Source organism: Eumetopias jubatus, unplaced genomic scaffold (assembly GCF_037043125.1).
Source record: "Eumetopias jubatus isolate StellerSeaLion01/CBP00866 unplaced genomic scaffold, mEumJub1_p1.0 scaffold_16, whole genome shotgun sequence".
Lineage (NCBI taxonomy): Eukaryota > Metazoa > Chordata > Mammalia > Carnivora > Otariidae > Eumetopias > Eumetopias jubatus.
In genome coordinates, this window is record NW_028274822.1 from 83890281 (window position 1) to 84012176 (window position 121896).

Here is a 121896-nt window from a genome sequence, read left to right on the forward strand (position 1 = left end):
AACCAATATGTTGTTATAAATATGTTATAATCTGACTTTTAAACTGTGTACTTGCACTACTTTGACAGACTAATTTTTTAAATGAGATCATAAAAACTAAAAGTAACTACTTTACCAGACTTTTTTTAATATAAAGATGAAAGGGAGGGAAAGGAAGGGGTTTTCCAAATGGAAAGAGCATGGGGGGATGGGAGAAACGTCAGTGAGGAGGAATCCTGGAAAGTCAAAGGATCTGGATGCCCACGGCTACTTCGCAGAAAAGTAACTCCTGAGATACTTTGTCCTGAAAGTTATGGGGCCGGGAGCCCGTGTCTTGGGTACATCCAGCCCTGCAGCCACCGGCCACACCTGACTGGACAGCGAATCCGTGCCACGCTAAAGGCAACCAATCACAACATGAGAGGGAGACCATGAATGAAACTCTATCCAATAGAAGTGCTGCATATTTGATGATGGCAAATCCAGCCAATCAGATCCTCTCTCGGAAAGTATAACAGGGGCGCCGGGGTGGCTCAGCCAGTGAAGCCACTGCCTTCAGCTCAGGTCATGATCCCAGGGTCCTGGGATCTAGCCCCCCCACCCCGTGGGGCTCCCTGCTCAGCGGGGAGCCTGCTTCTCCCTCTCCCACTCCCCCTGCTTGTGCTCTCTCTCTGTGTCAAATAAATAAATTAAAATTTTTATCTTTTTTTTAAAGATTTTATTTCTTTATTTGACAGAGAGAGACACAGCGAGAGAGGGACCACAAGCAGGGGGAGTGGGAGAGGGAGAAGCAGGCTTCCCGCGGAGCAGGAAGCCTGATGCGGGGCTCTATCCCAGGGCCCTGGGATCACGACCCCAGGGGAAGGCAGACACTTAACAACTGAGCCACCCAGGCGCCCCTGAATAAAAATCTTTAAAAAAAAAAAAAAGTATAACCAGCAGAGCAGGTGTTGGTTCTGATGAACAGGCACACATTGGAATTGATGGAGGCCCTCTATGAAATTATATACAAAATAAATTCCCCAGGTTCTATAGCTTTGATCAGATTATCAAAGGAAGTTGTGATGAGCAAAGGTTAAGAACTAGTAGATAGACCAGGTAAGTTTTTTTTATATTTTTTTAAATATTGGAAGAGTACATGTAAAAATTTAGATTTCCAACTTCTGTTCCAAAACATACAGTTACACTGAGCCTATAATTTCTCATGGTAATGATTGCCCAGAGCTGAATTGTAGCTGCTCCCTGTAGATGGGGCATGTGTTCTCCAGCTCATCATATTCCCACCAGGCTCGTATATTCCTAGTTTTCATGTATGGTCAAAACTTTTCATTACGAAAAGTATTTTTAAGTTAATTGCCAAAATCCAAAGGTGATTTTACATAAATGTCTCACTTTCTGGCTTCCCAAGAATTTGGCCCATCCGGCCACACTGGGCGCACAATCCTGCCTAGCAACCATGAGTGTCCCTGGTGGGTCTCCAGTTGGCCCCACGGCCCATCCGCTCAGCATGGCACAGTGGCGAGGCAACCCCTGAGACCGCAGGTTAGACGCACACCTGACACCCTGTGGCTCCCCCAGCCAGGTGTTAACCCCCTGCCAGCCTGGGGAAGAGGGACACTGCTGTGGTCGGTGACAGGCCGCTGCGCCCCGAGGGACCAATAGCACCCGGCGACCACCTGTTTTCCGCGAGCAGACGCAGCCACTCCGCACACCCTTGCAGGGACCCGCCGCCCCAAAACCCAGGGGAGCCGCAGGTCGCGTGCCTTCTCCTGGCCGTCCAATTCCGTCGTCGCCCCACCCCCAGGTCTAGCGCATCCTCCAGCTCCAGCAGCCCTATTCCCGCGGACGGCGTCCTGCGTCCCCCTCCCCGGCCCAGAGGGCCCCCCACGACCCCCTCACCCAGGGCAGGTGGCGGCTCCGGGAGGCGAGAGCGGCGGCCCGCCCCCTTCCCCTCCCCGCACGCCCCCCCCCCCCCCCCCCGCTCCGGCGTGCCCACCTTACCCGCCCGCAGCGATGGTGGGCCGGCTGTCCCTCCTCCTCTGCCTCCAGTGGCAGCGCCTCTGCGGCCGCCCCCACCACCGCGACAAAGCCACCTGCGCGTGACCCTCGATCACCAAGTCCTCCCCACACACGCGCACACATACACACATGCGCGCGCGCGCTCTGCCCTTAGAGGTAGGAGCCGCCGCCCCGGGGGAAGTCATAAAGGGTTCCCGAGCCAAGCCTGAGGGTGAGGAAGACCACCGCCCTCTCTCCCTCCTCCGCCAGGAAAAGTTAGTTGTCTCTGCAGTTGGGTTTCTGGCAGGACCCATTCGCACGTTCCTCCCTCCCCATTCAGGCATTCACTCATGTTGCTGATCCCCAAATACACAGTGGTCCTGGGCCGTCCCAGGAGGATGCGCGCTTGCTGTCGCTCTACCGGGAACCCTTCTCCCTGTCCTAAGGGGCCTCAAAGGAAAATCACAGGGCAGGGGGCTGGTCCGCGGAATCAACCTTCGTCTCTAAGTCTCCAAAGGAAATGCCGGCTTCAACCTGCAGTTTTTAATCCATGGTGACTTAAATGGGGCTGAAAATGGACTTTCCCCTGGTTTATTTAACCCCTTTGTGACCCAAATGAAATAGCGTTGTTGTTGGGGATATCACATGAATTGTTTTAGGTGAAGTGCCTAGAACAGTGTCTGGCACACAGTAGGGACTGGGTAGTGTTAGCTGATATTAGAGTCTGCTTGCATTCGGCATGACGCGCTGCACCAAAGCTGAAACGGAACAAAACATCTCTCCAGCATGGAAACCATCTCATTCCCTTCCTCTTTAAGGCAAGTGATGTAAACCAGAGGATGGTGGCCAAGTGTGTCCTGCAGAATCCGTTCTGTTTGGTTTAGTTGCTGTTTTAGGAAAATGTGAATTGATTGTCAACGCTTAAAAACTGAGAGATCGCATAAACAAGGGGATTTTCAGTAACTCTTTGAAACAACAGAAAGTTGGGGCCGGAGCAAGCCCACTTGCCTGGAGGCAGGAGGTCCCAAACAGTGGGCTCTTTAAAGAGGTGTTTGCTCTGATTAGCCCCAGTTTCCACTAGACTCACTTGCTCCTTTACAAGATCTTCCTAGCCCCTGCAGACCATTTGAGTTTGGCCTACGACCTAATGCTGAGTTTTGTCCAGTTTCCCCAAGAAGTAGCTTTCATTATCCCCATTTTACAGAAAAGGAAACTGAGTCTCAGAAAGGTCTAGTAAGGGGGCACTTGGGTGGCTCAGTCGGTTAAGCATCTGCCTTCCGCTCAGGTCATGATCCCGGGGTCCTGGGATGGAGCCCCCCATCAGGCTCCCTGCTCAGGGGGAGGTCTGCTCCCTCCCTCTGCCCCCCCCCACCGCTTGCTCTCTATCTTAATTAAATAAATAAAATTTTAAAAAAAGAAAGATCTAGGGGCGCCTGGGTGGCTCAGTCGTTAAGCGTCTGCCTTCGGCTCAGGTCATGATCCCAGGGTCCTGGGATCGAGCCCCGCATAGGGCTCCCTGCTCCACGGGAAGCCTGCTTCCCCCTCCAACTCCCCTGCTTGTGTTCCCTCTCTCACTGTGCGTCTCTTTCTGTCAAATAAATAAATAAAATCTTTAAAAAAAAAAAAAGAAAGAAAGATCTAGTAAATTGTCCAAGGCCACACAGTTAATATACAGCAGAAACTAAGGTTGGAACCAAGGCTTTATGCCCTCAGGGTCTGACCACAGCAAGGGAAGCTTAAAGGGGAAAAAGTGGTTTATGTCAAGCCATCTTTTTGAAAGGAGCATATTTATTAATAGCACACTTTGAATGCCAATTTGTTGGGACTGTTTAACAAGAATTTAAATTTTTAGCTTCATCTACGTTGGCAGTGTCCTCTCCCACACTCCCCCCACCTCCTTATTTTTCCTCATTTAAGCACTCTGAAAAATTCTAAAGGTTTAACTGAAATCAAAAACCTTTCTTATTTCATCCGTCTCAAGTTACTGGCAACCGTAGGTGTTCTTTCCTTTCCATTTCTTCTTTTTAGCTTCTTTATTTATATTTTACTGTTTGTAGTTTGTAAATTCCCTCTTACCAGCTGCTTGCAAAATCAAAATGTCTTTACCGTTAAGTTTCCAGCTAGGGTTGTTTTTTGGCCCAATAAACATATATCTGAGGGAAAAAAAAATGTGTGCACACAAACACCTATATGTATAGTCCCTAAAAGGTTCTTGGCGTCTCTCCAGGTCTCAGTGTCCCAAAGTGTTTTCACAGATCTTAAACCCAAACGCCAGAGTCACTCATGGCATAACTGTACCCTTCACATTTAGAACAGTTTGGTTGCAACCATTAGCCAGAAATATGATCCTACATTACTGTCAATTTATAAATGTTGACAACTCATTCAAAAGAACTTAAACACAGGGAAGACAACACCTCCCCACCACCACCACCAGGTGTAACAAGTTCATGACTTCTGTTTCCAACTTTCAGGGTGACTGGTGTGTCTACCCCTTCTAAATCAGTGGGGAAAGCTCTCTGCCTTGATGCTTTTCCCTCTCTTCCTTGGCTCCTTGGGCCCCTGGAGCCCTTTGATCCTCTCCACGTTGACGGTGTGGGTTGTCAATCATTCTATGCCATATAACTACTCTGCAAGGTGGGAGGGGTGGGTGGGCAGAGGAAGGGGTAGCTATAGAAACTACAAATTGGAGGAGAAGAAGAAGTAAGAGCTCATCACTGGTCTAATTTCAGCCTCAGTCATCTCTCAGGTGCTACTCAAGTGTGGTCCCTAGGCCGGCAGCATCAGTGGCAACTGGGAACCTGTTAGAAATGCAGATTCTTAGGCCCCACCCCAGATCTACCCATCAGACCCTCTGGGCAGGGCTCCGAGGGAATCTACGGTTTAGTACTCTGGGGGACTCTCATCAGTACTGAAGTCTGGGGTTAACCTCCACCTGAGTGCTTTTATGCTAAAGTAATCTCTCGCCACCTTATTTTACCAAAGCTGCCCCCCCAACCCCTGTTATCCTGGCCAGACCCCCAGAGAGAAAGGGAGGCTAGGAACGCCTCCTATCACACTGAGAATTTTGAATAACTTCATTCCTTGCCTTTGGAATATCATCTTATAATTCAATAATAAGCAAATAACCCAATAAAATGTGGGCAAAAGATCTAAACAGACAGTTCACAAAAGAAGGTATATAAATGGCCAATAAGCACCTGAAAAGGTGTGCAACAGCATTAGTCATCAGGGGAATGCAAATTAAAACTTCAGTGAGATACCACTACACGCCACCTACCAGAATGGCTAAAACTAATAAGACTGACAATATCGAGTGTTTGTGAGGATGTGGAGCAACTGGAACTTTCATAGGGTGCTGGTAGGAATGCAAAATGGAACAACTTTGGAAAAGAGTCTGGCAATTTCTTATAAAGCTAGACATACACTCATCACACAACCCAGCAATTCCACTCCTAGGCATTTACCCAAGAGAAATGAAAACATATGCCCACAGAGAGACTTGCACACAGCAGCTTTATTCATCAAAGCCCCAAGCTGGAGGTGACCCAAATGTCCGTTGATGTGTGCATAGAGAAACAAATTGTGGCATATCCACAGAATGGAATACTATTTAGCAACAGAAAGGGAATGAACTACTGACACCCATAATAACATGGATGAATAGCAGAAACATCCTGCCCAGCAAAAGAAGCCAGATAGAAAATATTACACAGGGTGCCTGGGTGGTTCAGTTGGTTAAGCGACTGCCTTCGGCTCAGGTCATGATCCTGGAGTCCCGGGATCGAGTCCCACATCGGGCTCCCTGCTCAGCAGGGAGTCTGCTTCTCCCTCTGACCCTCTTCCCTCTCATGCTCTCTCTCATTCTCTCTCTCAAATAAATAAATAAAATCTTTAAAAAAAAAAAAGAAAATATTACACATTGTATCCACTAGGGATCTACAGTGATACAAAGCAGATCAGTCAGTGGCTGTCTGGGGTTGAGGGGATGGTGATTAATGGCAAAGGGATATGCAGAAAGTTTCTGGGGTGATGGGAATATTCTTTATCTTTACTGGAGTGGTGGTTATATAGGTATATAAATCTATCAAACCTCATCCAACTGTCCACTTAAAATGGGTGCATTGTTGCACATAAATCATATCACCATTGAGATGATTGTTCTTAGCACGACTGCCCATAAATGACACTTCAATAAACATGATGATTTTGAAGTGCCTGTCCTGGCCCAGCTGTGCCCAGGAGGGAATCGCTGACACCAAAAGGGACAGAGGCATCTCTGGCATTTAGTCTGTCTTGGGGCTGAGCCTGTCTCCCTGTTCCTGCTGCAGCTTGGAGGCAGGTGAGCAGTGCAGAGGTTTTGCCCACATCAAATAACTTCAAAAGTCCAGTAATTGGGAAGTGAGCATCTCCAGCTCAATGCAATTACCGAGCACTACACCTCACTCTGCACCTTGAACCAGCGGACAACCCTGGGACAGGGAATCGGTAGGGATGGCAGGGGCCGCTCTCACGGCTGTCTGGGCATCTCACCAGCCACCTGCAGCCACCTGTGTGCCAGCCTCCAACACAGCTTTCCTAATTGGAGTCTGGGTCACCAAGGCCACATTCCCCGGTTCCTGAGCCTCTTTGAAGAGAGAATAGAGCCGCTGGCATTTCCCAGCAAGCCGGGTCTGTGTCTGACGGCGAAAGCAGAGCTGCCGCGTCCTCCCCCACCGCTAGGAGGCGCCACTCGTGCCGAATGACTATGTGAATGGCGACCGGGCACCCGGGCAGCACAGCAGCCCCACCGGAGGCCCGGAACTATGCCTCCGCTGCGAAGGTAAAATTCACATGGCATAAAATTAACCATTTCAGGGACGTAAGCCCATTCACCATGTTGTGCAACCATCACCTCTGTCTCGTTCCAAAGCACCTTCATCACCCCAAAAAAGAGACCTTGTACCTGTCCAGCAGTCACTCCCCTTTCTAACCACACCCCCCCGCCCCCTCCAGCCCCTGGCAACCACCAATCTCCTCTCTAATTCTCCGGATTTGCCTGTTCTGGATGTTTCATATAAATGGGATTATACCTTATGTGGTCTTCTGGGACTGGCTTCTTTCACTGAGCATCCTCTTTTCACTGGTAGCACGGATCAGCATTCCATTGTATGGATGCATATCACCTTTTCTTGACCCACTCATTAGTTGATGGACAGTGGGTGTTTACAATTCCTAGGACAGCCCTTACTTATTTCAGTCCCCGGAAGGGAGCAGGCCTGTGAGTTCCTTGGAGGACAAGTTCACGCCTTCTGAATTTTCCACAGATCCCTGGGGCTCTAGCAGAACACTACAGACTAAGCAGCTTCAACAACCAGCATTACTGCTCACAGTCCTGGGGACTGGAGGTCTGACAGGGTGCAGGCATGGCAGAGTCCCTGATGAGGGTCCTCTTGCTGGTTATGTCCTCACATGGCTTTCCTTGGTGCGTGCACACCGAGAGAGGTCTCTGTCTCTTCCGCTTTTTCACGAGGATACGGAGGGCTCCACTCTCATAACCTAATCTAACCTAATCACCTTCCAAAGGCTCCAGCTCCAAATACCATCACATTAGGGTTAGGATTTCATCAGAGGCATTTTAGGAGGATACAACATCCGATCCACAGACAGTACCTGCCTCTGACCCAGTCTGCCACCCCGCCCGTGCCTCCTGCCAGTTCCTGGTGGAGATATAAAATGGTAAATAACCTTGGAAATCAGTTTGCAGACCCTTATAAAGGTAAAGATACAACTTACCATATGACTCAGCTGTCCCACTCCTAGACATGTACCGAAGAGGCAGTGCTGGCTTTAAATCCAGCCCCATTCACTTTGTAGACGTGTGATCTCGAGCAAATGATTCAGCCACCCTGAGTGTCAGCTTATTCATCTGCGAAATGAGGATAATAGTAACGCTTTATTCGTTCGTTTAATCAACAGTTGTTGAGCACCTCTGTGAACCGGGTTGTGAGCCGGCAGTGGTGGAGGAAACAGATACGCCTATCCTCAAAGAGGTTCACACTTTGGGAAGGAACGTAAACATTAAACAAATAAGGAGACAAATTGTGATACATGCTAGGAAGGAAAGGAACAGGGAACTGAGAGAGGGGACAACATGGGGTGCTGGATTTTTTTTTTTTTTAAGTAATCTTTATACTCAACGTGGGACCCAAACCACAACCCTGAGATCAAGAGCCACCGGCTCCACTGACTGAGGCGCCCCTAGGGTGCTGAATTTAAATTGAGGAGTGAGAGAAGGCTCTTCTGGGGGGAAATAGCCCCTAAATGAAACCAGAAACCAGAAGGTCAAAAGAGCCTGTGAAAAGGCCCTGAGGCCGCAGAACCTCCGAGTGTCTGCGGAAAAGCACAGGGCAGTGGAGTAAGGAAGGAGGCGGGAGTGCGGACCAGGTTATACCTGCACTGTAGACCAGATGGTGCATGTGGACATTATCTTGCAAGCAGTGCGGAGGGTCCGAATTCGGCTTTCCCCAAAAGCGGATGTCGGTTCCTAACCTGCCCCCGCGCCTGCGCACACGGAGCGCAGGGAGAGGCGCAAGAAAGGGGCAGCCCCTCCAGAGCCGGAGGCGGTGATCACAAGTCGGCGACTTACCAGGCTCGTCTTGGCAGCCAGGACAAGGGGGTTTCCGCACAGCAGCCAGAACCTTAAAAGTTTACACAGAGGTCTTAACGGGTTGTCACCTTGGTCTCAGGAACACCTTCCTCTCTCACGGCTATGTCCTTGAGAATGGCTCCCCCCGTGGGAACGGTGGGCGGAGCGCACATTTCAAGGGGAGGGGTGAGGAGCTGGTGACCTCCCGATCTCCCCCGGACAGCTGACGGGTCAAGCTGGGGTCACGTCCCCTCTGTGACCGCCACCAACACTGCACCCCTCGTGACCGTGACAGGCTCTGACGATCTCCACCCCCCCCCCTTGCCTGCCCTCCTCGGCAGTGTGTCTGGAGCAGTCAGCGAGAGATTTGGCTAGCATGGAGGTGGCTCGTTGGGAGGCTATCCGGCCACACGGGAGGCAGATCCCACAGCAACCGATATAAATACGTGGAAAACACAGATCATGATAATGATTTCCAAAATAAGTAACAATTTTTTTCCACCGAGAGCCCCATGATCTTAGCCACTGATTTATTAAGTCCCCTAGGCTGGGGGTCAGATCGCTGTGGGGCTTTATAAGTGTCCTCGTGTGATTTAATAAAGATGGTACGTTCACAGTCTCATTGGGTATAAATGCACAACACTCTGGGTAATGGCACCAGTGCGTCCCGGCAAGGCAGAGAGAATGTCCAAGGCTGTCCTGTTTCAGAAGATGGCTCTTCTCCTTGGAGACGTTTCGGTGTTCAGGAGGACAGGATTTGTTGGCTCTCATTTAAGTCTTGTAGGGTGATTTTAGTAAGGGCTTCTCGATGTGCTATCAGGTCCTCCAGGCCAATGGAGGGAACAAAGACAGGTTCAGTCACCTATAGGGTCCAGATGACCTCAAGACCACATTGCTCTCTCAGCGCTGTGTCCTTGAAAACGGCTCCCACTGTGGAAACAGAGGGCAGAAGGCACATTCCAAGGACAGGGGAGGTGGGGAGGAGCCTCCGGTTGCCCAGGTCCCGCTGGAGGATCCAGCAGCTGTCTCGTCCTCTCCACGACCTCCTCCAACCGCAGACCCTGAGACAAAGATGTGAGGGCAAATAATGTATTTGGGGGAAGTGGCCTCAGGAGGCAGTGGTAGAGGAGAGGGTGAGGCCAAGGAAGGAAGCAGAAAGAGAGCACAACACTAAGCAGATTACCACTGGGGCAACAGGGCCCACTCCCCACTCAACGTAATCCCCAGCCTAGGGGCGAGTGATCTGCGGTATTTATCCACCAGCTACCAGCCGCCATCAGGTGAGGCTCGTTGGAGGAGGAGAGAGGGGTGCTACCTCCTGGCACTGGTAGCCTGCCCTATAAATAGCCAGATAAACTCTCAGCTGAGGCTTAGGTGCTCCTGTTGCAAGCCACCAGCTCTGCATGTCCAGAAACAGGGTGTGCCAAGGGGATATAAGCAGGGTGCTCACAGCATCCGCTGCAGGGAGTCAGTGAAGGATTTTCAGCAGAGAGATTTGCAAAGCTCACTCTGGTGGAGAAGAGGCTGTGGGTAACGCGAGTGGCAGCCGAAGTCCAACTTGGAGCCTGTTGGCAGGGGTTCTGGAGGGTACCGTCATAGTTTGGACCGGGATGGAGGCAGTGGGGGTGGACAGCAGTGGGAAGGTTGGAGATATATTTGGAAGTAGGAACTGCAGGGCTTGGCAATGGAGTGGATGCAGGAATGAGGGCAAGAGGCCTGTCAAGGGTAGCACCGACGTTTCTGGCTCTATGAGCGAGGGAAACCAAGAGGCTGTTCCCCAAGAGGGGAAGACTGAAGAAGAGGATGCTGGTATTACTGAGGAATTCAAGGAAATGAAATGAGGTCTTGTAGGAAACAGACCTTCCCCACACTAGGCCCTCGGTGTGGTTTTGTGTTTTTCCTTCCATTCCCCCGGTCTCGGAAGTCAAGATTCGAGCCTCTGGGTCACGGGACAAATGATGAGCTTGCAACATTTCATCTCGGGGGAATAACACACAGTAGAAACAAGCCTCACAACCCACCTTGACAGGTTCCTGGAATTCCACGTGGCATCCCAACCCAGTTCTGGAGGCGGATTCCTGAAATTCCCTTTGGTCCAGCTACCGTAGGGGCAAATCTTCTCCTGGCTTGCAGTGGCTGTGGCATAAGCTGAGCATTAGAACAATGTGGTCCTTTTTAGCCAGTGACATGTTCTTAATTCCATGGGTTTCAATGGCTCAGAGTTTTCCTCTTAACATGTGGCTCAAAAATAAAAACAGGACAGCAAACGTTTGGGATTTGTCCCAGAAGATTTGAATTAGTCACTCATGTATTCAACAAGCATTAGCATCTAATGTTTTGAGGCAACTGATGGAAAGAGGGGAGCTTTTGTAAGGAGGTAAATCACACAGGCAGAGGTGAATGGCTCACTAAGAAAGAAACTGCCCTGAGGAAAGAAGGGGCTGAATATGTCCACATGTGGCTTTACAGGGAATACGGGACCGTGGAATGGCACAGTAGGCCTGGACACAGAGAGACAGGCAGAATCACCTGAACAGCTGCACAAGTTGGTACAACCACTTTAGAAAACTGTTTAGCAACGTCTTCTAGAACTACACATGCATAGACACCGTCATCTAGCAATTCCATTCTTATGGAAATGCATCCATCTGTTCAATAAAAGACATGTGCTGGAATGTTCCAGGTGGTACTATTCATAATAGCAAAAAAAAAAATCAAAAAGAAACTGAACGCAAATGCCCACCAACAGTAGAATGGATGATTGCATTGTACTGTATTCACACGTGGAGTTTTGTGCCCTGTACAGCAAGGTGGATAAATGGTTTGCCACATGCAATAACATGGATGATTCTTGCACAAAGTTGTAATTCTAATAATAATGCTTTGCATCTGGACATGCTGTTAAGGAATTCCTTCCTTCAGGAAATATTGAACAGCTGCTACTGGAACAGACACTGTTCTAGGTCCTGGAGATACAGACAGCAAACAAGGCTATCCAATACCCTTGTTGCCATGAGCTCACATTCTACTAGGGGAAAACAAACAGCAAACAAGTAGTACATCCCAAATCTCTGAACATGTTTTAGTTGGGGTTTGGGCTTTTTAATGGAAGTAACCAACTTAATGACCAAGACTGGAAATAATGAACATTATGCTTTAAATCCAGAGTGGATGGGCCCTTGTGGGGGAGGGGTGGCCCTCGAATGGACGTCAAGAGACCAACGAATCTCCTAGAATTACACGCAAAATGTTGTATGTCTAGGGATTTTTCTGGGGAGATGGTCCAAGACATTCTTGGATTTCTAAAAATGTCATTGACCCAAAAAGCGTTCAGAATCCCCCCATTCTCTTTAATCTCGCTTAAGGTACGTGCAAACATTTTCAGAGCCCATGCCCATAGTCACTGGGATCAACTGTATTTTGCTTGATTTGCTGCACGTTATTCTTCCAAAGTAGTAAATGCACAGTCATGTCCTATTTGTCATCCGGAAATGCTACAAAAGATTGTCTGTGTCACATTCTGTTCACTTCACCCAACCACTCTCAACCTCCGGCACACAGTCCTTTCTTGTTCCTCACCATTCCCTAAAGGTTGCTGTGAATACCTTTGCACAGATTTGTTGGTTGCTTCTAAAGGGTTTTCTTGGTGAGTATTGGAAAACTGCAAGAAGTAGGTCAAATGACACTCAGGTCTTAATACTTGTAGGTTGCTACTCACCACATTTCGAATGCAACAAGAAGGGCTATTAAAAATCACCTGCAGATGACAAAAGGGATCATTTTTGCTTTAATTCATCACTGATCTCCCTCTTTCCCCCTGTAATAACAGTCATCTATCCTGGGTAAAATCGGAGAGTGAAACAGAGTACTTATTACAATAATGGAAAAATACCTATTTTCTGGCAAGACATTTCATGCTTCTACGCCCTTGGAAGTTCCACTCAAATCTTTTCCTATCATTCACCATAACCAATGTGTCAGTTTCAGGGTAAACAGGCAAGATGGGGGTGGGGGGTGGGGGGGGTGAAGGGTGGAATGTTGCCATGGTAACAAAGGATTTCAGTGATGAGTATCCATGGTGATTGTTGCTAAATTCTGAGAGCTTTTAAATGCTTTATTTAAAATACATAACAACTATGCAGCTGCTGAGGATGTTCTGACGGGAAGAGAGGAATGAGTTGTTTGCACTTTTATGGATACGCTTGGCATGGTTTGGCAGGAAGGAGATAAGGCAGTTTAAGGACAGACATGCTCTATGTGTGATACTATTTAGTAGTTATCGAGGACCACTATCCCTCTCATACAGAATTCTCTCACACCCCTGGGTCCCATTTGTACCTCAATCACCTCCTCAACAGGGTAACACCTGAGATAAACTCAGGCAGAAACCAGCCCCCACCCTGCTCCTTCCCTGGGCACCCCGCTCCCACCACTGCCTTGGAATAGAAACACGCAGAGCTCTGAGCAGAACGGAGAGTTTCCAAGGGGCAAACCTCATTGGAAGCTTAAAATAGGTGCTGGGGAGCACAAAGCCAGGACTATTTCTTTTTTCACTCACATGGATGTGAGTATGAGTTGGAGAAATGGGACTAGAACTCAGATCTTCTAACTGCTAATCCAGAGTTCACTTATTCTCCTTTTGTATTAGAATGAACTAGGACTATGAACAGCAGAGACCCAGTGTAACAGGAACCATACAAGATAGAAGCTCATTTCTCTTTTACAAAAAAAAAAAAAAAAAAATCCAGAGGCTCAGGGAGCCAGGCTTCTTCTATCTTGTTGCTGCACTGTAGACAGACTCCATTCTTATGGTCACCTCATTATCCACTATGGCTGCCTGATTGCAGCCATCACATCCAAATTCCAACCAGCAGGAAAGAGGAAAAAATGAAGAAATAAAAGCAAAAGACCCAAACAGCTGCCTTCTAAAGAACATTCCTGAAAGCTACCATTTGATACTTCCCTTATGTATCTATCTACTACAGGGCCTCTCCTAGCTACAAAGGAGGGAGGGAAAGAAGAAAGAGAGAGAAGCTCTCATGGTCCAGATTCATCTAAAATGAGGACCTCTAGTGGTTCTTGAGAGATAATTTTAGATCCTACTAATCACCTTGGGAGAAACTGATCCTCTTTCCATTCCCTTCCAAACCTGATAATGACAACAGGGAGAAAGTCTCAGGCTGGTGTTTCAGGTACCGAACACCTGCTTTTGTCTCCTTTCAACAGAGATCCAGTCTCAGCCCAAAGTTCTAAGTATGCCTAAATATGCAGAGCAGATGCTAACTTTTGTTTTACATGAGTCGCTGTCTTAACCAATCACAGCGGCCTTACTAGAACTTAATATCATTGTTTGGTTTGCCTTGTATTAATGTTCATGCACTATCTCAGTGAGTAATGAGATGTTTACATCTGTGACTTTTTTTTTCCTTTTAAATAAACAGCTTCATGTTTTACAAGTGAATTGATTTAAAGGAGAAAACCTTCACATAAACAACAGTACAGGTAGCACACGTATATGTTAAAAGCATGACTGAAGAATGGGACACACGGGTTTGGTGGACAATCCCAGTCCTGCTGCAGACTTGCTGTATGACTTTTAGACAAGTCCTTCAACAATCTGGGCCTCCGCTTTCACACCTGTAAAATAAAGAAAACCAGACTTGATAGTTGCTAAGATCTCTGCTCTAAAGGAATTCTGGAGTTCACAAAGGACTCCAAATATAACTCCCCAGAACCCCAGCCATCACTTCTCCGGAGACACCAGCTTTGCCTCGGTGAGCATTTGAGTATACATAAACAGCAAACACTTGGCTTAGCAATGGAGATTAATCTGTATTCAGAGCATTGCAAATAAAGATTTTCAAACCAGTGGAGAGCTATCTCCCAAAAAAACAAAATTAGACTTAATTATTTTTAAAACAATACATCTCTTAATTTGCAAATGAGCAGAGCAGAATGCTAAGGAAGGTCTCATTTTGGATGTTAACTACAGTTGCTTTTTCAATTGAAGATTTTCATACTCTCTCTTCACACTTCCCCTCAACTGTTTATTAATAACTCTGCCTTTTCCTTGGTTTTAAATTATCCCTAAATATTAAACCCGGTGTGCAGAGCAGATGCTAACTTTGTTTTACGTGAGTTGCTTGTCTTATAATAACCCAAAACAAAAGACCCATTTCCCATTTTCTCAAGAAATGCCACGAGATGGTCTCCTTGAGAACTCCAGTCTCCCAACGAGAGGGAGAAACAGACCCACTGCCCCTCAGACATGTCAAAACCCGAGCGCCCAAGCATATCAAGAAGTATTTGAAAATCACAAAGAGATACTATTTTATGCCCGCATATTGGAGAAAATGGAAATGTCTGACTATAGCAAGTGTTGGCAAGGATGTGGAGTTCTTCCAGACAAGAAGCCAAGCCACTAAAGTAGTAGGTGTGGTGGACAGAACAAAAGCTTTGGAGTCATTCACTCAATATTTATTGAGCACATACTATGTGCCCAGCACTGTTCTTGATGCTGGGGATGCAGCAGAGCATGACAGACAAACACCTGGCTTTCATGGAGTGGACATTCTCATGGAGAAGTGTGGATAACAAACAAAGAAGTAAGTGATAGAATCTGTTAAATACTGAGAAGTCCGAGGGAGAAAAATAAAGAGGAGGGAACTGGAGTGGAAGGGAAAAATGCAATTTAAAAAAAAGTTATCAGAGATGGGTCAGTGAAGTGACTTCTGAGCAAAGACTTGAAACAGGTCTATGTGGCTTTCTAAGGAATAATATTCTAGGCAGAGGGAACAGCCAGTGCAAAGGCCCTGAGGTAGAAGCATTCCTGGTATGATTACAAAAAAGCAGGGAGGCCCATGTGACGGAAGTGAGGAGGGCAAAGGGACAAATGACAAGAGCTGAGGACAAAGAAGGAACATATGGGCTTGTGAGCCAGGGCAAGGCTACAGGGTGTAGTATGGGAGCCACCAAAGAGTTTGTTTTGTTTTGTTTTGTTTTGTTTTTTTGCCATATGCCACCAAAGAGTTTTAAGCAGAGGAGGGACTGAGCATCTCTGGGGCTGCTGGGTTGAGAACAGACCACAGGGTAGAGGGCGGTGGGGGGACGTAATCAGGGAGACCAGGGCAGAGGCTGCTGCGACCATCCAGGTGAGATGTGACAGTGGCTGGACACAGTGATGGCAGTGGGGGTGGGGAAAAGTGCGAAGGTTTGGATGTATTTTGGGAAGCAGAAATGTGTCATAGTGAGTCCAGGTGGAGCTGAGTTTAATTGTAGCTCATCGACTTTCTTAAGCATATCACTTACCCTCTCTGAGCCTCGGTTTTCTCATCTGTAAAATGGGGATCATCACTCCCATTAGGGCTGATGGGAAGCCAGTAAGCTGGTGCATAGCAAATCAAAGCTATTATTACTGTCATTTGCTTCCAGCCAGGGTCCATCTCCCTGTGGCTCTGACCAGCACATGACCTGTCCTCAGCCAGAGGCCAGAAGCCCTCTCTTCTTCCCTGTCTTCCCACCATTCTCGATGGAGAAGGTTCAGGCTGCCTCTAACAGCCTTTCTGCACACTGAAGATGTGGGAAAAACAAAATAATTATGCCCTGCCTTTCCTGCTATTTTTCAGCTGGGGACCCAAAGTGCTTTTCCAACATTAATGAGACCGTGGAGGCTTCCAGCCGCTGAGCATTGCAGGGAGGTCACAGACGGAGCCGGGGACAGGGCTGGCAGGGTCTCTCTGTCTGCTACCTTCAGAGCCCCCCAGAGGGAATATGAGCTAATCAGAAAAATGTCCCATCCTGTTCTAAAAGGATGGATGAATATGCCCTTTGGGTCACTTCTTTTAAAAATGGTAAAATTCGACACAGAAAAAAAGGAAGCCAGAAAATATTCAAATGTTTGTGGAAGAAGTCTTACGTAATGCATACTGATTACCAACAATCAGCTTATCCATTTCTGCCATAATCAAGCTGGAAATCAGTGTTAACATCATTAAGTCAATCAACAACCACTCTCTGTCATTTCGTATGTCACTCAGGCATGCTTTCCCTGAACCTTCTATTTAAAATAGCATCCCACTGCCCCACAACCACCACCTCCATCCTCCTTTGTTCCTCTATTAATATATATAATTGTGATTATTAATCGATTTTCATATTTACTATTTCCCCTGCCACCTGGAAGAAAACCTCATGTCTTCGGTATTTGTTGCTCGGCCCCGGCACCTAGCTCAGTGCCTGGCACATTGTAGGCCCTCAATAAATATTAAATGAGTGAATGAATGAATCAAGGAATCAGGGAATGAGGGAACAACCCTTTGAGGTAGGCAGAACTGGTTTATCTTTGCCATTTGAGTAAACCGAGGCTCTGCCCACATTGAAACAAATAGCTCAAAGAAGGGAGGGAAAGGGACTATTGGGAGTGTCTACTGCGTGCCAGGGACTGGACCTGGTACACTGCACGCCTGAGCCCTTTAACAACCATGAAGAAGGCATGATTCTCCCCCCATTTTGCAGATGGCCAGCAAAGCTCAGAAACCACCTCGAGGCAGGAAGAAAAATGCCCCCCCCCAAGATGTACTAGTCCTGATGCCTGGAACCTGGGAACGAGCTACCTTCCATGACAAGAGGGAATGCAAGTAGCAGATGGGATGAAGGGAGCTAAGCAGCCGACTTTCAAATGAAGAGATTGTCCTGGACCGTCAGGGGCGCCCAGTGTAATCACAGGGTCCTTTACATGGGGAAGAAGGAAGGAGATCAGCGTCACAGGTGCAATGTGAGAAAAGACTCAACAGGCCATTGCTGTTTTGGCAAATGCAGGAAGTTGCCCCAAGCCAAGGTATGCCGTTGTCCTCCAGGAAGCTGGAAGATACAAGGAAGTAGATTCTCCTCGAGAGCTCCAGAAAGAATGTGCCCTACTGACGCCTTCATTTTGGTCCATTTGGACATCTGACCCTCAGCACGGTGACATAATGAATAAGTGTGTGGCCATTTGTTACAGCCGAGGTGGGAAACCGAGAGGTGCCTCATGAGCAGCCCACACTCGGTGCTTGCGATAGATCCGTAGGTCACCACTGCCCTTGAGGGGACTTGCAGGGCTCCCGGACTGACCAGCCTGTCCCTAGCTGAGTGGGCCACGGGGCCGTGACCTCTGCCCAGCCATGGCTGATTGGAGCAGGGAGGGTCAACCAAGCTCAAATAGGTCAGAGACTCTCCCCCCGTGGAATTTGGAATGGACACAAAAGCCTCAAATTTGTTTCTGTTTAGAGCAGCCTCAGGACCAAATTTAGTTTATTTGTGAATGGGGCCCACTAGACCTGCACTGGGCTCTAAAATCTTTTTTTTTTTAATTAGCTGCCCGTGTGTTTAAATATTAAAATTTCTTATTTGCAAACTCTGGATGACCGGCTACTCTTCAAAACCAAGAGCCCCTGGCAACACCAGCCCACAGCCCTGCACGGCAGGGACTGGGCAGAGCAGGGTTCAGCTCCCGTCTCTAGAAAGAATCTTGCAGCTCTTTTTGCCCCATTGTCACACCACTCCCCCTTTGCCTCCCAACGCTAAAAGCAGGCACCTACTCAACATCTAGCATCCTGCCTGGCTGTGCACAGGACCCACACGTGTCAGCTGTCTTCAGGAACCCACTGTCCCGGGTCCCCATCCTGGCCAAAGCAGGGTAACCCAGTGGACAGGACCAGTGGGGTCCCAAGCCCTCTGGATGTCAGCTCGGTTAGGCCACTGGGGGGTGCCAGTGAGAGCTCAGAAGGCAAGAAGGGTGTGCTGTTGGAGTATTCATTTTACTGGCTCCCATACTATGGGGTCACGGAGGGCTGACCGCCACCCTCCACTAAAGGCCACGACTCCTGCCCATAACTCTGAAGTATCCAAGACTCTAAACTCAAACCTGGGTATCCAGGTCCTTCCTTCTGGTATTTGTGCCAAAGTAAGAGGACAGATCATGTTTGGGTTAAGTTTATTTGCAAGATTTGTCATTTTCAAATATGTAAACAAATGGCATATGGGCCTCCCTTTGCACTCATGCCTCAGGGGCTGCAAATGTTAGGTGTGAGTCTTCAAGGTGCTCCCATCACTGCAAGCCAAGAAGTGGGCATGGACCCAGACTGGGCTGATTTGATGCCCCCTCCCCACATGCTGAGCCTTCTGGGGATGCCTTTGACTTAACAGAGCCTGAGTTGGTTTCTGTTGCTTACAACCAAAGAATCCTGACAGATACACAGGTCCGCCCAGCCCCAAGTCCATCGTTCCTCCCATGAGACAAGGAGGTAAATACACACCAGGCCTGCATCCACAGAAGATACAGAGGATTTACAGAGGGAGGAAGGAGAGGGCAGCAGGACATCCTCAGGTACATCTCACAAGAAGAGTTGGACCCACTGCCTCCCGATGTCCTCCTCTCTCCCTCCCCTTAGACCTAACTCTTAGATCCCATCCCCCATGCCCTCTTCCCCCGACCCCAACTGACTCAGGGAAAATTGTGCATGAAAATCCGCTGAGTTGCATAAAAAGTTATGCCATCAGCTCCAACCTCCACCCTCAAATGTATCAAACAAAACAACAACAAAAACATTTTTTCTATTTTCACTAGAAAATCCTCAAAACCTCCACACTTGATTCTCTGTCTTTTGTAAATATTTCTATCTCATCCCCTAAAAGTGATCTCGCTGAATGGATGAATACTAATCAGGAGAGAGGACTGAGGAAATTTACATCATTTAAATGAGAGCCTCTATTATGCGAAATTATTATTCAAATTATGCAAACATCAGGCTGAACTTGCTGCGCTGGCGGCAGACCACCATGTGGGGAGGCAGGAGGTGGGCAGAGAGAGAATCTGGACACAAAGCAGAGTGACTAGAGGAGAATGGTCCTCAGTGGGATGGGTCCTGTGCATCCCTCTCTCGCTTAAAACATGCAAAAGTCTGAGTCATTCCCCTCGAAATCAGACGGGATCTTCCTTGTAACAGCAGCTCCAGATACTGGGAAGGATGGAATTCCCTCCCATCGGGGTATCTTGGAAAGATGAGACAACCCGGAAAAAAAAAATTAGCTTTCAGGGTAAATGGGGGAAAGAACAGAATGTTTGCTACAATGGAGACCAACATCCATTATTGTTACCGTGGATGCTGATGCCACTAAGAAGAACAACTCCATTCCTTTGCCATGTTTTGTTTTTGTTGTTTGTTTTTTTTTTTTTTTTTAGGAAGTCGGATTGCAATGTTCACCTCCTTAAAGCCTTTTCGTGGCTGTCCGTTCCACACATCACCCTGAGGCCGACGTCCCCATCATGACTGGAACCTCAGAGTTCCAATCTTCCCCAGAGTCTTCCTAGGCTTTTGGTCTTTTCCTTCACCCCCTACAGTCATGCGTTTAACTCCTACGATAGGCACAACTCCTTCCTGCCCCAGGACTTTTGTCGGTGCTCCTTCCTCTGGCAGAAATGCTCTTCTTCCTGCTTTCTGACTAGCTGCCTCTTTCTCTGGCTCCAGGTTTTATCCTAAGTGTCCCCCCTCAGACAGGCCCCCTTCCTGAGCTCCAACCCAATACCCCTTAAACATTCTCTAAATATTCACTGCTAGACACACACACCTCCTTTTCCTGGTGCCTAGCATTTTTCCTTTAACAAAATACAATTATATACTTATTTGTGTCTTTACTTATTTTTTGTTTACCCCCACCACCACCAAGTTATGGACTCTTACAAGGCAGGGACTGTGTCTTTCTTGTTCACAGCCAAATTTCCGGCACTTTGCACCATGCCTGGTACATATTAAACAGGCAGTAAATAATGAATTAACTAGTTTATTAATAATCCATGCATTGATGGGGTTTTCTATAGTTTCCAAATAATTTTTGCAGTTCTCCTGACCCTCGAAACAAAGCTGTGAAACAAGCCAGGCAGATATTAGTTATTCTCATTTGCAGATAGACATCTGAGGCCCAGGCTCGCCCGTGTGTATGTGAGCAGAGGGTAGAATGCAGGCCTTCTGACCGATTCAGAATCCAGGGCCCCTTCTGCAGGCCACACTGCCGGGTCCCTATCACTTTGTAATAGGGTGTAATGGGCTCGGTCATTAAGCGTCTGCCTTCGGCCCAGGTCATGATCCCGGGGTCCCGGGATCGAGCCCTGCTGTCGGGCTCCATGCTCAATGGGGAGCCTGCTTCTCCCTCTCCCTCTGCCCCTCCCTCCCTGGGCTCAGGCTCTCTCTCTCATTATCTCTCAAATAAATAAAATCTTAAGGAAAAAAAGGTAGACATTATCCCCATTTTACAGACAGAAGTGGAGAGACATAGCCAAGGTCCCAGGGTCAGTTAGTCGGGAGTTGCTGTGATGACCATCCACTGTCCTAAGTTGGAATCCCAAGAAAACCTACTCTGAGACACAGTTTAACATACCAGCTACTTAATAAGGAGGACCCTTGGGGGCGCCTGGGTGGCTCAGTTGGTTGGGCGGCTGCCTTCGGCTCAGGTCATGATCCTGGAGTCCCAGGATCGAGTCCCGCATCGGGCTCCCTGCTCAGCGGGGAGTCTGCTTCTCGCTCTGACCCTCCCCCGTCTCATCCTCTCTCTCTCTCTCTCTCATTCTCTCTCTCAAATAAATAAATAAAATCTTAAAAAAAAAAAAAAGGAGGACCCTTGGGATGGATCCCTGTGGAAGGTTGGGGAAGGAAGCATGAGTGGGCAGAGGGGAAGCCGAGCATGATACAGGCCCGACCACACCCTCAGCCTACCCCACCAGGAGTCATGGTGCCAATGCAGTGATGCTCCCTGTGGGTCCAGACGGCTGGACCTTCATACTCCACCTTGACGGGGCTTGAGCTATAGGCTGGCCTGGAAGGGGACACGAGCAAGGGGGCTCTGCAGCTGAGGAATCCCTGGAGGGATGAACCAGGAGGCTGTTGGCACCCCCAGCAGCTGGGGCAACGCACCCTCTGTGGAAGGGAGATCAGGGTGACACATGGAACTGAGCCTGAAGTCTGAGAAAATTCAGAGACTTATCAATCCAAAGTTTGACTTCCTTGGGGCCCAAATATATGATGTCATCCCTGACAAATGGGAAAATTGGGAAAGGGGGGAGGGTTCAGATCTGACCAAGCTGTTCATGGCCGAGGTTGCTGGAATGAAAATTTGCCTTCACGGGCAGATGACGAAACCATCATGCTTTGAACTCTCTGAGATGGCAAAGCGCCAGGAAGACAACCTGGCATTTGTTTGGAGCATTGCATGATGGGAAGCGCCATTAACACTTGGAAAAGATGAAATGCAGCCAAGGAGATTAAAAAACAACACCGCACTTTCTTCCAGGGGCTGTGAGGACTCGGGCTTGTCCCCGGAGAGGTGGAGTGATTGAAGACAGTTTCACAGATGACGACAAAATGGAACAAGCACACAGTGAGGAAGCAGGAGGCCTGAGTTCCAACCCCAGCTCTGTATTGACAAACATGTTGTGTGTCCTTGGGCAAACCACCTGCCCTCTCTGGGCCTCCATGAGAACAGGTTACAGCAAGTACAGTGAGTTCTCCTCACAGAAGCCAGACATAATGTACAGCAAAATCAGATGGGTTTGCCTCCTAACGATGTCTCAGATTGCATTCTTTTATCCTAGCCACAACTAAACCTCTAGGAAAACCATTATTTCCACAAAGAAAAATGTTCATTCTTTATCTGCTTCAAAGACCAAGCCCTCTCAACTTTTGTTCTCCCTCTTTTGAAGGGGCATTAAGTAAAATATACATTTCGCTTTTCCCTTTACTGTAACAGCAGCTATGTGCTAATGCATGGCAACTGGGGCCATTTGAGCTCCATGTTGCGGAGGCGGCAATACAGTGTGGTCTCGGAGGAGCCGGAAGGCAGGAGGGGAAGAAGCTGGGGTGTTTCCTTCTCTCCCCTCCCTGCTCTGACAACCACCACATACCTCCTGACCTATCAGGAGCTCCTATTGGTGACCCCTCCGCCGCAGCGCCACCCATCGCCGCTGGGTCCCCCCAACTTACTTCCCTCCCTTCGCCCCAGTGGTGGCAATGGCTCCTGGCTGTGCTAGCCCCTCAGTGCCCACCACTGCTCCTAAATCATTATCAACAGTCTCTGTACTCAACTCTCCCCAACTGCCTAGTGAGAGCGTGCCTTGTCTTTCCTGCGGGAACCCTAGGTGACATGGTAGAGGCTCAGTAAGTATGGGGGACAAAAATAAATGAATGAGTAAATGAATAAATGGGTGGCTGGAAATGGTAACATGTGAGGTGACAGGTGTGCTAATTACTGGTTAATATATCATCATTTTATAGTGTATACCTATGTCAAATCATCACAGTGTACACCTTAAATGTGGATCATTTTTAATTGTCTGGTATGCCTCAATAAAGGGGGGGGGCTGTGAGTGAATGCATGGGCGGATAAAGTAGAGGATCAGGTAAGGATTATGTTAAGGTTAGGTTATGAGTTAAGGGTAAGGTAAGCCAGAGGGTAGGGGTCATGATTAGGGTAGGAGTCCCGGTGGGGATCAGAGGCAGGGTTTGTTTGCAAAGCAGAGGGAGGTGGGCTGACGTGGAAGGTGAGGTGAGCTGCCCACAGCTGTCTGCACGGCTGCATCAAGACTCTTCCACCTCGTCTGCACCGCCCAAGGGGATGTGAGGTGACTGCGCTGTGCAAAATGCCCATTAATTACTTTGGCCGAAGGTCAGCCGGCCTGCTCCACACTCGTGCCACAGACAGTACATGAAAACCACCTTCAAGAGGAAGCAGCACCCGGACCTCAGCCTCAAGCAAGGTCAGATGGAAGGAGTACGGCATGCCTGGCACCCTTCAAGGGAGTCGCCCGTCTCTGTGGCCATTAGAGGAAGCCATTTCTCATCTCAGACAGGCGATTCTGGAAGCTACCAGAGCTGTGGCTTAGAATATACTCAGAAGCCCCCATTCGGAGTCTTCCCGTGTCTAATGCAGGCATTTTCCTCATGTGCAGAATTCCAGATTTCTACAGTATCCAGAGTTTCCCACGCTTCTGTGACTCAAAACCATCGTCACAATGTTGCCATATCCCCGTTGTTGTGCATGCTTTATTATTTATTTAATGCTTTCCTTTAGACTGACACTCACCCAGTACCTCCCTTTTTCTTGAATACGTTTTCAAAGGAAACATTATTATTTCCTGCCTCAGCAAAGTAGAACGGTTGAGGCACAGAGTCTGGAAGCATGCTTGCTGGATTCAAATCCTGCCTCCGGTACCCACTAGCTGTGTGACCTTGGGCCAAGTGCTTTCACCTCTCTGTGATTTGGTTTTCTAATCTATAGAGTGGAAATAATAACAGGATCTTATCTCTTAAGAGAATGAAAGGAGTTTTGAATGTAAAACCTTTAGAACAGTGCCCAGAATATGCACTATTGGTGGTGGTTGCTCTCGGAAATGGAAAACCAGTTCTCACCGGCTACATAGAGAGAAGGTGGAGGGAAAACGTAAATTCAAAATTAAAAAAAAAAAAAAATCTTATGCAATTTACTTTGTTAGAAAGAGAAATTAGCAAACACCAGGCATTAAAGCCATGTTGGCACCAAGCTGAATTTTTCTTCCTGGGGTAATTGGAGACTGAACAAGATTTGAACAAGGTAGAACGCTTTCACCAGGTGATTTAAAGCTCTGTCCTTGTATCAACCACAATCATCCTTTGTACTCTACACTGCCTTCCACTCTGGTTTGCCCCTCCAATGACAGGGGCAAACAGATCCAGGAGATGGAGGAGACCTGCCCAAGGGCACAGGCAAATTAATACTGGAGTGTAAGCTGCAACCACGCAAGTGCCTGACTTGAGTTTGCACTGCAGAGATGTCCACGACCAGAGGCATCCATTTCACAGAAGCATCCAGGGAAGCATTATCTTGAATAAACACGTTGCCAGCCACCCCGACTAAATAAAGAGCCAGGTTGCCGCCTTCCCCCACAGAGGCACTTCTGTTTTAGAGATGTTGGTGGATTTCCATAATTGCCCATTTGGGCCACTTTTTTTTTTTCCCTCTTCCCGCACTTCAAATTCCCACTCTCAGTTTTAAATTCAGCAATAGAGAGCCCAAGAAACTCTAGGACCCACTCTCAACCCCCAAAAAGCAGAACCTCTCTCTCTCTCTCTCTCTCTCTCTCCTCTCTCTCTCGTTCCCTGAACCTCCTCTCCCTTCACCCACCCTCCCCCTCACTTTGTGGCTAATAACGTTACTATGGAGAGGCTAAGACCAGCACCACACAAATACAGGTGTCATTGTCAGCCCAGCTGAAGATGCTTTGGACCTAGGGAGTCCTGGAATCTATCTTCAACGTGAATAACCGAGAACCTCAGTCCAGCTCTGTTAAATGGGTTCATATCTTTAGGCATCTGCCTTAAAAGGCCCTGACGTTCAAAGAAAGGCTTATATAAAAATTCCATTAAAAATGTGAGAAGCAGTCAATGGCCATTATACAAAATGATTTGCAGAAGCCTCGAATATTTTCATCTTCGCCAAACTGCCTTTATGAAAAAGAGCCATAAAAGGAAAGACTTCAGCAACCTCCCAGGGGTTATGAACATGGGTATATTGCAATCAGTGTTGCTCTTGGCCTCAGGAAACTCGATTTTCTTTGCCACTAAATTTGCCTGCAATATTCTCTTTTGGTGTTCAAAATTAATTCAAATGTGCATTCCTCCAGACAAAGAAAAAGCAACAAAAAAATTAAAACGCCAGCTGAAGGGAGTGAAACCAGGAGACGGGTTGTCGCTGTGAGAGGGCGCGCCAATTATTTTCCCTCTTCCAGGGTCTGGGTTCCTCACCTGAGGAAACAGGGAACGGAAGCTAATGGTCTCTGAGCACCTGCCATCGGCGCCGCCTCCACACGCGCACGCGCACACGAGGTCTAACAGGACAAACTACCTACTCCTCCCTCCCACTAAGCCTTCCCCCACCTAATTCTTAGTCCGAGGTAGGCCGGCGCAGTCACCCAGACTCCGGACTTGAGCCCTCTAAGCTCCTTTATCTCCTTCATCAAACACATCCAATTATCACACGAAATCTTGCTGACTCTCATGTTGTTATTTTCTTTGGCTTTTTAATTTTTTATTTATTTTTTATTTTTTTTTTAAGATTTTATTTATTTATTTGACAGAGAGAGACACAGCGAGAGAGGGAACACAAGCAGGGGGAGTGGGAGAGGGAGAAGCAGGCTTCCCGCGGAGCGGGGAGCCCGATGCGGGGCTCGATCCCAGGACCCTGGGATCATGACCTGAGCCAAAGGCAGACGCTTAACGACTGAGCCACCCAGGCGTCCCCTTCTTTGGCTTTTTTAGACAATGTTTATTATTGTCCAGAAAAAATGGGTTCAGAATACTGCAAGCATTATCTCCTTAAATTCTTACAACCTAGGGGCGCCTGGGTGTCTCAGGCGGTTAAGTGTCTGACTTTGGCTGGGGTCATGATCTCAGGATCCTGGGATCGAGCCCCAACTCTGGCTCCCCAGTGGACGAGGGGTCTCCTTCTCCCTCTGCCCCTCCCTCCACTCACTCGTACTCTCTCTCTCAAATAAATAAATCTTTAAAAAAAAAATCCTTGCAGCATCAGAAATTAGCAACTTTTATTTTGCCACCCAGCACCTGCTCCGTTTCCTCTGGTAACAGCACCCTGTTTCCTTTTGGGAATGCCCCTCCCCAGCTCTCAATCCAAGAGGCTTGGGAAAGGCCAGGGCACACCCCCTTCCAAGGAGCAGTTACATGACTCAGGCCTGACCAGTGAGCGTACTCCATCCTTCTGGCCATAGGATTGGCTCGGCAATGGGCGTGTGATCTGTGGTGATCTAATTAAAACCAATTCCATAATTTTTATAAGAACTGTTAGGAGAGAGGTACTCTCTCTTCATAAGAGCTGCTGAGGGGTTAGGAGTTTAGCCTGGAGATATACTGGCAGCCATCTTGCCACCTAGAAGAAAGAAACAGCCTAAATAAAGCCAACACCGACTCAAGAGATAAATCTTTAGTAACTTTTTTGGAGCTTCTGGATGTAGCCATACCCAAAATTAGATCCGTTTTTAGTGAGCATACAACATAAATAGTTACCTTAGTAGGAGAATGAAGGAAAAATGTTTCAGGTACAAGAGCAGGGAAGCATATGCAAAGGCCCTGAGGCAGAAGCATTTTTGTCAGAAAGAAAGCCATCGTGGCTGGGGTTCAGAGACTAATGACAGGCAAGAGTGGAAGAAAATGAGGTCCGAGAGAAAGATAAGGACCAGACCATCCAAGGTAGATATTATTCTAAGGATATTTATCCAAAGAACAATAGGCAATTTCAAGAAGGAGAGGGTTAGTAATCTAATTCTGAATTTTGTAACGTGCACGGGAGGCTGCTTTAAGGAGAATGGACTGGGTTAAGGAAGCGAGCAGGGTAGATGTTGGAAGGATTGTTAGGGGACCATCGTAATGGTTAGGTGAGAGAAATGGTGGTCTGGAACACAGTGGCACATAACCACACTGCCACCCTTGGAAAGGCCATGTAGAGGAGGGAAGGCTGGTCATGGCCTGTCTTTGTAGCTACACAATTTGAAAACTAATGCAACCACTGAGGAAGATTTGCCACACCCAGCAGCCCCCTGAACCACCGAATCATGGAGAGTTAATACAATCAATAAATCTACAGTTGCTGAGTGAGAGTGCTGGTTTGCATACATATAGCCACAAAGCAAGGAACCGTGAGCTATTTCACCTGTTGAATTCAGTCACCCTTAAGCTTGTAAGAACCTGGAAGCTGGCAAACTGCCCCTGTCAGACAGGACCCTTGTACCTGGTTGTCTTCTCCTGCTAACACCCTCCAGTGGTTCTTCTCCTGGATGGCATTTCGTCTGAGTTATGAAATGCAGATATTAATTGTGGAGGAAAAAGACTCCTTTGCAGGGGAGAAATCAGATCTGTTACCTTAACCACGTGAACAAGGTTAAAATCATTGTTGATGGGACAAATGACACATTGTGCCTCCACTTGGGACCGACTGGGGATATAACATCACCCACGTGGCATTTTTTCCAAAAATGTTGAACCTGAAACTAATTGTAAGAAGCAATCAAACAAATCTGAATTGATAGACTTTGTACAAAACAAATGGCCAGTGGTTTTCAAATACCTACTGCCATGAAAGACCAAAGAAGGCAAGGGAACTATTCTGATATCCAAGAGACTGAATAAAAAGGACTACTTAGTGCCAGGCATGATCTCTGATTTGATCCTGGTTCAAAAAAAAAAGGCTGTAAAAGACATTTTGGGGACCATTGGGAAAATGAAAATATTGACTGTATGGTAGACAAGAGTGTTGCACTGATGTTCAATTTCCTGAGCGTGAACATTGTATCGTGGTTATGGGAAAGGATGTCCATGCTCTGAGGATTTGTACACTGCTGTATTGAAGGTGAAGGGTCATGCTGTCTGCCCCTGGTTCTTAGATAAACAATGATAGATAAATGATAGATAGATAGATAAACAGAGAGGTAGAGAGATACATAGTATAAACATGCCACAATGTCAGAAATGGCCCCATCAGGGTGACCAGCACTTGACTATTGATTGTACTAATCTATTATTCTTGCAAGTCTTTTGCAGGTTTGGATGATTTCAAATTAAAAATTGGGGGGGGAGTCAGTAACTGTTTAATATCCACACATGTCTGTGTGCATATACAGACACACACAGGCCAACCTGCTGTCATGATGGTGAAGAACCATCTCCCCGGTGGGAAACATTGGGATAACCAAGCATCCTGGTTGGCCTAAGACAGACATTGTTAATAGCGCCCCCTAAAAAAGTGCTCCCCCTACTTATGTCAGGGGCGGTTGCCAAAACCGTCACCATTGTCTGACTTCTGCTATATCAGCTTCTATTCATTCATTCCTCAAACAGGTACTGAGTCCCTAATGGAGTGCCTGCAGCCGAGTACATGGAACTGACCATCTAAAGTCATGCTTGGCCAACTATAATCCACAGGCCAGATCCAGCCTGTTTTTTCATAACCTGTGAGAAGAAAGAAAAGAAAAAGAGAGAAAGAGAGAAAGAGAGAAAGAGAGAGAGAAAGAAAGAAAGAAAGAAAGAAAGAAAGAAAGAAAGAAAGAAAGAAGAAAGGAAGCAAGGAAGGATGAAAGAAAGAAAGAAAGAAAGAAAGAAAGAAAGAAAGAAAGAAAGAAAGAAAGAAAGAAAGAAAGAAAGAAAGAAAGAAAGAAAGAAAGAAAAAAGTTAAATTTTTAAATGATTGGAAAAAAATCAAAAGGAAAATGTAATCCTGGGACATGTGAAAATTAAATGAAATTCAATCTTCAGTGTCCATCCATAAAGTTCTATTGGCACACTGCACTACTCATTCATGCATGATCTCTGGCTGCTGTCTTGCTCCAACAGCAGAACTGAATGGTCATTAACAGACATTGTATGGTCCATGAGGTCTAAGATATTTACTATCTGGCCCTTTGCCGGAAAAGTTTGCCAACCCCTGGTGGAAAGCCATGTTTTCGGTGTAGTGCCCAGGCTTGCTGGAAGATGAAATAAGATTATGCAAGGATAAGGGTACCGCTGGTGCCTTGCACTTAGCAAGTGCTCCATCGAAGTGTGTTGGCTATCTGCCTCAATTTGCTCATCTGTAAAATGAAGGCAATAAGAGCACCTCCCTGGTATGATGGTTGTGTGGATGTAATAAGAAAATGCAGGTCAGGGGCGCCTGGGTGGCTCAGTTGGTTAAGCGACTGCCTTCAGCTCAGGTCATGATCCTGGAGTCCCGGGATCGAGTCCCGCATCGGGCTTCCTGCTCAGCAGGGAGTCTGCTTCTCCCTCTGACCCTCTCCCCTCTCGTGCTTTCTATCTCTCATTCTCTCTCTCCCTCTCAAATAAATAAATAAAATCTTTAAAAAAAAAGAAAATGCAGGTCAAACACTTTGTACAGTACCTGCATATAGTAATCACTCAATAAACGGTAATGACTGGCTGTTAATGCAGCTGATTGCAGCAATGCAATTTCTGTTGACAGGCTGATAGTCACATTTATTATCTCAGTTAATCTGCTTAATGTTTCATGCAGAAGTATTTCAAATGTTCAACAGAATACACAGAACATATAATCTTATAAACCTATGATCTTCTATAATTGGCTATAAAAATTGATGACTTGGAAACATTTAGCGAAAATAGGCATTTTTGAAGTCCCTGGCACCCCACTTGGCCCCTCTCTGGTCCCATTATCCTCCTCCCTTCGTCAGACCAAAGCGACAACTATCCAGAGAGCGGGGGTTATCTTCCCCATACTTTCCTCTCTAGTTTTAGTTTCTCCACACATCGCATTATTGTTTCCACATGTTGCCAAATATGCAAAACGAATGGTTTCATTCTGTTCATGTTCTTCCATGACTTGCTTGCCCCTTGGTTTGTATGGTTGGCCCACCCTGATGTGATCTACTCCTCTCCTCTGCTATATCAAACTTCGGCATATGGGAAACTCCCCCACTGAGTCTGTCCATTCTTCTGCAGAGGGGGCCATTTGGGGCATCTTCCATTGCTTTGCTCTTACAAACAAATGGCTGTTCTTGTTTGTGTATGTCTGCTAACTCACGGATTCTGAACAGCTGCACAGGCAGTACATTATGATGGCCAGCCCCTTTCTCAGTGAGGCTCTGAAGTCTTTTTTTTTTTTTTAAGATTTTATTTATTTATTTGACAGAAAGAGACACAGCGAGAGCAGGAACACAAGCGGGTGGAGTGGGAGAGGGAGAAGCAGACTTCCTGCCAAGCAGGGAGCCTGATGTGGGGCTCGATCCCAGGACCCTGGGACCATGACCTGAGCCGAAGACAGACGCTTAATGACTGAGCCACCCAGGCGCCCCGAGGCTCTGAAATCTTAAGTTACTTGCCCAAGTCACACAGGCGGGACTCCAGACTGGGTCTTTATTCTCTGCCTTCCCCCAATCTCAGCTCTTCAATTCACCCCCTTCTCAAATTGAAGCAATTTCCCACTTTTCCAAAGCAGAGGACATGATCGACCCATTTCTGTTCCCAAGATTAAAAGCCATTAGCAAAAAAACAAAAACATGTTGGCACTTCCAAAAAAATCAAAAGCATGTTGGTATGTTTGAATTAAGTTTTGCATTCTGTGCCAGGGAGAAAGGCTAATGGAGAATTTGCAATACTAATTGACTAAAAGAGCAAAAGATTTCTGCTCAACAATGACCTTTTCTAAGGGCTGTGTAAACCCGAATGCAATCCATGAATTTTATTCACATCTTCCCTGCTATGTGCCATCAACTGGTAAATTTTTATAACACAGAAACAGGCTATGTCAAGGGCTTGCAAGATCTTCCCAAGCCCTACAGGAAGAACGTAGATGTTTACTGAGCATGTACTAACTATGTGCTAAAGAGAGCATCTACAGCCATAAACTTCTCAATGGTCCTTCACAGAAGATACCATGATTTGCATTTTCCTAAACAGGAATCAGGATCAGAGCCTTAACTGACTTGTCCAACATCACTGAGCTAGTAAGTGGCAAAACCAGGAAACAAATTCAAGCCTGTGCTGTCCCAAAGCCCCTGATTTTCCAAGGAAATCCACACACCTAGGACAGAAATGTCCTCTCTCCACCTGGACCCTAAAATTCAAATGTATTTAATATCTTAAACCAAAATGTTTATCCTAACTTATCCTTAGCAGAAACCTGGTGGCTTATTCTAAAATCTAAAGATAAGAATTATATGGTCCCAAGCAAGGATTTTAGTCCATTTTCAAATGGGGAAAATGAACCAAACACAATAAATCAGTTCACAATAGGGAGCGGCTAGAGGATCATTCGTATGGCTGAAGCTCAGGGGTTTTTCTGTCCGTAACTTAAACCTCTGTTAGGCATTCTCTAAAGACTTCACACAAAGTAACCCTTGGGGGAATCAACCCTTTAGAAAGAAGGAAATTGATTTTAATGTGGGGAAAAAAAACACATGGTAATATGGAAAGCAACAATCAAACACGTATGAATGAAGATGGAAAAAAATTGCTTTTACAAGTCTAGAAATCTATCAGGACCCAGACATCTGTCACCTCCTGAACAGACTTTAATTTTAGAGTTTGCTTCCTTTAAAATTTTTTCCCCTTCTCTTCCCATAGTTAGATGGATTTCACATATGCTTGGGAATTCACAAACTTGGTCTTGGTAGGTGTGATATCTAAGAATATCTGAAGCTGCTTCCAAGTCGTTGTGGGATGACGCTTGTCTTGTTCTTTGAAATCCAGCCTTTGGATTTTTCTTACTCCGCATGGCTACTCTTGTGACGTCAGGTGATTCTCAAATCCATGTGTGCAGACAAGAACTGACCCAAGCCTGAGTATCATTTCCGGTGGCCTTTTTCTGCTCATAGAAATCCTCCAGTGCATCATGTTTCAAACTACAAATGCATCCTCAGGTGATCTTGTAAAAATGCAGATTCTGATTCAGTGGGGCTGAAGTCAGACCTGAGACTGCATTTGCAATAGCCCCAGGTGATGCTGATGGTGCCAGTTGGCAGACTGCACCTTGAGTGGCGAAGCTCCAGTGGGCTTGTTATTCTCTGCTTACCCCCTAGCCCCACCCCAGATCCATTCTCTGCCCTATAGACTGTAGCACCTGGACTCCTGGCTCTCTGGCTTCCGGATGGGTTAGGCCAATGGAAGGTGGGGTCAGTGGATTGAGCCAATGGGAAGCAACAGCAGGAGATCAGAGTGCCATATACTTAAGATAGCAAAGAGTACTTTGCAGGTGTGATTAAATTAAGGATCTTGAGATGGGGAGATTATCCTGCATCATCTGGGTCGGCCCAGTATAATCATCTGGGTCCTTATAAGTGAAACAGGGAGTCAGGAATGTCAGCATGAGACGCGACCAGCTGTTCGTGGCTTTGAAGACAGAGGAAGGGGCCAGGAGGCAAAGAATGTGGGAAGCCTCTAAAAGGTAGAAAAGGCAAGGGAATGAATTCTCCTCTACAGTCTCCAGAGGAATGCACCCCTCCTAAAACCTCAACTGTACTCCAGTGAAACCCATTTCAGATTTCTGACCTCCAGAACCATAAGATAATAAGTTTGTGGTGGTGTTTTTTTAAGATTTTAGTTTTAAGTAATCTCTGCACCCAACGTGGGGCTCAAACTCGCAACCCTGAGGTCAAGTGTTGCATGCTCTACCAGCTGAACCAGCCAGGCGCCCCAAGTTTGTGTTGTTTTAAGCCACTATGTTTGTATTCAGTTATTAATGCAGCAATAGGGGATCCAGCAAAGAACAAGAGGAAGTCCCTGTCCTCTCGGAGCTAACATTCTAGTGGAGAAGACAATCAACCAACAAATAAACAGAGCAGGATAATTTGAGGTGGCGACGTGTGCTGTGACAAACACAAGACAGGGTGACATAGTAGAGAGTGCCTGGGGAGGTCTCCACTTTGCTTAGGGTGGTTCAGAAGGGTATTTTTGGGAAGATGACATTTGAACTGAAATATAAATGACAAGAAGTCAGCCATATGACAATCTGGAGGGAGAGCCTTTCAGCAAAGGGGATCAGCATGTGCAAATGTCCCGCAGAGCTTCTCAGCCAGGGAAGGTATTAACCCCCTCCAGGGGAATTTGAGGTGCCTGTGGTTGCCACAGTGACTATGGGCACCACTGACATTACCAGGTCGGGATCAGGGATGCAAAATACTCTAAAATATGGAGGAGAGGGGTGCCTGGGTGGCTCAGTCAGTTAAGTGTCTGCCTTCAGCTCAAGTCATGATCCCAGGGTCCTGGGATCGAGCCCCGCATCAGGCTCCCTGCTCAACACCCCAGAGGGAGTCTGCTTCTCCCTCTCCCCCTGCTTGTGAGCTTTCTCCCTCTCTCTTGCTCAGACTCTCTCAAATAAATAAATAATAAGATATAGAGGAGAGTCCCATGCAGGGAAGTTCTGTCCACTCCAGAAGCCCAGTAAGGAATTGGGATTTGATTCTGAGCATGACGGGAAGCCACTGGAGAGCAGAGGACTGTTGGAATCCGATGTGTGTGTTTAACAGACCCCTCTGTGGGGAGAAAGGCAATAGTGGAGCGTGATTGGAGATGGAGAGGCCACTTAAGATCTTTCCAGGTTCCAAGAACACTGTTGCCCTATCCCCCTGACCTTCACAAGTACCTGTGGCTAGACGAGGGTGGCGGTAGTAGAGATAGGGAGAAGCGACAGAGTATAGATTTTGGAAGGACAAAACCGGCTGGTGGGTTGGACAAGCCAAGGGTGGAATGTGAGACACAAGGAGTTGAGGGCGAGTCCCATGTTTCTGGCCTCAGCAACTGGGCAGTGGCAACGCCACTCTCCGCACAGATCTTGAACTACTGAGCAACAGGCGCGCAGGCACCAAGCACCAGACCCACGGCAGCGAGCAACATAGATGGGGGAGGGTACCTACCTTACAGGTAAAAAATAATCTGTTCAAACCTTCCAATAGTGGCTAACACATAACTGTCCCTTGGTGAATGAGGGGTAGTGTGGGCATGTCCTTCTACCCCCTTAGTCTTGAGCCAGGCCTCGCCCATAGCTATTCTATTTTCCATCCTGTATTCAGCCTGTGTGTGTCTCCTTCCCCTAAATGGGCCATAAAGTCCTTTAAGCCATGGATTAAGACAGACACTGGTTTTGTATTCCCCCCAGCACCCAGCCCGATGCCTGACTCATTGTACTCATTAATAAGTGGTTGAATGGATGCATGCTTACATGCATACTGTTTGGCACTTTTGAATCTGAAAGAAAATCTGAAGTCATTCTCAACCCAGTGGCCGGGATAATTAAGACCGGTCTCACATGGCAGCTGACGTAGAGATCCAGCATCTCACCGGGGGTGCTGAGAACGTGTTTCCCGGGCGGTCTCCTCATTCCCCCCTGAGAATTATAATCACAAGCAAGGCCAAAACCACAACTCCCACCCCAGACAGGTGTATCCCACACACACCTACGAAGAGTTTACAGAAACAGATCCTGGTGACTCAATAATTCCAGTCACCTCAGTCAGTTGTAGAGAATTAAACATCTTTATTCCCCCCGGAGGTGGGGAAAAAATAAAATAAATTAGAAAAATATAGTTTTATTCCTAAAGTCAAGACAGATTCAGAACTCAAGAGAAAAAAAAAGTCAAGCGACATGAAGAGTTCACAGAAAGGCATAAAAATGCTCAGCCTCACTTTTGTGAGAAATGCAAACAGAGTTACATCGAGCCATGATTTTTTTACCCATCGGACAGACAAGGTGCGGGTTTGACAACATGCCAAGCGGATGAAGGTGTGAGGCAACAGGCTGCCAGGGATAAAGTAGGTACAGCCTCACTGCGGGACAATTCAGCATTACCTATCCTAGTAAGAAGTGTAAGACCCCTGGAACCAGCACCTTTACTGAGGGACATGTGTTCGAAGTTGCTCCCGGTCCTCAGGGTATGATGGGAAATTCTTCGTGGGAGGTAAGACGTGGAGAGATTTTTCCCTGTGTGCCCTACTGAAACTTCTACGTTTCGTTCTAAGCGAATGTATTATCGATTCAAAAAATACGCAAAATTCCAAAATTCGGAAGAGCCTTAAAGCCTCAGGAAGGGAACACTTTAAAAACAAAGCCATGTTGGTGAATGGGTGCAGAGTTTCGGTTGGGATGATGATATGGTTCTGGAGATGGATGGTGGTCACAGTCATACAACAGTGTGAATGCACTTGAGGCCACTGCACTGTCCACTTAAAATGGTTAAAACGGTGACTTTTATTTTTTGTGTATTTTACTACAATAGAAATAGTTTGAAAACAAAACAAGCACACAAGACTGAATCATGAGGCCACATTCAAATGCCATCATTTGGAAGACTCGGTCACACTGCTAAAACTCAGGGGCTTAGACCACTCGAATTCTCTATGAATAGTCCTGCTTGAATATGTTATTGTTCTTTTTTTAAAGATTTATTTATTTATTAGAGAGAGAGAGGGAGCAGAAGCAGGAGGGGCAGAGGGAGAAAGAGACTCTCCAGCAGACTCTGCACTGACCGCGGAGCTGGACACAGGGCTGGATCTCACGATCCTCAGAACATGACCAAAGGCAAAACCAAGAGTCCAATGCTCAGCCGACCACACCACCCCAGGCGCCCCATAATGTTATCATTCTTAATAAAGGAATTTTATTAATTGTAAAACTAAATTGCAATTTTTTTGAGTTTTTTATTTATTTAAGTAATCTCCACACCGAACATGGGGCTCGATCTCAGAACCCCGAGATCAAGAGTCACATGTTTCTCAGACTGAGCTAGCCAGGCAGCCCAACTAAATTGCAATTTAACTTTGCTTTGTGAGTTTCTATGAAAACACGACACAGGAAAAAAAAATCCTTTGCCTCTACGACATGAATTTGATTGTTCCCTTAAAAAATGTGATCTTGGTGATGATTACATTAGAATTAAATGGCTCATTCCAAACCATAGTGTACACTCTAAATTACACGAGGAAGTCCTAGCAAAATTGCCTAGATGACCCAAAATAGTCAATTTAGACAACAAGAACTGAACAGTTAAAAATGCAGTGGATAGATACACAGAGACTGGAAACACTAAAATATGTAAAAATGTACTTCATTTCGTTGCAAAAATGTGTCCCAAAAGTTCTAGAAAGGCCATCCATATGGATCACAATAAAGAGAATTATTCTTTGTTCAGTAATAGAGATGCAAGAGTTGAACAGAGAAACAGCTATTGTCTTGCACGTTCATTTTTAGAAAGACACACACACACACACACACACACACAGAGGTTCCCCACTGGTCAGGAAGCAGCTCAGGCAACCCCCACAACTGAATTCTAACTCCCCTCTAATTCATTCCTCTATGTAACTTTCACTTGACATTAACACCCCGAATACTGTCTACTCCGGTCCAGTTAGAACTATCTGCCTCAGGGACGCCTGGGTGGCTCAGTCGGTTAAGCGTCTGCCTTCAGCTCAGGTCATGATCCCAGGGTCCTGGGATAGAGCCCTGCATCGGGCTCCCTGCTCCTCGGGGAGCCTGCTTCTCCCTCTCCCACTCCCCCCTGCTTGTGCTCTTGCTCTCTGACAAATAAATAAATAAAATCTTAAAAAACAAAAGAACTATCTGCCTCCCTGGCTACACCGAGTGCCTCGAAAGCAGGAAGTTTTTGTTCATCCATTCCTCAGTGCCTAGCACCTTGGGGGGTGAATTTCATCTTTGCTGAATGGAAGAGAACCTGAACACCAAATCCCTGCCGGTCCGGTATAACTCTACAGTCTGATCAGGTAGAGAGGACTTCAAGTCTGAGGAGCACATGCAATCTCTTTGTCCATATGCTGCCGGCGGGTTTTACAGGGCAATATCACTTTCTCACAACCTTTATTTTAGGAGCGGTATTTTCTATCATGATGTCACTTGGGGATTTAAATCGTCTGACCTCAAATGACATGAGTATCAGCTCATTGGTAACTGCTGCCATTGATAAAACAGCAAATCTCTATTTTGGACTCATTATCATTTTGCAAATTCAGTTATTTGGAAGCATAGCTGGGTCCTGGGTGGGGGGGTGGAAACGGCACCTGCAGTGAAACCATTCGCTCGAGGTCCTGCCAGTCCCTTTGTGTAGCCTCTCACAGAGCACAAGCAAATGGCTGGATGCAAAGCATACGTGTAATGGGATCTAACAGTGAGTAGGTACTTTCTTCAGAAGCTTTTTACTGACAAGATGACCGAGTCAAATAAACCCTCAGTTCTCGGTCCACAATTGATTTGTTATGGGAATTCCAGCTTTGTCTCTAATCTGCACATTTTCTTGGGGGTTTGTCTTGTGAGTAGGAACTGTAGAACCAGAAGGCTCTTTCATGACGTGTGGAAGACAAGATATTGTCACTGCTTCTCATTCATGTGCAGCCCAGGATCTCAGGAAGGATTATGGGGAATGAGGCGTCTCCAGGCCGCCGGCGCACCCAGCACCTCCTCTGGAACCCCAGAGGGTCACCACGACGGTAAAGCACAGAGCCCTTCCTCATAATCCTCATCGTTTGGAAGTAGTTGTCTCATCTCTGTCTTTCCTGCTGTCTGGGCAGCCTGCATCTTCAAGCACCGCCTGTATCCGTTAGAATTTCTGCCTTCTGACTCGTGCAAGGCCCAGCTCCCACTAGAATGCCACCCCTGGGAGGGTGGCCACCATGTCTGTCTCAGTCACCGCTTGGCGCGAGTCTAGCACAGGGGAGGCGTCTGGCATTGCCCAGGGACTCCCTATTTTGTGAATGGCTAGAGGACTGGTCTCACCAACGAAACCAGCTGAATCTGACTGATAGGCGTTAAGTAACTCGGTTGAGACCGAGAGGACAATAGTGTTTCACAGTGTAAATGAGTAATATGAATCTCTCCTTAGATTTACAGCAGAGAACTGAGAACTACCTGTTTTGTTTCTTATAAAATGATTTCTTTCTGCCACTGTTCATGCAGTGCTGTCGGAAGCAGCAAATGGCCTTGTTTGCTTGTAGCCTAAATCTATTCTCAAGGGACAAGCTGGTGTCCTGTGGTATACAATTTACTCCTACCAGCCTCCTCTGTCATCTGCTCTCCATATCCCCACCTGGCACCATTTACATTCAGTTTGTATGTTTCCTGATCATTTCCTGTATGTTTCACAGACATACTTTCTATTCGTTACTCCTCAGTTCTTGCAAATAGAATCCCCTGCCTCCGGAAGCTATTCATTGAGTGGGTGCTCAATAAATGCTTGAGGAACTGACTCATGTATTCTGTATTCCAAGTTATCCTCTAGATAAGAGCTGCTAAATGTCAGCATTTGGCCAGTATAAGAGGTTGAGTGACCTATAATCCCAGTTTTTCTTGGACATTTCCAATGAAGTAAATGACTAAATACCATAATATAAGAAAATGGTTTTATTCCTAATTTTTAGTTCCCATACAGTTTACAAATACACGTTTACTCTGATAATACAGCTTTGCAACTAGCAACGCAGTTGAACTAACACCCATAAATACAGGTGGGGAGACAATTAACATCCACTAATGTTTCTCTACATAAACTATTCTTTCCATGTCATTTTTTAAAAACAATTGCAAACAGACTACATAATACGTGGGCAAAAAGGCAATTAAGTGAATCTCTTGAAACACTAAATGTATAATAAACAGTGCATATTATCAACATTTACATGATTCACATCAAAATGATGACATCCTAAAATGTATTCCTTTTAAAGGATAGATTTATCAATAAAATATTACATATCTTTTAATACTCTGGTACAATACTTCATATACTGCAGGAAAATTAAATGTAGGTCTAGTCATCAGCTTAATAAAGGATCCTTTTCCGTTAGCTTTTATTAATAAAAGATCACAATTATGTCATAAATAAACAGGCAAATTATTAATTACATGATTTGAGGTTTAGGATGAAAACTTGTAGAAATTAGTTTGATATACAGTAAAGTTATACAACACACTAAAACCAACTGTTTAATATTTTTGCCTTGTGTGAACTGCCCATAGTGAAAAAAGAACAAACTTTTCAATGATGGAAGATACAATAAACTGTATTTTGGAACTTATTTTTCAAGAGGAAGAGGGAGAAAGGTTTCAACAACATTAAGGGCTAATACAGATCCTAATAAAGGCATCTTGAAATCAGGGAGGCCATGTGCTTGCTATATAAAACTTTATTCCCCCAACAACATACAGAAAACAGAAACTGTACTGGGTGTGTCCTTATGTCTACAGTCTAAGTTCCCCTTATGGATTAATAAGCTACAACAAAACACTTCACAATTGCATACTCTTTCCACATTCCCCCTGAACTAGAAATAACCCAGGATGTCATATTAGTTCTTCAGATCCCCAGTAAAATAGCCCCTAAAAATAATCTCGATAATCTTCTTGGCTGTTCCAAAGCAACTAGGCTCCATAAAGAAAGTACAAACACCAAGAAAGTCATACAGCAATTTTCTCATCCCCATTTAGCCGCATCTGAAAAGTCACGGATTCAGTGGGAGAGAGGTCCATGATTTTCAGGAGGGTCACACACTGGAGGTGAGGTGTCTTATTTATTTATTTAAAAAAAAAACAAAAACTCTTAAGACTCTGAAATTTGGCTTTTTAAAAAAACCCCAATACCATGTGTCAGATAATTTCTTCACCCCAAATATAAAACCCTATGCTTATCATTTTAAAATACTCAACCAGCTATGGGATGTTGTGCAAATTTAATGCCTACCAGCAACCCAGGAGCAGACTGCATCCCTGTATCTATCACACCTACTTGCCAGGTAACCTGATTCAACCTACTCAAGTTCTGACTGCGCTGGCCCCTCACCCTCTGACCTCCTCACAAACCACCTCTTTGGAACTTTCATTTCCACTACTTTTTAACACCTGCACCTCCAGCTCCCCACATCTTCACGGCCTCTCTTCCTGATTCCAACTCGGGGAGAGCAATCTCATCTGAGAACCTGCAATCCCCTTTTCACCAGACACATGGCAAACTTCAGCAACCTCAGGACTACTACAATCTTGTCTTGGCAGAAGTTTACATAACATGATAGTTTGCTGACTTCGTGGAGGGAAATCTAAATGAAATCAATGTCCGGTAACAAACAAAGATAGCCGAGATCAGGCGTTTCTGTTCCAAGCACAAAACAACTTGATCTTAAGCTACAGGCAGAGACGTTAATGCAGCAGATATATCTGTATAATCAAACCCTTGTATGCTGGTGAAAGACTTGGCCCCCAAAGTCCAGAGTCTCAACTATACCACAAAATCAAGGCAAACTAGAAAATTTCAATGTGACAATGCAATAAAAAGAACAGGATTCAAGATCCTCGTTGCAAATATTGAACTGGAAGCTCTTTCTTTACAGGCTTGACAAGAAGACAGTAGTTACTGACATTCCCCTTAGAAGGTAATTACCTCTGGGCCACACCTGCGTTCTAGAGCCATTCTAGGCTCAACGGGGGTGTGTGGGTGTGTGTGTGGGGGGGGGGTGGGTCAATGTGCATTTTGTCTGTGAAAATGGCAGCGGAGGCAGTCCCCAAACTACCTCAAGGTTTCACGGGAGGTAAAGACCTCAGAACGGAAGTACTACCGGGGCTGGATCAGGAGCCAAAGCAAGAAGAATCTGCGTGAGGAGACCGTAAACTTATGGCCAAGTCACCGTGGCATTTTATTATCTTTACAAAGTCAACCAATGACACTTTCATTGAAACATACTCACTGAAGGCTGATTCCATACACGGGGCAAAGAGGATGTCTTTGGAGAAGGCACTTCAGGTAGAACGGTAGCAAATCTTACTGCTTGATTAGAACCAAAATGAGCTACTGCTAATTCAGTCTGAGGCGCGGCCTCGTGGGGAGCGCCCTCTCTGGGCTGCAGCCTGCCTGAAACCACGGGCAGGGAGGGAGCACTGCCCTCTGCGGCAGCCCCGGGACAGGACAGTTCTGCTTTCAGATGCTCTGCCCCCTCAACACATCCACCCTTACAAGACCAGTTTCCCCAAATGATGGCTCAGAAAATATGCTCAGAGCCAGAAGTGGTTCAAGAAGCTTCTAGAAGGCCCTCTATTTCTCAGTTTGACTTCCAGCTTACACCAGCTATTAGAAGCAGCTCCCATTTCCCAACGTCACCAGCAGCTTCTACTTTTGCTAACGACTGCTGTTTTCCTGTGACACTGGTTCTGACAAGCCTATTACTCTGGGGGGCCCCCCGTGAATCACACCTCCGCTTCATGCCCTCGTGCCACTCCCCCTTCCTGAATCTGGGCTGGGCCTGTGATGCTTTAATCAATAGAGGGCAGTAGAAGTTCTGGGTTTAAGTCCTAAGGAGGCCTGGCCATTGCTGCTTGATACCCTTGGGAGCTCTGAGCTGCCATGTAAGCGGTCCAGCTACCCTGCTGGCGGGGCCACTTGGAGCCACTGCATGGAGGAGAGGCCCGGGGACCTGCAGAGAGAAGCCCAGCCGTCCCAGTGTCTTTGGGCAACCAGCTGACCACACACACACACCAACACCAGCGAGAGGACAGGAACAGCTCAGCTGAGCCCAGGCCAGATTGAAGAACAGGGAAGAGGCAAACTAAAGAAGTATGGTTTCAGCCACTACATTTTGGGGTGGTTTGTCACCAACAATCGATAACCACGACACTGGCTGGTTATCCACAGATGCGTTTTTTTTTTTTTTCTAAATACAAGACGATGACTCAAATGAAAAGAAAATATGACAAACATTTTCCCACCACCTCCTCAGCCAACAGGCTGAATGGTAACTGGTCATCCGCTAAGAAGAAAACACACCTTTTCTCCCAAGTTTCCATGATTCTTTTTTCCCATGATTTTTTAATGGCAATGCAAAGGTAAAAGTCGACTTCTGACAGTCTGGGGCCACTGGCTTAATGATCATTTAGCCAAAAAAAGAGGCCATCAAATGAATTTTCCACTACTGGATAAGCAATGACAAATGAAACTCTTCTCACGCCCACGGGATGTTGTCACCTTTCCCAAAACGTTTTTCCTCTTATAAGTGCCCTGTCATCCCTCACAAAGAGAAAAATAATTGAATTTTTAAGGTTATAAAAAGAAAAGAAAATGCCAATAAGTAGAATTTGAATCACCGTCATCTGTAAAATATAGAGCACAACTAACTGCTTCCTCAATTTAAAATAAAATTCTATAAAATATAACACTGTCTACATTGTAGAGATGATTTCTTCTTATCTGAGGAAATGAGTAATTGGTAATCAGGTATTGTTGAGTTAGAATACAGTGGTATTTAAATGGTTTCGAATTTTGCTTATCCAAAGGTAGTCAACCACAACACAAGCCTTCCAAATTCAAATTCATTCTTCACATATACTTTCTTGCATCTGGTCTTGATCTTTTTAGGGAGAGGGTAAAGGTCCACATCTGGGGAAGAAATAAGTTAGAATTTTTAAGGAGCACACATCTAAAAGTTTCTCAAGGCATTAAACCATTTTTCAAGCAGATTTATAGCTTTTAAAGACACTACCCATTGAAATGGGAATTTCACCATGCAATACTGAAACCGTGAGTTTCCAACATGCATCACAAAGTGGGTCACTGTCTACAAAGGTGACTGACAGGGAAGAGGCGAGAGGAGTTCTCAGCGACAGAGCTCCCAGGGATGTGGAGGTGAGAGGGGCGCAGGCCCGGGGAAGCCAGAGCCCTGGGTCATACACCCCAGCAGGGGCCAAGGGGGATGAGAACTCGGGCATCCTGATGCCAAACCTCCAGAGCTGTGTCCCCCCACTTCCCGGGTCCCCACAGATCATCTCCCAGCACAGCTCGGGTTAACTGACTCTAATACAAATGGAAGGGGCAATGACACCGGCTCTTCCTCACCCGTACCAGCCATCTCTCCATAATGAAGTACCAGCTTGGCCCCTCCCAGAATTAATTCTGTATTTGGTTTCAATCCTTAAGGAACTTGAAAATAAATCCAGCTTAGAAAAAAGGAGTTTAGGAAGAGAAAAAAGAGGGTGGTTTGTAAAACTTCGTTATGCTGCCCCTCGCTAGAACACTCACAAATGATCTGCCTGCTTAAAAACGCCACAAATGGTATAAACAACCGGTGAGCACTACCATTTAAATACCTAGGTCTGTGCTGAAGTCCTGGTGGGTGTTCTCATCTGAAGCTTTTCTGCTGCTGCATCAGACCAACGTTTTCATAGACTCTAGCATTATCTTCTCTCATTCTGAAAAGAAAAAAAAAAAAAAGGCAAGAAAACATGAATAAAACGCCGACCATGCTGTCCAAGCTCGCACGGTATTTATAAAGCACATACTCCATTTTTTGAGGACCCGATACGGTGCAGACTCAGGCCCCAGGAGCTGCGTTCTAGGACAGGCTGTAAGACATAAACATACAGCAATATCAAGCTCAAAGTGGAGTAAGAGCCTCGAGTCCTCGTGCTCTCTGGGGCTGGAGGAAAGCGAGCCTTTCTTCTGGTGGGCAGAGCAAAGGAGGCCTATACGATGAGGCCTTTGAGTAAGACCTTCAAGCAGGGTGAGACGAGAGCACACAGAAAGGACAGGTGTTCATTTCAAGCAGAGGGATCCTAACGGGCAAGAGGTCCAAGGAAGGAAAGTGCAGGAGCAGTGAGACCCACAGACCCAATGTAGCCCCGAATCCAGCTACATGAAGGGGAACAGTGAGGGTGAAGCTCAGTGGTGGTGCAGGGTTCTGGGATGGAGGGCCAGTGCATCAGAAGCCAGACTCCATTCTGCTGAGCAGGGAGTGGAGATCAGCGCAGTCTTGGAGGGACAGGGGACCGAGCAGCCATAGATGCCAATCTGAGAGGGACAAGAAGGGGCTTGGGGTCCGGGGTATCCTGGGTTACACCCTGTAAGGAACATGATGGGAGTGGAGAGGCAGAGAACCTGCCGCACGGGGAGGCCACTGGCAATAAGGGAGTCGTCAGAGTTCATGAGCTCTGCCGATATTCGGGGAACGCTCTCTCTGGCCAGGACGCAGAGCCCTGACGAGCTGGTGCCACGGCAAATGACTGCAGATAGCAATTTAAAATATCAACACTCCCCCTCAGTCCACCGGGAAAGGAAAAAGCAGGCAGAAGGAAGAGGCAGGTTGGTGGAGAGAATACTTTTGCTGTATAATTTCATTTCAATGTTAACTAGAAGCCAAATGTAAATACAAGCCTCATATTTGCTATCTAAAACGTGCATATAGAGTATTAAAGTCAGCAGGGCTTTAAAAATCCACATCAGAAGCAAACAGAGATAAGACTCTTGGGGGAAAATAAAAAGTAAATGTTATACCACAGACTACCTTAGAATATGGAGAAAAATAATAATTTACGACTGCAGTTCACATAATCAATTTAACAAATGTTCTCCTAACACGTTTTAGCTTACACAGGGGTTGACAAAGTTCTTGTGAAAAGGATCAGAGGGTAAATAATTTAGTCCCTGCAGGCCATACTCAGTCTCTGGCATATAATATTCTTTGTGCTGCCGTTTTATTTATTTATTTATTTTTTAAATATAACACCTTAAAAACCATTCATGAGCTGTACAAAAACGGGGCATGGCCAGAATCTGTCCTGGGGGCTGTAGTTTGCAGACTCTTGGTTTAAAGGCTCAAAGTAGATGTCTGTTCTCTGTTGACCAGAAAATTAACAGATCATGATGGTGTCGGGACATTAATGGTCAACTTATTTACTTTTACTAAGCAAAAAGTCTTAATACAACCAAAGGGGTGTTACCCACTTTTGTTGTCCATCATTAACAACACCCCATAAAAAGGAAATTTAAGATTCTTCTTAGAGAACCACCACTTGATATACTGACAACCTCACATAATCACAGCTACTGTACCAATCAGCCTTTGGTTTAGGTGAATTAAAATTTAGTTTAGAAAGCCCCTGACACACTCGCTAATCAGCTGGGCAACAATAATGACAGGTGTGTGCTGCAAAGACCTGCTGTTTTTTAAGCTTTTCTATAGGACTGTGTTCAGGTAGAAAGAATTTCCTTCATTATTACTTACTCTGCACAAGATGGTGTTGGCGTACAAGGCGGGAGGGGACTCTGATCTCCACTTGTCTGGTCCGTTAGAGAATACTTAATATTTGTATATTCATGCCCTTTCCTCTTGCTTTTCTGAAAGGTGAAGATTGCATATATAAGGAATTGGGACTTTTTTAAAGGGAAAAAGAAACAACGAAGGCATTTTACCAAAGACAGACAGACAGACAGGCAGACAGAAAGGTTGGACCCTAAATAATGATATGTTGATCAAATGTCAGGGAATTCACCTCAATGTAAATAACACCATACAAGTGAAAAGTACTTTTGAACCATACAATTCAAAAGCAGAGTCATGCATTAACAACTTAGTATGTTAAATCAAATGTATCTATTTCTGAGCTAAGAGAGAATTCTCACTTTCTTTGCCACATTAACATCTAATCATTTCATAATTCACTTGCAACACATTTAATGATTCTCAGATAAACAGTTGGGAAAAGAGTTCCAGAAATAAATTCACTCCAAGTAAAAACGGCCCACAGGTACAGAAGATGGTAGCGCTTTATTGTCTCTTCCCCGCCTCCCACCTCCAGCCCAGAAAGGACCCTAGCACCTTTAAAACTTCATTTTTGGCTCTAATGATACTCTTGAAAAAAAAAAAATTGGCAAGGAAAACCAGCAGAATGTAATCTCATTACAGATGCAGAGTGAACTATATTTGGTAGGAGTCCCGGTTAGATGATTTATCACTCTTCACTCTTAAGTTCACCTAAAAACAACCAATTCTGAAAATCGAACCCACCAATCATCATTATATAATGTTGCCTTCATTCTAGGATTATTCAAGAAAACCAGCATATTAGAAAGGGTGCCCACATCAAATACTGACATGTAGCAGAGACTTCCATTTGCCGCTGAGAGGGTAAATTGGTGTGCCGTTTGTCCGAACTCGCAATACTAACCAGTTAGTGTCCAGTAGTAGCAAAACTATATTCGACAACCTTGAACATTCGCTTCTTGAGAAACTCATACACAGAAGCCTAAAAGGCCTGTGAAAGGATGTCTAGTGACACGTTACTCTTAATAATGTCTACACCAAGAGAATGAATCAATGTGATGTGTTCCTATCGTGAAATAATCTGCAACAGTGAAGAGAAGCAACAAAAAGAGAGACTGTGTGTGTATCAAAACAGGTGTTATAATCAATGTTAAGTGGAAAAACACAAATTACAGAACAATAAAACAGTATGATACCATCTGGCTGAACATTCTAAACATATAAAACAATGTTATCTACTATGTGTAGATTACTGGTATTTGTATTTTAAAATATAAAAAGATACTGCAAGCAGGGGTACCTGGGTGGCTCCGCTGGTTGGGCGTCTGACTTTGGCGCATGATCTCAGGTCCTGGGATCGAGCCCTGCATCTAGCTCCCCACTCAGTGGGGAGTCTGTTTGACCCTCTCCCTTTGCAACCCCCCTTGCTCGCACTCTCTCTCTGTCTCAAATGAATAAAATCTTTAAAAAAAAAAAAAAAAAGACTGCAAGCCTAGTGATTGCCCTGGGGTTCCAAGGATAGAAATGAGGGGTGCACTTGTGCTGGCAGCTGTACCTGCCACATTTGATTGCTGTTATAAAAGGAAAAAGTGGGGCACCTGGCTGGCTCACTCAGAAAAGTGTGTGACTCTTGATCTTGGGGTCGTGAGTTAGAGCCCTACATGGAGTGTAGAGATTAGTAATAAATAAATAAGTAAATAAATGGGAAAAAACTTGGACGAAATGTGACAAAACAAAATGTCCAATTATAGGTATAGTACTATTAAATTTTTTTCAAAATGAAACATAAAACAAATTTAAATTCACTGGTGAAGGTTCTTCTTCCTCTCCTTACTCAAAACTCACCCCAAAACAACAGTAGAAAATCTTATTTCACATACAACAAGAGTTGTTACGACTCCAACCTATAAACTCTAAAGCATCTCTGTGACCATATATAAACATGGGACCAAAATAAAAAGGAAGCTGGACAGCCTAAGAGATTCACTGTCTGACTCTCCACAGAAAAAGCTTGACATGAACAGGCAGCTAGCTGCTTGCTGTCCGCTTCATCGTGCTATCTGCAACCGTGTGGGAAAAGGAAACGTCCTAAAGGACAACTGGGTGTCCGGGCCCCTGGATGACCCCGTGGAGCCAAGCTGCCCACTTCCTTCTCAAATGGCCTGCCAGCTCGGATTTTTACGTTAGAAGAGAAATGAGCTTCTATCTTGTTGAAGCCACTATTATTTAGACTCTGTTAAAGCAGCCCAACCAGTTTGTTAACTGACCAAACAGCCATCACGGAACTTATAGTCTAGGGAAGAAGTTGCAAAAAAGAAATCCAAGGAGATTTGTTTTGCTTACTCTACACAGTATTTTAATGTTTTGAACAACTGTTTTTAAAAATCGAAAGGCCTTAAAAAGCAGCCACAGATTTTTAGCACTGAAATACTGACATCCACAAGAAATAATTTTTTAAAAGCTAGAATTTAAAATGAAATATTAAGTGGAAGACCTGGCAGAGAACATCCTTATTTTAAAACTTATTCTGGACAGTTGGACACCGACTCTTGGTCTCAGTTCAGGTCTTGATCTCAGGGTTGTGAGTTCAAGCCCTGTATTGGGATCCACACTAGTGTGGAGCCTTATTAAAATAACTTAAAAAAGGGGCGCCTGGGTGGCTCAGTTGGTTAAGCGTCTGCCTTCGGCTCAGGTCATGATCCCGGGGTCCAGGGATCAAGCCCCACGTCGGGCTCCCTGCTCAGCAGGGAGCCTGTTTCTCCCTTTCCCTCTGCCTGCCACTCTGCCTACTTGTGCTCTCTATCTCTCTGTCAAATAAAAAATTAAAAAAAAAATCTTAAAAAAAAATCACTTAAAAAAAAAACAACAAAAAACCTTAATCTGCAGTTGAAAAATCCTAACTCTTTTTTTTTTAAAGATTTATTTATTTATTTTGAGAGAGTAAGAATGAGAGAGAGAGAGAGAGAGCACATGAGAGGGGGAGGGTCAGAGGGAGAAGCAGGCTCCTCGCCGAGCAGGGAGCCCTATGCGGGACTCGATCCCGGGACTCCGGGATCATGACCCGAGCCGAAGGCAGTCGCTTAACCAACTGAGCCACCCAGGCGCCCCTAACTTGTTTTTTTTTTTTTAAATAAAAATGTGAAATATACAATCAATAAGTTGAAGCATAAGCTTGCTTTGTACTCAACACTTTTTTTTAAAATTGTGGTTAAAAAAAACAACAGATAACATGAGATATCGGCTCTTGACAAAATTTGGAGTGTACAATGCAATACTGTCAAGTATATGCTATCGTTGTGCAGCAGGCCTCCAGAACTTTTTCATCTTATATGACTAAAACTCTACCCACTGAACAGCAACCCCATTTCTCCCTCCCTACTACTTTCTTGAAAAAAAAAAAAGTATTTCTACATAAAGTGATTATAAAAGAATTTTCCAATACAAACGAGACAGGAATTATTTCAACGAATTAAGTCACTCAAGGAAAAGCATAAAAATGTTGGAGCTTCTTAGCTTATTAAGAAAGAACAAGAAATAAAACTGATTCACAAATCAGATGAGTTTATTTCTCAGTACTGTGACAGCCCAGGCTGTCTGTACAGTACAAGAAAAAAATCTCAGGGGATAGGGGTTATTTTGATTTTAGGGGGGTGGAGGGAGATTTGTTACAGAGCCCTAAAGAAATGGTCTGAAATTGATCTATCCTTCACCTGAATTCAAGGACATAGCAGAGTTACCAAACCTTTTGTAATATTTATATTAAATCTTATGGGCTTGACAGTTCATACAGTCAAGGTTGAGAGGAGGGTCCAACCACAAGTCTCGAAAATCATCTGGCATTAAATATCCTGCCATGTGAAGTAACTGCAGTCCATTCTTAAACTGTAAATTACAAAAAAACCCTGTGGTGCCCGGCTGGCTCACTTAGAGCATGCGACTCTTGATCTCGGGGTCGTGAATTCGAGCCCCATGTTGGGCACAGAGACTACTTAAAAAAAAAAAATTAAGACTACAAAATAAAGCATATATTAATTAAAAAAAAAAAGAAAGAAAGAAAAGCCCCAAAGCCAAGAGCAGGAAGAAAGGATCAAATGAAAACGCTCTAGGGGCATCTGGGTGGCTCAGTCAGTTAAGTGTCCAACTCTTGATTTTGGCTCAGGTCATGATCTCAGGGTCGTTGAGATCAAGCCCCATGACATTCCATGCGGGGAGCAAGAAGCCTGCTTAAGATTCTCTCTCCCTACTATGGACTCCGAGAAACAAACTGAGGGTTTTGGGGGGGAGGGTGGAGGGATGGGTTAGCCCGGTGATGGGTATTAAGGAGGGCACGTATCACATGGGGCACTGGGTGTTATACGCAAACAATGAATCATGGAACACTACATCAAAAAAAAGATTCTCTCTCCCTCTCCCTCTGCTCCTCCCCTCCCCTGCTTGTGTGCACGCACACTCTGTCAAAAAAATAAAAAGAAAAGAGAAAAAAACGGGATAAATAAATAGAGAGAAGAGACAAATCTTCCCTACAAAGGAATTCTAAATAAGTTATGTAGAAACTAACCCTTTCTAGATGCTGGAGCTTAATTCCTCCCCTTCCTTTGGGTATGGTCTGCACTAGATGACTCACTTCCAAAGAACAGAGTAAGGACAAGGAAAAAGAGTCACTGTTACAGTGAGAGAAACCTGGCAGACACCACCCAAGCCTAGTGCTGAAGGTTAATATCCCCAGGCCATGTTGTTATCAAGTGCCCCTTGAGTGATGAGAAGGGCACCTCGCAACTCACCTTATTGGTACTCTGCCCAAAAATCCATTACTCTAATCAAATCACAAGAAAACGTCAGACAAACCCACACTGAGGGGAATTCTACAAGATACCTGACTAGAACTCTTCAGAAGCGTCACGGTCGTGAGAAACAAAGACTAAGAAACTAGTACCGACCCAGAGGGGCAGTAAATTCAATGTGGGATCCTGGACAGGATCCTAGAACAAAAAAAGAGCATTCGTGGGAAAACTGGTGAAATCCAAATAAATTGCAGAGCTTGGTTACCAGCAGTACATCGGGGTTAACGATTTAGTTTTGATAAAAGTACCACGGTTATACAAGATGGTAACGTTACAGAAAATGGATGATGCACACACAGGAACTCTGTATTGTCTTTGCAACTTTTCTAGAAGTTTAAATATTATTCCAAAATAAAAAGTTAATTTAAAAAAACTACTGGAGGAGAGTATGTGTGTGTGTGTGTGTGTATATACCTCATATAATATATAAACCTCATATAAATACGAGGTTGTATAGCAAGAGTTCAACTAGAGCACTAATTAATTAGCAATTAGCCATACAAATAATGCTATACCAGTACAAATAAGCACAGCCAGTACCCAGATCTTGGCTTCAAAATACCACTCTACAACAAAGAGAATCAGGGCTCCTATGAAAAACAGCTGGGAAAGTACACGATGAGTCTTCATATTCTGGTGTCAAAAAGTATAAGGAAGTGAGATGGGGGCGCCTGGGTGGCTCAGTCGTTAAGCGTCTGCCTTCAGTTCAGGTCATGGTCCCAGGGTCCTGGGATTGAGCCCCGCATCGGGCTCCCTGCTCCGCAGGAAGCCTGCTTCTCTCCCTCCCTCTGACCCTCCACCCCGCTCTTGTTCTCACTCGCTCTTTCTCTCTCAAATAAATAATCTTTAAAAATATAAGGAAGAAACTAAACAAATGAACGGGGGCGGGGGGACGCAAACAAAGAAACAGACCTCCGCCCCCCCAAGAAACAGACTCAACTACAGAGAACCCACTGATGGTTACCAGGGGGGTGGGGGATGGGTTAACTAGGTGAGGGGATCAAGGAGGGCGCTTGTGAGGAGCACCCAGGGTTGTACGTAAGTGCTGAATCAGTAAATTCTACACCTGAAACCAATTTTACACTGTATGTTAACTGGAATTTAAATAAAAACGTCATTTTAAAAAAAGGAAGTACTCAAAAATAGGAACTATCAAAAGGACACAAGGACCAATTTGAAGAGGTGCCCACTAGCCAAATTTGGGACAATTTAAGCAACAAAATAAATAGTAGTAATGGACTATCACCCATTCTGACATGAATGAATGAATGATGAATGAATGAATGAATGAATGAGAAGGGAAAGCTCTTCTTTAGAGAAGGCTCCCACCTAATAAATGAAAAGGGAATTAGGATCTACAGCCATACCACCCTGAACGCACCCAATCTCGTCTGATCTTGGAAGCTAAGCAGGGTCAGGCCTGGTTAGTACTTAGATGGGTAAAGGGAATTATGGAAGTAGGAAATCACCACTGGGCAGATATCACAGGAGTAATTTTTCCAGGCAAGAATAGTGAATACATGTAAAATCAGTGGGCAAAAGGTATGATGGAAAGTAGGTTATTTATACAGTCTCAAACATCTTCCTATAAGATAGTAATTAAAAAGGGGGAACTCGTCACTGTACAGTGGAGAAAGAGAACACTGCCAGTCAATGAAACACATCAACAGAGGTGCTCCTGATGGGAGGTAGCAGGATGCAATATCACTTCTGTGCCAGTCCTGTCAAAAACACAAGACCTGAATGTAATCGAGGAAGCACATCAGACAAATCCACATTGAGGCTCATTCTACGAAATAACTGGCCTGAACTCTTCAAAAATGGCAAGGTCGAGGAAGATGAAGACTGAGAGACTGTCCCAGATGAAAGTAAAGATACTTGACAACCACATGCACCAGGGGACCCTGGACCACAGAAAGACCGGAGGAGGACAAACTGGCAAAATTTGAAGATGGTCTGCAGATTAGAAAACTGCTGTACCGATGCGAACTCCCTGGTTCTGACCATTTCACGATGGTTAGGTAAAAGAATGTCTTCATTTCTAGGACGTACACATCAGAGTATTAAGAGGCAAGGGCGCACAAATGTTGGCAACTTACAAGCATTTCATTTTTAAAAGTACATATTGTATATATAGAGAGAAAATACAAATGAATGATAAAGTGTGTTAATATGTTAACAGGGTGAAGGGAATTCCATACACTGTTTTTGCAAATTAAAAAAAAAATTCAATACTGTTAAGTGGAAGTTAACAAAGAAATCTACTTTCAAGTAAATGGCAGAGTGTGGGAAGAATCCTTTATAAAAACTTGAGAATTTTCTCAAACTCGCCTCACTTGCACCTTCCCCTGGACGCCCCCCTGTCTCTGCTTCGCCTCCTCCTGGCGCCACTTCCTGCTTCCTTCCCCCGGCTCACCACCCCTGACGCACTCTCTTTTTTCATTTACCCTCTTTCGCAAATTCCTTCAATCCCAAAGGTCCTTAACTCTTTAGAATTGTGGAAATGATGGTATTTAAAAGGCTTAGCCAATGATCCTACATGAGTTTCATTCTTTTGCTTAATTTAAAACTCAGGCGGCTTCACTATTTAAGGAACATGTTCTGTTTTTGTCTAGCTCCTCCTGACCCCCAAAAACAGCAGTGATAAAGGTATTTTTAAAGGAGCTCCTAAATCCAAATTACAACTTGAGATTTAGGGTCAGAGAGACTATATATGGTAACGAGAAGATGCGAAGTGCTATCAAGGATGGGAGGGGAAGGCCCTCAAGTCACCAAAACAAGGATAAATGACAAAGCTTCTAAAAGAAATAGAGCTTTTCCCCTAGGTTTCTAAACAAGATTACATCATATGCCTCAAGATATTCCTGAATTTGTACCAACTGTGTTTATACTATGTTTATAAATACTCTTTGTATTTATTAGGAGGTCCTTCTCTTTGGGCAACTTTATGCTTTAACTATTCCTGGCCCAAATTCAGTATAACCGGAAGACAAATAGAAAAAAGCCTATAGTGGGGCACCTGGGTGGCTCAGTTGGTTAAGTGTCTGCCTTCGGCTCAGGTCATGGTCCCAGGGTCCTGGGATCGAATCCCGCATCAGGCTCCCTGCTCAGCGGGGAATCTCCTTCTCCCTCTCTTGCTCCCCCTGCTTGTGCTCTCTCTCTCAAATAAATAAAATCTTTAAAAAAAAAAGAAAGAAAAAAGAAAATAGCCTATAGTAACCATCTAAATATTTCACAACACTTACGATAACACCAAGTCAGATTTAAAGCACGAAAGGTCAAAACTGTACTTTGTTGATTATTTGACCTTACATATCTATACATACACTATTGCTGAAGATGTTTTTGTACAATGAAACAATCTAGTGTTCGGGGTTTTTTTTTTTTAAGATTTTATTTATTTATTTGAGAGAGAGCGGGGAAAGGAGCAGAGGGAGAAAGACAAGCAAACTCTGCACTGAGCGCAGAGCCCGATGCCAGACTCAGTCTCACAAGCCTGAGATCATGACCTGAGCCGAAACCAAGAGTCGGATGCTTAATCAACTGAACCACCCAGGTGCCCCTCTAGTGTTTTTATGTGAACTGAGAACCTACGAAGCTAACTAACAGGTATCTTACTTTGGCTAGCCAAGCTTTGATAATGTGGCTGCCATTCTGCTAGGCTGGAAGTCTCACAATTTGCCAGCAGGTACCATTCTGAGAAGCCAGGTTCTCTGGAAGGCAATACACAGCGTAAAGCAGGCAGGCAGGTATCCGTGCTGTTTAGACACTTCCTTGTCTGCAGCAGAGCAGCAGGGCTGGGGGGGGGGGGTGGGGAACGCCCAGATCCCCAAAGGAGCAGTCTCCTCATTTTCCTCCTCTCAGCATATTCCTAATTAACTCAGCTTTGTGTCTGTTATGAATAGCTTCAAATGGAAAGGATCCAACTCCACATTCTTCTTCATTATGCATGGCTTATTAAAATTGAAGTTTCACTGTTTCCAACTCAACCAAGTTGATGGTTCAAACTGCTGTGTGCTACGAAGAGTGAAGCATTCGTTTAAGAGATGGGATCCGGATAAAGACAGTCCGGATCTAAACCGGAACAGGCTGGACACTTCGAGGCTTTCAGTTCCAAACTTGCCGTGTGAAAGTCCTGGAGTCTGTCTGGGAAAAATCCTAACCTTTCCAAGGGGCAGTTCCCCAATCTGCCAGGCCAGGACGACAGCGGCTACCTCCCTAAGCTACCCGCTACTGAAATATCAGAATTGTGAAGAGAGGCCCTTCCTGGTTGGGAACGAATTTCCCATTCCCAAACAATGGCAGCTGTCTCTCAGAGGCCCATCCTGCTCAAAAGGAGAGCGTATCTGACTGAGCTGCCCAGAAAAGAAAATGAAAATCTGCACTCCAGCCCCTCCAGGATTGGTACCTGCTCTTCTTCAATCCTGCGCTGTAGTGTTTCAATGTAATGCTGGACGGCCATATAGATGAATCGGTACTGTGCTTCTGTCTGGACCATCCCTGACCTCTGAGACCGCACCATCTGAATGGTTTTGGGAACATCGATGTCACAGTCGACGCCTGCAAAGGAAGCAACATGAGGCACTAGGAGAAACCGCAGGGCCGGGGGATGAAGTGGTGTAATGCACAACTTTTAGCAGACTCAGAGATAGAGCAAACTTAGTCTTTAATGTTCTAACTGAACGTGTTCCAATGGCTACACTGGCCTTCTGACCGATACAAATGATTCCAGAAAATTACCTGAGAAAGTGTCGGAGGTCGGGACCCCCTCACTTTCCAACCCCATAACGTCCAGCCAGGATGAGGTGGGTGGGCAGAGACCACCGCAGCACATTCAACAGAAGTCCCTGGCAGTGGGACACACACACTGCTCCTAAGCTTCATTTTATGTCAAAAGCTCAAAGAGAATGTTTTGTTCTCTCGTAAACACACTGAAAGTCAAAGTCTTCAGCCCAGATTTTGTGAAAATGTTTTAACATTCAAATTCTCTCCCCCGGGGCTATTTTCACTAGCACATAAACTAAAAACAGGAACTATCGCTTCTTGCCCTCCAGATGACCTACCTTTCTCTCTGATGACGTCAATGAGGATATCAATCACAATGAACGTCCCTGTACGGCCGATTCCAGCACTGGGGGCAAAAGGACAAAGAGCAATGACAGTGGAGTCGTCCATGGGGGTTTCGGACTCAAAACCAAGCTACTAATACTACCAGAAACAATGTCTGCTCTTGGGAGTATTTATAAGATTGTCTATTTGAATAGATTAGCTCAGCGCACGGGGCTTTGGAGTTGGTCCAACCTATACTTGGAGCCCAGCTTCTCCAGTACAATGTGCCTGAGGTAAGTCCTATACCTCTCTGGCCCTCAGTTTCCTCGTCAGTGAAATGGGGATAATGGTAAATACTTCACAAGGTTGTTGTGTGGCTCAAATGTTAGTAATGTATGGAAAACACTAAGCTCAGAGGCTGGAATGGAGCAAGTGCTCAATAAACAGTAGCTTTTAAAAAAGTGAATAAAGTTTCACACGCAGCTACTTGCCCAACGTATGGATGAGTTTTGGGAAACTAAACTTTCCCCGGTATAACCACAAAGCCCAGACTTGGGTGCCAGCAGGCTGTAAACCGTGGTAGAGGCCACGGGCGGGGCTCCAGAGGCCTGGGTGGGGAGTGGTCCAAATCTTTTGAAGCAAACAAGTGTCTTATGGGGGGGGGGGAATGTATCTTATTTCTGTGGCAGAAGAGAATAGGATCACAATCAAAGCGATGAATTCTAAATCACCATATTTTTAAAAAAAGCAAAAAACACAAGCAGACATTACGAGACTACGTAGGGGCTCCCTGAGAATAAGGATCAAGTTCACCACCCTCTGCCCGGCCACCGCCAATACCTGGCAGTCCTGTAGGACCCACAAGAAAAATACTCTGGGGTCAAAGTGTGCCTTAATGCAGTTTATGCATGCCTCAAATAGAGATTAAATTTTTCTCACAGTTCAAGAGCTGGGCTGAGTAGGTAAAAGCAAGCCCTAGTGGCATTAAGAGCTGGGCCAGGCTGCTGCCCAGAGAGGGGGCAGGGGCCGGTCACCTGCAGTGAACTACCACAGGCCCTGCATCCATAATGCTCTCTTGCTTATGGTGGACCTCCTCCAGGAAGTCCAGCACGCCCCCAGGGTCACTGGGCACTCCGTGGTCCGGCCAGGTCCGAAAGTGGTATTGCCACACGGTTCTCTCTGTATTCCCCTGGAGTAGAGCCAAGAAAAACCAGAAAAGAATTAAATAAATCAAGAGGTTGAGGAATCACCCAGTTCTGATCTTGCCCAGACCTGATGTGAGCCAATGGAGCAGGCCAGCACTGAATCTCCTCATGCTCCATTTAAAACTAAGACGAGTTTCCCAATCATGTCTCCTTTTGGAGCTGGCTGAGCAATCCTGAAGGCAACTCTTTGCCTCTGTCCTAAGAACCAAAATGTCCGGTTCAGCAATTAGCTCCTCAGGAAGCTACAACCTGAGTCACCTTTCTGAATCCTCGGTGGCAGGCAATGTCCCCGTTCCTCGTCATCCGTGTGTCATCCAACTCAGGGGGCAACTGAAGCCTCTGGGACCTGGGGCTCTCTTCCCAGCAGATGAGGAAACAGCTATCCTTTCAAGACACGTGTTCCTTTGTCTTTTTACACCCAGCCCTCCTCCCCTCTCCCAAAACACCCACTTCTATTACTACCTCGTAGTGTTTTAACCTTCTGTTCAATGCAAAGTAGGTAGAAAGGCAAGCTTTGTGATCAGAAGGCTGGGTTTAGGCCCGAACCCCAGCATTCATAATCACTGTGGTCTCCACACATCTCTTAAGCCTCAATTTCTTCATTTGCAAAGAGGAATAATAATCTCTCTCACAATACCACTGAGAGGGATTAAACAAGACCAGTTAAACACACAGCCACTCCTTGGCAGCAATAAGAGACTCAGCCACCCGTGCTCTCCTGAGGAGAGGGATCATTCACAAAGGTCAAGACTACAGAAGACCAAAAGCACCGCGTTCTAGGTCCACCCAGATGAGGTCGCTGTAGCAGCACTGTTGACTGCCCCATCTTCGTCCTCCGAGGCTGAAGGAAATCCAAGCTACTGACGTTTTTAAAGGAGATTTAAAAAAGAAAGATAAACGAAGCCAGTGTCCACTACCAGTGACCTTCAGGACATCCAATGAATCTGAACCATATAACATCTTTTCGTGAATTATGTGCATTTAATTTACTGATGTCAATTACTTTTACAATTTTTACTGATAAAAATTTTTCTTGATGCTACTAGGTAGCTAACACTCAGGGGCTACACAGGAAGGACAGTCAGGGAAGGAGACCCAGCTGCCCAGCACAACAGCCCTGCTCCTCCTCCTTGGTAAATCTCTGTCCCAGGAGATCTCTGACCCAACTCCTCCCTACTAGGAAACTTAACAAGATCATGTCACAGCACTTTTAGAAAAAAATGTAATGTGTTCCATAAAAAGCGGTTAGCATGTGACCAGGAATTCTGGAGAAATCACCTGTCCTGTGACGGCACCTGAATCCATGGGTATAAAACACAAACCCAGATGCCAACATTTCCTGTACCTGATGCTTAAAAATCACTGTTAGCAAGAAGAAGGATGGTTTATCACTAAAACTGAAGAAACATCCACCTGCTACTCAGAAACACCTGATAACAAGAAGATGGGTGGTTTAGCCTAAAACTGAACAAACCTATGTGGAATCTCTGGCCAGTGTCCTCTAAATCTCTTCCATTTCTGCTTGACAGCTATGTTTTCCCAGCTTCTCTCTCACTCTCTGTAGCAGAGTAAACCTCCCCCTACCCCACCATCAACAGAACTGCACCCCCGTTAACATCAGAAGTTCCCGCCTCCCACCCTGGGCCACAACCGCCCAGGCTTCTAACTTGCTTTGGTCCTCTCACCACCTCATGGAGCTCAGCAGACCACTGAGCCCTCTTCCACTCTCCACCTGTCTCCTCCTGCCCCAACTGCCCCTTGTCGGGCTTGGACTCTACGTACTACTTTTTTTCTTTTTAAGTAGGCTCCACTCCCAGCATGGAGCCCAACCTGGGGCTTGAGCTGAGATCAAGAGTGGGATGCTCAACCAACTGAGGCACCCAGGTGCCCCCCCCGCCACCGTGTACCATTCTGACAATCACCCTCCACTCTCTCTCCATCCACTGCACCCCTGGGCAAAGCCCTAGGCCTGGACAAAACCAACCACCCACCTTCTCGGTTTTATACCCAAGGAACAGTGTCCTTGGAGAAAAATCACACCAGGGGATTGGCGTCGCTAAACGTTCATGTTCACCAGCTCAACTGGGCATTCAGCGCTGCCTGAAAATTCACTGGATTCCTCATCGTCTCTACCCACTACTACTGGATACTTTTCCCACTTTCCAAGGATAATTCGTCTCTGATTCCCTTCAAATGCCAGTTGATGGCCTCGCCTCATAGAGAACATCGAGCAATTGCATGTCGGCTCTTCTATCTGCGTCTGTGGTCACCTCCTCCTTCTTGCGTCCTGCTGCCACCCACCCACGATGCACTGGAGCCCACCTCCCCTCCTCGGCCATTCTCCATTCCTGCCTCCCTGGCCTCTTCGTCTTGACATCTCAAAGGCATCTCACACTTTACCTGTCCAGGTGTTCACCCTTCCCTCCCTTCTCAAATCCAGTGCCACCAACCCAACGCTCAAGCTAGAAAACTGGCGGTCATCCTTAACGCTGCCCTTGCCCCTCGCCCCCCATCCACACCGTCACCAAACCCTTCCCACCTACTCCCGTTACCTCCAGGAGGTCCTCTTCTGTCCACCGCCGCTGCCACCACCGCACCACCTTTCACCTGGACGATTCAAGCCCTGCCTGGCTGCACAGCTTCTGCCCGCTCCTCTGCCCTCACCGCAGGGCCACTCACACTGCGTTTGGTTCTCCCCCCTCCTCCTCCAACAGCCCAACCATCCCCATGTCCTGCAGGTGCCGCCTCAAGGCATCTGGCACGGGGTCGCTCCTCTTCCATTTATTCTGGCATTTTGCATAATATTCATTTCCAAAGGCAGGAATAAGGAAACAAACAAACAAACAAACAAACAAAAACCAAGTGCTGGAGGCCCTGGGATCTGACCTGGAGAGGAGACTGCCAGACCCCACCACCCAGCAGCCTCCTAGCGGGCCTGCTGGCCACTTGGGTCACCCGGCCCGGGCCTCCCCGCCCAGGGCTGTCAGACACCTCCCTGGCACGCAGCTCTGCGTGTGCGTTCTCTTGGAGGCAGCCTTGGCCACAGGCACCCAGCTACCTAACACACAGAGTTCACAGTTCTAAACACGAGAGTTAAGACTCTTCCCAAGTTGGTCTCTCTCAAGCTGATTCCCTCAATTCGCTACTTGCCTTCGTTCCCCATAAATCCCATTTCCCTTCAGTCTGCACATCACGGCAGGGGCTCACAGTGACACCTCCACCTGGGAGGCCCTCTCTCTCCAGTGGAAAGCTCACCCAGAAAAGCCCAGCATCTTCTGAAACGGTCTCTCTGATGCCCCAGCCGGAAGGAAGCCTGGCCTTCGCAACATTCCACGGCGCTTGGGTCTGGGGTACAGCTGTCTGTGTATGTGGCTTCTCACTGCTACATGATTTCAACTCCTCAAAGACTTCATTCATCTCTGGGTCCCCAAAAGACCCTGAAAGAGTAAGCCCCCTCTAACCACAAAATTAAAATGAATCCAAATCTAACCCTGCTTTGTAAAGGCAGTCACCCCAGTGACAAACTTAAACTATATGCAATTAGGAGCTGATGCCATGGAATCTGATCACGAAACAGGCCTCAGGGGCTTTGCAGCCACCACTCCCACTGCTCGGAACACTGTTCTCCAGACTCTCTGATGCCTGGCTCCCCCACCTTCGGCTCAAGTGATAGAACCTCAGAAAGGCTCTCCCTGATTACTCCATCTCAAATACCCAGTCGCTTCTAACGTAACTTCCTGCAGCCTTCCTAGACTGAACACAAGCAGAAAGCTTAGTTGGTTGCTTACTTTTTAACCTTCTATCTCCCCAGGCTCTCTGGGAGCAGGGATTGCACCTGTCGTGTTTGCAATGTACTAGTATGCACCTGGTACATAGAAGGCACCCGATAAATGGCATGAATGCATGCAAACATGAGTAACTGCACAACCTTGGACTACTGCATGCCAAAACCAGTTACCAAAGTCTCTAAAATACGACAATATACTTACTTGTCCAACTTTTGAAAGTTTAAGTTCTCTTAATGTATAGTCATGAGCAGCACTTTCTTTGACGTTCCTAACACGCATGACCCCATATTCTTTTAGAGCATACTCGTCAGGCCAGTATTTGACACATTTACTCTGAAAGGGATCAGAGAAAAGACAGTTAATCTCTCTGAACTCTGAAATTAAAGCCTAAACCAGAGGAAAATAAATATTCGGGGAAGAAAAATACTCGAGTCTTGCTTAATGAACAATATTCAGAAAATGGCCTGTCTAGCATCTGGTGGATTTTCAGAGAAAAGGAAAAAAAAAGTTCAAATAAGAAAAAGCAGGTGCCTGGAAAGCTTGCAGAGCTGTCTGATCTAAGACGCATGTCAAAGGACAGGCAAGGATTGCTCATTTATCTCTAAAGAAGCAAAGATGCAGAGTGAGGGACTAGCTGGTTTGAGGGTTCTGTCTAGCCATCACTGAATTCTGACTTCCAGAGATCTGCCAGTCACTCTGCAGGGAAGGCAAGCAAACAAGCACTCTGGAGGTGGACGGGTTGCCCAAAGAGCCAGACTGTCTGGCTTATTTCCGCACCCGTGTAGGAGGACTCCATGCCTTATCTAACCCAAGTGTGAACAATTCCAGCAGAGCAAGGCAGCCGGTGGGGTTTTGAACCAGCTGCTTCTTCTATATCCAGATCCATTTGCTACCTACTACACACGTCACCGTCGCTTCCCTGGGCGCCTGGGAACACCGAGCCTGCAATAGTTGCTGGCCTCAGAGCAGACAGATTGAAAAACATGGCACCAAGTAAATCATTCTTGGTACCAAAGAGGAAGATATTAGCTCAACGAGAGATGAGTCTGTATATATTTGGTGTCCTGGGCAGAGAATGTTTTCGTGTTTTGTTTTTTTCTGGGAGCAGACTTTCCACAACCACCAAGACACCAGTATTGGCAAGAGAAATTTACCTTTTATACTAGGAAGACAGAGAAATTCAGTCATAAAACTACAATTAAAGAGCAGCTGCAGGCATCCCCACAGTCAATGATTAACTGAAAGAAAAAAAAACAAACATGGCAGAAGGAAAGCTGAACAGAAGAATTAATAGTGCAACTTTTTTGCCTGGCAATGGTTTACATGGTCTTTTATTTATTATTATTCTGATTCAGCTTTCCCTGCAGTATTTGGTAGACCCAAATACCTCTTTGACAGATTTGGTACAATTTTTATTATCCCCAAATAAGCACTTTTAATATTAATTGCACTCAATGTTATTGCTGGCCAATCAATTCTGTGACTGCTGGTTGCTCAGGAGACTCAGCAGAGAACAAAAGATTAAATCTCTCTTCATGCCCCCAGGTTCCGTGAGGAGAGGTAACCTCCTACAAACCAGATAATAGGACGGAGGGCTCAGTTTTCCTTTCTACACTCAGGGCAGGTGATACTCATCTGAAGCAGAAACTAAGAAGACATTTTAACCTGTCCATTAAACACCTAATGTTACTGCAGGTAGCTGCTGGAGGAAGGTTTGTTTCACAGCGACCAGATCTGGCCTCTAAGGTTTTCAGAAGCATAACGACTAGTTAGCACAATGATGAAAACCCTACAAAATCAATGTGCCCTTCAAAACTGATAGGAAAATTACACTGGGAGCGCCAAACACCAAAATCATCCATCTATCTTAAGGTTTAACTTAAAGGTATGGCTGCTATATTCCATGCAAATTTTATGTAAACTAATTAAAGTATAACTACAAAAGAACTTTGACAAAAATGCAGAACTTTTCCATATTAAAAACCCACATGGGGGCGCCTGGGTGGCTCAGTCATCGAGCGTCTGTCTTTGGCTCAGGTCATGATCCCAGGGTCCTGGGATCGAGTCCTGCACTGGGCTCTTTGCTCAGCGGGGAGCCTGCTTCTCCCTCTCCCTCTCCCCCTGCTTGTGTTCCCTCTCTCACTGTCTCTCTCTGTCAAATAAATAAATGAAATCTTAAAAAAAAAACAACAAACCCACATGGATAGGCTCACTTTGGGATAACACACAGAAATGTCACTCAATGAGATCTGTCTGCTTCTCTGTAGGTGTGGGATGTTACAATTTTTAAAAAACCTGAAGTGTCATGAAGAGTGTGGGGAGATGAGAATTTGACATAGCAGCTGGGTGGGGGTTGGAGGGTGCATGCTGGTACAACCACTCTGGGAGCAGTTTGGCCGAATCATTTCGAATTTACAACATGCATACCCTATGATCTAGCATTCCTTTTTTTGACATCTAACCTAGAGAAACACTTGCCATACACACACAAGCAAGAATAAGATTATTCACTTTAGCACTGTTTGTTAAGAGCAAAAACTGAAACATTTAAATGCTCGATACCTAAGGGTGAAACAAACTATGGTACATCCTTACTATGGAGCATCATGCAATTACTAAAAAGAAGGAAATAGGCCACTATGTACTAAGAGTAGGTGTTAGAACATTCATTTGGGTGGGGCCCAAGATGTACAACAAAGTTAGTGTGTGAAAACACTTTTACATACAGTATTTTTCAGAAAATAGTACTATATACTTCCATAGGCACACATACATATGTAAGTACATACATACACGTAAATGCAGGTATGTAACGCCTACGGTAATGCCTCTCATACACGTTATGTATCTATGTAAACGCCAAGAAGACCGCATCACACTGGTAACAGGGATTTTAAATGGGTGGACAAGGGACAGTGACAAAGGCAATTTTAACCGTAACCATACTGTGTTTGGATATTTATATGAATATACTGCTTGAATAATTCAAATTAATGTTTAAATGCTTACATGTCATGATAAGTATAATTTATATGACCAATGAAATCACTATTTGTTAGTACTCTAATCCGTGAAGGTACAGGACGGGCCTTCTCACACTCCCTTGGGGACCTCTGCTCCTGTATACAATAGAGTAACAGGGACTGGATTTACCTTCCCACCTTAAACAAGTAAAAAACAGGAAGAATGAAAAGACATATATAACAGAATTAGTAACAAGGACATTAAAACAGTTATTATAAATATACTCCATATGTCCAAAAGGTTTAAGTTAAAAAGAGAGACACAGAAGGCATTAAAAACAACAAGAATAAAACTTCTAGAGATGAAAAAGACAATGTCTGCTATGAAAAACACACTAAATAGTACTAACAGCAGGTGACACACTGCAGAAGAAAAGACTAACTTAAAGACACACATCAAAAGAAACCTTCCAAAATTAAACAAGGGGGTAAAAAGACAACGGCACAAAATGAGCAAAGCCTCAGTAAGCCACAGGACAACGTCAAGCAGCCTAATATACGTGTAATTGGTGTCCTGTGTTTGCAGAAATAATAAACATTTCCAAATTTAGAGAAAACTATAAATCCACAGATTCAAGAAGCTCAATGAACCCCAAGCAGAAGGAACATAAAGAAAACTACACCAAGGCATGTCACAATCAAATTTCTTCTACTTCCTTTTCTCGAGAGAGTCAGTTAGAATAAGCTTAATTTGTTTATTCAATTTTTAACATGTAACCTGACATGGCTGATACTTTAAAAATATTTTATCAGAAGAGCATGGAGTATACCTTTCCTCTCTCCACTTCTTTCGTTGTCATGACAATCACTCGGGAGTTCTCTTGAAATACCATCCGCCAAAAGTCATTCACCGTGTTTTGCAGGCAGCCTTGTGTGGCAATGTAACTCTTTTTGGGCTTTGAATTGTTGCATTTGGTTTCAAACTCAGGCTAGAAATTTAGGAAGAAAATCCTTCAAACACTTGAAAGTTGCTTTCAGGTCACAAGAAATACAAAATACAAAAAATGGCTAGCAACATATGGTCAGAAAATACTGTGGAAAGCAAAGATTACCATGATAATATTTGCATTGATGTAATCTGAAACAGGCTCATTGGGATCACCATCGTGTAGGACAACCCTGGTATGATCAACTGGAAGAAAGAGAGACCACAGTCATACCTCTCCAGGACAAATCATTTCAAATCAGTTAATCCTCAACCCAGTCCAAGTTTTGTTCACTTAATGATAAAACCACATAAAAAATTAACTCCTAAATGAGCACGACATCGATCTGATCACCACACAATGCCTCAAAATGCTATCTTTAAGAAGAATAAAGTAGCAACAGCAATTCCCTGGTCTTGATAATGTACTACAGATATACAGGATATTATCACTGGGAGAAGCCAGATAATGGGTACATGGGAACCCTCTGTATATTTTTATAACTTCTTTTTTTTTAATTTTTATTCTTTTTTTTAAGATTTTATTTATTTATTCATGAGAGACAAAGGGAGAGAGAGAGAGAGAGAGAAGCAGAGGGAGAAGCAGGCTCCCAAGGAGCAGGGAGCCCGATGCGGGACTCGATCCCAGAACCCTGGGATCATGACCTGAGCCGAAGGCAGACACTTAACCATGTGAGCCACCCAGGCGCCCTATTTTTATAACTTCTTGTGAGTCTAAAAGTATTTCAAAACAAAAAATTGGGTTTTTTTTTTTAAACAAAAAGAAGAGTAAAGTACAGATAGATGACATAAGGTCTGAGATTTGCTTCAACATAATTTGGGGAGAGAGGAAAAGTGGCTCAGAGTATAAATGAAACAGGACTGGTATGAGTTGACAACGTTGGGAGCTGGGAAGTGGGTATGTATGCTTCTTTATACTATTCTGTCTACTTATGAATATATTTGAAACTTTCCATAATAAAAATGGTGGCTTTTTTTTAATGAAGCAGAACGAAATATAGTATCTAGAAGATAAGATTTTGATAGTATCAAGTGACTAAATTCTGTACAAAAGTACATTACTGGTACAGAAATCTCAGTGCTCTACCTAAGCAACTTATTTTACAGTAAGAGGGGCAGCTGGGTGGCCAGTTGGTTAAACGTCCAACTCTTGATTTCAGCTTAGGTCATGATCTGCGTTGTGAGATTGAGACCCGAGTCGGGCTCTGCACTGGGCATGCAGCCTGCTTAAGATTCTCTCTCTCCCTCTCCTGCACCCCTCCTCACCCTCCCTCTCTTAAACAAAAAATTATTTTACAATGGGAATTAGTAATATAGCTGTATGCCTTGGACTCCCCATCTCTAAAGAAATAAGATGTTAATCAAGAGGAAGCATCTGACTGGGAGTAAGAGAGGAAAAGGCAATGATACTCTATTCAGATACTGCATACCATTGTTCCCGTCACCTTTTCCTATATCCCTGCATCTTACTAATGAGTTCCAGTAGGTCTCCTGAGCAGAAAGGAAAACTTACACATAAACAGGATGAGGCTTCCCCAAGGTCATCAGGACCATGCTGTGACTCAGACTGATTCTCTGCAAATTCCTATTGCCTTTTCTCACTATTATTAATGCCCCCACTTCCTCCCATCCTCACCTACACAAATCTCAAATAACCATATCGATGTGATGTACATATGTACCATGTATGTGTACATATGTACACAGAAAGAGAAAGACCATGCTACACACACACACACACACATACACACACGCATGTTTATGATACCTGACAAAATGGCTTGGACCTGATGAGACATTAGAGCAATGCTCACCATATTTGCTCATGCATCCCAATAAACTTTAATTGTGAAGTTTTTGAACACTGAAATATATACACACATATATATAAACAAGCCCTATTTTTAAGTTGGTAAATATATTATGCATGCACTGCCATCAATCTGTATGTCAGATTTAAATTTTTCTTTCTTTCTCTTTTTAGAGAAAGGATATAAATCAAGAGAAGTTCTAAATGTTCCTTCCCTTCCCCCCAGTGGACTGCCCTGCACAGCCCACTGTGGAGATCCCTCCAAGAAAGAGCATGGTACTCTGGGGGCTCCTATGCCAGTTCTCCCTTGCTTGCAACCTTGCTAAAATGGTCTATAAAACTGGGAAAATAAGAATGCCTGCTTTCTGTGCTGTGGAAAGAAGTAAGTGAGACAGATGCAGAGCCTGGCACAGAGTCAGCCCTCATGAGAGGGGGGGCTACGACAACTACTTCGTGCCATCTCTGGGGTCCTCACCTAAGACCTCCATCCCTCCAGGCCTCTGTTCCCTGTGGCTCAGCTTGGGCTCTACCAGGAGCATCTGGGGATTAAACGCCTTATGGATACCTCAGGGTCCTTTTCAGAGCTGAGTGCAGGTATTACCTATATCTCCTGTAACTCGAGCTCAGGAGATCAGGGAGCAGAGAGTTGAAGAGTCCTCGGGGGGAGGCTGGCTGCCTGTTGCCCAGAAGAAGGAATAGAGTCCCGGCAAGGAGGTGTGCATGTCCCAAGCCCCACAGGCTGAGTGTTGAAGTGCAAGGACACAAGCCTGGGACCTCTGAGGGCCTTGATGTGGCCTGACCCAGGGAGATGGCAAGACTTGAGATTCTCACTCTTAGGCAGACAAAATTAATTAACAGAAGGAAACAACCCACTTCAGACTACCTGGTGGCAATTTTACCCAGTATGGGCACCACAGGAACTCAGTGAACGTCAACCATCCCCACCACGTTTGATGATTTTGGAAACCACTCACAACTGAAAGAGGCTAAGACCTCGGATCTTCTGAGGAGGCATGTGGCACCCAGGAAAAGTAACAGGGACACTGAGGAATCAAACTCTCCAAGAGTGAATATTACTGAACAGAATATTAATACTTACAGGGCAGGATGTTTTTATATCTATTTTTGTTCTTATTTTCTTGCCTCTGACCCTCTTTTCGGCTGTAGAGAAGTTTGCACTCCTGTTGTTGTAGTGTCTGGAAAGGAAAAAAAGTAAATACTATTCCACGTCAAAAGCTTTAAAAAAAAAAAGCCTGGCTCATCATTTCTGCTTTAAGAAATTTATCCTAGGAAAGGTTCAGGGTTGCAACAGCTACAGGAATGCTCATCTTAAAACTGTATCAACAGTGCCAAAAACAATTTCCAGTAAGAAAGGGCTGCCTGTATAACACTACCATTAATTCAAACTAACAAATGTTCTGCGGTCATTTAGAAATACATTCTAGGAGAATTTTTAATGCCTGGAAAACATGATCAGAGTAAGTGTTAAGTGAAAAGAAGGTCAGACTTCCAAAACAGTATTATTACATAAGCCATATGTTTGCATCTGCCTATGTATCAAAGAAATGGCAGAATATGCACCAAAAAAGTAATGGGGATTTTTTTTTTCAGGGTATGGGATTGTGAAGGCCTTTTCTTCATTTTTTGGCCTAAATTTTTTTACAATGAATTAATATTTATTAGTAGAGAAACTTTTAAAATAACAATTATTAAGAATGAAAGTTGGAGGGGGTGCCTGGGTGGCTCAGTTGGCTAAGCATCTGCCTTCGGCTCAGGTCATGGTCCCGGGGTCCTGGGATAGAACCCCACATATCCCTGCTCTGTCAGGAGCCTGCTTCTCCCTCTCCCCGGCCCTCACTCATGCTCATGCTCTCTCTCACTATCTCTCTCTCAAGTAAATAAATAAAATCTTAAAAAAAAAGAATGAAAGTCAGGGCGCCTGGCTGGTTCAGTCAGAAGAGCATGTGACCCTTGATCTCAGGGTTGTGGGTTCAAGCTCCAAATTGGGAGTACAGATTACTAAAAATAAATAAATAAACTTAAAAAAAAATGAAAGCCAATGAGCATCCGTGCAGAGTATATAAAAAACAGTTGTTATCATGCTCTTGACTTTATGATCTGCTGCCTACTTTTACCATTGTTTAATTCAGAGCAAGCCATATATCAGCTCTCCCAGCTGGATACAACAGAAGTGGTGCTGGGTACCACTGTATCGTGGGCATGCAAGCTTTGATCCCCCTGTGGCAGAAACCCACGTTAGTGCGCTAGGCAGCCAGGTTGCATCTACCGCATCTACACAAACACCTGCTCCCTAGCTTTTCCCCAGCCAGGGAGTGAGGAAGAGAACGTCAGGCTCCTGGAGCATGCGGTCAGGAGGGACATTTCTGCAGGGTAAGGAGGTGGGGAACGCGATCAGAGAGAGACTAAATGAGGCAGCCACAGTGGGGCTAGCCCTGGCGAAAGAGGAGACATGGGGAAGCAGAAGAGGACCAGCTGCAGAAACAGACAGGAAGGTGGACAAGCCAGGTTGATGCCTGTTCAAGGGGTAGGTTTTATTTTCAAAATTATAAAAAGTACCTCTTTTTCTAAGACTTATTTATTTGAGAGAGAGAGAGCACAAGGGAGGGGAGAGGCAGAGGGAGATGGAGAAGCAGACTCCCCATTGAGCAGGGAGCCCGACCCGGGACTCAAACCCAGGACCCTGGGATCATGACCTGAGCCAAAGGCAGACACTTAACCGACTGAGCCACCCAGGCGCCCCCAAATGTACCTCTTGAAGGGACCACTAGTTTCCAAAAAGTTTAATTTGTAAGCAGAAATCACAAGTGGGCAAATCAAGAAAGTGGAAGGCAAACTAAAAACAAGAAAATATGTGTGTTGTATATGCATATATAAATTCCAAAATGGCTAGCTCATAAAGGTTTCTACCATGAGAAAGAGTCAGTGTTTCATAACAAGCGGCCCACTGTATTTCCACTTCATTTATGTGAATTTCACAGGCAGGTACGAGAGTGAGGATTTTAAATTGCTATTTGACTCCTGGTTTGAAAATGCAATATTTGGCCTTGACACACAGCTCATAACAAAAGTAGTTAGCTAGCTGGAACCTGGGCAGGAATAAAATACAATGTACACAGAACTCTGATGATGAGACGGTCATTCCAATTTTTAAAATGAGCTCAGATTAAGTAATTAAAGCCACTTGCCTTCTGCGTGCTGGCATTTCCTCTGAACTGTGAGCCAGTCTTACCGAGCAATATTGCCATGTTAGGAAGAAGGTTCTATCGTGATTTTCAGACAGTTAAGGTGAGGTTCAAAAAGAAGCTCAAACACTGCAAACTGACTCCCACTTAAACGTCAAACCAGTGAAGAGAAACAACATCAGCAAAAGCTACAAAGGGCCGGCGGGGTGGGGGGGGGGGGGGAGTCCTAGGAAATAATTAGCTGATTGATTCAAAACCAACCTGACAGTGAAGCGCTCAAGCGCTCACTTACGAGCCAAACCTCGTGTGACACTTCGCTGGTGGAGGCGCAGGCCCGAGCTCACTCTATAAAAGGCAAATTTCACCCAGGCCCTCCCTGTTCAATCTCCTCCGATGGCTCCCCCTGCCTGAGACCAAGTCTAAGCTTTTCAGAATAACTCACACTCTTCTCTGAGCTAACGGAGACCCGCCTCTAAGCTCAGCTTCTACTTCGCTGAGATACTATCCTGTGCCTCAGCTTCCTGGAGTGTAATGTGGGGATAGTCCTAATTACCTATCCCGCAGGGTTGGTGTAAGAGTTAAGTGAGATTACTGTGGAAGGTGCAGAAACGTGCATGTGGGCTGGACCATCTACTCAGGTCGACCAGGGGCTCCCCTTGTCCTGCATCAAGTTACTGATCGCCTCTTTCATGCAGATTTGGGGCCTGAACAGCACAAAGGCTGAGACAAGCGTTTGGGCCCCAGAGTCTTCCAAAAAGGACAAGCCCAGAGTGCCTGCATCCTGGGCACAGTCGGTGCTAACTGGCAGCGGCTGGCAGCTGTCACAGATTACTAATGACTAACTGTGTGTCTCCCCCCCAGCTCCCTCCTCAGTGACCATTAGCCCATTCTCATCCGTGCCTGTGGCCCAAGTTGTCTGAACACATTTCATTTCCCACTGAAGAAGGCTGCCATCCATCTAGAGAGAGGCTGAAAATAAAAAGAACTCAGAAGGGTGACTTGCCATGCTTTGCCCACAGAGGATCCCCAACTGCACCCAAGATAATCAGCTACCACCTGCTATGGGGTGCTTCCCCCCTAGCACCAGGCTGATGGCTGGAAGAAGCACAAGAATATCGTACAAGCCCGCCCCTGCAGGCTACAGCCCTTTTGTGGTTTATCTTCCACAACCTCTCTCTCACCAGCAGTCCCTGCGGCACAAAAAAGTTGCAAACGACCTGTCAGGCTAAATGTCGCTGTGTCTCCAACCCCATTCTCCAATGGGCAGTGGCAGGGATGCTAATGATAATGATAGGCAGAAAAAGGGACAATGTAAAGCTGGGACACAGGCTGCAAAATACCCCGTTTGCCCAAGTAATATAAACAAAGAATTTGGATCAAATTATGAACGCTTAAAACGTGCCAGAGGCCAGTTACAGTTTCCTGATTGCACGAGTCAAAAGAGATCTAGGCCAAAGGGATTGTATCAAATTTTAAGCCTTAAAAAGCATCAAGAGAAAGTCAATCCCAGGAGCGCCTAGGTGGCTCAGTCGTTAAGCGTCTGCCTTCAGCTCAGGTCATGATCCCAGGGCCCTGGGATCGAGCCCCACATCGGGCTCCCTGCTAGGCAGGAGGTCTGCTTCTCCCTCTCCCACTTCCCCTGCTTGTGTTCCCTCTCTTGCTGTGTCTCCCTCTGTCAAATAAATAAATAAAATTTAAAAAAAAGAAAGAAAAAGAAAGTCAATCCCTGATCCACATTGTACATTCTGAAGTGCCCAGGAGCTGGGGGGGCGCCTGGCTGGCTCAGCTGGTGGAACGTGGGACTCTTGTTCTTGGGGTTGTGAGTTCCAGCCCCACACTGGACAAAGAGATTACTTAAAAATAAAACATAAAAAAAAAAAAAAAGTGCCCAGGAGCACAACCAACGGTGGACAGGACAAGTGCTCACTGTGCAGAACCATCCCCTGACGTTTAAAGGAACACCCCTGCTTCCCACCCCCCAGGACCCCTGTCAGCCTAAATGCCAGCAGCAGCATCTCCAGTCACTGTACTGACCCAAAAAGACCCCCATGTGGCTTCCAAAGCCCTGATCGAAAACCACTGGACCTGGCTCTTGACCAGAATGTCATGAATCCAAATGGAGGAGCAAGATCAAGGAGAGACAGATAGACAGAAAACAAAATGGCAGAGCCACAAATACCCAGGTGCCATGACAACAGCCCAATGACCATTCTGCTTGCACTGCTCTGAGCAACGGGGACAAATCACAAAAATAACGCCACTAACCATTAAGGTCAGACCAAACTGTACAATTACTTTGCTTTTTTTTTTTTTAAAGATTTTATGTATTTATTTTGAGAGAGAAAGAGAGAGTGAACATGAGCAGAGGGCAGAGACAGAGGGAAAGGGAGAAGCTGACTCCCTGCTGAGCAGGGAGCCTGACATGGGGCTCGATCCCAGAACCCCGAGATCATGACCTGAGCTGAAGGCAGACACTTAAGTGACTGAGCCACCCAGGCGCCCCAATTTACTTTGCTTTTTTTTTTTTAAAGATTTTATTTATTTGACAGAGAGAGACACAGTGAGAGAGGGAACACAAGCAGGGGGAGTGGGAGAGGGAAAAGCAGGCTTCCCGCTGAGCAGGGAGCCTGATGTGGGACTCGATCCCAGGACCCCGGCATCATGATCTGAGCGTAAGGCAGACGCTTAACGACTGAGCCACCCAGGTGCCCTTACTTTGCTTTTAAAAACAAAACTAGAGGGGCGCCTGGGTGGCTCAGTAGGTTAGGTGGCTGCCTTTGGCTCGGGTCATGATCCCGGGGTCCTGGGATCGAGCCCCGCATTGGGCTCCCTGCTCAGCAGAGAGCCTGCTGCTCCCTTTCCCTCTGCCTGCCGCTCTGCCTACTTGTGCTATCTCTCTGTCAAATAAATAAATAAATAATATCTTTAAAAAAATAAAAATAAAAACAAAACTACAAGGGGGTATATATATTGGATGAGGTGGGGGAGGGGTGGAGATGGAAGAAAGAAGATTAATAAAATGTTGGTAAGTGTCAAAGCTGGGTGTTGGGAAAAAGAAGTCCATCACACTATTTTTTCTACTTTTGGGTGTTTGAAACCTTCAATAACAAAGGAAGGTTTTTTATAAACAAATTAATAATAAATAAAAATGTAAAAGCTCCTACTAGCTCTCCCCACAACACACATACCCCGCTCTTGGCCATGGCCTCCTGAAGGACAGAAAGGGAGCTGAGAAAGGCTGTCAGGCAGATGGTCTCCCTGGCTCTGACGCCATGAATAATTATTAAGACAGCGGTAACCACCTGGGCAGGATCCAAAACCAGGCCTTCTACCCAGTCTGAATGAACTTCTGTTTTCCCTTGGCATCTGTCCTCTGTGCAGAGGAACGCTGCAATTTCTCATCCCGTCCTCTTTACTGCAAACTCTGTAGTGTTGCCAGGCACCACGGGCGGGTGAAAGCCCCCACTTCCTGACACCACGCTGCATGGCCCGTCACCATTTCTGTGCAGGAGACTTGGGCAGCTTGTCCTGAATGAGTCCACAGCACCACCCGGGAATGAAGAGGCAGCTGCAGACTCCCATCACCAGAGAAGGTCCCAAATGATGGATAAGCACTTATGAAGATGACGGACAAAACCAACCCAAGATCTGGGCCCTTCCAGTTGCCTGTTGTAAGCCCAGACAGCCCCCACCCTCCAAGAAGGTGGAGAATCAGAAGAAAAATGAATTAAAAGGCATGGTCCCTGTAGAAGAACAGGTTCAGACACATGAAACTGCAGCAAACGGTCATGACAAATCTATAATTAAGTGTGGAATTAATTATGTGGCGTGGAATTTAGCGAGTGAGGTCCCTGAAAACTAACTGAAGCAGGTTTCTGGAAAGAGCTGAGGCCTGAAGCAGGTGAAGTATTGAGACGGGTCCAAGGAAGAAAGGAAGATATCCCAACAAGTTAGGGAAGGCAAGCAAACATGGCTAAGAGGCCAGAACTACTAAGGGGTGAAGGAGACTGAGATGAGCAGATGAGTCTAGAAGCTGTGTGCTAAGAAGTGGTGGCAAATGGGGTTAGATGCAGAGAGTCAGAAAAACAATGGTGGGCCTTAAAAACCAGGCAGAAGAATCTTCAACAGCTGAGTGAAAAGAAGCATGGACTTGGCATCAAGTCTACCTGGCAGTACACACCACAGCCAACCATGCGCACCCTGGACACAAGCTTCTCGCTTCACTCTGGGCTTCAGTTTCTTCATCAAAATGCAAAGGCTATGTCTCAGGTAGGAAATAGGGAGCCACTGATGGTTTCTGAGCAGAAGGGGGACAGCAGAAATGCTGAGTGCAGATTCACATGGAGGGTGAATGGAGGGTCAGACCCGGAGGGAAGAAGAACAGCTCACGTCTTCTGGGGTGATGAGAGCCTGCGCCCCTGGTGTCAGGCGAGACTCCTACCTCCACCACTGCCCACCTGGATGGTCCTGAGCAAGTGCGTTGAGCCGTCAGAGTGCCCGTGGACGCAGTGAGGTGACTTCCCTAGCCCAATACGCAGCACCAAGTAGACAACAAGGGCTAGTTTCCTTCCACCCTCTGAGAGCAGAAAGACATTAGGAAAGAAGAATCAACAGCAGCTGGTGAATGGCAAGGGATGGCAGAAAGGGGACACAGAGGAGTTAAGAGAGGCTCTGAGGATTCCAGCCCATGCAGCCAAAGGATAAATAGCATGAGCACCAGAGACAGTGAAGTAAAGGGAGTTATCTGGTTTGAAGGGAGAACTAATAGGCTCCTATTTTGAAAAGACAGGACAGCCAAGAAACGTGGAAGGCATAATTTAAAAGGCAAAACCTGAGCTCAGAAGCACGATAAACTCAGGGGTAACCAGAATAGGTTGAGAATGGATGTGCTCCCCAATGAAGAGCGAATTTCAAGCAAGATGAACAGACGGCCCAGACCGTGTCTTCGAGAACCACCAGAGTTAGCCGGTCAGAAGAAGAAAACGCAGCGAACAGCAAGAGGCACAAGGAGGGGAAGAAGGCCTAAACCATGTGCATGCTGCCACAGGTCAGAGAAACCAAGAAAAGAAAACTGTGGGCATGAGGACGTGGACAGGGGTCTCCAAAGCGGCACCCGGGAAAGAGAGGCTAAAGCGAAGACTATTTGTATCACAGTAAGAAAGCCAGTGGGGTCTTCCACCAGTGTTCTCTCAGTATGTCGGAAGAAGTCACATCCAAAGGTGAAACAGGTAGGAGCTCAGAAGAAATGGAGGCCGCAGCACTGGCCCCCTCGATGAAGAAGACAGGACAACGGCGGACGCAGAAAGAAGGTCGTTTAAGCGCAAAAGGGAAGCTTGAGGCAGAGATGATAAAGTCCCAGAAAGCACCTTCGCTCTTATTCTCTGGGAAGATGTGAGCGGCTCCAGCAAACTGAAACAACTCGAAAGAGAAAAACCTGATGCTGGAGGGGCAAAGAACAGAACAGAGAGAGACGCTGAAAGAGAAACAGTCCAAAGGAAACAAAAGAGCATTTGGAGCATTTAGCTTGAGGAATAAAACCTCTTAACTACGGCAATGCTCTGCCCACAGGAAGGCAGCAGCTCTTCCCAGTTGCTTAACTGGGAGCTCAGGCCTACGTGGAAAATCCTGGTTCCAGCTCAGGCCTGCCGCCCCGGAACATTTTTTCAGCACAAAGCTGGAGCCCTGGTTGGGGGCTATTGTTCAGTGCAGTGGGGTTCAGGCACCATGGGGAAGGAAGATTTCTGCTAGAGATCACCAGCAAGAATGATTATTCTAGACACAGCTTTGGGGTGCAGTTAAAGTCTTGTTTCCATAAAACCTAACCGTCTCCAAGTAGATTTTATAGCTCCCCTGAGCAGGATGTAATCACTTTAAAAGAAATCAAACCAGACTGTGGGTTTGAAGACAGGCATTAGCTCCTCCTGGAGACATGTCGGTTGGCAGAGCTGCTGGAAGGATCCAGGACATCTGTGTAGCTGTCAGGGAAATGACTGTAATGCCCGTGCAAACTGAAAACAGCTTCAGACCACGACAGAGAGAGAGGCTTGCGTAACAGGAGGAGGATGGGCTTTAAGAACAAAAATCAAATTACTAAGGAAAACAAGCTTTACTGCGCTGGGAAAAAATAACCCCAGTTATTATGATGTTGTGTGGGGTTTGTATGGGTGTGTGTTGTGGGTTTGTTTGGTTTTTTGTTTTTTGTTTTTTAAGTCAGAAACAGGAAGTTCAAAACTGAAATTTTTCCGAAATTCATTACTGCCACCCTGAATTAGATCCCCTTGGGCAAGTGTGTAGACGAAAGTGTGTAGTCTCAAAGACTAAAATGTGCATTCACAATCCTCAAGCAGGGCCTCCACATGAAAACTGCACGGGAATAAGGAGGAACACCTCAAAGCAAAGCCTGGAACATTCCTTCATACTTTCTAAGCATCAGAAAGCTGTTGCCTATTGAATATACAGAGTCTGAATCCATACCTCTCTCTCTCTCCTGAAAACAAATTCTATTCAATACTCAACACAAACACATCCTTTGTGTCTACCATGTGCCAGGCTCTCCTATAGTTTCTCCTGGGGGCTACAGGAAACAAGACAGGACTACCTGTCCTTGTGGGGCCCACAGATTGCTTTGGGTTCTCGGGATGATATTCACATGGCAGACCTAAAATAGCAGGATCAAAATGTATCTTTTTATCTATCTGTTCAGCCTCAGTTTCATTTCAGCAAAACCTCTTGTTATTCCATCAGACCGAGTAAGTCATCTGCTTCTGCGAATTCACGGTACAAGAGACAAGCATGAAAACAATAGCCACACAGAGTGCCTGTGAACTCCAAGGAGAGCAAGGATTATCGAGGAAAGGGCGGCTACTAGGTGCACCTGTAATAAGAACCAATCCAGGCATGTGGACAGGGATCCAGGAAGGTTTCCCTAAGAAAATGACTCTGAGGCTGGGAACTGAGGAAAGTTGTTAGTAAGGTGAAGTGAGAAAGGAATATTCTAGTACAAGCCCACCCAATAACAGCCTATGAACAATCACATTCCCATCAGATACCTAACAGGCAGTTCAAACTTTAACATGTCCAAAATAAAGTTGACCACCTGCCCCCAAACCTGTTCCTCCCAGTCTCCCTATCTCAGTAAACTGTGACTCCATCCTACCAATTGCTCAAGCCAAAACCTTTCACCGTATCCTTGCCTCAGCTCTGTCGTACCACACAATCCATCAACTCTACCTTCAAAATATCTCAAGAACACAACCACCCCCACTGCTGCCACCCTGAACAAAACCACTGCCATTTCTCTGCTCGGATTACTATGATTTGCCTCTTTGCTGGTCTCCCTGCTTCTATCTACCCCTTAAAGAGGGTGTCATGTGGTAGCCAGAGTGATTACATCCCTCCTATGCTCAGAACCCTGCACAGACTTTCTATCTTTCTCCAAGTGAAAGCCAATGACCTTACACTGTAAATATTATAATACTTGGAAGAGAGTACAAATGCCCTATAAATGCAGCCATGCAATATGCACCTCACCAGGATGCACAAGGGCTGAGTTCAGGTTTCAGGTAAGGCACATCGCAGGCACAAAATCCTAAGATCATAACCTGCCTTTTCATTTATGTAGTGAGTATCTCATTTTAGCAGAACTTCATTACAACAAATCTAGAACTATTATCCGCCTCTTCATGTTTATAAGCAGGGACATGCAGGAGATACAAGATGTTTACACAGATCAAAAATGGGCAGTCTCTAGAAAAAAATCAGACTTGGGGTCACAACGTCTTCATCCTACAACATACCCTAGAAGAAGATCAACAACCTGAATTTATTTTAGAAGCAAAGGAGAAAAGACTCAAAGAGCTTCAAAAGAGACTTTGTATTTAAGATGCGACAAACGCAGAAGTAATTTGTAAGCGTCTTCTGGGGTAACATACCTGAAAGGACACACAGAGTCTACAGATAACCAAGAGTCGGGCATAGAGACAAACAAAACACAGCTGTCAGAGTTAAGTTAGGAAAGGCACTGCAACTTAGATCTCTGATTCACTTTTAAAGACCATCAGAACACGTGGTAAGAAGGAACTGATCCAAATTTATCACCTCCCAGGAAACAACTAAAGTACGATCGCTAAAATAATAATGCCTTGCTGCTGGGATCAAACTTCAGTTTCAGAAGATTTAGATTATACTGAGTCTCTGCTTTCACATATCTAATTTTTTCTATAACGGTTTGGTTCTGTTCTTAGCCATATTCCCTTGGCCCCAACCTTAAAGGGCATTTTTTTTTAATTAACTGGATTTGATAAGCAGGTACCTAAGAGATCCTGAAAGCAGACCATCAGCTATTTAGATCTAGCTTTGGTTATCAGATTTAACGTTAGTAACTGTGATTTAGTGAATGACAACTTATCACATCAGACTGACCTCTACGGAGAAAAGACACGATCTTGTTTTTTCCATTTCCCCCAAAAGCCAACTCAATCCCCCTCGCCTTTGTGGTTAATGATGTATAAAAGATGACCTGAATTTGAAATGTCACAGAGTGAAACCATCAAGTTAGCATTTAGAATCAACCTTCTTTTTCCAAGGCCAGAAAAGTCAGGCTATGGGTTGTTCTAAGTTCACATCTTGACCCTACCAACAGGATCGTGAAGAACACCCTTACTGCCATAAGCTCTCTGGGAAGGTTTGACTTGGTTTCCCTAAGCACTGCCTAAGTGAACTTAGTGTTCAAAAACCCACCCCTACGACAGACACCCACCTCACTGCTGTCATTTTTTTGAAAGTTCACAGTCACTAAAGAAAAAGTGGTGTGTATGAATGATTGCCTCGGCTACCATTTTAAAAGAAAGCAGAAGATGAACATGGATCTAGATTATAAAATAGCTATTTCTTATCTTTACTAAGAAGGTTTGACATCTTTCAATTTTAATTTAAAAATGGTATTTTTCAGACTTTAAATATACTAACCAAAATCGTGTACAATAACATAATAAAAACTAAAGATGAGTAACAACCGTTGTGTTTTTTAAAGTGAAATATTTAAAAATGTTAATATTAACAACAGTCAGCAAAAATAGGAAAAGATGCATGCACAAGGCTCCTCACTGTACTCTCTGTGATACACTGAAACTATCCAAATGCCCATCAACAGGCTGAAGGAACGATGGTACATCCACATAATGGAGCATACGCAGTAAAACTGAATGAAGACCATCTCTAGATAATACTGTGGAGTGATCTCCAGGACAGTGACAACAGCAAGGCTGGAAAAAATGTGTAAAGTTACGCTGTTTATCTACGAAAGAGAGGGGATATGGAAATATATACATATTTGCTTATACTTTAAAATGCAACGATAAACTACAACTTTTTAAAAAATGGCTACACATATAGGGAGAAACAGGACCGGGCAGAAGGGAGATTTCTCAGAATATACTTTTTAGGATCAAAAGCAACATTTCATATAATTATAAATAAAATTTCTAAAATCCAAACCTAATATGAAACCCATAACCTAATTATATATCCGGTGAGTTTACAACCACACAGAGAAGACTATTAGAAATGAGTTTAAAGCTTAGGAATGAGATCACCCATCTCTGAAGGATCTACCCTAAGAGATGTTGTTTCTGTTGCTCTTTAATGGAAAAAAATATTAAACTCTTTTTAGTAATCACAACCCAGCAAAATCTAGACCGTAAGGAACTTTCAGGACAAAGGACCTGCTTTCTCCAACAACGACATCAACAAAAAAGAAGGTGCTATGGTCTGAATGTTTGCGTCCCCCCCAGAATTCATGTTGAATGAAATTCTTGCCCCCAAAGGTGATGATATTAAGAGGTGGGGTATCCTTATAAAAGAGACCCCACAGGGGCGCCTGGGTGGCTCAGTCAGTTGAGCGTCCAACTCTTGATTCAGCTCAGGTCATGATGTCAGGGTCATAGGATTAAGCTTAGGATTCTCTCTCTCCTCCCCCTCTGCCCCTTCCCCTGTGCCCCCGTTCCCTGCTCCCATGCGCACATGCACTCTCTTTCTCTAAAAAAAAAAGAAAGACAGACAGACCCCCACAGTGCTCCCTCAACCCTTCTGCCATGTGAGCATACAAGAAGTCCACAACCCAGAAGAGGGCCTTCACCTGACCATGCTGGCACCCTGATCTCAGACCTCCAGAACCATGAGAAATACATTTCTGTTTATAAACTACCCAGGCTGTAGTATTTTGCTATATAGCAGCCTGAACACACCAAGACGAGGGAGAGGGAGAAGAAGGAGGGGGGTAAGAAAGGATGGAAGGAAGCTAGAATATTAAGAGACAGAAGACTTTTAAAAGAGAGAGATGTGTGAAGCTTATCTGAATCATAATCCAACAAATTTTTTTAAAATTATAAAACAACTAGCAAAATATAGTGATCTTTGATGATCTTATTTTTTCTAGATGTGGAACAGTATTTTGATTAATTTAAGAATTCCATAAACACTGAAGTACTTATGAATAAAACAATAATAATGGCAAAGTTGATAATGATGCATGGGGGTTCTTAATACAAATCTATTTATATACTACATTCAAAATTTTTTCTTAATCAAGTAGGAAAAAGCACTTCTCGATGCACACAAACTGCGTGTGTGTGTGCTCGTGCACACATGGCAATCAGGAAAATGTGAACAGTGAATGACATCCATTAATGTTAAGGAATTATTGTTAATAGCTTTAGGTGTAAGAATGATATTCTGGTTAAAATCTTTTGTTTTGTTTTTTTTTAAAGATTTTATTTATTTGACAGAGACACAGTGAGAGAGGGAACACAAGCAAGGGGAGTGGGAGAGGGAGAAGCAGGCTTCCCACGGAGCAGGGAGCCCGATGCAGGGCTCCATCCAGGACCTTAGGATCATGACCCAAACCAAAGGCAGATGTTTAACGACTGAGCCACCCAAGTGCCCCTGGTTAAAATCTTTTGAAACAAAATAGTTATAGATGAAAAAAACACCCGGAATTTGCTTCAAGATAAGCCAAGGCTGGGGGCACCTGGGTGGCTCAGTCAGTTGAGCATCCGACTCCTGGTTTTGGCTCAGGTCATGATCTCAGGGTTGTGGGGTCCCACCCCATGTAGGGCTCCACGCTCAGTGAGGAATCTGCTTGAGATTCTCTCTCCCTCTCTCTTTGCCCCTCCCCCCTGCTCTCGCTTGCTCTCTCTCTAAAAATGAATAAATAAAATCTTTAATAATAAAAAAAAAAAGATAAGCCAAGGCTGGGAGAATTAGTGGGGAGTAATTAAAAAAGACTGGCCAGGGACGCCTAGGTGGCTCAGTCGGTTAAGCATCTGCCTTCGGCTCAGGTCATGATCCCAGGATCCTGGGATCGAGTCCCACATCGGGCTCCCTGCTCAGCAGGGAGTCTGCTTCTCCCTCTGCCTGCACTCCCCCTGCTTATGCGTGCTCTCTCTCTCTCTCTCTGACAAATAAATAAATAAAATCTTTTTAAAAATAAATAAGTTCGACTGGCCATATATCAACAATTGTTAATGCTCGGTGACAGACACATTGTTATGATTATGCTCTTCTCTCTGCTTTTGTATATACTTGAAATTCTGCATAATAAAAAGTTTTGAACAATAGGTTCTCCTGACTCCCGTAAGAGCCCTGAGCGTCTGCCCATCAGCAAAAGAACAGTCCGCCCCTGTGCTGAATCCACAGAGGAAGATCAGGCAGCAACCAACAGAACAAACTATGGGCACACATGGCAACCTGGACAAACATCTCGGACGGCAGGTAGAGCAGAGGCGGCCAAACAGAAGGGCACGCGCGGCTCCATGTATACGAGCTTCCCGAGGCAGCAGCAACCCCCCCCCACCCAGGAAACCCCCAGGAGCGCAGCCTGGACCAGAAATGCATGCGCACAGGCTCGCAGCAGCATGACCCACAGCGTCCAGACCGTGGACGCCACCCAGCGTGCGTCACGGACGCACGGAGGCACGGACGCACGACGCGCTGTTCTTTAACCTTCAGGGAATGAAGCCCAGGCGCGCCAGGACATGGGTGACCCCCGAGGGCGTTATGATCTGCCAAGAGGCCAGTCACAAAAGGACAAGTCCTGTAGGATCCACTCTCAGGACATCCTGCAGCGATCCGACGCGCAGAGACGGAGCCGCTGGGCCCGGGAGCCGCTGGGGACGGAGTTCCGGTGTGGGACGATGGAAATGTTCTGGAGGGGAAGGGTGGCGACAGCTGCTGGACACCGAAAATGTACTCAATCCCCTGAACCGAACGCTTAGAAATGTGATGTGAAAAGATGTGAAATTTTGTTTTCTGTATTTTACCACGATTTGAAAGGAAGGAGAACTAACGCTGAGTGGAGGAAAGCCATCGGCGGTCACCCGACAGGGGTGGAGACAGGGAAGGCATACCTGGGAAGGAACCTTCCAGAATGACAGCAACGCAATGCCCGAGGGCTGGGGTAGTGGGTACACAGATGGGACACCTGTGTCAGAAGCCAACGAGCAGAACTCTTCAAATGGCTGTACTGTGGGGCACCTGGGTGGCTCAGTTGGTTAAGTGTTTGCTAAGAGTCTGCCTTCAGCTAAGGTCATGATCCCGGGGTGGTGGGATCGAGTCCCGCATCAGGGTCCCTGCTCAGCAGGGAGCCTGCTTCTCCCTCTCCCTCTGCTCCTTCCCATTGCTCATTCTCTCTCTCTCAAATAAATAAAATCTTTTAAAAAAAAATTTTTTTTAAATACGTTCTCCAAATTTTAATGTAAGGTTTGTAAAATTTCTGTACTTATCCATCCTACCTCATGAGGCTTTATGAAGACTACATGAAATGAATGAAATAAAGTGAATATAATTAAAATGAATAGAAATGCTGCCCTTTATTTTCTCCGCTGGTGGAACAGAATGAAAAGAGTACTGAGCTTGAGGTTTAAAAATCCTCATTATGTTGAGCATCACTTTCTTGGTGATACCCTTCATCACTGTCTTCCCTCTCTTGACTAGAAGCTCCTTAAAGACAGAAACCCTGTTTATCTTGTTCGCCACCGTGTCCTTGGTGATTAACCCCATGCCTGGTATGAACGAATAAACCTGAGCTCAAGTTCCTGTTCAGCAATGTGGAGCAAGGACTATGACTGTTCTATTCTGCACCCAACCTCAATGCTGCAGTGTAATCAGTATTTGTGGTATAGAGGCTGGACAGTTTACTTAACCTCCCCAAGCCTCAGCTTTCTCCTCTATAAAGTGGAAATAATGTCTTTCTCAACAAGTTGATCTGACCTACTGTGGTTTTAAGGACTTCATGTGGCCATTCATTCATTCGTCCCACAAATATTTATGAATTCTAAAGTCCTACAGAAAGTATGGAATAATCTATCGTTCCCATAAACAGAATAGTAATAATAAAATGACACAAACATTAGCTAAATGTAAATACCCATTCAACAAATATTTATGGAGTTTCTACTGTGTACTAGGCAATGTGCCACGTGCTAGGGGCAACTATGAAGGTAAGTATGATTCAATCCTTGTTTTTGAAGAAGTTTTCAGTCCAATGGATGAGAAGAGAGAGAACAACATTACAATACGAATTGGTAAGTGACATACCAGAGTGAAACAGAAACACAGCACATTCCCTCTGGAGACATTCTCCTACCCAAGTTGGTTTCAGGAAAGAAATCAGTTCACTTAACTTCCCAAAGTTATAAATGTCAACTCCCAAATTAAAACCGCCATGAGGTATTTCACTTTTACTTATTCACTGCAATAAGGCTATAGATTCTTTCTAAAGAAGCCAGCCAATGCTGGAAATCTTCCAAAGGAATTAGATCCTTTTGTTTTTCTGGGTTTTTGCCAGCAGTCCAAACCAAAAGAGGCAAATGGAGCTATTGGCTCATCCATTTAATATTAACTGCCAACTCCCTTATCCCAGAACACAATGCCCTTCTATTTCAAAGAAGCCCCCTCAGCAACTTGTTCCATGTCAATCAATGGCTGAATTAAGAAAGAACACAGATTCGAGTCTTTCAGATCCAATTCCAAATACAGGGCCAAATTCTCCCTCATTAAAAATAGGATTTAATAACTCGTGTAAAAAAATTTTTTTAATAACTTACCTCAAATTCTTCCCAAAAGCCTTGTTTGACTTTATCTGTGGTCTCAGCTAATTTGCTTAGTTCTCGAACCCGGCTTTCTATTTCAGCAGCATTGATACGTGTTGTGTTGAGGGGCTAATCAAATTCAGCAGTTGGTGTGAAAGGAAGAAAGTATTACAAAAAAAAAGGGTTAATGCAAAAAAAAAAAAAGTTCCACATTGATAATTCGTAAGGCAAGGACAGGAAATTCAAAGGACACAGTAATTCACAATAAAAGTTTTCAAATACAGTTTCACTTTCTTTTCTATTTTGTGAGGAAATATATCTTTCTTCAATCTCCAAACACACTTTACTCCGGTAATATAAATTCAAACCTATTTATCTTTATAAATAGACCACAACATTATTTAGAGAGATGATATAATATCTGCTACTAGGTAAACTTTGAAATAGCAGTAACTCCAAAGTGAGTGAGTGTAATAGCCCAAAGATTACCAAAGGTAGATCTAGATTGCAAACTTGGTAAAAGCTTGCTTTAAAAACTCTGTGAGGCCTTTTAGACATACACATGGAGATAATCATGGAAATGATGTAATATCTGGAATTTGTTTCCAAATACCACAGGAGAAGGGCAGTGAGCACAGTAACAATGAAACAAGACTTGGTAAGCGGATCACAACTGAAGCTGGGTAATGGGTGTTTGAAGGTTCTTGAGACTATTCTACTACTCTATATTTGGAATATTCTATATTAGGATTTTTTTAAAACTTTATAAGGAGATGGAGCTTTAGCTTTCCAATATGCTCACCTGCTTGAGTTGTAGTACTGTGCCCAATGTTTCCACCATGGGATTCTTCTTGTAATGCTCCACAAGATCTGTCAAAGAGTCAAACCGTTCTCCTCCACCAACATCGTATTTCAGCTCCTTTTAAGACAAAACAAAACAAAAACAAAAACAAAAATCCTGCTTATTACCTTTATGCTAAATTACTGTTTATCCCAACTGAAGTACAGAGATTGATTCTCCCCCTAAGATCAAAGAGCTGTAGGAGCAGAAAGGAGAGGAAGCGAGGATGATGAACCTGAAAGGCTGGCCCAATGTGAAAGAGCTGACTGTGAGGTGTGAGAAGCTCTAAGTAAGTATCTCTCAGCAACTAGGGAACAAAAAATTGTCCCCTTCATAAGTTAACTACGTAGTTAAAGAAATGAAAAACAGTATTCTTTACTATTTACTTACACATATAGGCTAAGGAACTACACAGCAGGCTGCTGAAGAGAAGGTAAATAACAATTTCTCTCTGAAATACAACAAGCTCCAAGGCTGGGTAGGCAGCACTGAAGGCCAACATACATGTCTCTACTTTCCTCTTCTAATGAAAATTTAAAAGGGAAATTATAAACAGAGGCCAGGAAATTTCTTCTGACAAAAAGTTCAAAATAGGCTATTTCAGGGAAACGACAGGAAAAGATGTTATTATTATTAAGAAAATACAATACCCTAGAAATTATATATGAAGATATTTGGGTACAATCTTTTATTTAAAAATAAAACAGAGGGGTGCCTGGGTGGCTCAGTTGGTTAAGCATCTGCCTTCAGCTCAGGTCATGATCCCAGGGACCTGGGATCAAGCCCCACATCGGGCTCCCTGCTCGGCGGGAAGCCTGCTTCTCCCTCTCCCACTCCCCCTACTTGTGTTCCCTCTTTCGCTGTGTCTCTCTCTGTCAAATAAATAAATAAAATCTTAAAATAAAATAAAATAAAACAGTGATGGAAGGGTAGGGAAGAAGCATTTTCAGAATGACAAAGTAAGGACCTCTGAAAATCCATTCTTTCACAGAAGCAACAAAAACACTAGTAGAGACGCTATGCCTGGGTTGGCTCAGTCAGTTAATTTGGGGAAAAAAAACTTCCCACTTAAATTGGGGAGAAAGAAAAACAAGCTTTAGGGATGCCTGGGTGGCTCACTTGGTTAAGTATCTGCCTTTGGCTCAAGTCATGATCCCAGGGTTCTGGGATCGAGTCCTGTGTGAGACGGGTCCCACTCAGCAGGGAGTCTGCTTCTCTCTCTGCCTCTCCCTCTGCTGCTCCCCCTGCTTGTGAGCGCGCACTCTCCCTCTCTCTGACAAATAAACAAAAAAAATTCTTAAAAAAAAAAACACTAGTAAAAATTGTCATCAAATTTTTCAGAACTCTGGAAATTAACCAAGAACTTGCAACAGTCCAAGGAACATTCATTCAAGAAAAATGACTGAATCTTGGTAAGCAGCAAACCGTGGCATTTTAACTTGCCCTATATTCCCAAGTATCTCTCTCTAGCTCTTCTGTAGCCTTGAAAACAAACAGCCTCATAACCATGGTAGCTGTGAAAGCCAGCAACCTAGCACACCTAGAGGGCACAGAATGAATTTGGGAGCTCTCGAGAGACCTATCCCCAGAGAATAATCCCTGTGGGCAAACCTTGCTTTATTGCACTTTGCTTTCCTGAACTTGGCAGATAAATATTTTTAACAAATTAAAGGTTTGTGGCAACCCTGCATCAAGCAAGTCTATTGGCAGCCATTTTCCCAACAGTATTTGTTCACTTTGTGTCCCTGTGTCACATTTTGGTAATTCTTTCAGTATTTCAAACTTTTTAATTATTATTATTATATTTGTACAATAATACATATATACTAATAATATATATATGTAATATATATACTGTGATCAGTATTATGACTCACTGAAAGCTCAGATGATGGTTTGTACTTTTTAGCAATAAAGTATTTTTTACTTAAGGTATGTTGTCCAAAAAAAAAAGTGTATCATCTATTGTTTTTCAGACATAATGCTTGCACACTTAATAAACTACAGTGTAGTACAGCATAAACATAACTTTTATATGCACTGGGAAACAAAAAAAATTAATTTTTACTTGCTTTACTGCAGTATTCATTCTACTGCAGTGGTCTGGAATTGAACCCATAATATCTCTGAGATATACCTGTATTTGACCTATTTAGCAGCTCCCTGGAAAAGTCCTGTTTTCAGAGCTTATGTTTATTTGACCTGACTTAGAGCTCACTCAGCCCTGTCTTCAGGGGATCTGCCCAAAACAATCAGCAGCAACTGCTTAATATCACAGCAGCCTGCAGCGGCAATACCAGTTAAGGCAAATAAGAGACTGACCAAAATGAAAAAAGGAAAATCTAGGCAATGTCCACAGAAGGCTTGGAAAACCTCTAACATAGAGCGACAAACCAAGAAACAGACTCTTAATTATAGAACAAACTAACGGTTATCAGAGAGGAGGCAGGTGGTAGGATGGGGAAAATAGGTGACATGGATAAAGGAGTGCACTTGTTGTGATGAGCACTGGTTTTTATATGGACAAGTCGAATCACAATATTGTACACGTGAAACTAATATTACACTATATGTTAACTAGCTGGTATTTAAATTAAAAGTTAAAAAAAACTAACATATTCTTGAGAAGCTAGAAGGCTTTGTGTATGTGCAGGGCTGTGTAAAGTCCGGGGAGGACCCAAGAAAAACCTAATCTTCACCTCTAGCTGACCTTGAAGTTCTGCACAAACAGAAAGTGAAGGCTAAGGCAAAGTTGTAATCTGCCAGAGCCCTGAAACCGTGCCCTAACACACACACACACACACACACACACACACACACACACACACAGCCCCCTTGGCAAAAGTTGGGAGACTTAATGGTTCATGGCATTTAAGGAAATCCCTGTCCAATCATTAACTGACCACTAAGCTAACCAAGCAAAGACTTGTGGCTACACATGGCAAAGAATAAAGGAAAGTCACCAAACATAGAGCAATGTAATAACTACAGCAACAATAAAAAGTAGCAACAACCCTAGAAAAGATGGTATCTGATTTCCAGAATCACATCATATTATTTAAAATGTCTAGTCTCCAACAAAAAAATTAGGAAACATGCACAGAAACAGGAAAGTATGGACCAAACATGGGGGGGAAAAGCACTCAATAGAAACTGTCCTTGAGACGAACCATGAGAGACGATGGACTCTGAAAAACAAACTGAGGGTTCTAGAGGGGAGGGGGGTGGGGGGATGGGTTAGCCTGGTGATGGGTACTAAAGAGGGCACGTTCTGCATGGAGCACTGGGTGTTATGCACAAACAATGAATCATGGAACACTACATCAAAAACTAATGATGTAATGTATGGTGATTAACATAACAATAAAAAATAAAAATAAATTTAAAAAAAAGAAACTGTCCTTGAGAAAGCCCAGATAAAGACTTGAAATCAGCTAGTATAAATATGTTCAAAGAACTAAAGGAAACTGTACTTTATAAATTAAAAGAAAATATGAGGATGCTATCTCACCAGAAAGTATCACAAAAATCTGTACACAAATGTTCATAGCAGCATTATTCATAATAGCCAAAATGCCCACAAATTTTTTAATGGATAACAAAATGTACTCTAGCCATACAATGGAATAATTGACAATAGTTTGTTGACACACACCACAATATGGATAAACCTTGAAGACATTATGCAAAGTAAAAGAAACTAGACGCAAAAGCCACAGATTATATGATTCTATCTATATGAAACATCCAAAACTGGCAAATCCATAAAAACAAAAAGTAGATTAGTGGATGCCGAGAGCTGGAGGGAGGGGAAATAATGGGGAGCGACTGGTAATGGACAGAGGGTTTCTTTTTGGGGTGCTGAAAATGTTCTGGAATTAGTGTCGTTAGTTGCATAATATGTGCATATACCAAAAACCTGTCCACTTTAAAAAGGTGAACTGTATGGTCTGTGAATCGTACCTCAATAAAGCTGGGGTCTTTTAATATATATTTAATTTAAAAACTGAAGAAATACGTGAATAGACAGTTTCTTTTTAGGAAAGTTTGACATAGTTGACCAAGAATCAATCTCCTTAGTCCTGTCACCACATTAAAAATAAGAAATAGGGGCACCTGGGTGGCTCAGTCGTTAAGCGTCTGCCTTCGGCTCAGGTCATGATCCCAAGGTCCTGGGATCGAGCCCCACATCAGGATCCCTGCTCGTCAGGAGGCCTGCTTCTCCCTCTCCCACTCCCCCTGCTTGTGTTCCCTCTATCACCGTGTCTCTCTCTGTCAAATACATAAATAAAATCTTTAAAAATAAATAAATAAAATAAAAATAAAAAAAATAAAAATAAAAAGAAGAAATAGTGAGTTCAGGGGCGCCTGGTTGGTTCAGCTGAGGGAGCACGTGATTCTTCACCTCAGGGTTGTAAGTCTGAGCCCCATGTTATGTGTAAAGATTACTTAAAAATAAAATCCAAGAAATAAAGGAAGGAAGGAAGGAAGGAAGACAGAAAGAAAGAAAGAGTGAGTTCAATTCTCCTAGCCTTGACGCAGGAACTCTAATATGAAGGCAAATGCAGGCACAGGCCAGACTGTGACAATCCTAAGGAGGAGCTGAGGCCATCACTTCAGAAACAGGGAGACTGAGGCCGACTCTAGCAAAAACAGATCAGGTGCTCCAGGGCAAAAGGTGATGTGCTGAGGCATGACTTAATCTGCCAGCAATAGACTGGAAAGAAATAATTTAATAAAGTTCTGAAATGATGAAACCATTGTAATAAATAATATTCTAAAAACATAAAAGCCTGTGACTGAGCAAAGAAAAATCTGACTTTGGAAGTGATGTCCATCTTCCTCCAGCAGAAGAATCACCCGAAGATGACATTTTGCCGGACCGGTAGTTCAAATGGGACTTTACCTGACAGCGGATCATGACGTGGGTCACTTTAGACTTGCCATCATTGCTCTCCCCTTTGTCGTCACCAGTTCGGACAGACAGAACAAAATCTCCGGGGTGGCTCTGGCTCTCTCGTACCAGAAAGCTACCGTGTTTTCCTTTCTCAGTTAGTAATTTCTCTGCTTCTTTCCCAGAGAGGTGTCCATGAAACCACCTAAATTTGTTTAAATGAAAATCAATTGAGTTCTGCCACGGGTTCACAGTATTCTTTCACAAAACTACCATAGCCAGCTCTCCCAAACACTATTAAGAAAAAGACCCATTCCTCCAAGAAACTCGCCAATTCCACATGAGACAATTTGCATCCCAAGCAGGCAGGAAAAATGAGAAAGATGTTAAGAATAAGCATTAAACTTTTTAAATGAGCCCACAGTCATTTGTAAACAAATGCCCTCAATCTTTCCTATTTTCTTTTGTATCTCCCATCTTTTAAAAATGCACTTTGTCTTTTCTCCATGACCTACACCAAAAGGACCAACTACTTAATCACAGCCCTTTAAAGAAATTAAAATAGTGGTGCCTGGGTGGCTCAGTGGGTGAAGCATCTGCCTTCAGCTTGGGTCATGATCTGGGTGTCCTGGGATCAAGCCCCACGCTGGGCTCCCTGCTCAGTGGGGAGGAGTCTGCTTCTGCCCCTCCCCACTCCCCCACCCCTCCCATCCCCACTCATGCTCTCAAGTAAATTAAAAAAAATCTTAAAAAAAAAAAAAGAGAAATTAAAACAGAAAGTCATGGTAGAGACAAAAAATCATATGAATGTTTCCCTTGCTTTGGTATGTGAATACTACATAAAAAAGGAAACTATAAATTAATTTAAGCATTCCAAATTTCTTAATATTTCCAACCAATACTTCAACAGCCTCCAAGTTTGCTGTCAATATCTTTGGACTGTATACTGGGTTATCATTTCAAGCTCTAAAGCATATAACATCTAGAGGAAGGGTGAGGGATTTTGCTAAAAATGTGAATTCCCATGCCTCCCAACCAGAGATAGCAATACACTAAGTTTGAAAGGAGCCCAGCAATCGGCACTTTTACCCAGCACTCCAGAGTCCTGATGCGGGTCATAAGAGGACAGACTCTGAGACATTACTCTAAGATACTATAAAAAACATTGTTAATGGGGCACCTGCCTGGCTTGGTCAGAAGCTCACGGTCATGAGTTCTAGCCCCACGCGGGGGAGGCGGGGGTAAGAAATTAAATAAATAAATAAATAAACCTTTAAAAAAATCTTAACACAGTTATATTACTAATGTGGCTTTTCCCCTCAGGATCTTGGTAAGAAAGCAAGCACTGTTGTGGCAGATAGCGCTAAAGGCTCATTGCTAGAGGAACATACTTTGAGTTATTTTTCATCCACCCTCAACTGAACAGAGTAAAATTTAGAAATAAACTGAGTTGCCTAACAGCCTTTTGCTTGAAGCTACAGTGGTAACTGGAGAAACAAATGATCCACCTGTAACGCACTGACATAAAGGTGCAAGTTGAAGAAACCTATCTGAAGATATAAAATATACAAACCTAATTAAGAGACCTGGAATTTGTACTGAGTCAGAAAGGAGACTGGGAACGTAGAAAACCAATAAAATCAATAAAAATAAGTCAAGTCCTGGATTTCATCAGTTCCAACACAAGGGGAAGAAGATCTCTGAAATAATTTAATTCCCTCTAAGCAAGGTCATTCTCCACATTTGTGGATACAACATAAGAGAACTGGTGAAAAATCTGACCCTCCGCACTCTCTGCTTTTCAGCTTCTGAGCTTAAACTGACATCTGTTGGTGGCCTCGCTGAATAGCTGGTGGGAAGCTACTCCGGGACCTGCTGCTGAATGGGTGCCTCCATTAGTATTTTTCTTCTTCTCCTAACTCTCAGAGATTATCAGCTCAAGTTCAATAATCTTAAAACTACCGCATGTACCAAGTATATAAAGAAATTGCCTGAGACCTCTGCGAAATTAAGTGTAAGGAACACCAATCGAAGCTTTTACAAGAAAGGGGCACTCTTCAAATCATCTGATCCTATGATTCTGGTTTCAGTAAAACTGACGTTTAGTATAAAGATTACAGCCTGGGAAACAGGTAAAGCCAAAGCCCCATAATCCATTCGTAGAAGACCTACAGCATGGGACACATGCCCCACAGTCACTGACCTTTCAGAGGTAGGATCTGCACAGTTCAGAGGATATTTAAGCTCAATAACATCTCCATTCTTCTCTTTTAATTGCCCGTGATGTTCCATGTAATATTGGACCAACTCAGCCAAAGTGGCAAACTTCTCCCCTCCGTACAAGTCATAGTAATCACCAGTGTTCTGAATCTTGATGTGGGTGACAGCGCCATTTCTTCTAAAAGAGTCCATTAGGGGGAAAACAAAAACTAATAAAGAGCTATACTAGTAAAAATGGATGTCATATTCAATATCAGATTTCACCTAAACCTTGAAACACACCCAAGAGGCCAGTTTACACTTCTCCTGTAACAAACACAGTGAGTGAAAACCACACGGTCAACCATTTCAACACAAAGGGCTTTGTTTCTTGGCTCCTTTCCCTTCTACACCTTCTATTTTGGAAGTCTGACCTATCAAATTACATATATTAAGTGACAATAATTCTTCTCATCAGTAATTAATAGAGACACATATATTAAAGTTAAACATCACTCTATTTTCTAATCCAGTAAATCCATCCATAAGTGTTTTGTCCCCCCCAATGAAACTGTATAGCTACCCTAGGACTTGTATAAGAATATTCATTGCAGTTTTCTTTGGAATAGAAAAATACTGGAAACTCAAACATTTATCACCAAAATGGATAAATAAATAGTTACATACCCATACCCTAGAACACTACACAGCAATTAAAAAAAAAACAAAACACTGATACATACAACTACATTGATGAATCGCAAAAATATTATGTTAAAGAGAAAGAGGCCAGGGGTGCCTGGCTGGCTCAGTCGGGAGAGAGTGTGATTCTTGGTTTTGGGGTTGTGAGTTCGAGGCCCACGTTGGGTGTACAGACTACTTAAAATCTTTAAAAGAGAGAGAGAGAGAGAAAGAAGACAGACACAAATGAATGTATACTGTATGGCTTCATTTGTCAATGAAGTTGTAGAATAAGCAAATTTAGTCTATAGGGTTAGAAATGAGAATAGTGGTAGCTACTTAGAAGGAAGGAGATTAGAAAGGGGCACAAAAGAATCTTCTAGGGTGATGAAAATATTTTGACTACGGTGTTCGTTACATAAATAAATACATTTGCCAAAATTCATGTCACTGTACACATAAGATACTGTATATAATCGCACCTTAAATAATCACTTTAAAAACACAGACAACTGACAGTTTCCAGCATAAGATGGCTAAAACGCTATCCCACTGAGTCAACATAACATTCACCAAAAGTTTCTATAACTTGGTATTTTAGTTAGCCCAGGCAGCCTGTGATTTCCATTCAGTTTTCTGAACAAATGAATATATCACAAGGATACTCATTATAACATTGGCGGGGGTAACACCCCCACAAGTGGCCAGGCACTTCCAAAATGATAACCATTGACCTATATGAGCTTTTAGTCCGACCCTGTAGCATTACTGATGAAGCCTCTGGAAAATATAAACACATTGCTACCAAGAAAAAAGAATATGGGAACTAAAGAAAATAAGAAAAACTGTCCCATGTTTCTGACAATACCTGCTTCTAATTTTTGGTGACATTTTCCAGTGGGTAAAAAGGGTCCTTCAGGTCACCCTGACCTTCAGTCAACTATATCTGACTCTACTTTAACACCTGAGTTTCCCATTTCTAGCCTTTACTTAATGCCATAACACAAAGAAAGATATTTCAGGTATGAACTACATTAATATAGAGCCACATAGATGGATCTCAAAAACATAATAGTGCATGAAAGAAACACAATGTAGAATGATATGCTCAGCATGTACCATTCATGAAAATTTAAGCACACACACAAGTAATACTATATATTATTCAAAATATAGACATACATACACATACAGATATTTTTCCACGTAATGTTACTTATCGTATCACTTAATGAATTAGAAGTACAACAAACTCACGAGAGTAGCTGCCAATGGGACAAAAGGAAGAACAGGATCAAGGGTGGTGAGGAAAGGGAAATTTTGTTTTATTTTATATTCTATTTTAAAGGAAAAAAATGACTGGCAGTAAATACAACATGGGTGATTGTACATGATTTTATGTATTTTTCTGTATTTTTTTCCTCAAAATTAAAAAGGGAGAGCGGGAGGAGGTGGGGGAAGAGAGGGAGGGGGATGTTCCTTGACGAGCTGAATATAAGGTAACATAATGATCGAATTTTAAGCATGAGCACATAATAAAAAGGTTAGATTGTCTGCACAGAACCAGAACGATAAACACATCATATACACATGCACACACGCACGCACAGAGGCACGTGCACATTTCTAACAGCGGCTATATCACATACGAAGAAACAGAAAAAGTGAAACTTGGCAGTGTTGGACAGCTGTCAAAACCAGTGGTTCTAAGTTCACAAAAAAAGATATACAAATGGCCTTTAAACACATTAAAGGATGTTCAACTTCAATCTTGAGAGAAATAAAAATTAAAATTCACAGAGATACCATTTCTCACCTATCAAGCTGATGAACAGGAAAAGCTTGACCACACTCAAATGGTGAAGCTGTGGAAAAACGGGCCCCTCGTATATGACTGGAGGGAGTGCAAAATGGCACAATCACTATGGAGAAGAATTTGAAAAAACAATGCTATCTCTGCATTTACTGTCTGCCCCAATCACCTCACTCAAGAAATTCACCCCGAAGACAGCTTTTCAAAAGCACAGAACATAGGCAAAATGTGATCACATTTACTGCAGCTTTATCTATCACTGTTAAACATTAAAAAAAACTAAATTCCCATCTATAGGGAAATTATATAAATTTATATGCTATTCAGTTGACTACGAAGATGAGAAAGATCATTAAAAGATTTCTGTAAGTGACAAGAGTAAACTATAAAGAAAGATAGTTAGTATTCTACTTTGTAAGTGTAAAAAGAAACCGAAGGATAAACTAGAAATTAAGGGAAATGATTACCTACAGTGATGGATGGAAATGGTGCAAGGCATAGATATAAGAATGGGATTTCTCAGAAAATACCTTTTTATACAGTTTGATTTTTAAATCTTGTAAATTTTCACATATTCAAAAATTACAATTAAATCAACAAAGATCAGAAAAAGATGAATACCTGAAAAACATTGAAACAAATAGAAAAAATCAATCTCTCTTTGTAATTAGCTCACAACTACACAGAAAACTAATTCCAGTACCTTTTGAGCAGTACTGACTGTTTGCCTTTAGTGGGATATATTCTAAGAACAAAAAAGACTCTGAAATAATCATGAACTTCACTTAATAGGTTCGTAGTTAGAAATGACAATGGTATAGTAATTCTGGAACTATTTTTGTATTATAGAATTGGCCAAGTGAGGTCATATATTGCTGCTGCTGGAAGCAGGGTTCTCCACACAGGAGTAGGGAAGTACAAATACGGAAAGGGAAAAAGGTGAGAAAGTTGCATTGAACTTGAACTATCAGTAAGAACACTTGGTTTGAGGGGTGCCTGGGTGGCTCAGTCGTTAAGCATCTGCATTCGGCTCAGGTCATGATTCCAGAGTCCTGGGATCAAGCCCCGCATCGGGCTCTCTGCCCGGCGGGAAGCCTGCTTCTCAATAAATAAATAAATAAATAAATAATCTTTAAAAATAAAAAAAAAGAACACTTGGTTTGAAATATATAAATATTTATTTCCCAGCTCCGTCTACTCTGAGGGCTGAGAAGCAATAAACACACCTTGCTTCTAAATCTTGGTTTCTGAACACCATTCCCCACTGAAAGAATCAAGGCTCTTGAGAGAAAAGAATGATTCCCGGCTTGGGGGAAAAAAAAAATATATAAATGGCCTGAAACATCTCACAGAACCAGAAGGCAAGGATGTAATCAAAGATCACTGGAGAAATGTCAAAAGGATACAGGAACCACACAGGCCAAATGTGGGGCAACTTGAACATCAAAAATAATAATGAGGCTGGGGTGCCAGGGTGGCTCAGTCGGTTAAGTATTTGTCTTTGGCTCAGGTCATGGTCTTGTAATCTTGGGGTCCTAGGATCCAGCCCCACATTGGCTCCTTGCTCAGCAGGGAGTCTGCTTCTGCCTCTGTCTCTCACCACCTGACCCACTCCCCTGCTTGTGCTCTCTCTTTCAAATAAATAAATAAAATCTTAAAAAAAAAAAGAACAGAATTAGAAAAATAATTTTTCAGGTGCCAATATAATGATTTATTCAGACGAACTTCATCAACATATGTTAAAAACATGAAATGAGAAAATACTGGGGAAGATACAAACCATCAGACCACTTACTAATTACAAAAAGAAAAAGGTGCCTTTGTAATGAAAAAATCTGGCAAACACCTGAATCAAGCAATTAAACCGAATACCACCAAAAGATGGAGCAAATAGACACTCTGTGCTTCCTCCAGTGAAATAATGGGGTGCATCCAGTATCACCTCTTGAGTGTGCTTGCCAAAAATGTTTCATCTGAATGTAAAAATGAGGAAACAATCAGCGAACTGAGATTGGAGGACAGCCTAAGAAGTGACTGGCCTGACTGCCCAAAAGGGATGAATAGAAAAGGTCAGGAGAGAGAGAGAGAGACTAGAGACATAAAAATTAAATGCAATGAATGATCTTTGATGAGATCCTCCTGAATCTAGTCTGGGGGAAGGGGCAGGGATGGGGGGGGAGACTCAACTGCTTCAAAAACCATTACTGAAATAATAAGGGAAATCTGAATACAAATGATATATTATAGATTAGACAATATTATTAAAGCAAGGTTAAAATTTACCTATAATAATGATACTGTAGTTATACAGGAGAATGCCCTTGTTTATCCGACATACACACTGATGTATTTAAAGGTAAAAATAGGGGCGCCTGGCTGGCTTAGTCAGTAGAGCATACGACTCTGGATCTCGGGGTTATGAGTTCAAGCTTCACATTGGGTGTAGAGATTACTTAAAAATAAAATCTCTAAAAAAAATGTTTAAATAAAATAAAGGTAAAAATAAATATCCTGATTACCTACAATTTATTTTCAAAAAGTTCAGGGGCAAAAAAAAGTATATACACAAACATAGAAAGGGCACACATGACAAAACGCTGGCAGGTGAAGAGAATGTGGGTGTTCACTCTATTCATCTTTCAACTTTTCTACAGGTCAGAAATGTTTCAAAATAAAAAGTTGGGGGGGGCGCCTGGGTGGCTCAGTCGTTGAGCGTCTGCCTTCGGCTCAGGTCATGGTCCCAGGGTCCTGGGATCGAGCCCCACGTCAGGCTCCCTGCTCCGTGGGAAGCCTGCTTCTCCCTCTCCCACTCCCCTTGCTTGTGTTCCCTCTCTTGCTGGGTCTCTCTCTGTCAAATAAATAAATCTTTAAAAATAAATATATAAGTAAAAAATAAAAAGTTGAGGAAAACAGGAAAAAAATCCCACCAATTCTCTAGTCCTGGTCCTGCCACTGACTAGCTGTGAGGCCAGCTAAGTAACTTAACCTCTGTGCTTCAACTTACTCACCTGGAAAATGAAGATAATTGTGGAACCTAATCCTAGGTTGTTGGGAAAACTAAATACAATGATATGTGTAGAGTGCTCGGTGCAACGGCCTGGTATATACATCACGTCCTCAGTCATGCTTGCTATCGTCGTGAGCGGCAGCATCATTACTATACACTCTCCATCCACTCTTACAGCTCAAATACCACACAACTTTAAGTTAGAAGCCTGTGCTGAGATAAGTCCTTAGGACTGAAAGACCCATCCCTTGTATTAAAACACAAAAGGGCGCCTGGGTGGCTCAGTCAGTTAACCATCTGCTTTCGGCTCAGGTCATGTTCCCAGGGTCCTGGGATCGAGCCCCGCGTCAGGCTCCCTACTCAGTGGGGAGTCTGCTTCTCCCTCTCCCACTACCCCTCCCCCTGCTCATGCTCTCTCATGCATGCACTCTCTCTCTCTCAAATAAATAAAATCTAAAAACAAAACAAAACCAAAAACCACAAGTAAAAGCTAAGGACAGGGCCTCCTCAAAAAACTAATCTAAGCCAAAAAGAGATTTCCCAAGTCCCAAAGGGATCCTAAATAAACCTACCACAGTTTATCCAACCCTCTATTATGGGACACAGAGTTGCTTTAGTTTGTTTTAAATTTTTTTGAACAGTATGACCAACATCCTGTTACATGTCTCTTTGAGCAAGTGTGACAATTTTTCTAGAAACTAACCTTCTCTTATGTACTTATTCCCTTTACTCTAGATTATTCCAGGAGCTATAACTCTACTGCTTTATGAATTTGCTTTTATTATTACTATTTTTAAATAAGGAAGTAAGTAAATTATGTTGGCCATTAAAAGGAATAATTAGATCTATATGTGCCAGCAGAGAATTCAAAAACTTTAAAAAGGAAGTTGCAGAATAATAGATACAAGACCATGCATGTGAATTCTAAAAACACACAACCCAACTTTATATTGTTCACAATAGTACCAAGACAGTACAAGTATAAAAACACATTCAGGAAGGATATATGCCAACCTCTGGATAATGGTTTCCTCTGGGGAAAGAGGGAGGGGAATGGGACTGGGCAGGGGGACAAACGGGACCACAGCTTCCTCAGTGATGTTCATTTCTTGAAAAAGAAAAGTGGTCTGAAGAAACTCTTAAAAAGCATTTCCCCCGTTAAGAAATCAAAAGGAAGGGCGCCTGGGTGGCTCAGTTGGTTAAGCGACTGCCTTCGGCTCAGGTCATGATCCTGGAGTCCCGGGATCGAGTCCCGCAACGGGCTCCCTGCTCAGCGGGGAGTCTGCTTCTCCCTCTGACCCTCCCCCGTCTCATGCTCTCTCTCTCATTCTCGCTCTCTCAAATAAATAAATAAATAAATAAAATCTAAAAAAGAAAGAAATCGAAAGGAAAAATGCAGGCAACCAGGTTCAGGATGAGTGGAACCAGGATCAGGCAGTGCGTGGCCTAAGGACCTGCAACACTCTGTCCACCTCACCCTCAGGGGTCTCCTAGGGGAGAAGAAATGCCCATCATGATGCCCCTTCTGCCGCATTCCCACATGCCCACTCTCAGGAGGCCACGCCTGAGCCCCACAAGCAGGCTTGAGTCACATCTGACCCATGGGCCAGGCCTTCAAACTCTCAGTGAGGGTGGCAAGCTGTCCTGGGGGGAGGGGGGGTTCAATATTTCCCACCTGAAAAACCCTTGCAGGGTTCTCTTTTTCTTCCAACTTACCTGACGGAAAGGGTGAAGTCTCCAGGGTTGCTTTTACTGGGCCTCGCCAAAAAACTGCCATCAACTCCTCGCGTCAACAGCAGGTTTTCTGCCTCCACGCCAGTGATGTTTGGGTGAAACCATCTTGAGTGAGAGAAAAATGGAGAGAGTGATGAAAACCAACATTCTCCATCAGTACTGCTTTCCACACCATCACAGCTAAAACTCCTGTAAGTAGAGTAGCTAATAAAAATACAAAATAGCACCTTCTCTTCCTCTTCCCCCTCTTCTCCCGGGTCACTGTCCTCTCCTTGACTTCCTCTTGGTAGGAGCCTGCGATCCTGCCAGCACCGCCGGTGGGGCTGGGGGCATGGTCAGCGGGACTGGGGCTGGGGGTATGGGTATGAAGCTGAGCCCAAAGCCCAGAAAGACAGTCCATATGGTCAGAAGATTGAACACATGGAGTAGAATTAAACAAGTAAAGAAAGAAACTAGTGAATACATAAACATAGTAAGGATAATGAGAGCCAGGTTTCTCACTATTGGACAGGGGATACAACCAGAACTGAAGAAAACCAGAATATACCAGATTAGAATTGGCGGTAATGTAAACTCTAGTTTTTAACATATAGAGGTAGCTATAGAAATACAGATGTATGGTTCTGGGTATGTCTGGGTGCATTTGTGCAGGCATATACATACGTATCTTCCTAGCTCTCTCTTCTAAAAGGGCCTGGAAGCAATAACACCCCAGTAGCCATCAGCATAACCAGCACCGTTATCATGGTTTCTAAATACCATTCTCCAACAAAAGGAACTGGGTTCCTTGAAGAAAAAACTGATTCCAGGTCTGGTGCACTAAAAGTAAGATGAGCTTGGAATACCTTACTATATGCCACAGTCCCCTCCTCAGCGGGAAGCCTGCTTCTCCCTCCCACTCTGCTGCTCCCCCTGTTCGTGCTCCCACTCTCTCTCTCAAATTAACAAATAAGATCTTAAAAAAAAAAATACATGGGGACAAAGGGAAAGCTCTTTGCAGTAGAATCACAAAGAATGATATATAATCAGTAGAGGAGGAAGAACAGAATTAGAAAAATCACCATTTGGTGACCATCACATTAATAGTTCAGGCAAGAATCATCAGAGGAGGGGCGTCTGGGTGGCTCAGTCGTTAAGCGTCTATCTTCAGCTCAGGTCATGATCCCGGGGTCCTGGGATCGAGCCCCGCATCGGGCTCCCTGCTTAGTGGGAAGCCTGCTTCTCCCTCTCCCTCTCCCCCTGCTTGTGTTCCCTCTCTTGCTGTGTCTCTCTCTGTCAAATAAATAAAATCTTTAAAAAAAAAAAAAAAAAGAATCATCAGAGGACACTAAATCTGGTGGGTGAACATTTCAGGAAGGACAGGGTATTTACAGCCCCTCAAAGTACCTCCCCACAAAATACTTATTAATTACTTGTTAATTAACAAAAAATACTCATGAACCTCACAGTGGAGAACTTGACAGATAATATCTTAACCAACTGATAAAAGTTAACATCACCAGTTATGGCATCATGTGCCTCCTGACATCACGCACTGAGAACACGTGCCACTTCTGTGACATTCCTGCCAAGAATGCATTACCTAATCTAATTATGAGGAACATCGGACAAACCCCAAGTGCATGACATTCTACAAATTAACTGTTAGCACATACTCTTCAAAAATGTCAAAACTGTGAAGGGGGAGGGGACATCCAAAGTACTTTCCAGGTTACAGGCCAGAAACAGGACACAAGTTATACACTGCATGGTTCTTTCTGCACGATATCATTGACCAGGGGGGAGGTAGGAATTTGATGATAATACCATTATAATCTAAATTTCCTGATTTTGACATGTGTACTGTAATTATGTCTGTGTCTCTGTTTTTAGGAAACACACAATGAGTATTTTAGAGTAACAAGGTATCATGTCTGGAACTCACTCAAATGGTTCAGGATGAAGTTATACATACAGTGTGTATAAATATGAGGGAAGGCAAATGTCGTACAATGTTAGCTGCTAAATCTGGGTTAAAAGTAAACAGAAGTTGTCTGTATTATTCTTACAACATCTGTGTAATTTTGAAATTATTTCAAAATTAAAAGTTTTAAAAAACACACAAATAACGAAGTCCACCATGATTGCCATGCACTTCAGAGGATTCCTCTCTAGTTCCCAACAAGATTTCCTTCATGGATTCCAAAAGTCACCAAGATCTGTGGTAAAAAGAGTAATTTCTGAAGTCAAATTATCCGGAACCTTTATAGGCTAATTCAGTACTCCAGGGAACATACATCAATTATTAAATGTAGAGTCCTGGTCCTGATAATCAAATGAACTTCCAAAATACTTCTCAACAACTACTGGCCCAATTAAAGTGTACCACAACAGTGAAGAAGAGAGAACACAAGGGTGAAAAGCTGTCATCAGTCATGCATTAAGGACATGGAAAGCTCTGCAGCCTCGTGGCTAGGGCTCCGACCACAGAGACCCAGGTGCACATCTGAGCTCTACCACTTACTGGTACCACCAGTGACCTGGGAAAGTTCTTCCCACCTCAGATTCATCATCCTCAAAAAGGCAATGACTGACCGGGTTTTTTTTGCCATGATAATTCTTATGTTCCTTTTAAGAATAAAGTGATATTCCATACAGTATAGTGTCAGTCAGCCATTAAAAGTAACAAAGTACTGGGGGTTCCTGGATGGCTCGGTCGGTTGAGCGATGGACTCTTGGTTTTGGACTGGGTCATGATCTTGGGGTTGTGGGATCGAGCCCCATGTCGGGCTCCACGCTCAGCACAGTGTCTGCTTGAGAAATTCTCTCACTCCCTCTCCCTCCCCTTCTGCCCCTCCCCCCACTCACATTCTCTCTCCCTCTCTCTCAAATTAATTAATCAATTAACTTTTAAAATGCTACAATTCGGAGGAACCTCAAAAATATTATGCTAAAGGAAAGAAACCAAACACAAGAGGCCACATGTTGTATGATTCCATTAATGTGGTATGTCCAGAATAAGCAAATCCATAGAGATAGAAAGTAGATTAGTGCTTGCTTTGGGAAGGGGGGAGAGCTAATAGGTACAGGGTTTCTTTTTGAGGTGATGAAAATGTCCTAAGATTATAGTGTACTATGTAAATATACTAAAAACCACTGAGCTGTGTCCTTTAAATATGTATGGTATGTGAATTATATCTCATTAAAGCTGTTTAAAAAAAATAGGGGGTAGGCAAAAAATAAAATACATAAAAAATGAAAATAAAAAAGAATGAAATGGAATAATAAAAAAAGAGGGCTTACTAAATTCACTCATTCCACAAACACAGCACTGAGGATGACAGCCAGCTAACAGAATAACATCCCTGAGGGTTTCTTTGCAATGGAGGAGATTAAAAACAACAACAACAACAAGGAGGGGCATGTGGGTGGCTCAGTCAGTTAAGCGTCTGCCTTCGGCTTGGGTCATGATCTCAGGGTCCTGGGATCGAGTCCCATGTCAGGCTCCTTGCTCAGCAGGGAGCCTGCTTCTCCCTCTCCCTCTGCCCCTGCTTGTGTGCCTGCTCTCGTACTCTCTCTCTGTCTCTCTTGCTTGCATGCTCTCTAATAAATAAATAAAATCTTTTAAAAATATATAAATAAATAAATAAGGAAATAAAAGTAAATATATAAAATGTCAGATGGTGATAACTGCTACAAAAGGAATAAAGCAGTGTGGGGCACCTTGGTGGCTCAGTCGGTTGAGAATCCGACTCCTGACTCTTGGTTTCGGCTCAGGTCATGATCTCAGGGTCCTGGGATCCAGCCCCACATCAGGTTCCCTGCTCAGTGGGGAGTCTTGCTTCTCCTCCCTCTCCCTCTGCCCCTCTCCCCTGCTCATGCGCTCTCTCTCTCATACTGTCTCTCAAATAAATAAATAAAATCTTAGAAAAAAACATTAAAAAAAAGAGGAATAAAGCAGCGAGAGGGGTGCTACTTATACAGGATATATGGGGAGGGCTTCAGTGATAAGGTAGCATCTGACAAGACCTGGAAGAGGCAAGGCAGCAACATGCCCATATGCGGGAGAGGAGCATACCAGGCAAGGCGTGGGCCATATGTGACATTAGGCAAGAGGTCAGTGTGGCTGGGGCAGGGCAAGGGACAGACAGGTGGGGGAGGCCAGTGAGGTAATGAAAAGCCAGATGTAGGGCCTCAGAGACACTGTAAAAACTTCAACCTTTATTTTTTGCAAAATGGGAAAGACTGGAAGGTTTAGGCAGAGGAGCGACATGATCTGACATATTTTTTTTAAAGATTTTTATTTATTTATTGAGAGAGAGAATGATAGAGAGAGAGCCAATGAGATGGGGGAGGGTCAGAGGGAGAAGCAGACTCCCTGCTGAGCAGGAAGCCCGATGTGGGACTCGATTCCGGGACTCCAGGATCATGACCTGAGCCGAAGGCAGTCGCTTAATCAACTGAGCCACCCAGGCGCCCCTGACTTATATTTTTAAATCACCTTTCAAACTACTGCACAGGGATAACACACAAGTCAGTTAAGAAAGCCACCGTGATAAATAATCCAAACAAGAAATGATGGTACCAAGGACCAAGGTGGCAGTGGTGGGAGGAGTGATAAATAGTCCAACTAGGAATATCTTGAGGGTAGGCAACAGGATTTCATAAAGGATTATACATGGAATGGGAAAAAACAGAGTAAGAACACCCCTAGTTTTGGAGTCTAATCAACTAGAAGGTTGGAAATATGGAAAGGGTGAGGAGAGGAAAATCAAGGGTTAGATTTGGTATGTGTTAATTTGAAATGTTAAGGTAGTTGTCCAAGTGTTGGTGCACACTAAGCACTAAATGTTAGATATTATTATTGACGATCATCATAATAAACGTAAGGTTGTTCTGACAAGAAATAATCAGAAAAGGCAAGAATGCATAGTCTATCAACATTCCTGCTCTTTACAGTAACTGAAATTTTTAATTTTTATTTTTTATCCTTTTATTTTTAATTTTTTTATAAATTTTTTATTTAATTTTATTTTTAATTTTTCCTATACCATCTCACTAGTGTTTTAGGGGGAATCTAAACATCATTCTGATTGGCCTTGAGAAAAATCACATGGGCTGCAGCTAGACTGCCCTCATTCACATCCCAGCTCTGTATGCTCATGGGCTAGTGACTTCACTTCGCTGTTAACTCACCTAGAAAACGGACATAGTAACAAATGCATGTGTGCAAACACACGATTGCCTCGACACACACACACACACACACACACACACACACATACACGGAATCCTCCTGATCTACACCCCAAGTTTTTTCACTTACTACAACTTAAAGATCGTTCTATAGCAGTACATTCTTCTTAATGGCTACACTATATTCCATCGTATGAATATACCCCCAGGAACTTAATCCCCATTACAGGACATTCGTATTATGCCTAGGTTTTGTTATTACAAATAATGTAGCAGAGGAGTGCAGTCGGCTCAGTCGGTTAAGCATCCAACTCTTGGTTTCAGCTCAGGTCATGATCTCAGGGTTGTAAGATTGAGCCCCACATTGGGCTCTGCACTCAGTGGGGAGTCTGCTTGAGATTCTCTCTCTCCCTCTCCCTCTCCCCCAGTGCATGCTCTCTCTCTAAAATAAATAAATCTTAAAAAAAAAAAAAGACAAGGGGAGCAGACGGCGCAGGCCGGTCTGGCGAGCAGAAACCATGTCAGTGTTCAGCAAGCTGTTCGGAGCAGGAGGGGTCAGGCCAGCAAGGGCAGCCTGACCCCTCAGGTTGCCCTCCAGCGACTGCTGGACACGGAAGAGATGCTCAGCAAGCAGCAGGAATTCCTGGAGATGAAGATCAGGCAGGAGCTGACCGCCACGCCAAGAAGCCCAGCCCAGAAACAAGCCCGCAGCCCTCCAGGCCCTGAAGCGCAGAAGAAGTATGAAAAGCAGCTGGTGTGGGGCGCCTGGGTGGCTCAGTTGGTTAAGCAACTGCCTTCGGCTCAGGTCATGATCCTGGAGTCCCTGGATCGAGTCCCACATCGGGCTCCCTACTCAGCGAGGAGCCTGCTTCTCCCTCTAACCCTGCCCCCTTTCATGTACTCTCTCTCTCTCTCATTCTCGCTCTCTCAAATAAATAATCTTTAAAGAAAAAAAAAAAAGCAGCTGGCGTAGATCGATGGCACACTATCCACCATTGAGTTTCAGCAGGAGGCCCTGGAGAACGCCAATACCAACACTGAGGTACTCAAGAATGCGGGCTCTGGGGCGCCTGGGTGGCTCAGGCGGTTAAGCATCCGCCTTTGGCTCAGGTCATGATCCCAGGGTCCTGGGATCGAGCCCCGCATCGGGCTCCCTGCTCGGCGGAGAGCCTGCTTCTCCCTCTCCCTCTGTCTGCCACTCTGCCTACTTATGCTCTCTCTCTCTGGTAAATAAATAAATAAAAATCTTAAAAAAAAAAAAAAAAGAACGCAGGCTCTGCTGCTAAGGCCATGAAGGCTGCCCACAACAACATGGACATCGATAAAGTTGATGAGTTAATGCAGGACATTTGCTGACCAGCAAGAACAGGCAGAGGAGATTTCAACAGCTATTTCACAACCTGTAGGATTTGGAGAAGAGTTTGATGAGGATGAGCTCATGTTAGAATGAGAAGAACTAGAACAGGAGGAACCAGACGAGAATTTGCTGGAAATCAGGGGACCCAAAACAGTCCCTCTACCAAATGTTCCCTCTATAACTGACCACCAAAACCCACTAAGAAGAAGGAAGAGGAAGAGGGTGACATGAAAGAATTGGAGAACTGGGCTGGATCCATGTAACTGGTCCAATGTGGGCTGGGCCCAGACAGACTCTGGTGGCCTGTGCAGCGGGCCGGGGCCGGGGCAAGGGACAGGACATGATGCAGGCAAGTTCCATCACTCCTGAATCTCCCTCCAAAGCAGCAGGGCTGCATCGCTGCTCATTCTCAGCACAGCACGGTGTGCACCCAGCGGGACGGGGAGGGGTGTGGGGGCAGGCGGGTGGGGTGGGGGTGGGGCGGGGTGGAAGGTGCCTGCTGTTTATAATGTTGAATTTCTGCAAAATAAACTGTATTTGTAAAATCCAAAAAAAAAAAAAAAACAAACAATACAGCACAAGACATTGTTTACAATCATCATTATACACTTTTTCAAGTACATCCATAAATTAGATTTTCAGAAAATTGCTTTGGCAAGAGTTTGCCTTTCACTTTGACAAATCTCCCCAGCTGCACTCAAAAGAAGGTACCAGTTTCGACTCCCATAAATTGAACGTGAAAGCCCCCGTTTTCTCTCACTTTTGCCAATACTGCATATATTACCAAATTTTTTCATCTTTGTCAATCTGATTCACGGAAAAAAGGACCATTCTAGTTTGCATTTCTGTGTGACACTAAGTACTTTTTTATGTTTTCAAAGCCCCTTTTTCTTCCTTTTCTGTGAGTTGTCGGTTTGTCACTGTTCGCTTTCTCCTGCATTTTTTCTTCTTCTTACTAATTTACAGCAGCTCTTGATATACGCAGAAAATGACCCTTTATTATATGTGTGGCAATTATTCATCTTAGCTTTTTGCACTTTTCACTGTTTGCGGTATTCTTTTTCCACAGAAATTCATCTTGGCATGGTTAAATTTATCAGATCTTTCCTTTATGAGTTCTGGGTTTCTCACTATGCTTAGAAAAACTTAACTCACAGCACTGTTCTGAGACAGAAATAAATTAAATATAAAATACATAAAATACTTAGCACAGAACCAGCCCTTAGAGTTTCACCTTGGGAACCAGGAATTTAGTTTTTAGTCAGAATAAAATAACTTACAATAAAGACAGATTTTCACAGGACCCTGCAAGGTGTGGCCCCAACCTGATTCTCTCTTTTTTATTTTTAAGATTGATTTATGAAAGAGAGAGAGCATGCAGGGGGGGGCGGAGGGAGAGGGAGAGAGAATCTTCAGCAGACTCCCTACTGAGCACATAGCCACAACCCCGAAATCATGATCTGAACCAAAATCAAGAGTCAGATGCTTAACTGACTGAGCCACCCAAGTGCCTCCCACCCTGACTCTTATTTGGGTGACTTCTCTGTTTTCTTCAAATATGCCCCATGTGGCCTTTGCACATGCTGTTCTGCAGACACCCCCACCCCCCCTTTTCACAGCACCCTGAGCGTCCCCTGGGTGATATCAACATGAAATTGAATCACACATTCCTCTGACACACGCAGGACTGGCAGCCGCCAAGGGAGAGAACCTGTCTGCTACCATACAAATGTGTACCTCCAGCTCCACACAAAGGGGCTAACACAGGATTCCTTAAATATTTGTGGCTAGAAGGGAAGGACAAAAGGAGCCATTGGGGGTGGGTGGGGATGCCTGTCACTGCTCCTCCACATCCACAGTTCCCCATCGACATAGGTCATAGGTGGTGTCACGAGAGGCTGTCAGAAGAGACCTAAGTGTCAGCTGGCAAAGGCTCTCCTCAGACCTGCCCCACCAGCTCTTTCAAGAAAAAAAAAAGATTATTATTTCTAGTACACAGTCAATTTTTATCTGATTTGTAGAGCTAAGGTGGTTATATTCCCTTATCTGTATGCTATTACAATTTTAATAAGAATTTCCAAAGCGGGGACACCTGGGTGGCTCAGTCGGTTGAATAGTCTGCCTTCATTCAGCTCAGGTCATGATCTCAGAGTCTTGGGATTGAGCCCATATTGGGCTCCCTGCTCAGCAGGGAGTCTGCTCCTCCCTCTCCCTCTGCCCCTCACTCTCCCTCTGCCCCTTCCCCCAACTCCTGCCTGTGCACGCAGGTGCACTATCTCAAATAAATAAAATCTTTAAAAAAAAAAAGTCCTTATGCACAGGTCCAGGACACCTTGTGCATAAGGCAAAAACCTGTCCCAAAGCCTCCCCATGGATTTGAAAACACTAAAATTTGATATTTTAACTAAGTTAATACCACTAGGGAAAGAACTCTTGGTCTACTTCTCTTCGTCTATTACCACTCTTGCACTTCACCCAACTTTGTTCTGTGCCCCTCACCTGTAAATGTGTAGGTGTTCATAACCATGGTAACAAATACATATTAAAAAACAAACAGGATGCCTGGGTGGCTCGGTCGGTTAAGCATTTCACTCCTGATTTCATCTCAGGTCATGATCTTAGGGTCATGACATCAAGCCCCACACTGGGCTCTGCACTGGGCGTGGAACCTGCTTAAGATTCTCTCTCCCTCTCTCTCTGCCCCTCCCCCACCTTGCACTCTAAAAACAAACAAACAAATAAAACAGTTACTCAGGGTTCTTTCTACAGGACAAGCTAAATAAAGTAGACCACATTGTGTAGCCCCATAAACAGACCCCATTTAAAGCAATGAAATTTTATATTTAATCGGGACATTGGAGGAAAAGAACTAAAGTCATAAACATCTCTACAAAGTTTGGCAACCATTCTACCAGGGTTGTGGTAGAGAGAATATAAACTGTTTTGTTTTAGGCTTTAATTTATGAGTCAGAAGAAAATATAATTTTCTTTCTATTAGGTGCATTTTTTTATTTTTATTTTTTAAAGATTTTATTTATTTATTTGCCAGAGAGATAGAGAGCACAAGTAAGCACAGTGGCAGGCAGAGGGAGAGGGAGAAGCAGACTCCACGCCAAGCAGGCAGCCAGATGTGGGCCTCGATCCCAGGACTCCGGGATCATGACCTGAGTCAAAGGCAGCCGCTTAACTGACTGAGCCACCCACGCGCCCCTAGGTGCATTTTTTTAAAAATCACACCTATATTCTGGATTTGTTTTTCCCCTCAGTAAAGCCAGTAAGCATACATATTTGAAAGAAATATATGCTTGCTTGTGTTCCCTCTCTTGCTGTGTCCCTCTCTGTCAAATAAATAAAATCTTTAAAAAAGAAAAAGAAATATATGTATTTTCATTTACTAATATGAGTTGCATTTTTCTAAACATTAAGTAAGCCCAGATATCATAGCATGAAAAAATGTAAAATACTAAATTTTTCTTTCCCTTCCTAATTATTTGGATTGAAAAAGGTCAAGATAATGCACAGGTTTATGTTTTTGCATCTTGCAATTTTTTTTTAAAGTAGGTTTTTAAAGATATTTATTTATTTATTTAACAGAGATAGAGAGCACAAGTAGGCAGAGCGGCAGGCAGAGGGAGAGGGAGAAGCAGGCTCTCCACGGAGCAGGGAGCCCGATGCGGGGCTCGATCCCAGGACCCTGGGATCGTGACCCGAGCCGAAGGCAGCCGCTTAACCAACTGAGCCACCCAGGCGCCCCTGCATCTTGCAATTTAATTTGGAAATATTTCAAAATGTGTAAAAAAAAATATTTCCAATCTGTTTTTAAAAAGCTACTGCTATATAAAGCTGAAGTATAACTTTAAATGTGCCTGCTAGGCAATTAGCAAGCATCACAGTAAAGACTGGACATGGCAAGAATCATCAGTGGGTGCTAAACCTGGGGAGAAGTGGAGTGGGAGGAGCAGGGTACCTGCGTGGTCTTACACTGTGTCTTCGTCAATCACTAATTAGTTACGGGGCGCCTGGGTGGCTCAGTCGTTAAGCGTCTGCCTGCGGCTCAGGTTGTGATCCCAGGGTCCTGGAATCGAGCCCCACATCGGGCTCCCTGCTCCGCGGGAAGCCTGCTTCTCCCTCTCCCACCCCCTCCCCCTGCTCGTGTTCCCTCTCTCGCTGTCTCTGTCAAATAAATGAATAAAATCTTAAAAAAAAAAAAATCACTGATTAGTTACAAGGGAGAAAATATGGGGCACCTGGGTGGCTCAACTGGTCTGCCTTCAGGCTCAGGTCGTGATCCCAAGGTCCTGGCATTGAGTCCTGCATCGGGCTCCTTGCTCAGGGGGGAGGCTGCTTCTCCCTCTGCCTGGTGCTCCCCCTGCTTGTGCATGCGCTCCCTCTCTCTCTGACAAATAAGTAAATGAAATCTTTACAAAAAAAGGGGGGGGGAATATTATACAAAGGTGAAAGTGGACAAACCCTTTACCAGGTAGTCACTGATGATAATTAACGTCATCAGTGGACATCATGTACCTCCAGATATGATACCCAAAGAAGGTTACAATATCACCTACATAGTACTCTGGCTGAAATCTAATAATGATGAAACATTAGACAAATTCAAAATGAGAAATACTCCATTTTAAAAGGGGAAGGGGGAAATGTATTTTTCCCAAAAATCACTAGCATAAAAGACAAAGGTTGTAGAAGTATTCCAGATTAAAGAGACCTAACAACTAAATCCTATACTAGAAGAGGAAAAAAAGCTATAAAAGACATGACTGGGTCAACTGGCACAGCTGGAATACAACAGGTTAGACAAAAGGATTATTACAGATGGTAAAATTACCAGTTAAAATTTTTTAAAGACAGGGGCGCCTGGGTTGGCTCAGTCGGTTAAGTGTCTGCCTTCAGCTCAGGTCATGATCCCAAGGTTGGGATCCAGCCCTGTGGCTTCTCTCTCTCCCTACTTGTGTGCTGCTCGCTCGCTCTCTCTCTGTTAAATAAATAAATAAAAACACTAAAAAATGAAAAAAAAAGATAGTTTTATTCTTAGAAAATAGGGCGCCTGGGTGGCTCAGTTGGTTAAGCGACAGCCTTCGGCTCAGGTCATGATCCCAGAGTCCCGGGATTGAGTCCCGCATCGGGCTCCCTGCTCCTCCCTCTGACCCTACCCCCTCTTGTGCTCTCTCTCTCACTCTCTCTCTCAAATAAATAAAAAATAAAATCTTTTAAAAAAAATCTTTATAAAAAAATAAAAGAAACACTGAAGCATTTAGGAGTAAAGGGCTATGATCTATGTAATTTACCCTCAAATGTTTGGAGAAAAAAATTATAAAATATTATATATGTGTACATACACACACACACACACAGAATATAAAGCAAATGGGATGGAAAGTTAACAGTAGTGAGTCTGGGTAAATGGTATTCCATTCATATGTGTATTCTTTGCACTATTCTTATTCTTGTAACTTTTCTCAAAGTTTGAAACAAATCCCAAGTAAAAGATAAAAATCATTTCAAAATTTTCTGAAAAATCCATTTGTTCAACTCACCAGCTCTGATTCCCATCATCAGTAAGTTACCCATCCTTAGCCCTGAAGCTGGCTGTACTAGATACCAAAAAGGGATGACAGGGAGAAGACAGAGATGAAAACTTACATGGAGAGAGAGTATGGGGACAGAAAGGAGACAGATTTATCGTTTTACTACCAATAATATTATATATTTAAATAAGAACTTACAAATTATGAGATAAAGAGATCTCTCCATGTTTATTACAAACGTCTCTTTTCAGCAATTGTGAACCAGTTCTGATAGTAAGGACAAAATAGTGTAGTATTGGCTATCATATTTTATGGCTGGTTAAAATTACTGCAACATTTACTGAATGCCATGTGCCAATGTAACCATTACATTCTGCTATTTACTTCTAAAAGTTTCTAAAGCAGGATCTAAACCCACACATTGTAACCACATGTTCTCACCTTTGCATGTTTCACAGAAATGACGCTTACATAGAGTATCCTGCCAATGCTGAGGGTGCAAAAGACATTATAAATCGACTTCCACTGCTGAAGGTATATGTAAACCCTACCCTACCCGTCAGGTAGACTGGGAACAGGAGATAAGGCCAATGGTTGTCTCTTTACCCCTTTATTAAATAAACTCTATTATCTCCTTTACAACTTACAATTATACCTATCATGTTATTAAGAATGAACAGAGGAGGGTGATGTTTACAAGGGAAACAGTAACCAGCATTTAGCACAAATACCTGACAGAGCAAGGGCTTAATAAACATTGGCTATCACCTTTGTTATCATTATTATTACTAGTGGAAAACAGCAGGAAAGATTCTTCTCATGCATAATTATGTCAGTATCACATAGGCCATTCTGACATATGTATCATTTATGTCACACTGCCTTTTAATAAACTTAACTTCAGCGTTCAGGGGCTATCCCTACATTATTTCAAATAGCATATAATTAGAAATTAAAAGTTCTAGTCCATAACCTATCTACTTGAGCTTTGATTTATTTTAAACTCTTCTTCCTTAGCTATTTTTTCAAAAAGCACTGGTAATCAACAAAAACTTTTTCCCACTTACATTTAATATTTGTGTTCAATCACTGACAATTCTGTGATGTGCAGCATGCTTATCACTAATAAGTTGGAGTGAACTCCATCCCTTAGATCTTAGTGAGGGTAAAGACAAACAGTAGAATTAATACAATTAATATTATGGGGCTGGCCTCAAGGATTATGAACAATTGTAATATTAGGTACTGAGACCACACATCTTGAAGGCTGGCCCCATCTCCCACCTGGTGTGAATGTAAACAGCAGAGGTTAGTCTAACAACAACAACAAAAAAGTAACATAAATGTATTTGTGTTATCTTAAAAGATGGGGAAAGGCAAATTAGCAGAACTCCATTTGAGTTTATCAACAAAGTGATTAATACCGTGGGTCCAGAAGGTATTAGATGAGAAGAAACAGATACATTTCCAGTCCTCCCATGTACATAACAGGCATTTGATGAATGGCTGTTGACTGAATGAATTTGGGGGGGGAGGGGAAGGATAAAAAAACAGGTAGAAGAAGACATCAGGAGGAGGGAAGTGGAGAAAAAGTCACATGAGGAAGGGAGAGGGATGGAAAAGCGTCCCCCTTTTGCTCATTTTAATATAGGCAAACCTGCCGGCCCCTGACAACCCCTTCTAACTGGCCATCTTCTGGCATTATTTAGTAAGGGTCTCGGTGGGTGGCAGGTGCCACCCATCTCTTCAAAGGAGTTGAAAGCGTGTGTGTGTGTGTACACATGCACACACACACACACACACACCCCAACACCACCGCCGCCACTTGTGAAAGAGCCACAAATCAACGTATAAAACAAAACGCCTAAAACACATGAGCCTGAGTGAGCTTGAAGACACAAAAGACAGAATCCCTGCCTGCAGGGGAATTTACAAACCCAAACAATTTGCTGGGAAATCACACCAGAAATCTAAATAACCACCTACACCTCCCTACCTCCACCCCTCCCGGTCAGTGAATGCAGATTCTGCAAAGGCTTAGCTCTCTGAGGCTAAGAACTTATTTATGACAAGTGAGTCTTAAAAAAAAAAAAAAATGCTGATAAACCAAAAAGAAAATACAATGATTCTGAATATTTTGTTTTATCTACGCACCCTCTTCCCCCAGTGGTGTGGGGAAACAGTCAAGCAGGCCAATAATTTCAGGAACTTATTCTTATTCAAGGCTGCCATGCTAAGAAGAGAATTTAAAGTAGGGATCCAAAGTCTAATTTCGGTTTCTTGACTAAATATAAAGTGACACTGGGTATATCTTTCTTACCAGCTGCTCCAAAAAAAATCATTATCTTTGTCCTTGGGGAGAAAGTTTATAGTTTGGTACTTTCTGCAGATTATACGAATATTCTTCTTTTCTAATTAAATTTTAATATCCTATAGGAAAAGGATAAGTCATGAAGAAAGGGCAGTCAATAGGGACAAGCAGTCTAAGTAACAGAAGCTAGAAAAAAGTTGTTAAGGCAGCTTTTTAATGGTAGCGGATAGCTTTGTCTTTGTATCTTCCCGTGGGGTTTCAGTGGTCAGCATCATGACTCTGATGACAAGGCAATAAAAGTAAACTGCCTCCGAAACTCTTTCCACAAACGGCTTCTACCTTAGTTCAAAGCCTCTCTCTCACTTGTCTGCTCTCCCCAAGTCCACTCGTGTCTCCTACAATCCTTCCTTCACAGCAGCCAGAGGGATATTTTTAAACTGACCAACTCATGCCACTCCCCTGATCACATCCTTCCTTCTATGGCTTTACACTGCTCTTCAAATACAATCCAAACTCCTCTCCGTGGTCCACATGACCCTCGAAGACCTCACAAGGTCCTGTGTGGTCCAGTTCCCACCCACCTCCTCAGTGTCCCCAATGTGCTCCCTTTGGCTCCTGAAGTGCTCCAAGAGCTTCCCCACCTCAGCACTTCCATACTTGCTGTTTCCCAACACCTGAACACCCAGGGCTGCACAGTGCCTGGAACACAGTAATCCCACAATAAATAGTTCTTGAGTGAGTGGATCAGTGTTTCATTAGAATGGTTCCATGGGAGGATAAAGACTTGGATCTAGAATCCATTATCTTTACAAGAAACATACAGTATGTCTGTATGTATGTATGTGTGTATAGACAGACATACACAGTGTATATATGCATATATCAGTACACATGTACATATGTATTCTAAACAGAATATCCTATCCTGATAAATGTCTATTTCAGTTTGGTACTAGCTTTATCAAACTCATTTGATGCTGGCACACAAGTCTGTCTCCCCCTCTGAATTCATTGCTCCTTGCAACCATGACTAGTATCTTCCACATTTCAACGTTGTCAAGGACCACAGCACATATAAGTTTGCAAAATGCACACAACCCTCCAAAACTCAGTAGTGAACTGAGCTCCAGTTTAGGGAGTTTGAATTCAGTTCAGGGTCTTAAAGCCTTGACTGCAGTCCACAACTCCCACAGAGCGTGAGTATCTGCCTTGCCTTCAAGGTAAGGCAGTATCTGCCTTGCCTTAGAAACATCAGCATTGGATGGCAAGTGCTGTCTGTTTCCCAAAGGGAAAGAGGAATAAGGACAGTATCCTATTGTTCTATAGCTGCCTAACAAAGTACACCAAGGCCCACCAGTAACAATCACAAACGTGAGTTGGCTCTGCTTCTTCACGATCTTGTGTGCTCTCCAACGGTCTCTGCACTGACCATGTATAAGAAGGGTAAGTCATCTTAGCAGTGCCCCCTGCATTTGAGCAGTTCTGGCCAAAACTCTGAGCTTACATCGGGACACAACATTAATAAAGACATCCCAGTCCCAACTGGAAAGGCACAGGCCTGTTATTTTTCAGCAAGGCAAGTTTATTTACTCCCACAGGAGATAAACCAACATGGCCACCAGGAAGGGCCTGGGACAAAATGTACTTGACCTGCAAGATAAACCAAAAGCCTGGAGTCTGCGAACAAGCTAAATCTTCTGCTCCTCTCAGCTCAAGTCAGCATACATCATCTTTCAGAAGAACAAAAACAAATGTAGGAGCGCCTGGGTGGCTCAGTTAAGCGTCTGCCTTCGGCTCAGATCATGATCCCAGGGTCCTGGGATCGAGCCCCATGTCGAGCTCCCTGCTCAGTGGGAAGCCTGCTTCTCTCTCTCCCTCTGCTGCTTCCCCTGCTTGTACTCTCTCTCTGTCAAATAAATAAATAAACAATCTTTAAAAAAAAAAAAAGGCAAATGTAAAGGACCTGCCATATGCCAAAAGAGGGCTTGGAGAATACAGGCAGTTTTGTCAGCTGAACAAGGCTGAGTGGTGCACACAAGCAACCTCAAAATCTAAATTCAGTACTACCACCGCTAAATCACCTGTGGGAGGGTGGGAGGGGAGGGTCATTTCATTGTTCATTGCCTTCATTTCCCTACTTATGATGTTGAGAAATATCAGTATACTGAATATACTGACATTTTAGTTACTAAATGCATACAAAATCTAAATCCTAAACACACCAAAAAGAACTATGTTGAGGGGCGCCTGGGTGGCTCAGTTGGTTAAGCGACTGCCTTCGGCTCAGGTCATGATCCTGGAGTCCCGGAATCGAGTCCCGCATCAGGCTCCCTGCTCAGCAGGGAGTCTGCTTCTCCCTCTGACCCTCCCCCCATTCATGTGCTCTCTCTCTCTCTCTCTCATTCTCGCTCTCTCAAATAAATAAATAAAATCTTAAAAAAAAAAAGAATTATGTTGAAAATTAAGCAAAACGAAACTGAGAATAATATTGGTCACTCAGGAGTCAACTCCTATGCTCACCTCCTCAGAGAAATCATTCCTAAACTCATCAAACTAACATTATCCCCATTTGTTTTTTTTTTTCTCCCAGCAGTTATTACTACCTGAAATTGCAATCTTCATTCATAGGTTTTTCTTTCCCCTCTCTCTCAACCAAAAGAATGGCATCTTTGCCAATCTCACTGCTTTATCCTGCCTGGTTCAATAACTATTTGATTGAATTAATACTGAGGTTAAAAATAATTTGAAAAAGAAAAACAAAGCTGGAAGACTAACACTGATCTCAAGTCTTATAATAAAACTACAATAATCAAGACCATGTGATATTGGCATATGGACAAATAGATCAATAAAACAGAATGGATTCCAGAAACAGACCCACATATAAATGGACAATAGATTTTCTACAAAGGTACAAATTCAAAAGAGAGAGTCTTTTCAGCAAACGTGCTAAAACTGGTTATCTATATGCAAAAATATATACGTGTACACGTGCACATACATTTATATATATATATCTCCACACCTCACCATATACAGAAATTAACTCAAAGTGGATCATAAACCTAAAACCTTTGAGAAAACATTTGAGACCTTGGGTTAAGCAAAGATTCCTCAGCATGATTCATTAAAAAAAAAAAAAATTGAGGGGCGTCTGGCTGGCTCAGCCAACGTAGCATGCGACCCTTGATCTCTGGATTGTAAGTTCAAGCCCCATGTTGGGTGTAGAGATTACTTAAAAATAAAATCTTTTAAAATTAATGAATAAAAATAAAAATCGATAAACTGGACTTCATCAAAATTAAAAACCTCTGTTCTTTCAACAGAGACTGTTAAAAAAGACGAAAAGACAATGGGGCTCAGTCAGTTAAGCATCCAACTCATGGTTTCAACTCAGGTCATGATCTCAGGATCCTGGGATCCAGCCCTGTGTCAGGCTCTGCACTCAGAGGGGAATCTGGGGAATCTGCTTCAGGATTCTCTTCCTCTCCCTCTGCCCCTCCCCCCACTCATGCGTGTGTGCGTGTGTGTGTGTGTGTGTGTGTGTGTGTGTGTGTACACTCTCAAATAAATAAATAAATATTTCAAAAAGGGAGGGGCACCTGGGTGGCTCAGTCAGTTCCGCGTCTGTCTGCCTCTGACTCAGGTCGTAACTTCAGGGTCCTGGGATGGAGCCCTGAGTCCTGTTCCCTGCTCAGGAAAGAGTCTGCTTCTCCCTCTCCTCCCCCCACCCCATCCCCGTTTGTGCGCAAGCGCTCTCTCTCTCTCTCTCAAATAAATAAAATCTCTTAAAAAAAACAGATGAAAGACAAGCCACAGGCTAAGAGAAAATATTTGCAATTCTGATAAAGGACTTGTTTCCAGAATAAAGAATTGTCTTCTTGTAAGATTTTATTTATTTGAGAGAGAGCAAGAGAGAGTGCGAGCACAGAGGGAGAGGGAGAAGCAGGCTCCCTGCTGAGCAGAGAGCCTGACCCAAGGGCTCAGATCCCAGGACCCTGAGATCATGACCTGAGCTGAAGGCAGACACTTAACTGAGCCACCTGGGTACCCCTGGAATAAAAAATTCTTGAATCTCAATAAAAAAAAAAACTAAATAAAAATGGGGGGGGAAATATTTGATCAAATAGACGTGTCACCAAAGAAAATATACAGATGGCAAATAAGCACATAAAAAATGATCAACATCATTAGTCACCAAGGAAAACATGAATTAAAACTACAATGATGGGGCGCCTGGGTGACTCAGTCAGTTAAGCATCTGCCTTCAGCTCAGGTCATGATCCCAGGGTCCTGGGATCGAGCCCCATGTCGGGCTCCCTGCTCAGGGGGAGCCTGCTTCTCCCTCTCCTCCCCACTTGTGCTCTCTGTCGCTATCTCTGTCTCTGTCAAATAAATAAATGAAATCTTTAAAAAAATAAAGAATAAAAACTACAATGAGGGATGCCTGTATGGCTCAGTCAGTTAAGTGTCTGCCTTCAGCTCAGGTCATGATCTCAGGGTCCTGGCGTCTAGCTCCATGCTCAGCAGGGAGTTTGCTTCTCCCTCTGCCCCTCCCCCCATCGCTCATACACACAAGTGCTTGTGCTCTCTCCCTCTCAAATAAATATCTTAAAAACAACAACAACAAACTACAATGAGATACCATGACACACCCACTAAAACGGCTAAAATTTTAAAAAACTGACCATACCAAATGTTGGCAAAGATGTGGAGTAACAAGAACTCTTACATACTACTAGTGGGAATATAAATGGTATTACCACTTTGGAAAACAGTTTGGTAATTTCTGAAAAAGTTAAATATACATTGACTGTATGACCCAGCCATTCCCCCAAGAGGTATTTTGGTAAATACCTCTTGTACACAAACATTCACAGCAGTTTTGTTTGTGACAGACAAACTCCAGAACATCCCAAATGTTCCCATCAACAGGTGGATGGATAAACAAACGGTAGTACACCCATACAATGGAATATTACCAAACAATAAAAAGAAATGAACTTTTTGATACATACAACATGATGAATCTCAACATAATTATGCTGAGCATAAGAAACCAGACATAAAATTCCATTTATATAAAATTCTAAGAATTGCAAACTAAGGTGTAGTGACAGAAAGCAGAAGAGTGGTCACCTGACAAGGAAAGGATTAAAAAATACTCAAGGAAACATCATAAGGGATAATGGATATGTTCATTCTCTTGACTATGACGACGGTTTCACAAGTATATGCATGTGTCAAAACATCAAACTGTACACTTAAATATATGCAATCTATTGTGTGTCATTTATACCTCAATAAAGCTGGTTAAAAATAATAAAAAAGACCTGCAATCTGGAAAATATAGTAATTTCCAATTATCTGTGTTATGTTCACAACCTGACTTTTTAGCTGGCACGCATTTCTTTTCGATAACATAGGAGGGCCAGAGAAAAGGAATGATCTTTGCCACTTGCAGCTTTGGCTATACCCCCACTTCTCCGCTTCTACACTAACAAGCTGGACAATGTAGGGTCTATTACCACCCGGTCCCTTCCCCACTCCCAACCCCCAGTCTTTTTGTCTCCTAAAGAAGCAGATCCTTACTTGTCTGGAAGAGCAGACACAAGGAACAAAAGGTTCAATGACTATTTGACAGATGAAAGAATAGACAACTGTTTTATTTAAAAAGCTCCCTAAAGAATTAGAACATTTGAGGCTATACACTGTTCTGCTGAAATACAGTTATATATTACTCAGATCTGTAAGCACTTGCCAACAGACCTGTCCAAATCACTCACTTCCTATGGGTTTTTGGTTTTCTTTTCTGGCCCTCTTTCCATTCCACGAATAAATAATGGGCAGGTGTATTTTGAAAAGACATTCTTAATATTCTGAAAAATCTCTCAAATAACCCCAACAACTTGAAACAGTTTTTCAAATGTCTAAGACAGTGACCATAACAAGATCATAAAGGAAAAGACCAAACAATGGCTCTTATGTGTGAATCGTATTTTATAAAGAGTGGCAATACAAAATAACAGAATCATTATCTGAAAACAATAGGTCACACTACAGTTCAACAACATAATAACGCTTACAAATGATTAATAGTTATAAAATAATAATAGCAGTATAGTGATTAAACAGTGGGGATTCTGGCTCCACCACTTATTGGTTGAGTGACTTCAGGCAAGTTGCCTAACTTCTGAAAATCAGTTTACTCATCTTTAGAACCAGGATAATACTAAGAAGAAGAAGAATTCCTCTTCTCATAGGGTTATAGTGAGGTTTAAACGTGTCTGGCTTACAGTAAGAGCTAAATAAACGTTAGCTATCATAAGTATTTTTACTCTGAACTTCCAAGGGATCCCATTAATTCACTAATCCTCCTTCTGACTCTTGGTGCAAATCCTGTCATTTACTAACATGAAACTTCCGAGCCTCAGTTTCCACATCCGTAAAACGGGGGCGATTAATGTTACCTGACTTTGAAGGCTGTGGTTAAGGATTAACTAGAGATACAGCTCCCTTCCCTCCCATCTCCCAAAGCGAAGACCGCGAAGGAAGGAAATACTTCTAATAGCAGCAGATACAGTCAGTTTTTCCATTTCTGGCACGTGAGGGGAGGGAAGGAGGTGCAAAGAGCCACATAAAGGGGTCAAGTTCCCGAACGAAGCCCCCAAACGCACGAGAGAGGCAGAGTGACCCAGAGCGGCTCGACCGTCGGGGGCCCGACCCCGCGCAACTCCCTCCTCTCCCCTCCCGCGTCCCGGCCCGAGGAGCCTCCCCAAGTGAGCGGGGTTATTTCGGAATCACCATGAGGCAATTCTCATGAGGCAATGGGTCAGGAATGCGGCGCAGAGCCGGGCCGCTGGCGTCCGCGGTTCCCCGGGCGGCTCTACCTGCCCCCGTCCTGACGGGCATCCCCAGGACTGCGGGAGCCGGAACTCGGGGAGGCAGGAAATGAATGGGGACCCGAGAGGTGGGGGCGCGGTGGCGCCGGGCCCCCGGCCCCGGGAGGACGAGAAGTTGGGAGGGAGCCTGTCCCCCGCGACCCCGGGCGGGAGTCCGAAGCCCGGCCGGGGCGCCCCCTCCCGGGCGGGGCTGATCGAACGCGGCGGGGGCCGGGCCGAGGCCCGGGCCGGGCCCTCGGGGCTCCTCACCTCCGCGATGTCATGTTCCTCCCGCCCTCCGGCTCCGCGACGGACCCGCTCCTTGCTCAGGCTCTGCTGGGCCCGGTCACATCGGGCTGGCCCGAGGGAGGCCCGCTCGGGACCGGACAGGGGGGCAAAGCCAGCCGGCCGCGCGCAGACCCCCCTCCAGGCCTGGGGATCCCGGAGACTGTGCAGCCGCCCCCCAAGCCCGGTTCGCTCCTCCTCCTCCCCCGCCTATCCCCGCCGGCGCCGCCGTGACGTCACCCGCGCGACGCCCACCGCCACTTCCTGCTCCCACTCCTCCCGAGACTGAGCGGCGGCGGCTGGTAATAGCAGTTCAGTGACTCCGTGGAGCCGCCGCGACGCAGTTAGCAAAGCGCTCTCACCCTCCTGTAGACCTGGGCTGCAAGGCGCGCGCGCGGCGCCCTCACTACTGTGCGCATTCCCACTAATCGATCGCATTCTTTCCCACCGTGTCAATTTCCATTCCTGCCCTGACAGCCAAATCGAATTTCATTCATTTCATTCCACAAATCGCCGCTCCACTTTTTAGCTGTGTAACCTTAGGAAAGTTGCTGAGTGTCAGTTGTTGAGTCTCTGAGCTTCAGTGTTCTCCATTTCATTTCTGTAAAATGAAGATAGTAACTGTATTCTCTTCCTAAGATTATTATGGGGATTAAATATGCAAAATGCTTAGAACCAGGCCTGGCCTATTTAATATGTGCTTTGTAATTCTTACCTGGATTATCATGATAATTAAACATCTGGTAGGCACTGTTTTAAACTATGGGGATACAAAAAAAAAAAACAACAACAATGAGGATAGGGTAGTGAACTGAAGACAAAAATCCCTGCTAAAATACTATATTTCCATCTTCCTTTCTTTTCTTTATAGCCCTTTATATTATCATTTTTTAAAGTTTTTTTTATTTATTTATTTTAGAATCCCAAGTAGACTCCTCACTGAGCCCATGGAGGGGCTCTATCACACAACCATGAGATGATGACCTGAGCAGAAACCAAGAGCTGGGCACTCAACCAAGAGTGGATGCTCCACTGACTGTGTCACCAAGGCATCCCTTATCATTTTTTCTAAAGATTTATTTATGTATTTATTTCTTTGAGAGAGAGAGAGAGAGAGCACAAGCAGGAGGGGCAGAGGGAGAGGGAGAAAGAATCTCAAGCAGACTCCATGCTGAGTGGTGGGCACCACCAGAGGCTCACTCTCCCAACCCTAGCCTAAACCAGGAGTTGGAGCTTAACCCACTGCACCATCCAGGCACCCCTATATTTCATCTTAAATAGAGTAGTTAGGTAAGTCTTCACTGAGGATGACAAGCTGATTACAGATCTGATCCTGGAGTAGTCAGTGGGAATAACTCTGGCAAATAGCATTTCGCATCAGTGGAAATAACTCTGGTGAAAAGGGAGAGGCAAGTGCAAAAGCCCTGAGGCAGGAGGCTGCCTCCTGTATTCCAGAAACTGTGAAGAGATCTCTGACTGGAGTGCAGAAGGCGGTGGGAGGGGTGAAGGGAGACCAGCAGGAGATGAGGTGAGAAAAGCATAGAGATGATCTAGGGTTCTATAGGCTATTTAAATGAATAGTAAAATGGAGAGCCATTGAAAAATTTTCAGCAAAGAAGGAATATAATCTGTGTTTTAAAATTGAAAAGTAAGGAGGGCGCCTCACTGGCGCAGTCGGTTAAGCATCTGCCTTCAGCTCAGGTCACAGTCCCACGGTCCTGGGATCAAGCCCCGCGTTGAGCTCCCTGCTCTGCGGGAAGCATCCTTCTCCGTCTCCCTCTGCCACTCACCCTGCTTGTGTTCCCTCTCTCTCTGTCAAATAAATAAATAAAATCTTTTTTAAAAAAATTAAAAGTAAGGGTACTCTGGGAGAATCAGATCAAGGGGGCAAATCTGGAAACAGACTAGTTCAGAATACTAGAATACTGTAATATTCCAGGCTAGAGATGATGGTGGCTCAGACCAGAATGAGAAGGTAGAGCCTTTACCTGATGACTGTCCTTGTGATTCATTAAAGGCCACAGA

General features: G+C 44.2%; 1 protein-coding gene and 1 pseudogene across 1 annotated transcript; one reads left to right on the plus strand and one right to left on the minus strand.

Moving 5' to 3' along the window:
• Positions 1 to 38512: 38512 nt before the first annotated feature.
• Positions 38513 to 120064, minus strand: PTPN11 (protein tyrosine phosphatase non-receptor type 11). The gene is made up of 16 exons (XM_028116559.2): positions 119857 to 120064; positions 98305 to 98427; positions 91092 to 91286; positions 88901 to 89093; positions 83956 to 84072; positions 83169 to 83282; positions 66963 to 67059; positions 64160 to 64239; positions 63878 to 64036; positions 60286 to 60417; positions 56126 to 56280; positions 55106 to 55173; positions 54451 to 54602; positions 45163 to 45275; positions 43250 to 43351; positions 38513 to 42542 (listed from the first exon to the last, which is right to left on the minus strand). Exons 1-15 carry the CDS (start codon positions 119868 to 119870, stop codon positions 43282 to 43284), a joined length of 1782 nt encoding a protein of 593 aa, XP_027972360.1. The 5' UTR covers positions 119871 to 120064; the 3' UTR covers positions 38513 to 42542; positions 43250 to 43281.
• On the plus strand, positions 104016 to 105117 carry LOC114219112 (charged multivesicular body protein 4b-like; annotated as a pseudogene).
• Positions 120065 to 121896: the final 1832 nt, after the last annotated feature.

Coding starts and splice junctions, on each gene's coding strand:
- PTPN11 (XM_028116559.2), bottom strand. Junction 64,037..64,159: donor TCAATGCAAATATTATCATG/GTAATCTTTGCT, acceptor CTAAATTTCTAG/CCTGAGTTTGAAACCAAATG. Junction 60,418..63,877: donor AAGAAGTGGAGAGAGGAAAG/GTATACTCCATG, acceptor GATCCCTTTCAG/AGTAAATGTGTCAAATACTG.